At 36.6% G+C, this 144179-nt stretch overlaps 2 protein-coding genes and 1 non-coding gene across 3 annotated transcripts in view; all 3 read left to right on the top strand.

The window, feature by feature from the left end:
• Positions 1-22990: 22990 nt before the first annotated feature.
• LOC149841942 (callose synthase 5-like) lies at positions 22991-106525 on the top strand. The gene is made up of 42 exons (XM_090000554.1): positions 22991-23180; positions 23284-23384; positions 28119-28240; positions 28337-28433; positions 28612-28722; positions 29003-29128; positions 29244-29336; positions 31641-31732; positions 34508-34634; positions 34738-34875; positions 34952-35028; positions 35127-35214; positions 35299-35427; positions 35518-35632; positions 58554-58888; positions 60172-60224; positions 60382-60442; positions 60535-60616; positions 60701-60750; positions 60856-60942; positions 69262-69384; positions 69471-69561; positions 69677-69765; positions 69838-69998; positions 70188-70311; positions 70392-70486; positions 70568-70724; positions 70805-70956; positions 72433-72542; positions 72670-72795; positions 72873-72941; positions 73032-73221; positions 73614-73725; positions 73845-73964; positions 74054-74169; positions 74268-74351; positions 102889-103001; positions 103085-103314; positions 103425-104222; positions 104476-104526; positions 105558-105743; positions 106146-106525. The coding sequence occupies exons 1-42, from the start codon at positions 22991-22993 to the stop codon at positions 106374-106376; spliced, it is 5802 nt and encodes a 1933-aa protein (XP_089856680.1). The 3' UTR covers positions 106377-106525.
• Positions 72872-72950, top strand: LOC149841943 (small nucleolar RNA J33). Its single transcript, XR_016431224.1, has one exon. It is a non-coding gene; the product is annotated as a small nucleolar RNA J33 (small nucleolar RNA).
• A 28254-nt stretch (positions 106526-134779) lies between the features above and the next one.
• LOC149841941 (Golgi SNAP receptor complex member 1-1-like) overlaps positions 134780-144179 on the top strand; it is an 18873-nt gene continuing 9473 nt past the window's right edge. The window contains exon 1 of the mRNA XM_089998792.1: positions 134780-134968. Coding sequence (XP_089854918.1) covers positions 134930-134968 — 39 coding nt within the window. The 5' untranslated portion in view covers positions 134780-134929. The remainder of the gene's footprint in view (positions 134969-144179) is intronic.

Below are 144179 nucleotides of genomic sequence, written 5' to 3'. Positions count from 1 at the left end.
ATCCAGCACCCTGTCGATCGTGAACGACGGGATCCCCCGTCATCTTTCCGTGTCTGAGGTTCCAGAATGACATGTCATTCTATTGTCCCACCTCTATTTGGGGGTTCGGGACAACCTACCATCCCCCATGTTTAGGGGTTCGGGATGGCGGATCATCTCGTTGTCCCCCTCTATTTAGGGGTTCAGGATGGCGGGTCAACCCGCCGTCCCATCTGGTACGTGTATTGTTCGGCCTCCAATAGATCGTTTGATCCCTCTGCAAGTCTCGTCATCTAACCCTCTGTTGTCCCCTGCTCGATCCTCTGACTTGAGCTTCCCTAGGACCCATTGTCTGATCCTGTAGCTATTCGACCCTTTTCCATCTGATCTAGTGATCGTCTGGCCCTTTGTTTTATGGGCGTCTGCCTTTTAGACCCCCATCATCCATGTAAAACCCATGAATTTTTTATATTTTAAAAGACATAATGTCCAATCTAAAGATATTATTTAAACTTAAGATGAGATTTAAATTATAATTTGAGCTTTAAATTGGATTCAGGATGAATTTCAATTAGAAAATTATTCTGGATCGGGATCTAGGTTTCTAATTGAAAGTTATTCTGAATCATTGCTTTTGATCTCTAATCGAATTTTAATTTAATTTAGATTTAATAAATATGTCTCTAATATTATAATTATTTTTTAATTTGATTCGAATCTAAATCAAGACTTAATTGAATATCAATTCAAGTTTGAATTATACAATAATTTGTTTTTTTTTAATTGAATTTAGGTATAATGTCTATAATTCTTTAGGGTAATTTTAATGAATAAAATAATATTAATGATGAATTTTATAGAAAAGGAGTGCAAAAGTGCAATTTAGTTTAAGATAAATGAAAAAATATATCTTGTAAAAAATTAAAGTTGATTTAAGTTAATTTTAGAGAAATTCGCATTCAGAATCGAATTTATGAAAAGATAGAATTTAATAAAATAACTGATAAATTTTATTAAAATAAAGTCAAATATAATTTTAGACAAATTTAGAATAATTTAATATGAATGAAAGGTAATTTTAATAAATTTGAATTTAGTTTCATGAGTTTGAAATACAATTACAAAAAGGAAAAACTCAAAATGACTATAGGTCCTGTCGACCCTAGTGGAAATCGCTTTCAAAGTTCATTGTTGAAAAAATAACATTTTTAGAAAAGAATTTAGATAAATTGATATTTAAAATAATTTCATATACATTTGAAAATAATTTGGTTTATATGTAGAGTCATTTCATTTAAACTTGAAATGTAGTTTTGAAAATTTTGAAATCCAAAATATTAAATAAAACTAATTTATAAAATAAAGAAAATGTGGAATGAAAAATTGGATTTAACTACAATCCATAAAATGGTAGAGGTCCATAGGTGGGCTGTCCCATCTTGTGCGGCACCTCATAGTTTAGTTAAAAACTAAATTTAAAACTTTAAATTAAAGTCTTTTAAAAAGTTACCAAAAAAATCAAGTTTCAAGAGCAAGTCAAAACTTGCTAAATAATAAGACCAAAGGGGAGACCCTCCCAAGGTTTAGGGGGGGGGGGAGGGGACGTCCCATCCTAGAATCTTCTAGGATGGGTGGGATGTTAAAGAATAAAAAAAGAAATAAAATAAGGAAAGTTGAAATAAGGAAAGAAAGAAGAAAAAATAATAATATAAATAGACCTAGTACAAGATTTGGGAATAGGAAAGGGAAACCCCATAACGGGTGACGTCCAACCTATGGGGGGCTATGTTTCATATAATGTACATCTAGTGCATTATATGAATTAACAACCTAAGCTAAGAAGGTAGAAAAAAATACATAAAATGCAATAGGAAAGAAAAAAAAAACAAAATTTGATTAGGAAACTTAGAAAAAAAATTGAATTCAAAACTTACCAAATAGGTTAGTGTTAGTACGTAGAATGGGTGATTTTGAAAAAACTGACAAGCTTGAAAGTATAAAGGGGACATCCAATTGCTAGTGGACCCTATGTGCTACTTAGACTTTATGATATATATTACATAGCTACCCAAGGTGACTATGTAAAACTTAATGTATAAGGTTATGTAATATAGTAAGTAAATCTTAGAAAAAAAAGGAGAAGAAAACAAAAGAAAAGGAAATGATGGCACAAAGAAATTCATAAAATATTTAATAGGTGTAGGATTTTTTTTAGAAGGGGAAATCAATATAGGAGCCAATGAGGGGCTCACGCCCCCCCTATCGGCATTCTATTTTGGCTTTTTTTCCTCTTTTCTATCTCTCCCTCCAAAGTTCTCTCTTCTCTTAATCCTCTCTCTTATCTCTCTTTCCTCCACATGACTTTGGAGGTTTGGGATTTAATTGAAGAAGTGGCTGGATAAGGTGGTACAATCATAGTTTGGAGGTGGTATCCGGTTCAAACCAACAACTCTCTCTCCTTCAGTGTTTCGATCCAACGGTTTTAATGATTTGAAGTAGGGTTGTTTTTCTCTACACGTAGATTGAAACTCATATGCACGAGTTTATTGCGATTTCTAATTAAATGAATCCTATATCGAACCTCCCATGTGAGGATTTGACATCGAATTTGTCAAAATTAGAATAGAGATGGTTTTCTAAAGAACCCTCTAAAAAATTGATTTTGTCTAAATCAGGTTTCTTGAATCTTAATTAAAATTTGGTTATAACACTAATATGTGTGCATACACTCTAAGTCAGAGGTATACACATGTGAGGAAGGCTCTGGTTTAAGCCTTAACAATATATATATATATATATATATATATATATATATATATATATATATATATATATATATATATATATATATATATAATGTGCATTGGATTCAAATATGGGCAAATCTAGCCAAGTCGATTAGCTCTGATTTGAAGTATTAACGGTGTTCAAATGAAAACCCTTAGTAAACCTTGAAATGTATTAATGAAGAAAGGTTTGATCTGATTTTTTCAGAGAAAAATTGGTTCAATCCCTAGAAAAAATATTTTGTTTGAAATAAAAATGTAAAGATTTGATGCAAGTCATGTGTTATGGCTTTTTCAAAAATAAAAACCATTTTTGAAATGTAATAGGGTAACATATATTGATTCTTTGTAAAAAAAAACAGTTATATTGCTTGATTTAATATTTGTATTCATGTTATATGATGTTAATTGAGATTTTTTTATTTTTGTTGTGAAAAAAAATATAACTCTATGCATGAATCTGATAAAACACCAAAAACTTTTTTGAGGAAATAGTTTTCGAGAAGACAGATCAATTTTCATGTCTAATGGCTATAGAAATGAGATTTATCTGTAATGAAATATGTAATATTATGAATTTGGATTTTTAAAATAATATATGATGCATTGTTGTTGAAATTTTTTGAAAATATCAATTCGGGTGACCTATTTCTGCTCACCCAAATGCATGTTTCTCGCTATTTCGTATTTTTGGCCTAACACCCAATCAGTAAATTGTCCGTATCTCTCTCGTCTAGAGAGGTTTTTATGAACAGTTTGTTGCATTGAAAAGCTAACAAAATTTTACACATTCTGTAAAATTTTGATCTCTGTTATCAGATTGAGTGCTGAATTGTGATAGTAAAAAAAAAAGTATATGCATGCACTAAACCAATTATATTTCCATCATACGGAGGAATTTTTAGGGACGGTTTATTTTATAAATGTGTGTTGCATAAAATTAATGAAATTAAAAAGTTTAACCATGTGACACTAAAATACGATGCTTCAAAGGAGAGGGCAAGTGGTACTTTCAGCTTCATGGATATTGATTAGGGGTCTGGGCCAATAAAAGGGAGTGGAGAGGGGGCCCTCTTCACTCGGGTCTCTCTCTCGTCCCTCGTCTCTCTCTCTCAGTCGGTGCACGCGCCGGTGGATTTGGAAGTCGCCGGTGAACTGCGACAACCCACAGGCCACGACGAGCTCCCCTGTCACGGCAACAGCAAGAAACGACGTCGTCGGTCCTGTTTCGTGTTCCCAGCCTCCGATCACCGGAAGGATCACCAGAAAAGCTCCAAAAGGTATGGTTTTTCTTTGAAACTGGGTGAGGAATCGAACATGGGTTCAATTCCGTACTTTGATTTGAGATGGGTTCTTGAGAATCCCCTTCTTAGGGTTTCTTTTTCTCAAGAATCATGGGGGTGAACCGTGTATCACTCCCCTTAGATCGATTTCCCCTTTTTAAAGAGGGAAAAAATTTGTGGGTATGCCAACGAATCCCACTGATTTTCTTGATTTAAATCTTGGTTTCTATTTAAAAATTTAATCTGCTGTCTTAATTTGTGTTGGGAATCGTGTTCTTGGATTTGATCTACATTCATTTACTGAAAGGGGGATTCAGCTGCCATGATCAATATAAAATAAAAATTTGGGGGTTTTTTACCTTGGAATAAATCACTCGAATCTAGGTTGTTTTTGAATTTTGTTTAGGTATACAACTTAGGGCATGAGGTTTCTTTATCATGATTATGCATTGTTCGATTATGGCATGGGGTTTCTTTTTCAATTCGTATGAGGAGTATTATGGATAAACTAATTTAAGCATGAATATAGGTGGGAAGAAATAGAAATCTGAGTTCAAAAGCTATATATATATATACCTACACTTATTATTCATGAGTATTAATTTCCCTATCCTGGTAAATCTGAATAGATACTTAGATACATGCCAGGGTTGTCAGTTTACATAAAACCTGATTTTTTGCATGTTACATTTATGTGCATTGCACAATATAAATTGTTAGGAGGATTACAGATAGATTCTGATTTTGTGGGATTATAGATGGCATATGTTTTCCTTAGTGTAAAAGTTGGTTGTGTGATTATTGTTTGACAGTTATTTTGTGGATTATCATCCAATCCGATTACCCAATACTTTGTTCTTTGAACTGTAAACAAATTTGATTTCTACGAGATGTGTTATGTCATCAAACCAGGGCTTTTATTATTATAATGACTATATGTCTGTGTGCTGACTATATCAAATCTGTTCCTATGCTGGTTTATTAAATGACATCAAGTCTGATTTCGTGTGATCATGTATTGTCTTACACAGTTGTATATCATTAAAGCATGAATACTTTAAGAATAAATTCTTGGTAATCACATGAATGATCAAGGTCTAAAACTTTAGGGTGTTTAGTAGACTCTTGATTTGGGTATTTCCTGAATAGTTTGGTTTGGAGGAATCTGTATAGTGGTTAGTCTATTGTTGACTGAAAGAAAACAAATACTTGTTAGGTACCCACCTTCTGTGGGCTATTCCAGTGCTAACCAGAAAATAAAACTCCTGTGTATGTGGGCTATTTGGACGTGGAATATGTGAAGGTAAACAGCTTGAATGCGTGCTGCACATTAAGCTAAATATGGTGGTCATGACACTAAATCTATTCATGGGTAATAGCTGGAATTATTGCTTATGCTGGAGATTTCCTCTTTGTTCTGTTCTTGCAGCACATGAATATAGCTGGTTTGGTTAAATATATTTGAATCACGAAATTTGCTTTAAAGTATCTCATGATGGTTCGTGAGTGGGGCTTAAGCACCTATTTGTAAGATGCAGTGTGGAATCATTGAAACATAACATGAAATTTTTTTAGTTGTGTATAATAGTGCTCATGTTACACTGTTTAGGGAGGATGGATACATAAAACTGAAATTTTATATATAATGTATCTTGCTTGGATGTATCTAGCTGAACATTATATTTTTGTCTAGAATCCATATGTTATTTAAAAGCTTGTGTATTGGATTGTATGGAAACACTTGCCGTGGAGGTTTATGCTTTCACTTGACTATTATGATTATGGTACGCATGAGTGTGAGCATGATTCAATTATTAGTAATTCTTCTTGAACATGTACGCTTGATTTATATGTGAAATGGTACATGTACACTCACACACTTAAAGAAACCATGGATTTGGTTAATACCCATATGTGATGTAGGTAACACACACATATTGAAAATGCATATGAATATGGCATGCATATGTTTGGGTTTATGATTTCATAAGTGCACATGCTTTTGGCACTTTGGCCTAGTGTTATGAATGAAACACTAATTTGGTTTTATTATGTGGTGCACTGATGGCCTAATTGGACCATCACCGGCCTGGAGAGCCGTGGGTTTGGTTTTCTTTTACTTATGTTTTTAAATGCATCACTTGAACCACATAAGATGGTTTGGCACATTACTACACTGTTCTAGTGGTTTATACGGGCTGGAGTCCCGAATGGGTCCCCGCAAGGGAGGATGCGGGTTTTCACTTTACTTTTGCATATGGTGTTGCAAACTTAAAGAATGAACTTTAAATAAAAATATAATGAATAAGAACAGTGTAATATACATTCTGGGATATCTCATCTGGAGTATGAGAATCTTGGATATCCGGTCTGGGGGAGACTGTGAGGATACAAAAACTCCGTGTGCGTGAATTTGGTCCCCTGAACCCGATATTGAGGTTCTTCTCCTGACCACGGTTTTAGGGAGAGCCCGCCACTTTACCCGGGAGTGGTGTGTTAGTCACAGCTGTGAGTTTATGGTACCAAGGAAGTGACACTTGTGGGCGTGGGGTGTCTCTTGTGTCCCCGACATTAGATGTGGAGGTCTAATATTCCGATGGATGGTGTTGTTTCCTGATATCGGTCGAGGGCTAAGTTGGAACCCAGTAATAAAATACAAATTGTGTGTTAAGCTACCCTGGGAACCTACTTGACCTTGGGGTTTGTACCCGTTTGGTGTATCCGCGGGCCACGATAATTAAAAAGAGGAACTTAAAGATGTGTGCATTTAATAGGGCATGCATATGGAAAGATGAAACTTAAATGCAAGATAACAGAAGAAATCATGCATTGCACATAATCATGCATTTTTCTGTTATGCATTAGATCATGCATGTTTGAATCACTCTTGATATCATGACATGATTTGGTAGTAGCATATGATTTATTTCTTGAAATCATGCTGCAAGGTTTAATTATTTAGTTCCTGATATATGTATTGTTTTACTGTTCTTGACTGATGGGTATATGCAATTATTGGTAGTTATGGATAATTTGAATGTTGAAAATTGTATATCTGCACTCACTCAAATCACTGCATGAAATCTTATCCATGTTTTTCTCTCACCTGGTTTCTTTAGAAGTAGTTGTGCTCAGAATTTTGGTTCTGACACCCTACTTTGTTGGTTTTTCACAGGAAATGGTGAACAATGAAGTTGGACATGCATCTGGGGATGGATGAGTTATACTTGGGTTTGTCAGCTTCAGTAGAGGACATAGTGACTCTTTCTTTTGTCTTTTAGTTCTTTTAATTTCTGCAATTGTTACTTTACTTTCAGTTGAAGAAAACGTTATCTTTGAAATTTTCTTACTCATTAATAAAAGAGTTTTAGTTGGTTGATATGGATGATAATTGCAGCTTCGTTTGTGGTGGTTGAGCTATCCAATGGAAAGTGGAACTGTGAGGACCCCAGATCTCTGGGAAGGTTTCCGCAACTCTTAGAAAAAAAAAATATTCTGCATTTTTAAAGGGTATGGATTGGGGTCGTTACAGATTTGGTATCAAAGATAGGAGAACCCTCCACATTAGATTTCAACATGGATGATAGAAACTCATTAGTGAAAATTTGATACATCGGGATGATGGTATTAGAAGTGCTCTCTCATTATAATCGTTCCTCACTTGTTGGACTGGTGAAAGGTGCCTGGTCTGGCCAAAGCCACAATTATATGAAAACACTCCTACATCGCAGCCCTGGTCTAAGTTTAAGCCTATGTTAGTACCCACAAGGCTAAGAACTGAAACCTAAATTGATTGTACATTTAGTTAGGCATAGCATGCATTATTTAAAAAGAAAACCCAATTAAAGACAAAAAAGTCACTCATGCATACAGTTTGAATTCGGCAATGATAAGTGCATGCATTATTAACTGCTCATATGGATAAGTGATTGCTTTTAATTGAAAGAGTTATGCAAGTGTGAATGATTGAATGTTTTGTAAAGCATTGCATCATATGTATTCTTAACATGTTAATTGATATTTGTACATGTAAGTATTGAAACATGCTATTGCATGCTTATTTTAATTTATGTTTATTGAATAATGCTTTTCTATTGAGGACTTGTTAGTCTAATCCTATTATTAAAATATTTTTCAGGTAGTTAATAGAGGATTGTGCAATGGCGGGAGGTTGCGGCGAAAACCGAGCCAAATCTTTCTCCTTTTTGCTAGTGTTTTAAATTGTGAACATTCACAATTGTTCAAAGACTATGATATTATTTAATTAAAAGTTTTTAATGTATATTTATTAATGGTAGATGTTAGATTTTAAATTTTATGTGTGAATAATAGGATGGATCTATATTAAACCAAAACTTTTATCTCGTTTCAAATTTTTGTTGTGATCTATAAAACCCTTTGAAAAAAATTTACATGATTTTTGGGATAAAATTTTTGGGGTATTACGGTCTGGATCTTTGTGGTTCAGACTTCTACCATCGAGGCCCCCTATCATTCGAACCCCTGCCATCCAGAACCTTGCTATGAAATTCTGCAATCACTCCACTCTATCATTTTAGTGATTTTTTTAATAGTTTTATTTATTTATTTATTTTATTTTAGGACCATTTTTATTTATTTATTTCCTCATGTATAGGCTCTTTGCATTATTTACATTCATTCATAATAGGATTAGGTTTTATAATACTATTTAGAAACCCTTGCTGAATATTTTCATGTCACATAGAATTTAGAAAAATATCACCTCTAGCAAGTTAGGATTTTTATGTAAAACATTTTTTGACCTCTCTCTGTTCGCTTTGATTTTCATCTATTTTAGAATTAAAGCCTTTTTTTAGAATTTTTAAAAATCTTGTCCTATCGTTTAGATCTCTGGATCCCCCTCACTAGTCCTCTTAAGTGATGAGTTTGAGTATATCGATGGTGGTACCTTTTGAAGTCAGATAATTCATCTATCAATACTTTTAAGCAGTTAGTCTAGGTATATCGATAGTGGATCCGAAAGAAAGCTCATATTTGTAGAACTCGAAGAGACCTCGCAGATCTTGAGGAGAATTAGGGTACCCACTATTTTAAAAACTTGCATTACTTGTTTGGGCATATGTGAATTATTGTTTAGGGTTGAATACCCGATCAAAAACTCATAAGAATGAACCCCCATCCATTCTCGTGGAACCATCCTTGAAAAATCCTACCTACGGGATGTCATCTATGGGGAATCCTACATACGAGATGCCACCCCATATGATGGAAAACACTCTCTTCAATAAAGAATTTAAAGAGGAAACCCATATAGACATACCTCGTGAGCTTGAGCGAGATCCAAGGAAAGGAAAGGAACTTGAGATCCTGAAGTCTCACTCCATAAGGCATTCACGTTGTTCCCATAAGGATCCTCTCACAGATTAGAAGACAAACACTTTTAGTTCTGATGAGTTCACAAGGAGAGCTCTAAGGGTTTCTTTTGTTAGATCTCCACCCACAAGAAGAGACCTTTGGGAAGAGATGCGATAGTACATGGAGAAGATGAAAGCAAAAAATGACCGAGATTCAGAAAAGGGAAGAACATGAACATGCTCAAGCCATGAGAGAGATTCATAGAAGAGTAGAGTATGAACGGATCCGGACAACAGATACAGACAAAAAGGTCAAACAGGACCAAGGGCAAGAGTATAGCCAATGGGGTGAATCCCAAGTCTCAGATTGAGAAACAAGAGTTCATAGACCCCGAGTGACCCGTTCGATCCAAACAGTGTCATTCGAGTCAGACGAAAAGATATATATGAATATGGACCAAAGAAAATACTCCTTAGAAGATTTTCTACCCGAGGGGTATGGTGATGATGGCACTCCCCATAAATTTCTAAAGTTTAGTGAAAAAGGAGATCCAAGAACTCATATGACCGTATTTATTGGAAGTGTAGCCAAGTATCAAAACAACAATAAGAGGTTAATCAATTGGTTCCTAAGGAGCCTTGAAGGAGAAGCATTAAAATGGTTTGCCACCCTAAACCTCCAGGGTATCCGGGAGTTCAAACAAATTATCAACTTCTTCATAGATCGATTCAGATTTAATCTCGAGCCCCTTCCCACCATCAGTCAGTTGTACGACGTGAAGCAAAATAAATAGGAAGGGGCACATGAATTCATCAATAGATGGCAGTCCATGGCCAACAAGATGAAGGAACCAATATGAGTCTCTCATACCCTAATGATAGTCAAGGATAACCTCTTTCAACCTTTGAGGAGCCTCATATGTATGGCTCAAGTCAAAACCTATGTTGAGATCATCAAGAAGGCTATCGCCTTTGAGGTAGGCATTAGGAGAGCAATGTATGACGGGTTCCTGAAGAACAATAAGGACAACAATGTCTACAGAAAGTCGGATTCGTCCAAGGGTCAAATCAATGCTATCTAAGGCCACTAGAAACAGAGCAGTTAGGGTCAAAAGGTGAGAAACTAGAGAACTGCCCCAAAGAAAGTGAACTCAAATGAAAATGAGTAAAATAGAAACCCAAAATGGATAAGGGATAAAAAATTCACAAAATTGAAACAAGTTTGGTCACAGGTCCTAGATCTATTGTTGCAGGATGGTCTAGTAAAGTTACATAAAATATCAAACCCTCGACAAATGAAGGGTAAAGACCCATCCAAATACTACTGATATCATCATGCAGTGGGCCATCACAATGAACAATGCGTCATCTTTGGGAACATAATACAAGACCACATCAAGAGCGACGAGTTGTTGGTTGATGAGAAATCATAGAACCAGGACAACAATGACCTGGATATTTTTCAAGAACCCTTCCCTAATCATAATGCAGAATAAGGGTCCAAGCCTACAGAATAAAAAAATTGGTTCTCAGAAAAGGCCATAGAGCAGGAACCGCATGCCAACTCATGATCCGTGTAATCAAGAGGGTCAAATTCAATTCCTAGCGATAAAATTAGGACATATTCAAAAGCCCTTCAAAAAATAGAGTCAAGGATGTGAACAGGTATATGCATTACTGGGTTTGACTTAATCAGATCTAGCATAATTGGAACCAAATTCATATCAGAGTTGGATGAGGATCAACCAAAATTGAGTTCGAATCCAACTTGCATAAATTCCAATATGTACATGTATATGGATTCAGATGCCATACATGTATATGACTTGATTTGATCTTTGTAAACTAAATTCGACTTTGTTGAAGGATTTGTTTGGTCAACGAAGTTGAATTCAGTTTCCAAATATCAAATCAAGTCATATTCAGATTCTCATATAGATCTGATGGGATTCTTGTAAAATCTTTCAAAAAAGTAAATAGAATTAGGGATGTAAGTAAGTTGGATCTAAGCATTACTGAATCTGACTTAATTGGATCTGAATTCAAATAAGAGTATGGGGATCATCCAAGACTGAATTCAAATCCAACTTGCTTAAATTCCAACAATTACCTGCATTCTCATACAAATTTAGATGCAAAACACGATACTGAATTGCTTCCGGTCTAGATTAAAGTATTAATTGAAACCCATTTCACTATAACAAACCAGTGGATTAGCGACGACCTAAATCCGTCGCTAAACAGCTTAGCGTCAGATATCTTCCATCGTGAATTTTTCAACGCTAATAAGCGACAGAATATATTTGTCGCCCATTCCGTCGCTAAGTAGCGACATATTGTATTTGTCGCCAGTTCTGTCGCTAATTAGCGACCTCCTGCCGGAAAACCAGGGGGGCGACCCCCTGTCGGAAATGCAGGGGGGAGACCCCCTGTCCAAATCGCAGGGAGGCGACCCCCCCCCCCCTGTCGGAAAAACCAAAGAGGCAAGGGGCGCCCCCCATCCAGAAAAGCATTGGGGCGCCCCCATGCCGAAAAAGTAAGAGGGCGACCCCCTGCCGGAAAAGCAGGGGGCGACCCCCATGCCGAAAAAGCAGGGGGGCGACCCCCCCTGCCGGAAAAGCAAGGGGGCGACCCCCCTGCCGAAAAAACCAAAGAGGCAGTGAGCACCCCCCATCCGGAAAGACATTGGGGTGCCCCCCCTGCCGAAAAAGCAGGGGGGCGACCCCCTACCGAAAACGCAGGGGGGCGACCCCCCTGCCGGAAAAAACCAAAGAGGCCCCATCCAGAAAGGCATTGGGGTGCCCCCCCTACCGGAAAAGAAGGGAAGCGACCCCCTGCCGGAAGACCAGGGGAGCGACCCCCTGCCGGAAAAAATGAATTTAATATCGATTACCTGAGCGTCGCCCGACGGCGGGCGTCTGACAAGGAGCGACGGGAGACTAACGGGAAGCGTCGGCCGACGAGCGGCGGGCGGTGGGGGTCGGGGAGAAGTCGACGGGCGGGATAGGGCGGCGGGAGGGAGAGGGCGCCGGGCGGGAGCAGCGAAGCAGGAAAGAGAAAGAGGACTTTGATTAGAGATTTATGCGACATTTAGCGACGGACTAATTTCATCGCAAAGCCGTCGTAAATCTACATAACTAGTTAGCGACGGAAATATTTTGTCACTAACTGCGTCGCTAGATAGCGATGACAGAATGTCCCTCGCCAAATACGTCGCTAAATGTCACGGTTATTACGACAAAACCTTCTGTCACTAAGCCATCACTAATTTGCGATGGATTGTGCGACGAAAGCTATTCCATCGCTATTTTTGTAAATATTACATATTTTAGCGACATATTTATTTATCTCGTTAATCCGTCGCTAATTAGCGACCGAACAATTCCGTCGCAAACGTCCATCGCTAATTGCCTATTTTCTTGTAGTGTCTTGGCTACTAAATCCAACTAAATAGATTTGGATTTGGTAAGATATCCGACATGAATCCTAACCACTTTCCTAGTGACAGTTGAACATGGATAGGGATGTAAACGGGTCGGCCTTGGATTGGATGTAAGCATTACCAGGTCTGACTTAATTGGATTTGGCCTAATCAGGTTCAGATGGAAAAAGACAAAAGCAAACCTGGATCCAACTACCTTAAAACTCGTTATTTACACTTGATCATTTTGGGTTTTTAGTCAGACTCGGGTTTGAGTTTGAATCCAAAATTTAATACCAAACCCGGATTCGATTATTAATCAAATCCAGAATTGGCTACCACACCCGACTAATTGGATTCAAGTTACATCTGACCCGTTGACATCCCCAAACCTGGCTGCGCAATGACGTTTCTTCAACAATGTATATTAGCCACCCATGCAACTAGAGGCGGAGCCACGAATTTAAACTAGGGTGGGCACAAACATATAGTAAAAATAATAATAATTACTAACAAATTATAATAATATCTTTTCAAAAAAATCAAACAATTATTCTAAAATATACTTTTTATAATAGATATGTTGATTTTTTTATATTTGAAAAACAATTCATAATTAATTCATTGCTAATTGTAAAAAGATATCAATTGATAAAAATCATGGATCTCTCATCTATGCTAATTGATATAAAAACAAAATCCTTAATACTCTAACCAACATCAAACATTCATTATTTTTGGATTCATGCTTAATGCTAATTGAGAAAGAAAAAGACATAAAAACCCTAAAATCATAACTAAACATTCATAAAAAAAAATCAAAACCTTAATTCATACAAACATTATAAATTATGCATTTATGCTAATTGATAAAAAAACCTTAATATTCTACTAAAAGCAATAATTTATGTTTCACCGATTTATGGCTAATGACGGTTTTAAAAAATAGAAAAAACTCATAAATTATAATTAAACATTTATGTTATTATGGAAAAAAGCTAAATCAAAACCCTAAATCGTAACAAAAATCATTCATAGATATGTTAACTGAAAAAATAAATAAAACCCAAAAATTCTAACCAAAATCGAGCATGCATTCATGGAATCATGTTTAATGTTGGTTAAAAAAAAACACAAAAATACCTAATTAAATATCCATGTCATTTCAAAAACCAAAATAGAAGACTTAAATAATTACTAAATTAGCAAGACGACCAGAAATGATGATATAAATAAGCATTACGCATGACAAAAAATGTGTATGCATTATAAACATTCATCTAAAACGTGCATGATGCTCAAGTTTTATCTTGAACATGAGAGCTACACCTTTTCGCAACAATGATTCTCAGGGACGGTTTCTATCAGCCGGTTGGATGATCGTTAGATCAAGCCTTATTGAAAGAGGATTTCAAGGATGGGTTAAAAATTTAAATCTTATCCCGGTTTCTTCTTGTATTATTGTTGAAATTTCGAGCTTTCTATGTCGAAGAAAAAAAAATAGTCATAACCAGGACCAAATCAAATTGGGTTTCCGGGTCTAATTTTTATGTCTGACTCAAAGACGGGTCTTATAGAACCTGACCCATACACGAGCGATCACACCCCTGAGAATTTAATTACGCGTATTTGTAGGCTGAACTGAAACTATTGTTGAATATTTTAGTGTAATTTACAAAAAACAACCCTAATGTATCAGCTATTACAAAAAAACTGACCAATCTTTTGATAATTACATTCATCTGTCTGCGTTATCTTCATTATTTCAATCAGTGTTGTGAGAGGCGTACGCCTCAGTACCTGAAGCGTACGCCTCAGAGGCGAGGCGCACGCTCAAGGTACTGAGGCGTGCTGTGATGCGCAAACTGGCCCTCATCAACCTCCAGAACCCCCTCCTTCATCCCCAAGTCTTCCTCCTCCGCCCGATTAGTCGGTTGTGCTAACCCCAAGTGCCGGTGGATCCACCGCCACTTGCCGGCCAACTGCTCCTCGGCCGCTCCCTGCCTCCCCTCCCACCGCTTCACTTCCATACCAGTTGTGAGAGGCGAGGCGAAGCGCAGGCTCAACGCCTCGCTTCGCCTCATCGCATTTAACAACCTTGATTTCAACATCCGCTCGAAATGTAAATGACATTTTTGTCCCGTAAGTATTTAAGAGCAATTCATTACTCATGTCATTTTATGTTCTTTTGAGTTTTGACGAATAATGAGGGCATTGTAGTCACTTTGACTAAAACGAGGTCAACTGAATGATTTTAAGAACAGGCGCGTCATTGAAACATATAAAAAGTAAAAGGAGGTGGCTTAATGTGATAATCAAATTAATGTTGGGTACCTTCGTGCAAAAGTGGATGATTTTGTGTCTTCTGTCAAATTGCTTAGATTTTTATGAAAATGTAATATATATTTTTTAATTTATAACTTAAAGAAACCGCACCTAATTTATAACTTAAAGAAACCGCACCCGACATGAAATCCTATGCTGCTATACAGTCAGCGTAAAATTCAGATTTTATGAAGATGTAATTTGATTTTCTAATATGCAGTCTGTGTTTTTTCTTTTCTAGCTTAAGATAGAAGGAGGTGACTTTCATATCGAAATTCAAGTTGAATTTGGGAATTATATTTAAACGAGTCGGGTCTGCTTCACCTGATACTGGATTCCACTTTTCGATCAGTAGGCCAAGTTTGGAACCGGATCTGTCTGTCAATGAAATTCTTAAGTCGGGTCTTGATCATTAATCATGCCAAGATTAGCAATGTCTCTAGGGATATGACTATCAAGTCATGGATCACTCATCTATAAAATAAATAAGCTTGATGTGGGGCGTAGCTGAACTCGATTAGTCTCAACTATTAATTTAATTTTTTTGAAAAGGTGCTATTAAAGAAAATCCAATGTGGTCCACAATTCCTCAATGCTGGTTGGAATCCAAATCAGTTGCAATGTGACAGCATACTTTAAATGTGCTGTTGCACCCGATCTGGTACATCTTTGCGTTTCAACCTGTCAGCTGTGGCACCCAAGAGTAGATGGTGGGTGATCAGTGCAGCAGCACACTAAAAGTGTAAGAATTTATGCAGTGATAGCATAGCTTGAGTTTCTTAGTTTCCTTTAGATATTAATTTTTTTTGTTACTACTTCCTAATTAGGAAAATCCGGATTGCTTTGGTATCTAATTACTGTACTCACAACAAAACTTAGATCGGGTCTTGTTCAAAACATATCATACATCAGGCTTCTAATTGCCTGAGCAGAAAAAACATCTAGCCTTTCTTGTCCTCTTATAAACAATCATTTTTGCTTAGTTTTAGCCTTTAACTTCAACAATACTTTTTGTCCTGGTACTTTTCATTCAAAATATTTTTAGAATATGATCAAGATATTTTTTTTGATTTAGACATAGCAACCTCAATTTTCTATCTTTTTATATTTTAATTCTAAAGATATATGAGGCTTTACCCATATCCTTCATTTGAAATTGAGAAGCATAATCAAGACTTAGTCTCAATTATCATGTCTATATCATTCTCTGTAATTAATATGTCATCAATATAGAGAGACAAAATAGTAAACTTACTCACTTTTCTTGACATATACGCAGTTGTCCAAACTATTTGCCTCATAACCCAACTTGGTTATAACTTTATAAAATGTCAAATATCATTGCTTATATGACACCTTAAGCCTATATAAGGATTCATTCAACTTGTATACTTTATCTTCTTGCCCTTCAATTTCAAAGCCTTTTGATTGTTTTATAAATACGGTTTATTTTAATTCACCATTAAAGAATATTGTTTTCATATCCAGTTGATATAGGTCAAGATTAAAATAAGCCACAGTGTCAAAATAATGCGAATAAAAGCTAATTTTGCCACAGAAGAATAAGTTTTTTCATAATCAATCACTTATATTTAAGAATAGCCTTTTGCTACTAATATTGCCTTCAACTTATCAATAGTTTCATATACCTTGAGTTTTTTCTTAAGAACTCACTTACTACCAATTTTCCTATATCCTTTAGGCAAAGTAGTTAGTTCCCAAACTCCATTCTTTTTTATAAAGTCTGGCTCATCTTTCGTTGCTTCATTCTAATGTTTAGATTCATTAGAAGCAATTGTATCCTCAAAACTTAAGTTATAAAGAGTTTCATTAAAGTTCATAGAATACCATAATTCCTCACTCAATAACATGAAATAATTATTTCAATAAGAAAGAAGAGTTCTTGTTCTTTTCTGTCCAGTTAGTGATTGTGAAGTTTGCTCATCATTCATAACTAGATTATTATGCTCAAACTCTTGAGTAGGTACCTTAGAATCATTTATAATATCCAGAAGGACATCATCATCTTCAGGATCAACACCATCTTCTTTTGTTTTCAAAAATTCTACTTTCTTGCTTTCTATAAATCCTTTTTCGTGATTATATAGTTTATAACCCTTTGATCCTTTTTTGGTACCCCATAAAAATGCACCTGATAGTCCTGCTATCTAACTTGTCTCTCATCTTAATAGAAATTAACACATGTGCATATGACCCTCACTTTTGCAGATGACTTAAATATGACTTTCTGCTAGTCCACAACTCATGAGGTGGAAGCATTATAGCCTTAGAAGAAACTCTATTGAGAATGCACATGATAGTGCTTATGAATTCTCTTTAAAATTTCTTAGAAAAGTTTGCATTTGCCAACATTGATCTTATCATATCCATTAGACTTCTATTTATTGTCTTTCTTATACCATTTTATTGTGGTATATAAGGCATAGTTGTATGAGAAGTTATATTATTATCTTTGCAGTAGGATTTAAACACATTAGAGTTATATTCACCACCTTTATCAAATTTAATTATTTAGATTTTTTTTAATAACCTTTCAACTTCATGTTTATATGTCTTAAACCTTTCTAGAACACTAGATTTTTTATAAATTAGGTAGATATAATTATACCTAGAGTAGTCATCTATGAATGTGATAAAATAAGACTTTCTTTCATGTGTTTTAACTCTAATGGCCCACATATATCAATATGTACCATATCAAGCAGTTCAGATGCCCTGCTACCCTTAGGAAAAGGTTTTCGAGTTATTTTTTTAGATATGCATGGTTCAATTTTTTTTAAAATCTACATTTTTGAGTGAAGGTAGTAACCCCATGCTAATTATTCTTTTCATTTTATTTATGTTTACATGCCCTAACCTTAAATGTTATAAATATGCATTCACAACTATTACATAATTAGTATAACAAAAAATAGTTATTGCATTAATCTTTGAAGGAGTTACATCAAGGCAAAAGAGACAATGGTCCACACTATAGTGACCCAAGATCTTCACTTTTTGCACATTTTTCAATTGTGACCTCATTGCCACAAAAACAGACTTCACAACTTTTCTTAACAAAGTCTTCTAAAGATAAAAGATTTTTTCACATGAAAGTACATAAAGTATATTTGTCAATAATAAACTGATTTTTCATAATTAAAGTCTATAAGTTCCAATTCTGATCACATTACTATAGGTATTATTACTCATATATATTATGATCACCAGACTTCAGTTCCTTCAGTTTTATAGGTTCTTCTTTTGTCTTTGAGATATGTCGCATCACCCCTGAGTCTATCTACCATCCTATGAGGTTGCCATCTATGATTAAAGAATCAGGTATTGTGCATACAACTTTACATTTTTCTGCAATATGCTTTCCTGGATTTCCTTTCTTTGATTCTGTTGAGGTTAGGAGTGGGCAACCGACTAGGCAGCCTGATGGACCAAGCTGACCCAGCCCACCATGTGCTAGGTTTGGCCCATGATTTTAGGCTTGGGCCCGTTAAGTACCGGGCCGAAACTCAGCCCGTTATATACATGGTCTGGCTCGATGGGCCTTAATTATTATTATTTTTTAAAAAAATAACTATTACATAGTAACTTGGATAACTATTATTATTTACCTAATTAGTTACATGGGAATTTGCTATTTGTTAATTATTATTATTTACCTAATTAGTTGCACTAATTAGAAATTAGTTGCATGGAAACTTGTTACTCTCTCATTAAACCATAATTTCAGTCAAGCATTTACATATTTTAAGATTAGGCCAGGCCGGACTTGGCCCTCTTCACATTGGCCCATTGGGCCAATGGGCTGGGCCATGGGCTTCTCTTCAAACCTGAGTCCATTAAGAACTAGGCCAAAACCCGGCCTGTTAGTAAATGGGTCGGGTCATTGATCGGGCCGGGCCGGCCCGGCCGGATGCCCACCCCTAGCTGAGGTTGATCCTGTTTGATTCTTGCATCAACACTCACGTGCACAAACTGCCTCAAGCACCAACAAGGATTTATCGTACCTGACTCTTATGCCAATGTAAGAACTTATGCGCTTGGGGAAGAGCGAACCCGAGGTCAAAGCATGCACTGTTATGCAGTGAATCACCAAGTGCAGTCTTTTTTCACAACTTTTCTACTTTGAGGTATTTTCTGTAAACCCCCAAAATGAACTTTCTATATTCTCTATGAACAATCTCTATATATGTGTCTGACTCCATTTGAGTCTTTTTATAACCTGAAAGGGGTTGGATTAGACGTGCCTCTCGGTGAAATCACTTCAACCTCAAGAGTTACAACTCTTGATGTTAAAGACCTTGTAACTAATATTTTCTAGTTCATTAATTAGTCTTAATGTTTATTTATGTGCTTTTGATGTTTAAATAATTAGCTGTTACATGCCTTAACAGTTACAACCCTTACATATATATATATATATATATAGAGAGAGAGAGAGAGAGAGAGAGACGAGAAGTAACCGTTTTTTACATTGAAAACTTGAAAAAAGTCATTTTTTCATTGAAATAACACTATCCAAGTGTTGATTACTAGAAAATAGACCATGTCAAATACAACTGCAGGATCGGGTTTGCAAACAAAGAGCTAAAAATACCTAGATCTAATTCGCATATGAATATTTTCATGAAATATATTTACACACTATCAAGTAGGTGCAGATCATTTTGACCAAATCTGTCACCATAAATGTGTTCAACATGGTCAAAATGGTAGGAATCCACCCTTGGATGATATTTTTTCAATGTAAAATTACAAATCTTTTGAGGTTGAGAATTTGGTACATAGTAGACTGTTCATTTTTCAACACCCAGAAAATATGATATTTATGTTTGAAAAAATGATCCAAAGGTTGGTTTCTACTAAAGTAAACATATAGATCACAACCTAGAGGTTCAGGTCAAAAAATAAAAAATAGAGTTTTTTTAATAGGGTTTTGGAACCCATGATTGCAGCCAATATTTTCCCTATATATGTGGTACCAATGAAGGTATATAGAACAAATGAGTCAAAATTATAATTACTTTTTTTATATTTTTCAAATTTTAGATTGGACACTGCAGAAGTGATATACATGAGTTCTTTAGAATGGATTTTGAATCATATTATTCTATCATGCAAGGAAGTTTTTCAAGGACTTAAAAAATCAATGGCTCATAATATATACAACTAAAAAAGTCATGTTTTTATATATCATAAAAAATAGGATTCAATGTTTGATTCTTAGCCAACACACCGCGTAAAGCACATCTACATGGCCAGATTGAGATTGAGTTGATACAGCTTGCACCCATGATTTTCAGCTCAATGGTTTGTTTGCAAAATTATTGCAAAGAATTGCACGAATCTTGGGTTGTTAGGTGATAAAGGACTAACCCCACGTGACATGGAGTGATCCTTAATCTATAACAACTATTTCAAGGGGCAATGTTCCAAAAGGCTGTAAAGAGAAACTTCTTATAGGCATTTCCTTGAATACAATCTCAATAATTGTGGGCATGGGTAGGGTCCAAAACATGATCAAGGCTTGGCCAGTTTTAAAATTGGCAATGACCTTGTTTTATTGTTTCATTTATTACGATTATTTTTTTTATGATGAGGAACCTGGGGTGCGGACACCGACACCCAAACCCTTACGGAGCCTACCAGTTAAAGGCGCACGCACAGCTTAGTTGGCCTGACTTAGTTATATACCGGGTCGGGTATTATATTGTTTGCTAAATATTTGGTTCCTAATCTATGAAATGGATTTCAATCTCTCAGAACTTTTTAGTTCAAGAAAGATCCATACAAGATATGTGACCTGACCCAATCTCACTGCAACAAAAAACTATAACAATCAAACTGAGTATTGATCGACATCTCCCTTTTTTTTTTGGCTAGGACAAGGGAAAACCCTTTCATCACCAACCTTACCTTGGCAAGCCTTTAGTTGGTGAAACCCTTGAGGTCCCCTTTGCCCAGCAGGGAGTACACTCGTGTGGCAAGGGATACCTCCTATGGATTTTGAACTTGTGACGTCCCATCAACTTGGTGACATTCATAAATCGTCCCTACCAGGGCATTGACTGATATCTTCTAACATAAATCTGGATCGAAATGAAAAATACTCTTAACTGCGAATATATATAGGACCTGGACCTGACTCAGAAGGGGCTCATTTTCACTAGCCAATGGTTCAGAATTGAGCCATATATGCGACGGAATCTTAGTCCATTTGGTCAGGTAGGTTAATAACCTGACCTGCAATCCCATTTAAATTATATATCCAATTACTTAATTAAGCTAATCGGATCTGGGTTTTAGTATTAAAGCTTCCCATTTAAATTCAATTCTGATTATGATTCCAGTTTGGAAATATCCGATCAAACCGACACGATTAATAGCTTCTATTTTCTGCCCATAACGGGAAGAGAGAGAAGGTCGCAACGAGCGTACGGCTTCGCGTCCTTAACGGCCCAAACTACCAACAGGCCTTGCAATCTTACCACGTGGAAGGAAATGCCAGGCTGGATGGCGAGAGGGGCCAATCACCACCTGATGTGATTTTTGGCGCCCTCTTATTTTAGAGCCGAATATTTCTCCACCCTTCGCGCTTCTCCTCTCTTTCTATCTTTGCTGCAGACACTCTGAAGGTATACTTGTCTCTCTCATGTTTTGTTTCAAAATTTTGGAGAGAAGTATCGGATTCTTGAATCTATCGGATGAGTTTTTTTTTGTAGAGCAGGAGGATTTTGGAGGTTCTTGATTTCTCGATCAGATTTTCTGCAGCTTTGTAGGTGATTGATGCGTAGACTGCATGTAGAGGAAGGAAGACGCTAAATCTAGCTCTGGATGCTATTTTTCATTAAATAAAGAGAATAGGAACTGGCTCCGGAAGCAAGTTTATTGAACAAAGACTAGGAAAAACGAAGAAACTCAACCGCCTTCTTATTTCTGTGCGTTCTCGCGATACTCTTTTTTCTTTATTTTCCTTTGAATCTGAATGAGTTTGAGATATGGACGGTGAAATCCTGATATTTAGGCTATTTTCTAAATGATTCCTGAGGAATCTTGGTAGCATATCGGTTTTCTTTTTTCTTTTCCTCTAAATTCGAATGAGTTCAAAAGTGGATGATGAACTCTTGATATTTTATGTCAGTTTTATATTATTCCCGAGAAATTTTTGGAAAGTATTTGTCGGTTGATCATATTTATGCCTCCATTCGTTTCAAGAAAGTGGGAAATCTCTCTCTCTCTCTCTCTCTCTCGACGTTGAATCGTGAGAAGAAATTGCAGGCGAAGGCGCTCAACGACAAAAGGTAGAAGGAGAGCAAGAGCGAGAGCCATACACCGATAGATCTCGAATTTTGCGGCATTGATATATGATCAATTAGGTAAGGTATTACGTTTTTTTATGTTTCTTCCTCATTGGTGTGTCATCCGTGAATCGACGATGATCTCGTGGGTAAAGAAACAAGAAGGAAAAAAGATGACGTAAAAGCAACTCGAACTAGAGATTATGTTTTCACCTCATTCATTCTTTATTTCTAGATATCTCTGTTTCGTCGTGCTTAATTTGAAGCCAAGGAACTTCTTGCTCCTTTTCGATGCGAATGCGTTTTCAACGTTTTCTAAAATCGAAGCTCCTTTTCTGTTCCAAAATAAGAATCAGTTTTTCCTTTAAAAATAAACGTTCAAAGGGTTTTCAGTCTCAACGATTTCTCAAGATTCCGGCCTTCAATTTCCCGATCTGGTTTCCATATATGCTTCAGTTAATAGCCGGGTCTTCATCGTGCTTGTAAATCTCGTCGTTCTTGTCGCTGCAGATTTGCAAGGTTAGTGCAGGCTAGGGTTTAGAGGATGTCAAGCTACGAGGGAAGCGTGGGCCCGCAGACGCTGACGCGTCGGCCCTCGAGGAGCGCCGCGGGGACGACCTTCTCCATGGAGGTGTTCGACAACGAGGTGGTCCCGCACTCGCTCGGCAGCATCTCGCCCATCCTCAGGGTCGCCACCGAGATCGAGGCCGAGCGCCCCAGGGTCGCTTATCTCTGTAAGCCCTTCAAATCGTCACATCGATAGTACTGCACTTCCCTTCCTGTTTGTTCGGAATCAGGTTCTTGGTTACCATTCTAATCATTAGTGCCTCTCGTTAGGTCGATTCTATGCATTCGAGAAGGCGCACAGGTTGGACCCTAACTCGACAGGGCGAGGCGTTCGTCAGTTCAAGACCTCCCTGCTGCAGCGTTTGGAAAGGGTACGCACTTTCTCTTGAATGTGAGTTGTTCTGTTTTTCGTGTGGTTGTTTTTTTGATAGGCAAGCTTGGGGATAAAACCCGTTGCGTTGATTCTATCACGATCGTAGTTTTGTTTTGATTTGCTTTTTTTTGGCATTTATCTGCATTCAAGGTCGCGCGCGTTTTGGCTACGCCGTTTTGGTTAGTTCTTAGTTTCGGATCACTTTTTGAGCGCTAAAAACAGAGAGGGAAAGTTGCAACGGTTATCATTGGTGATGGTAAAGTTAACAAATCCTAGGGCCCACTCGTCACCTACGTACACGGAAAATGGAGTCTACGTAGGATGTCCATCATCTAGATGAACGTCACACAAAACTGAGGACGATCAGTCGATTAATAAAACACATTTTTCTTTTTTTAAATTACCACCGTCCATGCTGTCAATAACCACCGTTTATTGTGCAAGCCACAAAAAGTAGTGGTGATCAAGTGGATGGACGATGGTGATTTCAAAACACCAAAAAATTGTGTTTTGTCAAATCATCCCTCATGAAATTAACCAAGGCTTCATTTGTTTCATGCAACTTAGGTGGGAAAGTGCTAACCCTCGTGAAATCCTTTTCACCGTTAATGAAATAAACATCAAATCATTATTGTGGAAAAGTGGCATGCTGATGCTAACACAAGTGGACTTCATTTTTTCCTACTACCTATTATTTTTATATGTAAATTCATTCATACACAGGATTTTTAGACATTCATGCCCATTCTCATGTAAAGTTTTTCCTTTACATGAGAATGAAACAAAGAAGCTCAAGACTTTAATAATGCTTTGGATAAACCTTAGCTGTTCGTTATCCAAACTTCAATACACATCAAGTAAATGGTTACTTAGGGCCTACAAGAGCTTTACAAATATAGTAAAGGTCACTAGTGAATGTCACAAAGTTGACTGGACGTCACAAGTTCGAAACCTTATAGAAGCTTTTACATAAAAAACTTTGACATTAACTGAGTTGACAGGATTTTTTAGCATTCATGGCCATTATCATGTAAAGTCTTTCCTTTACATGAGAATGAATCAAAGAAGCTCAAGACTTTAATAATGCTTTGGATAAACCTTAGCTGTTCATTATCCAGACTTCAATACACATCAAGTAAATGGTTACTCAAGGCCTACAAGGCTTCTACAAATATAGTAAAGGCCACTTGTGAATGTCACAAGTTGATAGGACGTCACAATTTTGAAACCTACATATGACATTTTTCTGCAAGGTCAAAGCTGAGTGTACTCTCCTATGAGGCAAAAGAAACCTTGAGGGTACCAATTGCGAGAGGGTGTTGCGTGTGCACCTCCGGAACACGCACTATAGCTACAGTGCATGTTTCGGGGTCCCCACTGAGCGTCGTGTGGTGCTCAATGGGATGTACGGTGAAACATATAACCTGCCCGCACCAATTGGAGGTCAGCGGTGGGAAGCAGGTTATATGTCCCCCCTCCCCCCCCCCCCCCCTCGAAACATGCAGGTGTGTGTTCTCAGGTTTGAATGAGTGTCACGTATGTAAGCACGTGTGACTCATTTTCCCGTGTGTGTCAGCATCACTTAGCATCGGAGTTTAGTGCCTTTGCAAAGACTTAAGTACCCTTTCTCGCTATTAGCGCCATAAATTAATGTTTTGAGTAAAAGCCAAAAAATGTTCTCTCGCCAGAAAGGGTTAAAATCATCATCATTTTGCCCTAAAGAGTAAACTCCTTTGCTTTAACAGGAGCTCCTCGCAATATGTCGCCCTAAACGTTCTGGATCACCCTTTGGCGATGCACCATCTGTTGTAACAGGAGCTCCGATTAACGATGCACCCTTTGCTGTCGTCGGAGCACCCTTTGTTGTCGTCTATTGTCGTCGGAGCACCATTTGTCATTGTCTGCTGCCGCCAGAGCACCCTTTGTCGTCGTCGACGTCTATTATTGTCGGAGCACCCTTTGTCGTCGTCTATTCGTGAGAAATAGTTGAACTACCAGAAAAATCAGCATTTTGTCTATTGTTCATCATGATACGAGGGTGTAAACGTCGAACTGAGTAGACAGAGAATAACGATTTACAACAGAGATAATGATGACAACGTCAAACTGAGTAGAGTAGCGATTTATAATAGAAATAAGATAAGAGAGTAACGATTTACAGTAGAAATCAAATCAGAGAGTAACGATTTACAGTATAAATCATATAAGAGAGTAGCAATTTAAAGTAGAAATCAAATCAGAGATTTAAAATAGAAATTAGATAAGAGAGTAGCGATTTACAGTAGAAATCAGATAAGAGAATAACGATTTACAGTAGAGATAAGAGATTAGCAATTTACAGTAAAAATCAAATCAGAGAGTAGCGATTTACAGTAAAAATTAGATCAAATAGTAGCGATTTACAATAAAAATCAATTTAGAGAGTAGCGATTTACACTAAAAATCAGATAAGACAGTAACGATTTACAATAGAAATCAAATCAGAGAGTAGCGATTTACAGTAAAAATCAAATCAAAGAGTAGCGATTTACAGTAGAAATTAAATCAGAGAGTAGTGATATACAATAAAAATCAGATAAGAGAGTAGCGATTTACAGTAGAAATCAAATCAAAGAGTAATGATTTACAGTAAAAATCAAATCAAAGAGTAGCGATTTACAGTAAAATCAAATAAGAGAATAACGATTTACAGTAGAAATCAAATCAGAGAATAACAAATTACAGTACAAATCAGTTTTTTACTGTAAATCGCTATTCTCTGATTTGATTTCTACTGTAAATCACTACTCTTTGATCTGATTTCTACTGTAAATTGCTACTCTCTAATTTGATTTCTATTGTAAATCACTACTCTTTAATCTGATTTCTACTATAAATCACTACTCTTTTATCTGATTTTTATTGTAAATCGTTACTCTTATATCTGATTTTTATTGTAAATCGTTACTCTCTGATTTGATTTATACTGTAAATCATTTTTTTTAACAGAAAGAGAATAAAAAAAAACATGACCATTTAGAGAGAAATCTTATTGCTCTTTTTAACAGTTACAAGAGAGAAAAAAAAATTTATACAAGGCAAGAGCGACAACCCTAAACCTAAATAAGTTGGGTCTGATCTATAAGAAACTGAGTCTAAAACACAACCCTAAACCCCTGCCGGGTTCAGCGGGACCCGTGCCTGGAGAGCCCTCAGACCCCATTCCTGCAAGGGCAAAAACTTTGAATCAAGCTCCACAACTCATCAGGCAGGAACGAGAAGACAACCATGTGTTGTAACACAAGCTAAAAACAAAGGCGAAACATGCAAATCTATTTACGGGGAGCGGGAAGACATTTTCATCCAATGCATACCTATCTTATCGAAAGACATTTCCGTCAAAAGCATATCTACCTTTTTTATATGTTATTTTATTATAAAGTCATCGTGGGCAACATTGACATATGAATTATCACGGGTCCCAAGATATTCCGCTGTACACACAAGAACATGCGAATTTGTGTTTTGGGGAGAACACACCACCCTCCCCCAGCGGTGTGGTGAATTTTTTTCATTGAATTATCCAAATAATAATAATAATAATGAATTATCACTGAGGTTGGATACGGTTCTATCATAGTTACGACTCACGAGGTACGAGTTTCGTATCCGGGCCCAATAAGCTTCGGTTTGGTTACATCGTCTTGGAGCATGTCAACGCGCGCTAACAGATGAACGGCACCTATAACTGAGAAGACGTCAATGCGCGCTAACAGCGTCCTGGAGCATGTCTGGACCTCCCCATAAAGTTTTAAGGTCTGTCAGGCTCTCAGCGAGGTTCCCGTCTGTCTACCATTCTCAAGCGAAGCAAGCAGGGTTACCCCGGACCACAAACAGTTGGAGAATTGCAGATTGGTCGTTGTCTTTGCTGCCCCTGTGCATAAGATGGGCATGGGACGAAGATAGCAACAATAAGGTTTCTTGCTACGTGTGATTTTGAGGACATTAGCTTTGCATTGTGATTTTGGTTAGATATTGCTGGCTTATCTCTGCAATTTTGATTCGTTTGAAAGATGTGGAGATTGAAGCGGACGGTGTTCGTATATGCATGCAACAAAAAAAAAGAAAACGATAAAAAAAAAACAGGGGAACGAAACCGAACTTTTTAACGGGTAAGATATGTGGTTGAAACTGTGTCATTAAAGTTTCCATTTCCTCACCATACACACAATTTGGACGTTGTAAGATATGTGGTTGAAACTGGATCTTTTATGTTGGAGCAAACGGATTTTACTAGCGAATTATTATAATTTGCTCGCATCCATAAGAGAAAGCCGGTAACGACTGCCACAGAGTTATGTCACACATCCATTCTTGAGGAGTTTTCCACTAGAAGTAGAACGTTGCATCACGTGTGTAATGAACATGAAGTATCCTGTTGCACATGATTGTTTGCCTCAATTAGACAGATTTTTAGTGTATAGATAGTGACCTGTTCTGCACATCTACAGATATGTATTTCTATATGCGTCTAATGTATCTTACACAGTTCTTTTGTTCTTTACATATCATGTAAAGTGCTATTATCAGATTGTCTTCTCCAATTTCAGGTAGCAAGTTTTCATTTGGATGGATTAACAAAGTCTTGTATTGTTAACAATTCTCATGTTCTTTATTCCTAAACAATTCATGTTCATGCTCCTACATTGTGTCTCTGCAAGTTCAAAATTGTAACTAACTTACCGTTACGTAGGATAATGCACCAAGTCTTGCAGCAAGGTTGAAAAAGAGTGATGCACGAGAAATCGAGAGCTTTTATCAGCAGTACTATGAACACTATGTTAGAGCTTTGGACAAAGGAGAGAAGGCAGACAGGTAAGGACATTTTTCTTGTTGTATTTATCTGGATAATGTTTTTCCTGAGTTAGCTGCCGAATGATTACGTTTTTCTGATATCATTCCTCATGATAGAGCGCAACTTGGTAAAGCTTATCAAACAGCTGGCGTTCTTTTTGAGGTTCTCTGTGCTGTCAATAAAACTGAAAAAGTTGAAGAAGTTGCTCCAGAGGTAAGATCCTTTGTTTCTATGCTGGTGTAAGTAGAGTAACTGATTTGCAATATTAATTTTTATATCACTAAATTTTGGTCCGTTCAGATTCTTACTGTAGCTGCTTGTGGCATCATCCTGTTTGTGCAGTGAGATTTTTCTGTTCTCTGAAAAAAGTGTGTTGGGTTGCCTTGTCCAGATTATTGCAGCTGCTAAAGATGTTCAAGAGAAAAAGGAAATATATACACCATACAACATTCTTCCACTTGATGCTGCTGGTGCTTCACAGTCTATTATGCAACTTGAAGAGGTGTGCCTATATTTTGTCTTAGCAATTTAATGTTAGGTCCCCCCAAAGAAAAATTTTCCAACAATTTTCTACAGTAAAATTTCAGAATTTGAGCAACCAATTTCCTTTCTAAAATTCAATATTTTCATTTTATTGATCAAACAGCAGGTTCATTTAATTCAATAACCCCTTGTATATTTGTGTATGTTGAAATGTTTGTATGGATGTTTGCATAATTATGTTTAAGCATCTGGTTTCACATTTGATTGGGATGGTGATCAGCATGCATTTTTTGCCACAGATAAAAGCAGCAGTTGCTGCTTTGTGGAACACTCGTGGATTGACCTGGCCCTCTTCATTTGAGCAACACAAGCAAAGATCTGACCTCGACATTCTTGACTGGCTTAGGGCCATGTTTGGATTTCAGGTTAATTAAACCTACTCCAGAAAATAATAACTTATTCATATATGTTAATATATATGTCTTTTTGTTGGACATACTTGTTATCTGTTGATTAGAATATGCTGATATATTTATGCAGAAAGACAATGTCAGAAACCAGAGGGAACATCTAATATTGTTGCTAGCTAATGTTCATATTAGATTGGTACCTAAACCTGAGCCTCTTAACAAGGTACGTGATGGTTCTCTTTTACTATTCTTGACTTTTACTGGTCAAGGACTTGTACAGCTAGCGTCTACCTTTTCCCTCATTGAATTCCATAAAGAAATTTTCACAATGTTAGAAGCATAACTGTAATTTGGGCCTGGCTTATGGCAGTCATGGTTGCCAATTTTTGGGGGTTTGTCATCTAAGAAGTTTTATCTGAGAAATTATGGTTTTTCAATTTTCTTGGTAAAGTTTATGCCATTAACAAATATAAAGAATTGAGAGATGTAGAACAAAGAACAGGGAAAAGCTTATCATTTTCTAATTGTGGAAAGTGGAATAACTAACACAATTTATGATTATAAATCATCATGTATTTGATGTTTCTAGGTTTCCATATATCAAGCATCAGGAAAAATATTTTCAGTCTGACTGAAATTTTCTGTGCATTAAGAACAAAATGCGTCAAAAATTTTCCACACAGAGAGGGGGTACTGTATTTGTAACATGTTATCCTCAGTTATATTGATTCACAATTTAGGTCACACCTTATGCTCTTTTTGTGTGGTGCACTATTGAGCAACACCCGCAACCTCTGTCACAGGGACACGCCATTTTGGTGCTGCGTGCCTGATGACATGATCAGACACGTGGACATGACACGTACATACAATATTTTAATATTATTTTAATGTTTTAATTAAATTAAAATGTATTTTTTAATATTAAATTATCAAAAAAGAGTTTTATTGATTAAAAAATTAAAAAAGATCGCGTTCTCATGTCGTATTTAAAAAAAAATGAACTTTTGAGTTTGATTTTGCCTTTTGAAAGAAGAGGTAATTTCTTCTCTTAGATTTCTTTCGAGCAATAAATTATATGTCCAACAATAACTTCTTTTTTTCTTTAAGGTATTACTACTATTTCTTTGTTGACATTTTTTATGAATCCAATCTTCTTCTATAAAACTTATTCCATATATTGGTGGAGCTGACTCATATGTGCTAGATCGAAGTCTTGCATATTGGCAATATTTTGGTGCCTCTTTTTAATCTGCAAGACCTCATAAATCCTGTAGATAAGGTCTTATATGTAGGTCATAAATACTAAAGAGGATAATTTGAAGGAATTTCATGGATGCACCACTTATGGGAGATCCATTATGTGCCTCCAAAATCTTTTGAGGCCCCTTGACTATCATCATTTCTGCAATCAATTTACTGCTTTCTGGTTTCTTCAGTAACTTTTTCAGTGCCAACTCATCTGTTTGCTCATCAATTTATGCTATTATTAGCAATCAATTATCACCTGCCTTTTTTTCTCTTTTATGGTCTCATATAAGTGTTCCTTTGTAGATGCGTACAGGTCTCATTTAAAAAAGTCACTTAATAATTAATGGAATTTCCTCACCATTGTGTTTCTACATTATTCCTGAAAACAATAAACATAATATTTGCATGTTTCGTGAGGTATGTGACTAGGATAATATGCTCTTTATATCCAAACAAGGGGAAAAGAAAAATGGATGACTAGACTCCCTCACTGTACATCTTACTATATCCAAGCACATTAATATCTGTGTCCAATTAATACTAAGCCCCAAAAGGTTTCCTATTTTTTTCACATGTACACTACATTTCCCTTTATTGCTTGTTGATTTGCTTTCAGTGATTTTTATTCTACTTCTGTGTGGTCCTTTATTTGGCATATTTGACTTTTCTGGATTCCACAGGCACCATTAGTGGTTACCAAAATAGAAAATCTTTCATAATTCTTTTAGTTCTAATAACAACACAACAAGCTAGAAACATGGTTAGCTCATGGTTAACCATTCTTATGATTGGTTGTGCCAAGGTTTTCCCTCATTATAATTGGTTGCACAACATGTTTACTCTTTTCATGCCTTCGCTAGATTGGTTTTATGCTTCATTTACTAAAACCAGCAGAATGATTGTTTTGATTATGTTCACTAATATTTCTCTTGTTCAAGTGTTGTCAGACAATTTAGTAACACAGGATAAATGTATAAGTTGATTGTGTTTCTCAGAACTAAAGTGTTGAAAAAACTTATCACTATTTCAACATTCTTGTTCAGCTCTGTTATTTTCTGCATTTCATGTTTCACATGTATATGGGGTCTCACTCCATTTGTGCTGGTACAGCATGTGTCTCAGAAATTGGACTTGTGCTGATTCCTATTGTCCAAATCGGTTTTGGTTTTGTAGTGGTTCGCTATAAATCATATGTATCATAGTTCATATCTGTCATAGTTTTCTTTATTAATTGATTTGTGTTCAGTTTTCTAATTTCTTTGCTTATTGTTCACAGCTGGATGAACGGGCTGTAGATGCAGTTATGAACAAACTGTTTAAGAATTACAAAATGTGGTGCAAGTTTTTGGGTCGCAAGCATAGTTTACGGTGAGATGATACCACTGGAAGTTTTGCGCATGAATCTTTTCAATTTTAGGGTTTCTGCATAACCCACATCCTCAAATCCTTAGTCATATTTATTCTGTTCTAGTATACAAGGGTATTTTGGTCATTTTATTAAAATGTGGAAGTTTTGGTCATTTTACTGTTCATAGATGTTTGTCATTCTTTGAGGTATTTTGATCATTTAGGTATAAACCCCTGAACATAATATATGTAATGTAGTTTTAAATGCATAGGGAGTGTAAGATTATGCTCTAAGCCCCCCTCTTCTTCTTCTTCCTCGGACCTGACCTCTTCTGCTCATATTTTCTCCTATCCTTTCTGTATTTTCTCTTCATTTCCATAGAGACTCATTTAATTATTTAAAATTAAAATTCTCTTTCCAAGATAGAATTGCGGGTAGTGCTCAATAATACCTATCTCTAGATGACATTATCTTAGCATGGAGTGCTTGCATCATAGAGGTCTGCTTTTAGCATTGGTCCCTACATCTATTAATAGATGAATTTTAATTCCTTTATCATTTCATTTGGTAGAAGATCAGCGAGAGTACAGATTCTTCTTCATATTCTCTTCTGCCAAAGCTGTTTATTGTATTTTTTATAGAGGGTAATGTGGCCCGATTTAAGTAGTGCAAAATGTTTGGATTGTGGCCTAAGACGTGGTACTCTTGTTCTCAGCTGGTTAAAAGAATGTGATGATACTGGTGTTAAGAATTTCCTAGTGACGATTTGTTCAACAAGATGTACTAGTGAGAAGGGAATATGGTGTCAATAGTAGAATATGGTGGTTTGGGTTAAATGAAGGTGAGTAGTGAAGAAGAGGTGCTACTGGCAAAGTCATCGATAGGATTAAAGGAAAAGAGGGCTGGCCTATCAATTGCACTTCAAGAGAAGCTCTAGGTTAGTTTTAAGTCGTGGAACTGCGTGGTGAATGGAAAAATGGCAGGGTTCAGATTATTTGGGAAACTGCAGAAATTGAGAAAAGGATATCCTTGTATGGAAGAAAGGAGAAGGCAGGATCCAATTCTATTAAAGTGTAGGAGGATGAGATGCTGAAGCTGGAATTCTCACTGCATTCAAGTATTGTGCAGGATATTGTTGAAGTTTTTAGTGAATGAAGGTTTTGTGGACAATATTCAGGAAAGGAAAATCAGAGATGCAATTAGATGGCTGCAGAGAGTGCTGGTAGATTGGTTAAGCTGGTCACCTCAATACAGAATTTTTTCATCTGTCACCATCGAATAGAAGTAGATCCTGTAAAATTCCTTAACTTCTATATAGCTAGGCGAATAGAGGAAAACTTGATGTAAAGTCCTTGCATACTTATAGAGAGAAATTTGGCGGTGGTGTGCTTGCTCAGTCGCGCCTGATGGACCATCCACTAGTGAGTATTATTGCTGATGACCTCAGGTTAGTTTGGCTCATTCTGCTCTCTTAGCTTAGAATAGAAGTTAAGATTCCTATAGTTTTATACTATGATTATGAGACAAAAAGTCAAATTGCAATAGATCCACTATAACAAGAAACAATGAAGATTATTGCTACACATTGCCATTTTATCAAAGAGAAAACAGAGGAGGGATTATTTCAACCTATTCAATTGTAATCCCAATTCTAGCCAACGTTCTAACAAAATCCATGGGAAGATCTCGACTTAGAAAGACCATAGACAAGTTGAGGATGATTGACAGATTTTCACCAACTTGAGTGGGAGTGTTATAGTGTATGACAGTATGAGGTATTGTGGTCATTTTATTGTAAGAGAAGTATTTTGGCCATTTACTGTTGTAGATGTTTATATCATTCTTTAAGTCGGTTTTCGTCCTTTCCTTATAAACCCTAAACACATTACATGTAATGGTTTTGAATGAATGAGTAAACACAGGATCATGTCACAGTTCCATATCTTCTTTCTCATAAGGATTTCTTTTCTTCATTTTGTTCTCATATCCCTTCTGTGTTCTCTCTTTATTTTCCTTACAAAATCATTTAAATTGCAGGATACTTGTTTCCAAGATCTCTTGCATACTAGGTCTCCGATATTTTGAGAATCCCATATCTGGAGAACATATGCACAAGCATGCATATTTATGTTCATGCATGTTTTGAATGTACACACACACACACACACACACACACACACACACATATATATATATATATATATATATATATTCACTCACTGTACGGATGTGATTTACATGCTCAGTTTCATGGGGGCCGACTCTTGGATTGGCCGATTACAACACATAAGCAGGATCTTTTAAGGCTTGAAAATCGATGGATCAGAATTTTCGTAAATATTTGAGCATCAAAAAATCATAGTTTTTTTCATCAAAAAGACATGATCTGACAGTTGATTCCAAACAAATGGGCTGTGCCAAACACATATGCAAGGTTGAATTCATGAAAAAAGCATCAGAAATACCTAGTTCACACTATGCTAAGCATATTTTTGTGACTATATATATATATATGCACATGTTTGTATTCATACCTCATATGCTTCATGAATTCATGATATCTCATTAAAAGTGGTATCTTTTAGATAGACGCACACTCATGTGCACATGAATATGTGTACACATTCACATACGCCTGCTGGAAAAGTCCAGCCCGTGTAAATCTCTTGGCACTTTGGATTCAACAACAATCTGGTTCCCATTCTTTCAGGAGCCTTCATTAATAATTTGAATGAAAAATCTTGGTGGATATTTAGCAATATCATTTTGTACTAAATTATGTAGCAAATACCTAGGCTTCCTCAAGGTCAGCAAGAAGTACAACAAAGAAAGATATTATATATAGGTCTGTATCTTCTGATATGGGGAGAGGCATCAAATGTTCGTTTTATACCAGAATGCCTGTGCTACATTTTTCACAATGTAAGTATTAATCATCTCTTTCTATGGTTTGGCTGCATTTCTCCTCTCAATGCTATTGTGATTTCGAATAATTATCTCATAGCAGCACTCCACATGTGTATAGATGGCATATGAACTCCATGGTTTGTTGGCCGGAAATGTTAGCGTTGTGACTGGGGAAAACATCAAACCTTCTTATGGTGGAGATGATGAATCTTTTCTAAGAAAGGTCATAACACCATTATACCGTGTGATTGAAAAGGTATGTTTATATATAACTATTCCTTCATCATTTTTCAATATACTAAGCTAATTGAGTGGTATTCATGGTTTTCCAGGAAGCCAGTAAAAGCCGGAATGGAAAAGCACCTCATTCAGCTTGGTGTAACTATGATGACTTGAATGAATATTTTTGGTTTGTCATGATTCGTGAACCTGATGTTTCTGAAGTTACTGATTGCTCTTCTTCATGGTATAATTCATCTTGTAATTAACACTCCACTTTCCTTTCAGGTCTGCTGATTGTTTCTCTTTGGGCTGGCCCATGCGTGATGATGGTGATTTTTTTAAGTCAACACGTGAAACAAGGCCTGCCTCACAGGTAACTTACTAAGAATACCAAATGATAAATACACAAATCAACCTGTCTACGACTAGCTCATGGCTCTTCAAAATTGATCTTCAGGTGGGACAACATTCTCGTAAAATTTCTGAGAAAAGCACAGGCAAAACAAATTTTGTAGAAACGAGGACATTTTGGCATATTTTTAGAAGTTTTGACCGTATGTGGACTTTCTATATACTAGCATTGCAGGTATAGTCTGCAGATGTGAGATGTGATTAATTTATCAACTGTTTCTTTAAAATTGAATATCTTCATTCAGTTGATAAATGTTCTTTGCAGGCAATGATTATTATTGCATGGAGTGGCTATTCACCATTGGACATTTTCCGAAGAGACCTCTTGTACTCTCTGTCTAGTATTTTGATCACGGCTGCGATCCTCCGCCTCCTTCAGGGTACGAATAATATGGTCAAGCTACTGTTTTTTGGCTAAGGTTACAATAAGCTGTGTAGAGCAACCATTGCCCATGCAAGAGACCGTCTTCCACCACTAGCTAGAAATAATATCATTCTCATGATGATTCAAATCCCCAAATTTGACAGGTCAGCCTGAATAATTCCTGAAAGTATGAACATGACGAGACCAGATGTAGGGCCTTGTTCATCATAGGAAGTACATCATAGGAAAGGCCTTGTTCATTACCTCCAATCTTCTGATGCCCAGCCTGCTTAACTGTAATGGAAGGGTAACCTAATTCCACAGGACCAGTTGCTTAACTCTCAAATCATTGTTCCCATTCCAAAAATACGATTGAAACATCCTTGTTATCACTCTTTTCTGTTTCTATTGGCATACAAATTATTGATATCAAGTAGGCAGGTATTGTGGGCAAAGCGTGTTTAATTAGTGCGACCCTTCCAGAAAATCAGTACAGTAAGTATTTTTCAGACCAGACTTGAACCCTTCTGCGTATGAACCTGTACTGCCTCTCAACAGAAGGGCCTGAAGCAGACTGGCAAGTAGTAAACCTAGGTATCACATGAGAACTTCCAATGCCTGAGCTGCAGAATGGTTATATTTGTTAATATATATATATAATTATATATTCATATATATATATATATATATAATTATAAGCAATTTTGTAATAGGTAATGCCTTCCAGGAGCATTTTTGTCTTTTGTTTTTGTTGTAATAGGTACTGTCCACTAGGGGCAGATTTGTATTTTTAATTTCCTTTTATTTTTTATCTTTTTTATCATTGTAAAGGGACTCTATGGTCCTTTGGACCATAGAGCTGTTGCGAGCCCCAACGGTCATAAATATGACTGTTGGGAGCTCCTAACGACTCTATTGGGAGCTCCCTTCTCTCTTGTAGCCTATTTGAAGGAGATTTCTTGTCCCTATTGTTTAGTGTTTTTCTTAAGCATTTTATTCTCAATAAGATTAATATTTTTTATGTTTTTTGTGTTCCCCTTTTTTACTCTTTGAAGTCTTTTGTATGCACTTTGTGTTTGTGTAGTGCCTTTGTATTGTCCCTTGTTGAACTTGTAATAGTGCTTATGCACTTTGTATTTGTATTTTCGCATACTTCATTGCATGGTATCAGAGTCAAAGTGCTTTTGGACTTGTGGAGAGTGGTCATCAAGTGTTCCTGTGTTCGTGGTGCTTGCAGTGACTAGTGAATGTTTTCTTTCATATCTATTTTTTCTCTCTCTCTTTCTTCTCACAGTCAACATAGAGCATGATTACAAGATAAACCTCTCCTTTAAACTTAATGGTACAAACTACATGATGTGGGCCTCCGCGGTGGAGAACAATCTTAAAGGAAAGAAGCTTTGGGAATACGTGATGGGCACTATTCCCTAGCCTCAACTAGTGCTCACCAAGAATGAAGGAAATCATGTTAAAGCTCTTGAAGAAGATGATGGTGTCAAAGCCATTTGTGACTATCAATCCAAAGTAGAAGATTGAAAGAATAATCATGCAAAAATTCTTGCATGGTTTATAAATAATGTTGACATCAAAATATGTGTCAACATTGCTTAGTGTCCGAGACAATATTTCTAAGGCCAATGAAGCTTGATCATTTATGAAAGATATGTATACTCAAAAGGATCTTTCAAGACAATATTTCTTGCAAGAGAAAATTTAAACTACCAAGCAAGGAAACATGAGTGTCCGTGACTACTTTAGTGCTTTATTCCCTCTATGTGATGAGTTGGCACTTCTTGATCCCAAATGAGTTGCTATCAAAGATGTTAAACTAAGACGAGAGCAAATGGTGAAAGAACATTTTTTTCAATTTTTACATGGTTTACGCCCCGAATATGAACAAATGCGGTCTTCACTTATTCATAGATCTTCTCCCTTACCTCTTGAAGATGCCATTGCCGAGATTTTCTAAGAGGAGACTTGACTTGGTACGATAAAGGTGGATGAGGTAAAAGTGTTGGTGGTGTCTAAGTTCGCAATAATGTAAAGACTTACAAGCCTTCACACTTTTGGAGGCAAAATAACTATATTGGTCATAATAACTATAATGGAGGTAATAATTATGGTGGTGGTAGAAAAATTGTTTGTCACTATTGTAATGAGCCAGGTCACATCAAACACGCTTGTCCAAAGCTACAAAAAGGTGGCTTCCGTTGAAGAATTCACACTCAAGAGGGAAGAGTCAAGTAAAATAGGCGAAGACTCTAAAGACACTTTCTCTCTTTCTTAACTATCTGAGGCACTTCAACAAATACTCAAATCCTCATCTACATCTGGTGCTGCTATTGCTTATTCTTCTCCTTCAGGTATGTATTCTTGGATTCTTGATTTGGGAGCCTTTTTTCATATGATCCCTCATGAGAACTCTATTTCCGACATATGCACCAACTCAAATTTATTCTACGTTTCAACTATCGATGGGACTTCCTTAAAAATTAAAAACATTGGGACTTTAAATTCAAAACCTCTAAAAAATTCTTTGTTACAAAAATTAGAGTTGTTCATAAACTTTAATCTTTTTTTCAGTTTCTCAAATTTTTGATCATGGATGTGAAATCTTTTTCTCATCAAAAGGTTGCACCATGCAGGATCTTCGATCCAGGAAACGGATTGTGCAAGTCTATAGAAGAGGAGATCTTTACTACATAGATTTTTTGTTTATTCCTTCAAAGTCATTTTGTAATTATGTCCAAGAAAAGGATATTAAAATATGACATAAGAGACTTGAACATCCAAGTTTTTTCAAGATGTATCTTTTCACATTTGTGGAGACCTGTTGGAATGAAAAAGATATTATTTGTAAGGATTATATTTTTGAGAAAATAAAATTTATACCTTTTCTTTTTTAAAACTTTTATTTTAAAAAGACCTTTTGAGTTGGTGCATTAGGATGATGGGGACCCTCTCCGGTCATATCAAAGAGTGGTTACTCTTATTATGTTGTTTTCATTGATGACTACATAAGATATGCATGGGTCTACTTTCTTAATTTAAAATTGGATGTTTTTTCTTTCTTTGAAGAATTCCACATGATGGTCAAAAAACAATTTCAAAGTGATATTTCTATTCTTAGATCTAACTCGGGTGAAAAATATATGTCAAATGAGTTTCAAAATTATTTTAAAAAATGATGTTTATCATAAAAAATCTTGCCCTAGAATTTCTCAATAAAATGGGTTGACAAAAGGAAAACATAGACATATCATGGAAACCGATAGAACCTTATTTGTAAAAATGTTCCTGAGAAGTTTTGGGCTGAAACCGTTATGAGTCTTTTGATTTCAACATATTTAACAAATAGAATGTCTTCTTCTTTGCAAAATATTTCTCCATTTGAAAAATTGTTCAAAATATCACCCGATTTCAAAAGATTACATATCTTTTGTTGTAAATGTTTTGTTCTTTCTCAAAAAATGATAAATTGTTTCCAAAGGCAATTGAGAGTGTCTTTATGGGTTATGGTGAAAAACAAAAAAGTTATCGATGTTTTGATTCTAAGAACAACAAAATTTGTGTCCAAGGATGCGGCTTTCTTAGAAAAAGAAAATGGTTTTGATAACAAAAATAACAAAGAAGAAGTAGTATATGCTTTCTTGTTTGATCTCTTGACAAGGCAAGAAGTTGATTTCCATAAATCAAATGATTGTGAATAAAATCATGATAATGATATTTCTTTGAAAAATGATATTCCTGATAAAAATCATGATAGTGATATCTTGGAATTGTTCCACAATAATGACAATTTAGTTGAAAATTCCTCTCAAAATGTTGAAGTTTATACCCGACATAGTCAAGGAAACCAAACAAGTGCTTATGAAAAATATTCTCAAGATCTTCCAATAGATGAAACACCTAGTCAAGATTTGTCTCTAAAAAACACCACTTAGGAAATCAAATAGAGCCTCCGTTCCACCAAATAGATTTGTGTCCTATGAATCTTTCTCACCAAACTATAGGACATGTCTACCAACTGTCTACTCCTATTATGAATCCTCATTATAATAAAGCCAAAGATTGTCCCCATTGGGTTGAAGCTATGAACATAGAGCTAGAAGGCCTTTGTAAGGCCCACACTTGAGAGATAGTGAATTTACCTTTAGAAAATAATTCTATAGGATGTAGATGGGTATTTAAGGTTAAAACTAAAAGTGATGGGACCCTAGAGAGATACAAAAATAGGCTAGTTATCAAAGGTTACTTACAAGAATATGAAATCGATTATGAAGAGACCTTTGCACTTGTAGCTAGGATGACTAATGTTAGAACCCTAATAATCATTGCATCAACTTAAAACTGGCCTATTTATCAACTAGATGTAAAAATTTATTTTCTTAATGGTGATCTTAGTGAAGAAGCATACATGGATCCTTCGTCGGGATTTAATATTGAAAAAGGAAAAACTTTAAAATTAAGAAAGGCTTCATATGGTCTTTAACAAGCCCACCTAAGGCTTGGTATGACAGATTTAGTGTTGTTATGATAAGTTTGGGCTTTTGATCTTGTTATACTGACACTACTCTCTTTGTTAAGAATACAAGTATAAATATTGTGATATTATTATTGTATGTAGATAATATGATAATTACAAGGAGTGATAAAAAGGGAGTTAGTGAATTTAAATTTGTTTTAAAAAAAAATTATCTCTGATTTGGGTTTCTTAAGATATTTTTTAGGTATTGCAGTAGCCTATGCTCCCGGAGGATATATTCTATCATAGATGAAGCTGGCAACTGACATTTGTGCTAAGTCAGGTATTTCTGATGACAAGAAGGTGGGGACTCCTATGGTTGTCAATGCAAAATTAAGTCTTGAAGATGAGACACTTCTGAAAAAGGTATTTTAGGTGTTTGGGTCCAAACCCGACCCACAACTATCTCTTGTATGTACGTTTTGTTACTTTTGTTTCGGGTCTGGATATTATAATAGATCCAAACCCATGCTGTACATCCAAATATAAATATAAAGTTAGGTCACGATTTCTTTAACACAGAAATCGTGACAGCCGCAGACCCCTCTTGCATTCTCTTTTTTATTTCTCTCTCTCTCCTTTCTCAATACAAGTACATGTGGAAATTCTAACATGGTATCAGAGCGGAGATCCATCTAAAGGCCGAAGAGGATTTCGACAGGTGTGATGATCAGAAATTTAAGGTTTTTCGTTCCTTCCCTTTCTACTCTTCTATTCTTCTTCATTTCCTTTCTTCCTCTCTCATTCTTCCCCTCTTTCTGAAATTTCCTGTGTACCCACATCTCGCGTGGGTTTTATATTCTAGTGGATCTGAGATTCACGTGAACCCAGACCGTGAAAAAGGGGTGACAGTATTTCACGTGAATCGCTGAAATTGATTCACGTGAAACACCAAACCAATCACGATTGCTAATTCAAATATGTTTTCGTTTAATATTATCTGCTTGATCTCCTTTGTTGGTACTACTTGTTTGATCTTCCTTTTGCTCAATCTCCTCCACGAATCTACCTTTACATATTCGAATATTACAGCTTTTCTCGTGATTCTTTATTGTTTTGTTATGCAATTTACTTCTTGATTATCCATTTCTATACTTGTCTGAAAATACATCTAACGTGTGAAAGTATTTTTCATCACATCAATCTCAGCTTTTAGAGTGTATAGAAAAAGATTTAGTCTCTCTATTCTCTGAATCTGACAGCCTGCGATCTTCTGTTCATAAAAAAAAAAAGGGGGCTGAGCATTTCGTGAACACTCTTGTTGATTTTCATTCTCAATGGATCCTTATTCCTCTCAATCAAATCTTTCTTCAAGTTTTCTCAACCAACTTGTTTCTGAAAAGTTGAATACCTCAAACTTCTTGATTTGGAAGAGACAAATTATTTCTTTTATAAGGAGCCAAGGTCTCTTAGGTCACCTGGATGAAACCACTCCAGTCCCACCAGAATTTGTCCCGAGAGAAGAGAAAGATGATAAAGGGGCGAGTTCGATCGTGTATGTCAAAAATGTAGAATTTCTCAACTGGGAAAGGAAAGATCAATCAGTTGTTGTATACATCACTTCAACCCTGTCTCAAGAGGTCCTTGTTGCCATCCCTGACAATTGTACAACATTACAACTCTAGGAGCGACTGGTTCAGACGTATTCGCAAGTTTCACAAGCGAGGATGGTTTTTCTCAAAAGAGAATTTCAGTTGCTAAGAAAAGATTCCATGCCCATCACGGAATATTTGAACAAGATAAAGATTATCACAGATCAGCTTGAAGTTATAGGATGTGCGGTAAGTGACAGTGACATGGTGCAACAAACTTTGAGTGGATTGGGATCTGACTACAATATGATAGTCACTTCACTATTGTGCCTCCCTGTCCTTCCTACCTTTGATGAGCTACGAGCTAAATTGATTCAATATGAAATGACTCTGAAGGGTTTCTCTGAAGAAACTCACATTCACACAAATTTCCAAGAAGTTTTTGCCACATGAGTGACTTATGGTAGAGGACGAGGACGAGGAGGACAAGGGCGAAGTGGACACAGAGGATGTGGTCTGCTTCCCACTCCCAATATGTTAGCTCATGCGCAGGGACAAAGATCCATCCGCATTTGCTTCCTTTGTAACAAAAGGGGGCATATCAAGGCGAATTGTTGGCATAATCCAGAGAATAAAGGAAAGGGTCCACAGACAGAAACCAAAAGAAAGTTCACAAATATCAGAGACAGTGGAGAGATTAAAGATTTATTGATATCCGCCTTGTCAGAGTTGAAATTGAAGCAGAGTGATGAAGGCACTTGGTTTGTCGACTCAGGGGCAGCGACTCATGTAACAGGCGATGCAGGTAAATTTTCTAACCCTATTCCTTATTTTGAAAAAAGTAAGATTGTCACTGGAGATGGATCCCACCATCTTGTTTCCCATGTTGGAAAAACTGTCATTCCCATGTCATATTCCACTCTTACACTTTCTGATGTTCTTTATGCTCCCGACATCAAGAAAAATATTGTCTCTGTTTCCAAACTTATTGATGATAATAATGTTTCAGTTGAATTCACTCCCTTCTCTGTGCAGGTCAAGGACCTACGCACGAGGAAAACATTCATTGAAGGAAAGAGACGAGGCAATATGTATTTCTTTGAAGAAGCTCCATGTCATTCCATCCGCCCTGTTCATCTGGATTCGAAGTCTTCATTAGAGTCGTGTTCATCCTCTTCTGCTAATGTTTTTAGTATTTCTGAATGTAATAAGTCATTCTTATGGCATAGTCGATTAGGACATTGTGAGAGCCATTTTATTGAGAAACTTGTCTCTAGTAATCTCATTCCAAAAGAAAGTTCCAATGGGGATGAGAGAAGTCAGAAGTGTCCCAGTTGTCTTTCATGCAAAAGTCATGTATTGCCTTTTCATTCCATTATTAAGTAAACTTCAAAACCTTTTGAGATAATTTGTTCCGATGTATGGGGACCTGCCCCAATTGTTTATGGATCCGGGAGCAGATACTACCTGATCTTTGTTGATAACTATTCTCGATACACTTAGATATATTTCATAAAAAATAAGTCAGAAGTCTTCCCTTTGTTTCAAAATTTTCTTTCCTTAGTTAAAAATAAGTTTTTTTAGCCCATTCAATTTTTCCAATGTGATGGAGGTGGGGAGTTCTCATCTCGTGATTTTATTTCTTTTCTTCAAAATAACGGAATAGGAAGAAGGGTGTTCTGTCCACACACCCCACAACAAAATGGGATTGCTAAGCGAAAACATAGGCATATCGTTGAAAGTGCCATGAGTATGCTTCAAGACAGTAATCTTCCCATCAACCTACGGACAAAAGCTTTTCATTTTGTCGTTTATGTGATAAATAGACTGCCTATGGTTGTTCTGGAAAATAAGTCTCCTTATTATTGTCTTTTGGAGCTCACCCTAGTTATCATGATCTGCCTGTCTTTGGATGTGTTTGTTATGTGCATATTAATCAGTCCCTAAGAAACAAGTTTCAGGACAAGGCTCAGAAGTGTAGGTTTGTGGGATACGCAGATGACTACAAAGGATATAGGTGTTATGATCCAACCAACAGGCGCATCAGAATCTCAAGAAATGTTGTCTTTGATGAGAAAATTTTTGATCATGGTACCGACATAATATATATGTCCCCTAACACAACTGAAGTTTACTATCCTTGGCTGAGTTCAGAACTTTTTGCTAGTTCCAATGAAGCTTGTTCTTCAGATTGTGTATAGCGAGAAGAAGAGATGTTTGAGAACACTGGGACATCGGGATCACAGAATGAGGAGGAAGCACCATCATTCGTATCAGGCAGATACAAAGGCATTTCCTATTCTAGACAGAGACCGAAAGCATTAAATCATCCAGATCATGTCTCAGTCACCGATCCTACTCCCTCTCATACTCTTGAGGTCAGAAAATCAAATCACATACTACATCCTATTGACAGGTGGGTCAACTATAACAACTTCTCCTTGGATTTTCAGCTTTTTTTTAACTGCACTCAATAAGGAAGATGAACCCACTATGTACTATCAGGCAGTCACTTCTACCAAATGGGTAGAAGCCATGAATGATGAAATGCAGGCATTGCATGAATGTGGAACCTGGGAAGTTTTTCCCAGACCACCTGACAAAAATGTTGTCGGATGCAAATGGGTCTACAAAATAAAGTATAAGCCAGATGAAACCATTGAACGATACAAGGCAAGACTTGTGGCAAAAGGGTTCACTCAAGAAGCTGGGCAAGACTATGATGAGACCTTCAGTCCGGTGGTGAGAATGGAAACAATTCGAATTATTCTTTCCCTAGCTGTTGAACATGGATGGAAGTTGAGTCAGCTTGATGTGAAAATTGCATTCTTGCATGGAGATTTGAAGGAGGAAGTCTATATGGAACAACCCCCTAGATATCAAGAACACAATTGCAAAACACATGTATGCATGCTAAAGAGAGCTATTTATGGGCTAAAACAAGCATCTCGCTCTTGGTTTGATAGCTTCTTGCTTGAGATTCAAAAACATGGATTTGCTCGTTCCGTGTTGGACCACTCACTATTTATTTTTAGAAGTCAGAATGTGACTACTCTACTATTAATTTATGTTGATGATATCATCATCACAGGGAACTCTGAAGCTCACATCCAAGAAGTAAAAAACTTACTAGGTCAGAGGTTCAAGATGAAAGACCTTGGTGTCCTGCGCTATTTTCTTGGTGTAGAAGTTGATAACCAGGCTCATGGCTTGACACTCACTCAACACAAGTATACCTTGGATGTTCTCAGCAAGGCAGGCATGAAAGACTGCAAACCTCTAGGAACTCCAAGTGTACTTCACCAAAAACTCAGTACTCATGATGGAGATCTGTGTGACGATCCCACCAGGTATCGCAGTCTAATAGGAATGTTGCAGTATCTCACATTCACTCGACCTGATATTGTTTATTCAGTCAATCAAGTGTCTCAGTTTATGCATGCACCATGTACTGGACATATGGAAGTGGTTAAGAGGATACTTAGATATCTGAAAGGGACCGTTGGGGACAAATTGATATATTCACCGCAGTCGTTGGGCAAGAATGAGCGCGAACTTATTGTATACTGTGATGCAGACCGGGCAGGGGATCCCGATGAACGAAGATCTACATCGGGATATTGTGTCTTTATTGGAAGAAATTTAGTCTTTTGGAGTAGCAGAAAACAAAAGGATGTTGCTAGATCAAGCACTGAGGCAGAGTATAGATCTATGACTGCAGCTACTGCCGAAGCCACGTGGGTCAGACATCTCCTAACTGAAGTAGGAGAAATGATTGCTCGTTCTATCTTGTTGTGTGATAATCAAAGTGCTCTCAACATGTCATTCAGTCTAGTTCACCACAGTCGTGCTAAGCATATTGAGATTGACCAACATTTTGTAAGACAAAAAGTTGAAGAAAAAGAGATTGAGCCTAAGTTTGTCAATACTGAAAGACAAGTTGCAGACATATTTACAAAGGGCTTGACAAAAGATCGTTTTTGGATGCTTAAAGACAAGTTGTTCATGATTCAAAACCATGATCAACTTGAGGGGGGGGGGGGTGAAAAAGGTGTTTTAGGTGTTCGGATCCAAACCCGACCCATAACTATCTCTTGTATGTACATTTTGTTACTTTTGTTTCGGGTCTGTATATTATAATAGATCCAAACCCTTGTTGTACATCCAAATATAAATATAAAGTTAGGTCACGATTTCTTTAACACAAAAATCGTGACAGCTGCAGACCCCTCTTGCATTCTCTTCTTTGTTTCTCTCTCTCTCTCTCTCCTTTCTCAATATAGGTACATGTGGAAATTCTAACAACTTTTTGAAGATCCTACACCATATAGACAACTGCTCGGATCCCTCACCTACATGTCCATTACCAGACCCGACATAGTCCATGTGGTTCATGCAGTCAGCCAATTTCAACATGCCCCAATGACTGTGCACATGAGTGCAACGTTAGGGATTATTAGATACATTAAGAACTCAATAAGCAAAGGGATTTTCTTATCTTTATCATCCTCTTTAGATTTTCTTGCTTATACTAATGCTGACTAAGGGAAAAAAGTCCTAATGATAGAATCTCATCTACGGGTTTTTGTGTTTTCTTAAGAGATTCTCTAATTTCGTGAAGATGCAAGAAGCGGTAAAATGTATCTTTGTCCTCAGCTAAAGTTGAATATCATGTGATGGTTGTGACAACAATAGAGCTTGTGTGGCTAATAAGTCTTCTCGAAGACATAGGAGTAATCATCTCAAAACCTTCTAAGATGTGTTACGATAATAAGAGTCTTATCTACATTGTGAGCAACCACACCTTGCATGAGTGAACCAAACACATTGAGATGGATTGTCATTATGTACGCGATAAATATCTGAGAGGAACTATTAAGTTGTCGTATGTTACATCAAAGTACCAACTTACATATTTCTTTACTAAAGCTCTTCCTGCAACTCAGTTTATTTTTTTTCTAACAAACATTCAGTAATTTCACTGTAAGTTTGAGTGGGTGTGTTAATATATGTATGTATATATATATATATATATAATGTTATAAACAATTTTGTAGTAGGTAATGCCTTGCAGGGGCATTTTCATCTTTTCCTTTTATTGTAATAGGTACTGTCCACTAGGGTCATATTTGTATTTTTTATTTCCTTTTATTTTTTCCTTTTTTATCATTGTAAAGGGGCTCTATGGTCGTCTGGACCATAGAGTCATTGGGAGCTCCCTTCTCTCTTGTATCCTATTTAAAGGGGACTTCTTGCCTCTATTGTTTAGTGCTTTTCTTAAGCATTTGCTCTCAATACGATTAATAGTTTTTTATGTTGTGTTTCTCTTTTTGACTTTGAAGTCTTTTGTATGCACTTTGTGCTTGTGTAGTGCCTTAGTGTGTTTGTATTGTCCCTTGTTGGACTTGTAATAGTGCTTGTGCACTTTGTATTTGTATTTCCGCATACTTCATTACAATATTTGCAACTGATAAGGCTGGAATCAGGTAGAGGATGTCTTTACCCACTCACCCATGGAGATTGACCTCAAAACCAAACCAACCAACTTGAGCAATTAATTGAATGTGGTACTTTGTGTACTTTGCAATAGGAAAGCCTGGCTGGTTTATTATTTCATTGTTGGATGATGATAGTGTTAAAGTATATATATATATATATATACTTATTGTTTTTGTATATGTACATATGTATATACATTAATATGTATATATATATCTCTTGGTGTAATATGTAAAACCATTAGGGGTATTTTGGTTATTTCAACATATGTAATTAGGTGTGTCCATTAGGGGCACTTTAGGTATTTCTAGTTTTTTGGTATATAATGTTGTTTAGCTAAAAGCTAAAGGACATTATAGTACTTATCCCATAGAGTAGTTGGGACCTCCCCAATGGCTCTATTTCTAGCCGTTGAGGATTGTCCCAAGGCCCTATGAGGTGGTTATTGTGTATATATAGGGGTTGAACCCCTTTATGAACTCAATGCTTGTTCTCAAGCACTCTCTCAATACATTTTTTATATTTTTTATGATTGTCTCTCTTGCCCATAAGTGGCATTGCATTGTGATTGTATCTTGACCCATAAATGGTCTTCGCTTGTGTATATTGTATTTGCCTATAAGTGGTACTTGTTTGTATTTGCCATATTTCACTACATGGTATCAGAGCTATCAAGCTCTTAGGTTGTAACTTATATGTGAAGATCAAGAGGGTCGTGAGATTGGTGGAGCATTGGTTCGTTGATTTGTTGTCTCAAAAAACCTGCCATCAAACTTCTTCAACACCTCTTGTCTTGTAATCTTCTCATTTTATTTTCTCTCCTTGTCTCTCTATTTCTTTTTCTTCTCTGCTATGGCTGATAGAGAAATTATAACGGTTGTTCCATCAAATTTGATGAAAAAAACTACATGTGGGCTGTAGTGGTAAAAGGAATCCCTGTGGAAAAATGTGGCAGTATGTTGATGGTTCCGCATTGGAACCACAACCATTTCTCACAAGAATGGTTGTTGGATTCGATGGTGAATTTAAGAAAGAGAGCCTTAAGGGAATTGAAAGGAAAAAATCTATGCTTGAATATCAAAAAGCCTATAAAGAGTAAGAAGTGTCATGCCAAGGTTCTTTCCCTCTTTATGGGTAGTATGCATGAAGCTCCGATATTCTTTAATTCGAAGGAGCTAGTGAAACTTGGGAATATGTTAGACAAACATATACTAAAAAAGATGTTGCTCACAAGTGGGATCTTAAAGACAATATATATAGTTGTAAACAAGGTGAGAAAATAGTGAGGAAGTGCTATAGTACCCTCAAAAGATTTGGGATCAATTATATATGGGAGACACCTAATGATGTTGAGGAATGGAAGAAATACAAGCATGAGGAACAATTGTTCCAATTTTTTAGGTCTTAGACCTAAATTTGAACAAGTTTGGGTCAATATCATTCATATGGAAAAACCTCTTCCCTTGCATGAAGTATTGGCTCAAGTATATATGGAGGAGACAATGTTGAAATCCATGTTTGATTCTAAGGAGATCAAGGATAATGTTTTGGCCATGTAAAGACCAGTGCCAATACAATTGTTTATCAACCACCACATTTTTCAAAACCTTATTATGGGAAGCCTAGATATGATAACAACAAAAGAAGAAATATCATAACATGTCATAATTGTGGAGAACCAGGGCACATCAAACCTTATTGTCCCAATTTTAAAGGAAGAGAAGACAAAATGGTGGCATCTGTGGGAACGTCTCATGGAAAAAGAAGTGGAATCAATGAAGATTCAAAATCCATTGGAATCATATTCTCTCAAATCATGGAGGCCCTTCATCCACTAATCAAGAACTCCTCTTCCTCTCTTTTGGGAGTCGCAGTCTCTACATCTTCACCTTTTGTTAAGGTTTCTTGCCTTTTAGATTTTGGAATCTCATTTTATATGACTCCACAAATCTCTTTGCTTTCTGAATGTTAAACTAATTCAACACAAAATAATGTTTTTACCGTTGATGGGTCTTCTCTTAATATAAAAGGCATTGGAAATTTCAAAAGTATTTCAAAATTCTTTGTTCAAAAAATTAGATTTGTCCCAAAATTAAATTTAAACCTTCTCTCTGTTTCTCAAATTACCAACCATGTGTGTAGTGTCTTCTTCCCATCTAAGCAATGTTTGGTACAGGATCTCTGGTCTGAGAAGCTGATTGGGGAAGGACATAGAGGAGACCTCTACTACATGGATTGTATTTTGCTTCCAAAAGATAATTTTTGTTATAATGTTAAAAATATAGACATGGTTTTGTGGCATCAAGGATTAGGACACCCTAGTTTACAAGTTATCTCATGTTTGTAATAAAAAATCTCATTATGAGGATTTCGTTTTTGGCAAAATGAAAACTCTTTCTTTTCCTAAAAGGACCTTCTTCTCTTCTAAATCGTTTAAATTAGTGCACTCGAATGTATGGGGACCTTTCCCTATTTTATCTAAAGGTGGTTACTCATATTATGCGATTTTCGTTGATGATTATACTAGATTTTCTTGGATATACTTTTTTAGGCATAAGTATAAAGTTTTTGAAAATTTTAAAAATAATCTTGTTAAAAAACAATTTAAAACTGAAATTTTTATCTTCTACTCTGACTTTAGGGGAGAGTTTATGTTAAGTGATTTCAAAAATTATTTTGAAAACAATGGGATTTTACACCAAAGATCATGCGCTTATACACCTCAACAAAATGGATTGGCCGAAAGAAAACATGAGACCACTAGAACCCTTTTAATTTCAGAAAATGTTTTAAAACATTTTTGGGTTGAGGCTTGTTTGACTGTTGTGTATCTTATTAATAGACTTCCATCATCTAAGCTTCAAAATATTTTTCCTTATAGAAAACTTTTAAGTCTCTCTTAATTATCTTAGATTAAGTCCTTTTGGGTGCAAGTGTTGTGTTCTTACTGTTAAAACTGCTTTGGGTTGGTTGTTTTATCGTGAATACCGAGAAGGAGGAGGGGAGAAGAGAGGAGAGAGGAGGAGGGATTTTCCTTGGAATCGACAGCCACTTGTTTTCTGTGTTACTGCACTAAACATTATTAGAATAAAATAGGTTTACAATCACTTTTTACAATGGCAAGATTGCCCCTGGTTAGTAATGTATAATACATTATAATGGTAGCATACACGTGCACATGTTCTATATGGATATGGATCCAGTACTGGATCCATATCCGATCTATATTCTAATACCCTATCTCAAGTTGTGCATGGGATTGAACCACTTGCAACTTGTTCTTCAGATACCAAAAGTGGTTACTTGTGAGATCTTTTGTGAACATATCAGCAACTTGGTCTTCTGAAGGCACATAGACCGATTCAATCTCTTTGTCTGCTATCTTTTGTCTGATGAAATGTTGGTCAATCTCAATATGTTTGGTCCGACCGTGATGAACATGATTGAACGCAATTTGTACAACACTTCTATTATCACACATGAGGATTGAACTTGAGATACTCTCTCCCATTTCTGTAAGGAGATGCCTAACCCAGGTTACTTCTGCTGTGGTAGCTGCCATAGATCTATATTCTGCCTCCGTGCTAGACCTTGCCACAACTTTCTGGTTTCTGCTACTCCATGAGATAAGATTGCTTCCAATGAAAACACAGTATCCTGAAACCGACCTCCTTTCATCTGGGTCTCCTGCCCAGTCTGCATCTGTATAGGCCAATATGTCATGTTTCGGTGTTGCCCATGAAGATTGAGCATATTTGAGTCCATCACCCACCGTGCCTTTTAGATATCGGAGAATACGTTTGACGGCATCCATATGACCAGTCTTTGGTTCATGCATAAACTGAGATACTTGATTTACAGAATATACAATATCTGGTCTAGTAAAAGTAAGATACTGTAACATGCCCACTAAACTGCGATACTTGCTTGCATCAGGATACAACTCGCCATCACAAATGCTGAGTTTTTGATTGACAACACTGGGTGTAGGCACAAGTTTGCAATCTGTCATTCCTGCTTTGGCCAAAAGATCAAGAGTGTATTTGTGTTGAGTTAATGACATTTCTCCATCCTGTCTGTCCACCTCTACACCAAGAAAATATCTTAGCTTTCCAAGATCTTTCATCTTGAATCGCATACTCAGCAAAACTTTAATTTGTTGAATATGCTCTGGAGCATTACCAGTGACACTATATCATCAACATATATAAGCAAGAAAACAACAGTGGTTCCATCCCTGTATATGAATAAAGAATGGTCTAGTTGGGAACGAATAAAATCGTGGTTTTGAATCTCTGAGGAGAAGCTTTCAAACCATGACCTGGAGGCTTGCTTTAAACGATACAATGCTCTGGTTAATTTACATACATATGCTTTTGGGTCTCCCTCTGCATAACCTTGAGGTTGCTCCATATAGACCTCTTACTTTTAAGTCCCCATGAAGAAATGCATTTTTGACATCAAGCTGACTAAGGCTCCACCCATGTTCAATAGCCAGGCCGAGGATAATACGAATGATTCCTATTTTCACTACTGGGCTGAAGGTCTCATCATAATCTTCACCATATTCTTGGGTGAAACCTTTGGCAACAAGGCGTGCCTTGTATCGTTCAATGCTCCCATCCGGTTTATATTTAATCTTATACACCCATTTTGAGCCAACAACATTTTTATATGGGGGACGACCAACTGTCTCCCATGTTCGACACTCATGAAGTGCCTCTATTTCCTCATTCATCGCCTCAATCCATTTGTTAGATTGAACAACTTGACAAAACCCAAGTGGTTTTTCATGTATTTCAACCTTGGATAGGAAAATCTGAAAATCCATAGAGAAGTTATCGTAACTTACCCATTTTTCAATTGGATGCCTTATCCTGCTTGATCTTTTTACTTGGTGCCTCTACGTTATTGGGGAATGTCATGTGTTCTCCAACAGGTGCATCTGTTTGCGCTTTGGGTCTTCTGGTGTAGACATTCCCTTTGTATCTCTGAGATTCTGTTTCCGACACCTTATCTGAAACCGTCTCATCATGTATGTTTTCAGGAGCCAAAGTGGTACATTCAGCAGCATGTGAAATAAGTTCAGCACTGAGCCATGGATTATACCAATTATAAGCCATATCACCATGTTCACGATCATAGTTGGCTTTATTTTCTGGAAAGTTATTTCCATCAAAGACAACATTTCTGGAAATTCTGATCTTCTTATTGATGTGGTCATAACACCTGTACCCCTTGTGTTCATCTGCATAACCTACAAACTGGCATATAGAGGCTTTGTCTTGAAATTTGTTTCTCATGGATTTGTCAACATGTACATAACATGTGCATCCAAAAACTCGTAACTCATCATAATTGGGCTGTATACCAAAGAGAACATAATAGGGAGACTGATTTTCAATGATAGGCATAGGAAGACGATTTATCACATGAGTGGTCATGTGAAAAGCTTCTGTCCAAAGGTTGATGGGCAAATTACAACCATGCATCATAATCATTGCACTTTCCACAATATGTCTGTGTTTACGTTCAGCAATTCCATTTTGTTGTAGAGTATACGGGCAAGAAACTCTACGATGTATCCCATTATCTTGGAGGAAATCTAAAAATTCTTTGGAGGAATACTCACCACCTCCATCACATTGGAGAATTTGAATATTTTGGGAGAATCGATTTTTAACATAGGCATGAAAGTGACGAAAAATAAGAAAAACCTTTGATTTGTGTTTCATGAAGAATATCCAGGTAAAACGAGAGAAACTGTCAATAAAAGATACATAATATTTACTTCCAGAAGAAGAAGGATTGGGAGATGGACCCCAAACATCAGAACATATTATCTCAAAAGGAATAGAAGATCTTTTATTTATTTGATAAAAGAGAAGTACATGACTCTTGCAAACTTGACAACTGGAACACATTTTATTCTTTAATGAAAGTGAAACAGACTCTGAAAGAAAACCATTGGACACTAACTTTTCAATAAAAACTTAACTATAATGACCAAGACGAGAATGCCAGATATCTGGCTTATTACATTTGGATAAACTTAGGACGTTTTCAGAGACGTGATCAGACTTGGGCTTCAAGACACTGGAGGCTGGATCTTCATTGAAGACATACATGTTTCCACGTCGCTCTCCTTTAGCGAACATCTCCTTCGTTTGAAGATCCTTGACAAAGACAGAAGTAGGAGTAAATTCCACAAATGAATTGGTAGAGTCAACAAGTTTAGATACAGAGATAATGTTTTTCTTTATATTTGGTGCATGAATAACATCAGATAAAGAAATAGATGACTCAGACAAAGGAATAAGGACATTGCCTATGTTTGAAATAGGGTGGTGAGTCCCATCTCCAGTTACAATATTAGATTTTCCAGAATAGGGAACCAAAGTAGAGAATTTACCTGCATTGCCAGTGACATGAGTCGCTGCCCCAGAGTCAACATACCATATTCCATCATCATTCTGTTTCAAGTTCAAGTTGGCCATCACAGATAAGAGAAGATCCTTAGCATCATCACTGACCCGAAAAGTACATGCAGTTCCTGGTGTAGCAATATTTCTATTATTTTGCGCTCTGTTTCGATTCTGCGGGTTGAACCAACAGTTGGCTTTGATGTGGCCCCGTTTATTACACTGATAGCATGTGGGAACATTCCTTGAAAAACTGGCTGTGGAATTTGGTGTAGGTAGTAGTCCACGTCCACCCTGGATGGCAGTTCCCCTGCCTCTGCCACGTCCTCCTCATGCTCGATCAACTATCATTCCTGTGGCAAGAACCTCATGTGTAGATGATTGTCCAGCTGAAGCATCAGACATGCTCTTCAGAGTCATTTCGTATTGAAGAAGTTTGGCACATAATTCCTCAAAACTGAGTTATGTAGGCAAGCATAATAAGGAGGTCACAAGGACATGATATTATGATCCCAAGGCATTCAATGTTTGTTGCACCTTTTCTTTATTTGATACTGGATATCCAACCATGGCTAATTGGTTCGTAATGCTTTTAACTTGATTTAAGAATTCAATAATGCTCATTGCCCCCTTTCTTAACATCTGAAATTCGCGTTTCAGAAACAACACTTTAGCCTCTGATATCTGAGAATATGTCTGAGCTAAAACCTCCCACAAAACTTTGGATGTGCAATCATCAGGAATGGAAATCAATATCTCTTTAGATAATGTGGAAGTGATGTATGCAACAAGAGCCTGATCGCGCTTCATCCAAGAAACGAATGTAGGATTGCGGATAGTACTCGACAATCCTCCATCTTCTTTGGTTTCAGTTATGATAAATTCTGGAGGTATTGGAGTAGATCCATCCAAGTGGCCTGAAAGGTCTTGACTACGAATAAAAGGTGCAATTTGCCTTTTCCAAGTCAGGTAGTTGTTGGTAGTTAATTTCTACGAAACTAGTTGTCCAAGGAAATTAGAAGAAAGACCCGAATTGCCTGAAGTATCCATTGGTAGTTGGTTGACAACGGGAAGACACGGCTTGCCTGAAGTATTAGTGACTGAAACTGAAATGAAAACACTTGTGGCTGAAGCAACAAGAAGAAAAGAAAAAAAATGACAGTAATGCAAGGTTGAGTAGAAGAGAATAAAGCAGTCTGACAAAACAGTTTTCAGACCAATAGTAACGTGATGTTCAGAACTGTCAGAGAAGGAAAACATAAAATAACGACAGCGTGGGAAAGAAATAGTTGGCGTGATATGGGAATGAAACTGAAAAGAAATCTCAGCGAAAGAAAATAGAAGAAACAGAAGATGACGTTGACAAAAATGAAGTATTTCAGCAATAGAAAGAACAAAAGGACTCGGCTGCTGTTGGAGAACAAAGGGATCAGCTGAAGGGGAGAAAGAGATAAAACAGACGTGACCTGTTTGTAAACTCGACTGAAGGTCGGCTCTTCTGTGAACTCGGCTGTCTGAAGAGGAGAAAATGCAGGTACGGTAGGTCGTGGAGCAGGCCCTTTCACGATCCCTGATGAAGAAACAGGCTCGACTGAAATAGGCCCTTTTCACGTTCCCAATGAGGAGAAAGACTCGGCAGAAGGCTTGGCAGATCGTCACCAATGGGGCAGACTCTTTCACGTTCCGTGACGAAGGTACTTTTACGCCCAGATCAATCGCTGCTTTGATACCATGTTAAAACTGCTTTGAGTTGGCTGTTTTATCGTGAATACCGAGAAGGAGGAGGGGAGAAGAGAGGAGAGAGGAGGAGGGATTTTCCTTGGAATCGGCAACCACTTGTTTTCTGTGTTGATGCACTAAACATCATTAGAATAAAATAGGTTTACAATCACTTTTACAATGGCAAGATTGCCCCTGCTTAGTAATGTATAATACATTATACTGGTAGCATACACGTGCACATGTTCTATATGGATATGGATATGGATCCAGTATTGGATCCATATCCGATCTATATTCTAATACTTACTAACAAAAATGATAAACTCTCCTAAAGCTATACTGTGTCTTTTCTTTGGATATGGGAAAACCTAAATAGAATTTAGATGTTTTTATTTATAAAATGACAAACTCTATATTTCAAGGAATGTTTATTTTTTGGAGAATGAAAGTTTCTTTTAAAATGTGACTAAGAAGAACTCTAAGTATTCTTTTTTATTCGAGATATTACCTCAAAATAGTAATGAGATTTTATTTGAGAATGTTAATGAAGAGCCTCACATAATCTCCAAGATGGTGAGAATATTGAATCTGAAGAACCTAATGTAATTCAATATAGAAGACATGCAAATGATAAACAAGCAAGTGCTCTAGAAAATTATTCCACCTTAGAAACCCAACAACTAGAAGGAGTTAGAAGATCAAATCAAACTTCTAGACCCCCTGATACATTTGTTTCATATGAATCTTTTTCTCCATAATATAGAGCTTGTCTAGCTAATATTTTATCCTACTTTGATCTTCTCATATATAATCAAGCAAAGGAATATCCCGAATGGATATGAATGGAGATTTAGCACTTGAGAAATCTAAGACCTGAGAAATATCTGATTTGCCTAAAGGTAAGAAAACCATAGGTTGCAGATGAGTTTATAAAGTTAAAACTAAGAGTGATGAGACCTTAAAAAGGAACAAGGCCAGGTTAGTTACCAAGGGTTACAAACAAGAATACGTGATAGACTATGATGAAACTTTTGCACCTGTAGCTAGGATGACTTCAATTAGGACCCTTGTAGTTGTTGCCGTTGTTAAAGGTTGGGCTATCTACTAAATGGATGCAAAAAATACTTTTTTAAATGAGGATTTAAAAGAAGAAGTTTATATGAATACACCTCCTAGATATAAAGTTCTTCCTGGTAAGGTGCTTCAATTAAAAACTGCTCTCTATGGTTTAAAATGAACACCCAAAGCCTGGTATGATCGTTTTAGCTCTATTATGTTCAAACTTGGTTTTAACTCTTGCTATACTGATACTGCCATGTTTACTAAGAAATTTGATGCAGAGATTGTTATCCTCCTTTATGTTGATGACATGATCATCACAGGTGAAGACAAACGGGGAGTAAAGTATATTAAATGTATTCTTAAAAACTATTTTGAAATGATTGATCTTGGATTTCTTAGATTTTTTCTAGGAATTGAGGTTATTTATTCTCTTAGGAGATATTTACTTTCTCAAACCAAGTCTGCTAATGATATTATTGACAAGTCAAAATTTACTAATGAAAAAAGGTGGATACCCTTTAAGTTATTATGCCAAAATGAAGATTGATGATGTGATACCTCTCGATGATCCTACTCCATATCATCAAATGATTGACGCCTTAACTTATTTAATTATTACTAGGCCTGATATTGCATATGTGGTTCATACTGCTATCCAGTTCCAACATTCTCTTACCATAGTTCACATGAGTGTTGTGATAAAGATTATTAGATATTTACAAACCTCTACCTCTAGAGGTCTTTTGTTATCCTCCTCTTCTCTTGAGTTGATTGCTTATTCTGACTCAGATTGAGGAAGAGATCCAAATGATCACTGCTCAACTACTGTGTTTTTTGTGTTTTTAGGTGATTCTCTGGTATCGTGGAAATGCAAAAAATAATAGAAAGTATCTTTATCATCTACTGAAGTTGAGTACCGTGCAATGGCTTCTATAACATCGTAGATTAGTTACAAAGATTACTTGAAGATATGAGCGTGCATATGCAATCACCCAGAAGGTTATGCTGTGATAATAAAAGTACCATCTACATAGCCGGCAATCACACGTTTCATGAGCGTACCAAACATATTGAAATGGATTGCTACTATATTCGTGAAGAGTACCTGAAGAAGACCATAATCCTACCTTATGTAGCATTGGAATTTTAGTTGGACGACTTCTTTACAAAAGCTCTTTCTTCTTCTTGCTTAACAAACTTTCGATGATTACACCGTAAGTTTGAGGGGAGTGTTAAAGTATGTATATATATATATATGCATGCTAACATATATATACTTATTGTTTTGTATATGTATATATTTCTTGATATAATATATAAAACCCATTAGGGGTATTTTGGTCATTTCAGCATATATAATTAGGTGTATCCATTAGGGGCACTTTAGGTATTTCTATTTGTTGGTATATAATGTCCTTTAACTAAAAGTTGTTCGGGATGGTCCCAAGGACTCTATTTGTAGCTGTTGTGGATGGTCCCAAGGCCCTATGAGATGGTTGTTGTGTATAATATATATATATATATATGTGTGTGTGTGTGTGTGTGTGTGTCACATGGGTGCGGTGGTGTGACACTTTCAAAAAACTTGGGTGCGGGGGTATGGAGGTGCGGCAAAAATATATATATATATATATAGTCCAAAAGTTGGACATAAATGACCCTAGGTGCGGTCGATGCACCCAGGGTCATAGGTTGACAGCACCCGCGTGGCATCGACGCGGGTGCGGCACCCAGTTGGTCGAGTCCCTGTGACATATATATATATATATATATATATATATATATATATATATAGGGGTTGAACCCCTTTGTAAACTCAATGCTTGTTCTCAAGTACTCTCTCAATACATTCTTTATATTTTTTATGATTGTCTCTCTTGCCCAATAGTGGCATTGCATTGTGATTGTATCTTGACCCATAAGTGGTCTTCTCTTGTGTATGTTGTACTTGCCCATAAGTGACACTTGTTTTTATTTGCCATATTTCATTACAGATAGCTTTGATGCAAGCTTTCAACTTTTATATGTGCACATGCAATAGATGAGTGTGTAATTTGTTTGTTATTTTGATACTTTTTTGTTATGACATGAATTCAATATTTATTTGTCAGGTGTCACATGTTACTCTGGTCACATGCTTATTCATAGTTTTTTTTTTCTTAAATTTTGCTGTAGGTGTTTTGGACTTTATCCTCAACTTCCCTGGCTACCACCGTTGGAAATTTACTGATGTTCTTAGAAACATGCTGAAGGTTCTCGTTAGTCTGGCATGGGTTATCATCCTACCTCTTTGCTATATAAGTTCACTGAGAAATTCTCCACCTTTTATAAAAGAACTGCCGGCATGGCTTCGTGAAACAAAGGATGTACCACCATTATATATCTTGGCCGTGATAATATACTTGCTTCCAAATCTACTGGCAGGAATCTTTTTCATATTCCCTATGCTCCGACGATGGATAGAGAACTCGGATTGGCACATCATAAGATTTCTTTTGTGGTGGTCACAGGTATAAATCTTTGCGCTTTATGAATGTGCGTGCATGGTGGTGAACATGCACACACATGCAAAATAGAAGCCTTTCTCTTTATTTTTTCATTTCATTCATTTTGTGATGGATTAACTGGCATGAGGCAGTGCCTATGATATCATGACTCAAAATAATTGCTGATTGGTGTGTAATCTAATTATTAACATCCATTGAGAAAGAAAAGGAGAAAAGAAAAGAACAATCTATAACTTGTCTGATGTAGGCCAATTTTGGTAATGGGTAGCTGGGGAATAAGTAAAAGAAATCATCATATTTTTGCAAAACTAAATCGTGAATCTTGTTGTTATAGAAGTTGTTTGAGAAATCTGCATCTTTTTGTTCTAATCTCAAGCCCTCAATTTGAGTGTCACCGCAGGGTCATCCAAGCAAGAACTAATATTTAAAAGATCACCAACTCAGATGGTGATGTAGTGGACTCAAATCAGCAGTGATGTCCACAAATGTGTTGGAAAACCTATTTTAACCTAGCGAGGAGGATTTATGAGATGATTGCAAATTTTCCTGATTATTGCGAGCCTTTGTTGAGTCTTCATTTTCTTACATCCTAGTTGGTTTTTTAAACAATCAGGACTTGACTGAAAATAGGCCCAAATCACACAAGTATTTCAAGTTCACATTAACTGGAGGTATTGTATATGAAGTGACAGGCAATTAGGGTTCTTACTAAGAAATGTTAGTCCAATTAGAAAGGGTGTTAATATTTATTGGAAGTTAAAATCTACTGAAAAGTCTCATTTTTCTAATATTTCTCTCCTATCTGTTGAGTTTGTTTGATGTTTTATTCTCTTGGCAATGAGAAGTTAAACTAAAACTTGGTTATATTCTATGGTCATGCATGCATGCATATGAAAGTAGATGTGTTTGATATTGCCAAAGGGTGACTCCATATATTAGTCTGATGCATACATCTGTATGTCCACTATGCTTGCATGGTTCAAGGAATTTAACTTCCTTTTCCTGCATGTCCACATTTTTCTAGTGTAGTAATTTGGCTTTTAACTAATTTGTTTTATAACATTAATGATCATGATTATTTCTAATTGATGAGAATTATGAAGTCGGTCACAGTAATATGTCCACTTAACAAGTCATGACACAAAAATCTGCAAAATGATTTTTAACATAATGGTCTTCGTTTAGTAAAAATTAAGATGGAATGCAATTGTCCTTACACCTCCTTGTCTGGCAACTTTTAGTTGGCTTTTCAGCTACTAAATTTGATTTCTTTTGTATTTTTCCAGCCTAGGATTTATGTTGGAAGGGGAATGCATGAAAGTCAGTTTTCACTTTTCAAGTAAGTTCTTGAATTTTCAAATTCTGAGTTAGATTTTTTTCTTTGCTCACCCTGCTGTTTTTCATATTTGTTATATTACGAAGATAATGTTATTTTCCTTGTACTTCACCCTGGTACTTCTGTTGGATTCACTTTATTACTTTGTTGTCAATGAAAGGTACACTCTATTCTGGGTGCTGCTCTTAATCTGCAAACTGTCCTTCAGCTACTTCGTCCAAGTACTTTTATATTGTTACCAGTCTAAAGATTGGAGAATAGAAATTTATGCAACATTTTTAACCATGTTTTCTGCTGATTGTACTTTGTTCAGATAAAACCTCTTGTAAGACCGACAAAAGACATTATGAGTGTTCGTCATGTCCACTACTCATGGCATGAATTCTTCCCAAATTGTATGAACCTGGGATTATTATTTTTGTTTATTTATTTTATGGTGCATCACTTGTTTTCTGCACTAACTATTGTAATCCATGCAGCCCAAAATAATTTTGGTGCTATTTTGTCGCTATGGGCACCTGTAATATTGGTGCGTAGGCCTCATTCTGTTGATTGGTTTAAAGCATGAAAGGGGAAGAATTTCATGATTTGTCCTTTTATATTACATCTCATACTAGACCATTTGCTTTCTCAGGTTTATTTTATGGATACACAAATATGGTATTCTATATTCTCAACTATATATGGTGGTGTTTCTGGAGCTTTTGATCATCTTGGAGAGGTATGAACTTTTATGAGTTATTTGATTCTGTGGCTTCTTAATAATGATCCACTGTGAAGGAATTTGCAGAAATGAAATAATGATGGGTTTATCTTTTGTGGGGATTTCCTACAGTGGTTACTGGATGCACACAAAAAGTGGATATTTGTTATACAGGGAATACACATATTGTGGTTAATAGTTATGGTACAATGTCATTGTATTGTAGGAATATGGCTATTGTAGAGGCCAGCAATGTTTGCAATGCCATTTTATTTTCCAAGCGTTATGAACTAAAGTGGCTTAACAGAGAGATTATCATATAGATGGAAAGAGATTAGATTACACATGGGAACCATGATTCCAATAACATAAGAGAGAGGAAGCTATTACAGCCATATTTCTAAGTGTATATTTGAAGCAGAGGCAATAATGAGGGGATGTAAATATTTTGGGCATTGCTGAAAAATAATAACCAAAATAGAGGATCCACAATTATCTCCTTGTAGAAGCAAAATCTAAAATGGAGATTTGTTGGTTCTCTTTTTCATAACTTCATCTATGATGGCTTATTTAGACAGTTCTGAGGTCTCTCTACCTAATTCTTTCCCAAATGATAGCATAAGGGTTTTGACCAAGCCCTTCAGAATTCCAAACTTTCCTGTACCTAACTATGTGGACACATGCCATTCTAGATGAGAAAAAAAAGAGAGAATCACAAAATATGTCTTGGCATGAAAAGGAAAAACTAAAGAAAGAACCAATGGGGCTCCGCTTGTTTAGTTGGAGCTGTGAGTGCACATCACCTTGTGTTGGGACATAGCGAGTTCAAAATCCAATGGTACATTGTATAACTGGTGGGGGTCTGCCTAACTCCAGCTTGCCTATCTAAAAAAAAACCTAATGAATTGTGATTCCTATAATAATAGAACCATAGTTGACCTATTTTAACTATATTAAATAACAAATTTCAAATGGAAGTACATATGACTATAATTTCTTAAGACTTAAAATGTTTTACATATTCAAAAAGAACTTTTCAATTCACCTATTCCAACTACCAATTTACTTATAAATTTTTTGTTGTTTGCTTACTTTCTCCTAGAACATTCACTTGCGCTTGGTTCTAACAAGGAGAATAGGGGGAAAAGAGAGAACATCTTCCCATATCACTTCTCAAATCTACTACTTTCTTTGTTAACCTTCCAAAATAGCAAATCACCCATGCTGAACATATAGCATACTTGAATCTTGTTTTTATGGTTATTATAGTAATTGGTACAAGGCTTGAAAATTTAAGGAGACTTTTAAAAAAGTTAAGCAATACTTAGATCAGAATAAAACAAGTCCAATAATACAATATGCTCACAAGAGCAATATTCACTAAATGAGAAATACTCACAAAGCCAATAAGGGCACAAGAGCACACACTCACAATTGAAAAACAATAGTTTTTATTAATCTTTCAAATGCATAAAATATGCATTACATACAAGATGGGGTTAAAGCCTATTTATAAGGAGAATGAAGACTTGGCGTTAGAGAGAACCTAACGGCTAGTTCATCTAGCTGTTAGGTCCTCCTAACAACTAGCTCATTCTACCCTAAAGTAAAAACAATAATAAAGAAAGGATACAACAAGAACAGGCCAAGAAAACATGTGAAGTAAAAAAAAAAATACAAAGTCAAAAGTCTACAAAATGGCATGTGTATTGTAATCTAATACAAGGAAAATGTGCACAGTACAAATGCCACTAAGCGCTACACAATTACAAGAGTGTGCATAAATACATGTCCACTAAGGAAATACAAAAGGCCACTTATGGGCAAATACAAGAATACAATGAGCAGCACAAACACAACCCACTAAAGGGCTAAAGAGCACAAATAAAATAAATAAATTTATTATTAAGAATGCTTAAGAAAAGCATAAACTACAAGGGATATAAGTCCCCTATTTATATACAACAAAGGGAACCAAACTAGCCATTGGGAGCTCCCAACGGCTAGAAATCCAAAAGACTAGAATTCCCTTAAGGGCGTTAAAAGAAATAATAAAAAAAGTAAAATAATATACCCTAAATACATTCTAGACAAAAGAAAACATATATATATATATATAATATGTATAACATATACATACATACATGTGTAAATATATATATATATATATATATATATATATATATATATATATATATATATACAAACACATGTATATTAACATTCCCCCTCAAACTTATGGTGATATACCAAAAATTTGTCAAGGAGAAAATGAAACTTTGGAGAAGAGAGAGCCTTCATGAAGAAGTTGGCTAGTTGATATTTCGATAGAACATAAGCTAAGGTAATGGTCTTCTTCAAATATTCTTCACGAACATAGTGGCAATCCATTTCAATATGTTTGTTTCTTTTATGAAAGATATGGTTGCCAACTATATAAATAGTGCTTTTATTATCACAACACAATTTTGAGGGTGTTTGTAAGTGAACCCTCATATCTTCAAGCAATTTTTTCAACCATATAATTTTCATTGTTATAGTGGCTATAACACCATACTGTGCTTTTGGCGATAATAAAATTATTGTTTATTGCTTCTTGCACTTACACGACACCAGTGAGTCACCTAAAAAGATACAATAGCTAGTAGTGAAATGTCTATCATTAGGGTCTCCCCCCCAATCTAAATCAAAATAAACTATTAAGTCAAGAGAGGAGGAGGAAGACAACAAAAGTCCCTTAGAAATAGACTTTTATAAATATATAATAATTCTCATCACAATGCTCATATGCACTATGATAGGAGAATGTTGAAACTGGCTCGTAGTTTGAATTGTGTGGGATATGTTAGGTCGAGTAATTGATAAATATGTAAGTGCTCCAATCATTTGGCATTAAGGAGTGGGATCCTCTAGAGGTGTTCCATTATCTATCTTGATCTTTGCATTGATAACTTTTGGCAGTAGTATCTGACCTATCAATCATCTCAGAAGCAAACTTGGTTTGGGTTAGTAAATATCCACGAGGAGAATAAGCAGCTTCAATTCCTAGAAATTTTTTAAGAAACCCAAGGTCAAACACTTCAAAGTTTTTTTTAAGAACACTTTTGATATAATTAACTTATTGATTGTCTCTTGTGATAATCATGTCGTCAACATAGAGAAGCAACACAACAATACCTCCATCAAATGTCTTAACAAACATAGTTGTGTCAGTGTAGCAAGATTTAGATCCAAGTTTAATTATTATAACACTAAGCTTGTCATACCAGGCTTTAGGGGCCTATTTCATACCATATAAGCCTTTTCTAAGGTGAAAAACCTTTCCAAATGGAACCTTGAATCTAGGAGATGGATCCATATAAACTTCATCTTTCAATTCCCAATTTAAGAAGGCATTATTGACATCCATTTGATATATAGGTCATCCTTTTGCAGCAACAACAACTATGAGGGTTCTAACTAAAGTCATCCTAACTACAAGGGCAAAAGTCTCATCATAGTCTATGTCATATTCCTAAGAGTAATATTTCACTACCAATCTAGCTTTATACCTTTCTAATAATCCATCACTTTTAGTTTTGACTTTGTATACCCACCTGCATTCTATTGTCTTTTCCCCTTAGATAGGTCCTTTATTTCCTAATTTTTAGATTTATCAAGGGCTTCTAGTTCTAAATTCATTGCTTTTATCCACTCCGAGCAATCCTTGGCATGGTTGTATGTAGATGGTTCAAAATAGAAATGAATTCTAGTTAGGCATGCTCATAGGACATAATCAAGGGGAGAATGACTCGTAGGGCACAAACCTATTGAGGGGTCTAGAGATTCTATTAGATCGCCTAAGGTTTTATTGTTCTTGTTCTCCTAACTCAGAGTATTCTTCTATGGCACTTGGTTGTCTATCACTACCTCTTGTACCCTATTAAATTAGGGTATGTTCGGTTCTTACACTACCATTATTTTCACCATCTTGGATGTTGATTTGAGGTTTTCATTAACAATATCATCCACAAGAATATCATTGAATTTACATTCATCATTGCAATTTTTAGGTAATAATTCAAACAAATAAGAGTATTCATCAGCCTTTTAGGCATATTGTGATAAAAAACTCTCTTTTAATAAATAAAACATTTCTTAAAACATAGAGTTTGTCATACTTGAAATCATAACATCTAAATCCCTTTTGATTTTCATTATATCCAAGAAAAACACAAGGTATATAACTCTAGGTGATAATTTATCATTTTTTTTTGTTAATACAAAACATTGACATCCAAAATCCCTTAGTCTTAAATAATCAAGGGAAATTTTATAAATTTTTTCAAAAGGAGATATATTTTGCAATTTAGAAGAGGGATTTTTATTTATAAGACACACAATGGTAAGGGCGACTTTAACCAAAACTCTTTTGGCATATTGTTTGATATGAGAAGAGTCCTTGTTTCAATTATATGTCTATATTTTCTTTCTGCTCAACCATTTTGTTGGGGTGCATTTGCATATGATCTTTGGTGTAAAATTCCATATGTTTTCAAATAAATTTTATATTCATTTGACATGAATTCTTCCCTTGAATCTGGATGGAAAATAGAAATGTTTGAGTTAAATTGATTTTTAATCTTACTGTGAAAGATCTTAAAAATTTCAAAAACCTCTTATTTGTGCCTAAGAATAAATCCAGGTATATCTAGAACATCCACAAAAATAACATAATATACATATCTAACTTTAGAAGCAGTGGGAGTCGGGCCCACACATCCGAGTGCACTAATTCAAGGGGTTTAGAGGCAAAAAATTTCTTTTTCCAAATGGTAGCACTTTCATTTTCCATGGATACAATCCATAATGAGAAATTATCATGCAAAACCTAATGAGGTACAAAAGATAGTTTGGATATGCTAGGATGTCCTAACCTTTTGTGCCACAAAACAATATCTATATTTTGTACACTAAAATAAAATTTGTCTTTGAAAATAGTCAACCGATCATTATAGTAAAGGCCTCTTTCCAGATGACCTTCCCCAATCAACTTCTCTGACTGATGATTCTGCACCCAACAACAGGTCTATGAGAAAGAGACATTAAACCATGGTCAGTGATTTGGGAAACAAAAAGCAAATTCAAATTTAGTTTGAAAATAAATCTAATTTTGGGAATAAAAAAGTTTGAAATGTTTTTAAGATTTTCAATTCCTTTAATATCAAGGGTTGTTTATGGGTTGTACTTAAATTAGTGCAATAATCAGATAGCAAGGAATCATTTGGGGTCATGTGAAACGATGCTCCAGAATCTAAGAGACAAAAAATCTTATCAGGTGGTGAGGATGTAGAGACCACGACACCTATGATGGAAAATGAGTTCTTTAGAAGCAATTATACGGCCTCCACTAATTGAGACAAAGTCATGGTTCTAATGGATTTGGAGTCTCTGTTGGTTCCACTTTTGTCATCTTGGGAAGGACCCACAGATGCTACATTTTTCTTATCCTTTCCTTTTAGCTTAGGGAAATAGTGTTTGATGTGCCTTGGCTCTCCACAACTATGACAAATGATCTTCTTCCTCCAATCTTCAACACGTGGCTTTCCAAAGTGAGGCTTCCCAAAGTATGGAGGTTTCTATCTATTGATGTTGGCACCAAACCTAGAAAATGCAAACACATTATCTTTGGATTCTTTGGACTCGAACATAGTTTTGAGTATAGCCTCCTCCATGCATACTTTGGTCAAGGCCTCATGTAAAGGTGGAATTTTCTCACGATGGACAAGCCACCCTTACATGCTCAAATTCGGTCTTGAGACCCTTCAAGAAAATTTTGTTTCAAGAATTTGATTTTTTCTTTGAAGCGCATTGTTAGGAGTCTCCCATATTGGTTCCAACTTGGACATTTCATCCCATAGTCTTTTAAGAGTGTCATAGTACTCTCTCTAACAGACTTGTCACCTTGCTTGAAATTGTGGATGCGGTATTGTAATTCTCATTTGTGTGCGGCATTATGTATTGATTCATATCCTGTAATTTTCTGTTTCAATGCTAAAATGAGTTGCATGTTATGTTAATATGCTTGAATGATGATATGACATGAAGTATGATGTTGTGGCATGCATCATGATGATATATGTTGCGGTCATATGTTGTGAGACATGAAAATGCATGCATGCACATGTTAGTAAATGGACTTGTGGTTCGAGTAATCGATGTGGTGCCATGAGTGCACAAATGTGTGTCATGTGTTGGTGTGCTGTAAGGCATGAAAATCATGCATGCACACAAGGTGTCAATGCCCGGCACTTATAGACATGGGACTTCTAGACATGGTGTGGGCAGCTTATTTTTCAATATAGAAGTGTTTAAGAAAAATGGATACCTTGTCACTTGTCTAACATTTTTTAATGTTTAGACACAAAGTGTCCAATGTTGGACAATTCGTGTCTATCTTATCTAACCCCTCCTTTCTCTCACTTCATACTGAAAGTATGAAAGAGTCAAACCTAGTCAAGGAACATAACCCCTCCCTCCCTCTCTCTTTATTTATTGGTTCTCAACCCTACGAAAAGGGATTGAGAGCCTCCCTTACAAAGTAGAAGTGAGTCTCTCTCTCTCTCTCTCTTGCTATTCAAGGAGAAAGGGTTGAGCCAATTGGTGCATGGATTCTCTCCCTTGTGCTATTAACACAGCTGACCTGTGCTTAGCCTCATTTAAGAGCCAACTCTCTCCCCTTTTCATAGTTTTAATGCATATTAAATTGCATGGTGCCACATATGGGAGAGCAGAAATTAAGGTTGTTTCCTTTTTTTAAATAGTTATTTCATTCTTCATTTAATCAGTTATCTTTTTCTCTGTCTTTCTAATATATATATATATGAGTAATGAAATGCACCTAAACTGTCCTAAATGGCTTCAAAGGGACAATTTTTCAGGTGTTTACTCTCTTTATATAGCTTACTTTGTAGATAACATGCATTGGGTTAGGCATCTTTTTGTGTTTAGATGTGTATTTAGAGCAAGCAAAAATTGACAGCTTATATTGCACCAGAACTTAGGATAAGTTTGGCTTGCTGGGCCATGTGTGATTTTAAATCAAATTTGATTTGGAATCATATGAATCAAAATCTTGAGGCTCCTTATGATTTTGATTCTCATTTAAATTAGAAAACAACTCTAATTTGTAAAGGAAAATGGGAGTCCATTTCTCACCACTCATTTTCTAATGCTTGTTTGGCCATTCACTCATTTGTATGGGAGTCCAAATCTCATGGGACTTAACCAAACATGCCCTTAGTGAAAAAATAAATCAAGTTTCCCATCGAATCAATTCAATCCAAATCATGATTTTTAGTGATTATTCAATGATGAACTCATCTACAGGTTAGGATTAAGAGAAAAACACATGTAACTATGTTTTATAAGCATTTAGGACAGTTTAGGACATAAACTATTAGGAGCTACTCATCACTTTACCTATATGCATGCATGCATATACATAATTAATGCTAGGGTGCTTTGGAAGCATCTACACCCAACTATTTGATGCTATCAATTCTCATAATTCATGAGTTTTGTTGATCAGACCTTATAGATATGATCTACATGCATTTTTAGCAGAAAACAAGTTTTGGATCATGTGATTGTGGTGTACATGCATGTTCCTTAAGATCTTTAAAAATCGAGGGCTCACAATGTACCAAAATTTCATGACTTGAAAAATCATATTTTTATGTTGAGAAAACAAGATCCAAAGCATAGTTTGTATCAAACAAACTATGTTGAGTGCAGCTGTAAGGTCTGATTGAGAAGGTGCAGCCAACACCTATGGTTTCTAGGAGGTGGGTGTAGCTGCTCTAGGAGCATCATAACATTACTTTATATTTATATATATATATATGTGTGTGTGTGTGTGTGTGTGTCCACATATCTAGGTTTTCAAGGCTTGTTGTATTCCATAATTCATACTCATGTCCGATGCCAAAACTCGTGTCAATTTCCAAGTGTTATCTAGGTATTGTTAAGGAGGCTAAAAGTTACCAGGTTTATGGAAGTTAATAAAAAAATAATGAGCTTTAGCTTCTCTCTCCATATGTGTGTGTAAGAGTGTCAGAAATACAACAATGGCTACAAGCATTCCATTAGTGTTGTATCCATGTGTTGCAAAGATAACATTGGTCCCAAGCATGCCATTAATATATTTGAAGCATATGAAGATGAATCTATTTATCTTCACAACAATGGCATTATTTTGAGTACAGTAATTCAGCTTGACATGTGTTTCTACCAAGAGTTACGACTCTATGAGCATAATCTTTTTATTATACACACCTTCTTGTCCCATTTTTTCAGATACGTACCTTAGGCATGTTAAGGTCAAGATTTCATTCACTACCTGGAGCTTTCAATGCATGCTTAGTGCCTTCTGAAAAGAACCGGCGTAGCGGGTTTTCATTGTCCAAGCGTTTTGCTGAGGTTGTATACCATACCTGTCAAGAATTTTTTGGTTATAAATACTTGAAATTGTTGCTTATGTAAATCGTACTCTACTGTTTTTCCAGGTTTCACCCAGTAGGAGAACAGAGGCTGCAAGATTTGCACAGTTATGGAATGAAGTTATTACTAGTTTCCGTGATGAAGACCTAATAAATGACAGGAAAGGCACCCTTTGCCATGTTTGATAATGTCATATGTGAATATCTCATAGATCTACAACTTACTTGACTTATTCTGAATTATCTGCCTTATAGTAAATGTTTTGCTTATTACAGGGAAATGGACCTGATGCTGGTTCCTTATTCATCAGATCCTAGCTTGAAAGTCATCCAATGGCCACCATTTTTGCTAGCTGGCAAGGTCTGATACTTATGAATGTCATTTGCTATTTTCTTATGAATGATTTTTTTGGCTTTTGACTGGTTCATGCAGATCCCAATAGCATTGGACATGGCAGTGCACTTTCGGTCCAGGGATGCTGATCTTTGGAAGCGTATATGTGCTGATGAGTACATGAAATGTGCTATTATTGAATGTTATGAATCTTTCAAGCATGTATTGAACATATTGGTTGTTGGTGAGAATGAGAAAAGGTTTGTTCTCTTTTCCATGTGGCATATCCCTGCTCCATAGACCTTGTTGTTGTAAGTTCTAACTTGTTTTTTACTATCTTAAGAAACTTAAGCAAATAAAAACTGCTTCCTTTTGGAACATAATGAACTACTGGAACTTAGTAGTGAATTTTTTTGTTTCTCTTGAGTAATAGTGATTGGTTTTAACAGGATAATAGGCATTATCATCAAGGAAGTTGAGGTCAACATTTCAAAGAGTACATTTCTTTCAAATTTCAGAATGAGTGCATTGCCAAAACTTTGTAAGAAGTTTGTAGAGCTTGTTGAGATATTGGTAAGTTGCATATTCTTGTTTTCTTTGAGACACAATTTCTCTTATTAATGTACTTATATGTTCAATTTTTCATTTTCCAGAAAGACAGTGATCCAACTAAGCGTGATACTGTTATTTTACTGCTGCAAGATATGTTAGAAGTAGTTACCCGTGACATGATGGTTAATGAGATTCGGTTAGCAAATCCTGCATTTGATACTCAGTTTCCAATTGAATTCTAAGTTAACATAGACTAAAGGTTAAGTTCTGCTTGTAGTGAACTGGTTGATCTTGGTCATGGAAATAAAGAGGTAATCCCTGGTAGGTATGATCTTGCAAGTGCATCACAAACCGGGCGACAGCTTTTTGCAGGTACTGATCCAAAACCTGCAGTAGTCTTTCCACCTGCAATGAATGCACAATGGGAAGAACAGGTAAATAAGTTTCTTTGTGTATCTTCCAAATTTCTGATATTCAAAACACTATTCAGACTATTTCATATTTTGCATTTCAGATCAAACGCCTTTACCTGCTTTTGACTGTTAAGGAGTCTGCCATTGATGTGCCTACCAATCTGGAAGCACGTAGAAGGATAACATTCTTTTCCAATTCTTTATTTATGGACATGCCACGTGCTCCATCTGTCCGTAAAATGCTCTCTTTCAGGTTGGAATATTATTGAATCTTAGGAAATGGTTCTCAAATATGTACATCTCTATGATGTGTATTTTTAAAACTTTCTCATAAGTAAATCGAATATTTTCTGCAATAAGATGCCTTTTCTCTTGTAGGATATTTTATTTTCTTAATTAACTTGTCAAATTTGATAAAAACAAAAGGAAAAGATAAAGCTGGCCTTGGAGTTTGGTGACCCAAGATTGTCACAACCTGGCATCTCTTGGGCTTGATTCTCTTAGACTTATCGAAAAAAAGAAAAGTTAAATGTAATACCTTATACATGCAAATCTAATGCAAAATTTCAAAAGCTAAGATTTCTTTTCTCTAACCATGGATAAAAAACAACAAAATAATCTATTGGTGATGATAACATCCTTATTTGCTCAGTATTGCTAGTCACTGCCTTCCTTTATGAAAGTCGTTTCTTTTCTGTTGGAAAATAATATCTTTCATCTTAGGTTTGAAATTTTTCATGTGAAATCTTAGACATGAAGCCTCATTTAGTTGCATTTGTTGTGTGTTGCACTAATTTTCCTCCAAGAGTATCACTCTTGACTTGAGTTTCTTATTTCTTAGTCTTTGGGTGCCTTTCTCCTCAAGATCTATTTTGAAAGTATTTTAGTCCTTTAGTTTTTCTTTCCATTGGCTGTAATTTCCGACTTACGGCTAATTGAGCTCAACATCTTTCTCTGACTTAAACAGTGAATAAATGGAATCAGGCTGAAGCCCTTTTCATAAAATGTCCTTATCATATTCGTTTCATTTGTCTCATCTGTGAATTCTTATTATCTTTTCTATTATTAATATAGTTGTCATGCATTGAGAAAACTCTTGAATTGCATATGGCTTATGTAATCTTCTGATTGCCTTATCTTGAATTTGGATCACATGATGCTTTGATAGTGCTTGTCAGAAATAGAAACAGACATTCAATTAATAAATTTTTGTTTCACATCTTATTTTCTATTATGCCTGTATTCTAGGGGAATGTTGGTTGTTTCAGCCGAATAGTTCTTGAATCTTATAAAAAAAAAGGAGGAGGGAGGGAGAGGGGAAGTGTTTGGGAGGTAGGAAATGTTTTGTACCGAGAAAGGTTAGTTAGATTCCTACGGGGTATTAAATTTGAAGGTAGTGTCGACATAGGAGTGCCGAAAAATCCCTAAGATGGATGAGATGCTACTATCCGTCACCCTTCAGTACCACTGTTTAGTGTGAATCTCTGATGAAAGCACTCTATGCCTCTGTTTAACCCTGCCAGACTGTCCACACCAACCTGCTCCATCTGATAGCTTATGGCTATCGAAACATCATAAAACAAATATATAGTTAGAGAAACTACTATACTAGGTCCATGTTCTTATCCATGAAAGGCCGCTAGTTGCTTTTCTATTTTCAAAGATACAAATGTAACTATGTGTGCATGATATTTAGGTTAACTTTTCTAATTACTTTGGTGACTTGCAGTGTTATGACCCCATACTATAGTGAAGAAACTGTATACTCAAAGAGTGATCTTGAGCTTGAGAATGAGGACGGTGTCTCAATAATATACTACCTGCAAAAAATTTTCCCTGGTATATATTTTTGTTTAGAGATTCCTTTAGTGTTTGCCATATAACTGCTGTATTCTCCATCCATGGTTTAAGAATGTGAGTGGTGAAACTGAAACCTTTTTCCAACTCATGTTACAAATTTTGTCAGATGAATGGAACAATTTCATGGAGCGACTCAATTGCAAAAGGGAGAGCGAGGTTTGGAGTAATGAAGAGAATGTATTGCATCTTCGTCACTGGGTATCCCTAAGAGGGCAAACCCTTTTCAGAACAGGTAAATGATGTTATTCCCCATGCATGATTTTAAGGTGGAGTTTGTTTGCATCCTTATGAACATATCACTTACTGCAGTTCGAGGGATGATGTACTACAGAAGGGCTTTGAAGCTTCAGGCTTTTCTTGACATGGCTTCTGAAACAGGCATGGAACACATAACTTCTTGCTGTGTTTTGATGCCAAGACTTGATGTATGGATGCTTAGTTTATTTTTTGCTTTATATTGGATTTCAGAAATATTGGAAGGCTACAAGGCAGTTACTGATCCAACTGACGAAGAGAAGAAGAGCCAGAGGTCACTGTCTGCTCAGCTTGAGGCTGTGGCTGACATGAAATTCACATATATTGCAACCTGTCAAATCTATGGCAACCAAAAGCAAAGTGGAGATCGCCGTGCTACAGACATTCTGAACTTAATGGTTAAGTATGTTTCTCTCTCCCGACATTCACTGATGACCAGAGCCATATTTATGCACATGAAAGGAATTTTCCAGTCCTCTTGCCACCCATGGACCCCCATCAACTATTCACGTTCATTTTCTTATCATTCAATCTCTTAGACTAATGTTTTGATTATCACTAGCCTTTTATTTGGATAAATATCTTAATATATAATTCACTGTACAGATTAACTTAGCTCACTTTCTAAATTGTTGAAAAGGTCTTTCATGCATGTGAAACATAACTTTGGACCAAGTTGTAATGTTCACATGACCATTCAAATTTAATTTCTGCAGCTTGAACATAGCAGGTTGCATGCCACTATGGTGCAGCTTGTTCTTGATCACAAATCTAATCAGTGTCCTTCCTGTGTAGCTATCCATCTCTACGTGTAGCCTATATTGATGAAGTTGAAGAAAGAGAAAATGGCAGAGTACAGAAGGTCTATTATTCTGTTTTAGTCAAAGCTGTAGATAATCGTGACCAGGTAGTAATGTTTCCATTTGGGCCAGTTGCAAGTATAATGCTGGACTGTCATTTTTTCACACTTTTAATTTAGTTTCAAAGTAGAGGCATGATACATTTCTGTCCTTTTACTTTTAATAGGAAATTTATCGTATAAAATTACCTGGTAGTGCAAAGATAGGAGAAGGTAAGCCAGAAAATCAGAACCATGCAATAGTATTCAGTAGGGGGGAAGCTCTTCAAACAATTGATATGAATCAGGTAAACATTTGGAAATATCTCCTTTCTTTATATTGGTTGTTCTGCAACAATCTTTTTTATTCTATGTATGTTTTCGACCATGAGTTCAGGACAATTACTTGGAAGAAGCTTTTAAAATGCGGAATCTTTTGGAAGAGTTCAATGAGGATCATGGGGTGCGTCCACCTACCATCTTAGGTGTCCGTGAGCATATTTTCACTGGAAGGTTTGTTTTCCTTTTCCAGCATGCAAGTTTTTGCATAGTTTTAAGTGCCTTTTGTTTTAGGAATCAAGCCTAATTATCTTGAATAAATGCAAATGCAGTGTCTCTTCCTTAGCATGGTTCATGTCACTCCAAGAAACAAGTTTTGTGACAATTGGTCAAAGAGTTCTGGCAAACCCACTGAAGTAAGTCTTCTCCTCTTTAGATGTAAAAAACCAGATTTCCTTCATGTGATTTTTCCTATGCTTGTGCTTTCCAAAAAGATTAATAAGGAAAATTCAAGATCTGTTGAAGATGAAACTAAAGCAACTCTGCCCCTATTAATCAAGAACGTGGACAACTGGAATGAGAATGGAGAGGGTTATTATGTTTAGAAAAGCATTTTTATACTTTATTTTAAATTCTTTCACGTTAACCTTCAATAAAAAATGATGCATTAGAACATTAAGCAACAGTGAACAAAAATGTGCCCTCACCAACATGCTACTTTCCTTCATTCAAGAAAAGCTCCATACTACTTTTAAGATGTGGTCAACAATATGTTTGGGTTCTGTGTATTAAATTTCCACAAGTAAATTGATTGTTATGATTTTACTTTTAGTTTGTTATTTATGGATACTGGTCTCCCAGAAAAAGTGTATTATGCATTGTTATTGGTTTTTGGCTCCGTCCAGATAGCAAAAAACCTGAAGCTTGCTTGGATACTGGCTAGTGGTATCACGCCTAGACATAGGGATGTCAATGTATCGAATTTTATCTGATGTTCGAATGAATCCGACTCCTGTTCCGTCGGATTTGGTAAAGCCAAAACCATATCCGATTTTAATCAGATATGGATATGTTTTGACTTTTTTGCTACCAAATCCGAAAGATATCCAGATTTTGACAGATATCCAAATCTGATTGCATGTAAAAAATTGGATTTTGTATGAGCTTCTGGACATCCAAATCCATACCTGAACTGAATCCATTTAGCTAACATCCGATTAATTGGATCTCCTACTGGCCACATCCTACCCGAATCTGAACTATTTAATTCCTACCTAGACTGCACCAACTGTGCCAGCTGCAAGACTTGCAATCACTGGTATAATTCTGAAAATGGGATGTGTCAAAAGATTGACAAGATGCTGGAAATTGTAATAGGACCTTATCTTTGTGCACTCAACCATGATGTGAACTTGCAGGAAGCTGCCATCCTGGCAAGGTAATTTGGACCAGTATCCCGTATCTAAATGTCAGAAACCAGTAGAATTTAGATGTGCCAGAATATTGGTTGATCACAACTCTTTATTTATTTATTATTTCATTCATCAAGAGTTGTTCCAGATTCATATTTATGCCTTTGAAGTTTGGGTATGACTATAGATTGTAAACTCAATATAGGATTGCCAACTACTTGGTTAAGGTCTAGTTCTGACTTATGTAATGGCTATGTAGGCAATGACCTTTTGGAACTTGAAATTTATCAACATCTCTAATATTAACAGTATGTCGTAGTAGATGTTATCTTTCTGATACAGTATTGTCTTGCTTTGGTTTGCTCTTGTAGGCAAAGTCTACACTTGTAGCTTGCAATCTGCTAGTGCACATTCATACATGCATAAACCCATAAGTTTTTATTTATGTTAATGCTTATATTCATGTGGGGGGAGCGTGTGGAGGTGGAGGGTTGGGGTCAACATGATTTCCTACTCAATGTTCCTAATTAATTAATTAATTAATATAGATGTGTGTATATATATGTATATATGCATGTATGCTTGCATATATATGTGTCAGAGAGAAGGGAGAGGGGGAGGATCAACCTTGGTAGTGAAAAGTGCTAGGATCCACCTAGGCATTGCCTAGAGGCCCACAAAAGAATATAATTATTTAAAATAAAAATATCAAAATATAAAAAAAAAATTAAAATTTCAAATTTCAAAATACACAACAAGAACATGATTAAAATATTCTAAACAACATAAATACACAAATATAAAATACCGACCTTGGTGTTCTCCCACCCAAGCACTCGCTAGCACTAGGTGCTCCTAGGTGATAGGTATAATGAAATACCCAATGCACAAGTACAAGCCTATTATGGGCAAGAAAATACACATGAACAAGAACCACTTTTAGGTATAAATACAAAACTCAATCACAAATGCCTCTTATGGGCAAGGACAACACATAAAAAATATAAGAATTTATCGGATAATTGCTTGAGAACAAGCATACAACAAGAAGGGGATTACTCCCCCTTTATATAGAGAAGAGAGGTCATATAGAGCTCTTGGGAACCACCCCAACAATTATAAATATAGCTGTTGGGACCTTGGGAACCACCCCAACAACTATATTTATAGTTATGGTGGAAGTCCCAACAACTTCTAATGGCTAAGGACCATTATGTCCTTAGCTAGAAATAAAAAGACAAAAACAGAAAATAAAAAGTAAAAAAAGAAAAATACTAAAGTACCCCTAATGGGCACAACCTATTACACAAATTGAAGTGACAACAATAACCCTAATGGGTATTACCTATTAAAAGCACAAGAAAAATATATATACATATTTATATGTATAATATGCATATACAACCGTATTATATACCTATATACATACAATTTAACACTCCCCCTCAAACTTATGGTATAATCACCAAAAGTTTGTCAGGTAAGAAATGAAACAAGGGAGAAGGAAGCGCCTTTGTGAAGAAGTCGGCTAACTGAAATTTTGATGCTACATTTGATAGGATGATAGTCTTCTTAAGGTATTCTTCATGAATATAGTGGCAGTCCATCTCGATATGGTCCTTTCATGAAATGTGTGGTTTTTAGCTATATAAATGACACTCTTGTTATCATAGCATAACCGCGATGGTGACTTCATTAGCACTTCCATGTCTTCTAATAATCGTCTCAACCATACAATCTCAGATGTCATGGTAGCCATGAAATGATATTCAGCTTTAGTTGATGACAAAGAAACTTTTTGTTGATTTTTACACTTTCAAGACACCAGCAAGTCACCTATAAAGACACAAAACCAGTGGTTGAGCATCTATCATTGGGATATCCTCCCCAATCAGTATATGTAATTAATTCAAGGGAGGAGGAAGATGACACAATAATTCCTTTAGAAACAGATTTTTGTAAATATTTTACAATACACATAACAACACTCATGTGAACAGTAGTAAGAGAGTGCTGAAATTAACTTGTTGTATGAACAACATGAGAGATGCCAGGTCGGGTATTGGTCAAGTAGGTAAGAGCCCCAATCATTTGACAGTACGGAGTGAGATCATCCAGGGGTGTCCCATCATCGATTTTCATATTCGCATTAATAACTTCAGGAGTATCCACCCTCTTCTCATATGAAATGTCTGACATGTCAATAATCTCAATAGTAAACTTGGATTGAGTTAAAAAATATCCCCTAGTTGAGTATATTACTTCAATTCCTAAAAAATATCTAAGAAAGCTTAGGTCAATCATTTCAAAATTTTGTTTCAAAACATTTTTAATATGAATAACTCCCTGTTTGTCTCCTCCAGTAATGATTGTGTCATCAATGTAGAGAAGAAGAATGACAACACCTGCATCAGAATGCTTAACAAACATAGCAGTATCAATATAACATGATTTAAAACCAATATTAAGTATAACAATACTGAAACAAACATACCAAGCCTTTGTAGGCTTGTTTCAAACCATACAGGATGAAGATGAAGAACCTTTCCTGTAGGAATCTCATATCCTGGCGGAGGATCAATATAAACTTCTTCCTTTAACTTACCATTCAGGAAGACATTTTTAACATCCAATTTTTAATTGTAGCTACAACTATAAATGATCTAACTGTGGTCATCCTAGTTATTGGTACAAACGTTTCATCATAATCAATGTTGTATTCTTGTGAATATCCTTTGGCAACAAGTCTAGCCTTATATCTTTTTAAGAAACCATCACTCTTAGTTTTTACTTTATAAACCCACCTAACCTATGAATTTTTTCCTTATGGTAAATCTTCTATTTTTCATGTGAGATTTTTTTAAGGCTTCAAGTTCATGATTTATAGCATCTATCCATTCGGGATGATCTTTGGCCTTTTTCTAGGAAACATGTTCATAATAAGAAAAGATTGTGGCTAGACAAGCTCTATATTGGGAAGAAAAAGAATCATATAAAAAAATCTATCTGGAGGTTTGGATTCCCAAATGGTTCTCCTAAGGTTACTAGAATCTTGTGTCTTGATGTTAGAATATTTGTCTAAAGCAGTAGGCTGAGTCTCAACACCTGTTCTTCTATAATGAAGGAGATTAGGTTCATTACTATCTAAATTATGTAATAAAGCACAAAAAAGTATATAAGAGGTGCCTCTTATGGGCAAGAACAATATATAAGAACAATGACCTCTTATGTGTCAATCACTAAGAACATCACAAGCGGCCACTCAAGGGCCAAGAAGATAAACAATAATAATCTTTATTATGCAAAATGCTTAGTGAAAGCATTAACTTTACAAAGGGAAAAGGTGTCTTTAAATAGACACAATACAATGCACATGGGCTGGTCCAACTAGCTGTTGGACCAGTTATGACAGCTATAAATATAGCTATCATAAATATAGCTCTTGGGACTAGCCCAAGAGCCTTTTAGCTATGGCTAAAGGACATGTATTAAATAAATAAATAACAGAAAAATAAAAAGAAATCTGTTGTACCCCTAATGGACACAACCTATTATATTGAGGTAATTTACATAAATACCCCTAATGGACACAACCTATTATACTGAGGTAATTTACATAAATACCCCTAATGGGTAATCCCTATTACAATAATAGAAATATACATGTATATGTATAGATATAACATATATATGTTAAATTGTAATTTATAAGACAATGTATTTTTTATATATATTTTATATATATAAAAGAAGATACATATACATATATATATATTTCATATATGTATATGTATTCATCTACTTGTATATATAAAATATATATTTCTTTATTGTATTGGCTGTAGGGGTATTTTAGTCATTTCTACATTTTACGCATATTCATGTTTTTGAATATGATTGTAATTCCTCCTTTTTATTTTTTTATTTTTGTAATTTTTTTCATTTCTTATTTTTGCTTTTTTTATATAATGTTTTTGTACACAGTCAGTGGCTGACTGTGTACAACAGTCAGCCATTCACTGTGTACACAGTTTTAAAAATATAGACGTTGGGCTGATTGCTGTTGGGAATAGCCCAACGTCTCTTAAGTTTGCTTATAAATAAGGGCTATGTGAGCCCATTGTATGTATGTATTAGAGTAAGGAGTTGTCTTCTTAAGCTTATAAACACTGTGCATTTATTTTGTGTATTGAGTATTTGAAGTATCAAGTTATTTGAAAACTTGATTGTTTGCAAGGATTCTTCACATGGTATCAGAGCAAGTTTGGAGAAAAAAAAAGATCGTGTGGATTCTCACTTTTTCGGGTGCCTCGAAAAGTGTGCCCTCAATTTTTTTGGTGATTGAAGTGGATTCACTTGTTCATCCAATATTTTAGAAGACTCTTCTATTAAGAAAGGTCTAAAAATCCTTTGTGGTACGTATTCTTTTTCATCATCTCTCCTCTCTAATGGGTGAAAAAGACTCTCATTTTTCTCTCGGTTTCAAACTCAATGAGTCCAACTATCACGTCTGGGCCGGAAACATGGAGGCTCATATTAAAGGAAAAGGGATTTGGGGTTATGTTCAAGGCTCGATTCCCAAACCGGAGCCAAAGATAACCTTGATGGAGAAAGGAGAAATAAAAATCCTTGAAGACGAAGAAAGAGCCAAGGCTCTTGAAGACTACACCAAAAAGCATGAAGAATGGGAGATGAGGAATTTCAAAATCCTCTCATGGATTTTCTCATCCGTAGAAACAAGAATTAACGTCAATATTATCAAGTTTAAGAATATTATCAAAATCCTCTCATGTCCGCACTTGTGGAGGGGTGACAACCAATTTTCCGATAACGGTTGGGTTACATCAAGGATCTGCTTTAAGCCATTTCCTTTTTGCGATAGTGATGGATGAGCTTACGAGATCAATTCAAGAAAATGTACCGTGGTGTATGTTGTTTGCTGATGATATTGTTTTGATTGATGAGTCTAGAGCTGGGGTTAATGCTAAGTTAGAATTATGGAGACAGACATTGGAAGCTAGAGGTTTTAAGTTGAGTAAGACTGAATATATGGAATGTCGGTTTAGTAAGCAACGAAGTAGTGATGGGAGTGTAGTGAAGCTTGGTGAGCAAGAAATATTGGTGAATGATTATTTCAAATATTTGGGATCCATCATTCAAAAGTATGGAGAAATTGATGGAGATGTAAATCATAGGATAAATGTTGGGTGGATGAAATGGAAAAGTGCAATTGGAGTGTTGTGCGATCGTAGAATGCCATTGCGGTTGAAGGGAAAGTTTTATAGGACGACTATTAGACCCGCTTTACTATATGGTACGGAATGTTGGGCTGCCAAGAGACATCATATTCAAAAAATGAGTGTAGCTGAGATGCGGATGCTTAGATGGATGTGTGGAAATACAATAAAAGATAAGATTCGGAACGAGGAGATACGTAAGAAGGTAGGTGTTGCACCCATTGAAAATAAGATGCGAGAGAATCGTTTACGGTGGTTTGGACATATTCGGCGAAGGCCTAATGATGCTCCAGTTAGAAGGTTGGAGAAATGGGAAAATATATTAGTTAAAAGAGGTCGGGGTAGGCCTAGGAAGACTTGGATGGAGATGATAGGAAAGGATATGAATGCTTTGAACCTCACCGAGGACATGGCATTGGATAAAAATGATTGGAGGAAAAGGATTCATGTGGAAGACCCAAAATGAATTTCTTTTTTGGTTCATATCGCTGACCCTAATTGTTTTGGGACTATGTCACAGGGATTCGGCTAGCAGGGTGCCGCACCCGCATCGACGCGACTCGACGCGGGTGCGGGTTCGGGTGCGGCACCGGGTGCGGTCAACCCGATCCTGGGTGCGTTGACCGCACCCAGGATCATTTAGGTCCATTTGTTTTTTGGATTTTTAAAAAAAAAAAAAATTTGCCCTGTGAAATGGGCTGCGAATTTGAATTTTTTTTACAAAAAAATCTGTTGTCAGGGCCCTGACAGACAGCTGCTGTCTGTCAGGGCTGACAGGCAGCTGCTGTCTGTCTTTAAAAAAAATCTGCATGTCAGGGCTGACAGACAGCTGCTGTCTGTCAGCAGCTGACAGCAGAAAAACCCCGATCCCCTTATATATATATATATATATATATATATATATATATATATTTTTTTTTTTCATTTTTGCCCCTGCCGCACCCCCGCACCCGGGTTTTTTGGAAGTGCCGAATCCCCGCACCCGCACCCGCACCCGCACCCGCACCCGCACCCGCACCCGCACCCATGTGACATAGTTTTGGGATGAAGGCGTAGTTGTTGTTGTTGTTGTTGTATTATCAAGTTTAAGAAGGCTTCTCAAGCGTGGGAGTACCTTGAGAAGATGTACACCTCTAGGGACCTGTCTCATAAATATTACCTCCAAAACAGAGCTCTAACTCTTCGTCAAGGAGATATGACTAGAAGGGAGTATTTTGCCGAACTCTCTTCTATTTGGGATGAGCTTGCTATGCTCGAACCCAAGTGGAGTGGAGAAACCATAGAGCTTCGTTATAAACAATTGGAAGAAGATAGATTTTTTAATTTTTTGAATGGGCTTAGGCCTGAATTCGAAAAAATCCGATCTTCTCTTTTATCTACCTTCACTTCCCCCTCTCTTGAAGATGTAATTACTAAACTAAGTGGGGAAGAGACTCGTATGGGTATAAACAAGAACAACCCAAGTGTTCTAGCTACACCTTCCTATAATGAAGAAAATGAAGGAGTTAATGTCGTCTCAAGACCGGGGAGCAACTTAAGGACCTACAAGCTTCCTCACTTCAAGAATCAAAACTCCAGTGGTCAAGGAGGGAAGAAGGATTATAGAAAGCTTTTATGTCATTTTTGTAAGGAACCGGGGCATATCAAGCCTATTTGCCCAAAGTGGAAAAAATTGCTTGCCATGGCTACTACATCCCAACCTCAAAAGGAAGAGTGCTCGTCATCTTCAAATGGAGCTCTTTCATTGCAAAAAATCGTGGATGCACTTCAACCTCTTTTAAAAGAGGCTATTTTCGGAGCCGCCGTGTCAACCTCTCTTCCTCCTAAGACCTTTTGGCTTTAGATTCGGGTGCTTCTTTTCACATGACCCCAAGTTTTAGTTCTTTTTCCGAATACTCAAAAAATCCCTCTCCATCTTTTGTTTCAACTGCGGATGGAACATCTCTTGAAGTAAAAGGAATAGGAAATTTTGAAAAACAAGGGTTCTTTATTTCAAAAATTAGATTTATACCCAAATTAAACTTAAATTTGCTTTCTGTTTCTCAACTCTCGGATCATGGGTGTGATATAAAGTTCTCATCTAATAAATGTTGGATACAGGATCGCCGGTTCGGGAGATTGATTGGGGAAGGCTCTAGGAAGGGCGATCTATACTATGTCGATTCCCTTCAAATTCCAAAGAACCCGTTTTGTAATGTTGTCCAACAAAAGGATATTAATGTGTGGCACAAGAGACTTGGACATCCAAATATTGCAAAAATTTCTCATTTACCTTTTGTTAAAAGTCTATGTAAAAGTGATTTAACTTGTAATGACTGTATTTTTGGGAAAATGAAAAAATTGCCTTTTTGTGAAAGATCTATGTGTACAACAAGACCTTTTGAAATTATCAATTCGGATGTATGGGGACCGGCACCCGTCCTATCAAAAGGAGGCTTTGCATATTATGTCATTTTTGTTGACCACTACACGAGATATTGTTGGATTTATTTTCTTAAATACAAATATGAAGTTTTCTCAATTTTTAAAACCTATCATATGATGATTAAAAATCAATTTAATGAGAATCTAAAAATTGTTAGAACTGACTCTGGTGGAGAATACCTTTCAAGTGAATTCAAAAATTATCTTGAAAGTCATGGTATTCTTCACCAAAGATCTTGTCCCAAAACCCCTCAACAAAATGGATTAGCCGAAAGGAAGTATAGACATATAATAGAGACAACTCGAACATTACTTGTTTCTCAAAACATCCCAAAAGGTTTTTGGGCTGAAGCGGCTTTAGCATCTGTCTATCTGATAAATCGGCTACCTTCTAAAAACTTGAACAATATCTCGCCTTTTGAAAAATTGTATACCAAAGAACCCGACTATAGTCGGTTGAGAATTTTTTGTTGCAAATGTTTCGTTCTTACTGACAAGAATGACAAGCTTTCGCCAAAAGCCATTGCTTGTGCTTTTCTTGGATATTCTGAAACCCAAAAAGGGTTTCATTGTTATGATATTGAGAATGACAAACTATATGTTTCCAGAAATGCGAGTTTTCTGGAAAATGTTAATGGTTTTGAAAGGAGTGAACCCTTTGAAGAAAACATGGATTACTCCTTTTTATTTGAAATGTTAGCACATGATGATGATAGTGATGATATTGATGACGATTTCATTCATAATGATGTCAGTGATAAAGAAGATGGCTCTTCCCATCCACCTATCTCCCAACATAGAAGTGAAGGAGCATTGAGAGATCCTATAACATATACCCATAGAGATAAAAACATTTTTAGGAGTGCAATTGAAAAATTCAGTGAACCTAGTGGGTCCAATTCAACAAATGATGAAAACCTACGAAGAACTGAGAGAAGTAAAAAGATGCCTTCTAGGTGTATTTCATATGATTCATTTACTCCTAAACATAGAGCCTGCCTTAGCGCCATTCATTCCTATTTAGAACCCAAAAACTTCGAAGAAGCCACAAATAATGATGAATGGTTGAAAGCAATGGAATGTAAGCTTTCAGCTCTCAACAGGGCAAAGACTTGGGAGTTCCAAGATCTTCCTAAGGGTAAGAAAGCAATAGGGTGTAGATGGGTATTTAAGGTAAAAACTAAGAGCGATGGATCTCTTGAGAGATATAAGGCTCGATTAGTTGCAAAGGGATATAGTCAAGAATACGGGATTGACTGTGAAGAAACTTTTGCCCCTGTGACCCGAATGGTCACTGTCCGATGTCTCATTACCGTTGCCTCAATCAACAAATGAAACATGATGCAGTGAAGGGCACGATGAAGACTTCACGGTATTTGAATCTGATGTGGTTGCGCTTTGCTGTCACATGAAAATCCCCACACAACCACGTTAAGGGACTGTCACTGGTATGATGCGCTTTGCTGAGATGGTTGGTACGCTGCTCATGAACGTACGATGTGCAGTGATAAGAGAATAGCCACCCCAAAAAGGATGGTGTTGTATTGTTTCTTTTTTATTTCAATGGAATCCAAATGAACAATGAGATGAATAATAAACTGGATACCATAAAGAAAGGGAAATGAGAAACATTCAAAAAGGAGAAAACTTAATACTGACAGAAGAAGACAAAGAGGGGAATAAAAGATATGCTGAAAAGGAAAAACTGTCAGAAGGAAAAAACTGCAAACAAAATAAAGAATCAAAGAACTGCAAGAAGGGAAAAGCTGTTGGAAGTTTCAACGTTCTCTGCCTTCCTCACGAAACCCTAGGCAACTTATTTAAAGGGCTTCAGTTTGGATCTGGGTCTCGGGTCCGAACCCGGACCCGAAACAATGCCTGGGTGTTGTTGGGTCAGTGATGCCTGGGCCTGCTCTGCATCATTCTCCCCGGGTTTGGAAGAAGTCGGCTCTGACGACTTGTTGTCACCACACTGTTTACAATTCCATCTAAAAGTTTGGCCAAGTTTTGGGCATGAACATTTAAAAAAGTACATTCCGCCTAAGATAATGTAGCGCTCAACAATATTCTTTGCAACTTGTAAGTGATCAAAACTCCTTCCCATAATTGCCACAAGGTATGTAAAGAGATCTAGTAGCTGCAGTGCCATTGAAGTCGCTTGAATCACTGTGGCTCCCCATAGTTGCATACTGTCCTCTAGAAAAAAAAATTCATCAGCTGATTCACCCCATAACTTATGAAAAAACTTAGCCAGCTCATTTGCAAATGGATTGATTCTATCACCAAGATGTTCAACGATCAAAGATACCAAGTTTGAAACTACCACCTTCAATTCAAACATTTGCACCTCTCCAAACAACTTGAAACACGGACTCCAACACATTTGGAAACAACCAGAAGGACCTAGTTCGTAATAATTATCATCATCAATAAGAGAATACAACGACCAAATTGTTGCAAGTTCAACTGCTAGATCGTTATCCTGGAGCAAGATAATCAAAGCATACCACACTGGTTTCCTTAAGCCGCCTTTGATCTCTGAAACCCATTTTCCAAAAATCCATGCAACTTTTCGATGTATAATTCATTGATTAGGATGGTTATTTGAGAGTTCAAGAGACAAATCCCCTTCATACCAAGTCTTGAAGCTGTGATATTTTGACAGTTCGTGATATGTATGTCCAGCAGAACCATAGGCAGCTTCCTTGAGAAACAAGGCAGTCGGTATTTCAGGTTCTATTGCTGAGAATCCAATCATTGCTGCGTGGATCCTTTGATTCGTCTGGAGCGGAGGAGGCAAATCGGAGTGGGGAGGGAGAGCCGAATTCGGACCTTTATCTTGTACAGGTTGAACGTGCATCGGCTGATCTGGGTCGACTGTCGCACCTTCAATGAGGACGACAACATCGTCGACCACTCCCGAATCCCTTTGACGTGTAGTCACCGTGTACGGCTCCATCCGCGACTCGATGACCGCGATCCGAGTTTCGACCCCATCGAGTCGTTTCGACATGCTGGCCACGTCCCGGCTGACACGCAGCAGATCTTCGTTCATTTGGGTCATCATCTCCATCATACATGACATTTGATCTTTCCTACCGGCGTCCTCCTGCTCTTTTCCGGTTACCCGATCGTTCCTCACATTTGGCAGCATGCTGCCAGCGATGGAGGATACCCGGTGCTCTGATACCATTTTGATGCAGTGAAGGGCACGATGAAGACTTCACGGTATTTGAATTTGATGTGGTTGCGCTTTGCTGTCATGTGAAAATCCCCACACAACCACGTTAAGGGACTGTCACTGGTACGATGCGCTTTGCTGAGATGGTTGGTACGCTGCTCACGAACGTACGATGTGCAGTGATAAGAGAACAACCACCCCAAAAAGGATGGTGCTGTATTGTTTCTTTTTTATTTCAATGGAATCCAAATGAGCAATGAGATGAATAATAAACTGGATACCATAAAGAAAGGGAAATGAGAAACATTCAAAAAGGAGAAAACTTAATACTGACAGAAGAAGACAAAGAGGGGAATAAAAGATATGCTGAAAAGGAAAAACTGTCAGAAGGAAAAAACTGCAAACAAAATAAAGAATCAAAGAACTTCAAGAAGGGAAAAGCTGTTGGAAGTTTCAACGTTCTCTACCTTCCTCACGAAACCCTAGGCAACTTATTTAAAGGGCTTCAGTTTGGATCTGGGTCTCGGGTCCGGACCCAGACCCGAAACAATGCCTGGGTGTTGTTGGGTCAGTGATGCCTGGGCCTGCTCTGCATCAAAACATCTATCAAATGGATGTTAAAAACGCCTTCTTAAATGGTGATCTGAATGAAGAGGTATATATGGATGCTCCACCAGGAATAGAGACTCCCAAAGGGAAAATGCTTCGTCTTCGAAAAACACTTTATGGTTTAAAACAAGCCCCTAAGGCTTGGTATGATAGATTTAACTCCGTAATGTTAGAAAATGGTTTTTCTTCCTGTTTCACTGACACTGCCTTATTTGTTAGAAAAACCAATGCAGAGATTGTCATTCTGCTCTTATATGTGGATGATATGCTTATAATTGGAAGTGATTCTAAAGGGGTTAAAAGCATAAAATCAATTTTGAAGGATAGGTTTGAAATGTCTGATTTGGGATTTCTAACTTATTTTTTGGGTATTGAAGTAGCTTACTCTCATAGAGGGTATTTTTTATCTCAAACTAAGCTTGCCTCTGAGATTATTGACCAGTCAGGTATTACAGATGATAAGGTTTGTGAAACTTGTGCTATAGTAGGAGCCAAAATGAAGATTGATGATGGTATTTCTCTCTCCGATCCCACCCCCTACAGACAACTTGTGGGATCTTTGATGTATCTGAGTATTACTAGACCAGATATCTCTCATACAATTCATACTGCAAGTCAGTTCCAACATGCACCAACATCAGTTCACATGAGTGCCATCTTGCGGATTGTGAGATACATAAAAGGCATACTAAACAAGAGAGTATTCTTATCCTCTTCTTCTGAATTAAAATTAATTGCTTATACTGACTCTGACTGGGGAGGTGACCCAAATAACCGTCACTCCACCACTGGTTTTTGTGTGTTTTTAGGAGACTCGCTGATTTCATGGAGATGTAAGAAGCAGCAAAAAGTGTCTCTATCCTCAACAGAAGCTGAATATCGTGCCATGACGACTACTATCATGGAAATTGTATGGATTCATCAACTATTAGAAGACATGGGAATCTCAATAGAAGGGCCCACCAAGCTATGCTGTGATAACAAGAGTGTAATATACATTGCCAAAAATCATACTTTTCGTGAGCGGACTAAACACATTGAGATGGACTGTCACTATGTTCGGGAAGCGTATCTGAAAGGAGTTATAGATCTTCCATATGTAACTTCAGAATATCAGTTGACAGATTTCTTCACCAAAGCTTTGTGTGCTCCGCGGTTCAATTTCCTCCTTGACAAACTTTCGGTCATCTTGCCCTAAGTTTGAGGGGGGGGGGGTGTTAAATTGTAATTTATAAGACAATGTATTTTCTATATATATTTTATATATATAAAAGAAGATACATATATATATATATATATATATCATATATGCATATGTATTCATCTACTTGTATATATAAAATATATATTTCTTTATTGTATTGGCTGTAGGGATATTTTAGTCATTTTCACATTTTACGCATATTCATGTTTTTGAATATGATTGTAATTCCTCTTTTTTATTTTTTTATTTTTTTTTCATTTCTTATTTTTGCTTTTTTTATATAATGTTTTTGTACACAGTCAGTGGCTGACTGTGTACAGTGTACAACAGTCAGCCATTGACTGTGTACACAATTTTAAAAATATAGATGTTGGGCTGATTCCCAACGTCTCTAATAAGAGCTGTTGGGAATAGCCCAACGTCTCTTAAGTTTGCTTATAAATAAGGGCTATGTGAGCCCATTGTATGTATGTATTAGAATAAGGAGTTGTCTCCTTAAGCTTATAAATACTCTGCATTTATTGCACTTTCTTTGGTGTAAAGCTTATAAACATTGTGCATTTATTTTGTGTATTGAGTATTTGAAGTATCAAGTTATTTGAAAACTTGATTGTTTGTAATGATTCTTCACAATATATACATATCTTAACACCCCCCCTCAAACCAGTGTTATAAAAAACGCGCCTTGAGGCGCAAAATGCGCACCTCGCCTTGAGGCGCGGCCCTCTGTGCCAAGGCACAAAATTTTTTTTACAACAAGACTTATGAGACATAATCAATAAGAGTTTTGTAGGTTAATCTCATATATTTTCCAGTACTTCAGTTATGTAATCAGTTTCTTAGTATATTTTTACTTTTGTTGGTTAATCTCATATATTTTTCAGTATGTAATTAGTTTCTTAATATATTTTAACTTTTGTTGGTTAATATCATATATTTTCCAGTTATGTAATCAGTTTTTTAGTTACTTTTATATGTTAATCTCATATTTTTTAGAATAATCTCATATATTTTAACTTTTGTAGGTTAATCTCATATATTTTCCAGTTATTTCAATTATGTAATCAGTTTCTTAGTATATTTTAACTTTTTTTGGTCAATCTCATATATTTTGCAGTTATGTAATCAGTTTTTAGTTACTTTTATATGTTAATCTCGTATTTTTGAGAATAATCTCATATATTTTAACTTTTGTTGGTTAATCTCATATATTTTCCAGTTATTTCAGTTGTGTAATCAGTTTCTTAGTATATTTTATCTTTTGTTGGTTAATCTCATGTGTTTTCCAGTTATGTAATCATTTTTTTAGTCACTTTTATATGTTAATCTCATATTTTTTAGAATAATCTCATATATTTTTACTTTTGTAGGTTAATCTCATATATTTTCTAGTTATTTCAGTTATGTAATCAGTTTATTAATATATTTTAACTTTTTTTGGTTAATCTCATATATTTTCCAATTATGTAATCAGTTTTTAGTTACTTTTATATGTTAATCTCATATTTTTTAGTACTTATTTGAGATTTTATATTTTTTATTGATTGTTATTTAATCAATAAAGCATTTCTTTATTTATTTGTATTTTTGGATACTTTTTTATAATTTTTTTTAAGTTTTCAATTTTTTTTTTAGGCTTATGCTTTACGCCTCGAGGCTTATGCCTCGCTTCAGTTTTTGGTGGAGCGCCTCACTACGCCTCAACGCCTTTCACAACACTGCCTCAAACTCACGGAGTGACAACCAAGATTTTGCCAAGAAGGAAGTGAAATCTAGGAGATGGAAGTGCCTTAGTGAAGAAGTCCGCCAGTTGGTACTCAAAAGGCACATATGGTAAAGTGATGGTCTTCTTCGAGAACTCTTCTCGAACATAGTAGCAATCCATTTCAATGCGCTTTGTATGCTCGTAAAATGTATAATTGCTTGTAATATAGACAACACTCTTGTTGTCACAACACAATCTTGAAGGTTCAGAGATATGAACTCCAAAGTCTTCAAGTAACTATCTCAACTAGACTAACTCAGAAGTTGTTGCGGCCATGACATGATACTCGGTTTCTGTGGAAAATAATGACACCTTTTGTTGCTTCTTGCATTTCCAGGATATCAAGGAGTCACCTACAAAAACACAAAAACCAATGGTTGAGTGACGATCGTTTACATCTCCTCCCCAATCAGAGTCAGAATATGCAATATCTAATGAAGAAGAAGATGAAAAAAATAGACCATGATTAATTATATTTTTAATATATCTAACTATCCTCATTACAATACTTATATGTACTATAGTGGGAGAATGTTGAAATTCACTAACAGTATGAATAACATGAGGAATATCAGGATGGGTAATTAAAAGATAAGTCAAAGTGCCAATCATTTGGCAGTATGGAGTTGGATCTTCTAGGGGTTCTCCATCATTTTTCTTCATCTTAGCATTGATGACCTCTTGTGTATCAACTCACTTTTCATCAGTGAGGCTCGATCTTTCTATTATCACAGTTGTTTTCATTCTTTGAAAGAATAACTTTGGTTCTTTCTCGGATCCATCCACCAAGCCCCATAAACCTTTTCTCCAAATTTTGCGCTTAACTATGGATGCCCACATCACATAGTTGGTGTCGTTTAGTCTCACGGGCATGGTAACAATCACTTGTTTATCCTCCATTAATACACAACGAGAGAAGGAGAGAAGAATAGAAAGATAGAAAGAAGAAACTTGATGTGGCATGCTTTTCAAGGCAATGAACCAATGCTCCTTTGATCCTCACTATCCACCAAGAAGCCTTCCAATGTAGCTTATAATGATATCGCACCAAAGCTTTGATATCATGTAATGAAACACAAAAAAGTATACAAGACAATATATAAGAACAATGACCTCTTACGGGTCAATCACTAAGAACACTTACAAGTGGCCACTCAAGGGCCAAGAACATAAAAAATAATAATGTTTATTATGTGAAATGTTTCGTGAAGGCATCAACTTTACAAGGGGGGAAGGTGCCTTTAAATAGAGGCACAATACAATGCACATGGGACCAACAACCATAAATATAGTTGTTATAAATATAGCTCTTGGGACTAGCCCAATCGCTATATTACCCAACTATATTTATAGTTGTTGGGACTAGCCCAACAGCCTTTTAGCTATGGCTAAAGGATATGTATTAAATAAATAAAAATCAGAAAAATAAAAAAGACTGTTGTGCCCCTAGTGGACACAACCTATTACATTGAGGTAATTTACATAAATACCCCTAATGGGTAATCCCTATTACAATAATAGAAATATACATGTACATGTATATATGTATATATACATGTATATGTATACATATAACATATATATATATATATATGTTGTTAAAATATATGTATATCATATATAATTTCCTTTTGTCCTTTATACTACCCACTAGGTGCAATTTAGTCTTTTACTTTCCATGTAAAATACACGTCCATTAGGGTTATTTTTTAGTTTCTTTTTATTTTTCTTATTTTAACATATGTATGTATATATATTGTTAAAATATATGTATATCATATACATGGTTACCATATATATATATATATAATTTTCTTTTATCCTTTGTAATGCCCACTAGGGGTAATTTAGTCTTTTCCTTCCCATGTAACATACACATGTCCATTAGGGTTATTTTTAGTTTCTTTTCATTTTTCTTATTTTTATTTTTCTTATTTCATTAGGGGCTCTCATTAGAGCCGTTGGGGGGCTCCCAACGACTCTATAGCAGCCCCCTTGGGTCCCATTTTGTGTATAAATATGGGTGCTTTGCCCCATCTCAAAACAATGTTTTTTCAAGAATTTTATCAATAAACACATTATTATTTTTAAGTTCTCTTCTCCTTTGTGAGTGTGTATGGTGTTTGCTTTTTGTGGCATATTGTATCTTGTCCAATAGAGACAACTTGCTTATGTGTTTTGTGCCTTGTAGTGAGTTTGTGACATTGTTCTTGACACTTGTACTTCATTGTATGGTATCATAGCCCCTATGTATTTGATCACTCTTGGGACTCCTTTCTTTTGTTTTTGAAGTGTGTACTTAGATTCACACTCTTGTGCTTCTTCAAACTCTTTTGCAATGGCTGACAAAGTTACAAAGATTGACCTCTCATTTAAATTGAATGAGATCTACTATAGAATGTGGGTGGCCACTATAAAAAACAATTTCAAGGGCAAGAAACTTTGAGGGCATGTATGTGGTACCATTCTGGAACCACGACTAAAGCTCACCAAGAAGGAAATGAAAAATAAACCTTTAATGAGGAAGAAAAAGCCAAGGCCATTAAAAAATACCAATCCAAAGTTGAAGATTAGTGAAATGAGCATGCCAAAATATTGGCATGGTTCATGAACAATGTTGATTTAAAAATTTATGCTAATCTAGCCAAGTTTAAGAAGGCAAATAAAACACGATTCTTAATTAAATACTCAAAGGGACCTTGCTAGGCATTTCTTTTTACAAGAAAAAGTAAGAAGAACCAAGCAAGGGGATATGAGTATTAGAGACTATTATAGTACTTTATCTCCTCTATGGGATGAGCTTGTTCTTCTTAAACCACAATGGGAAGGAAGTTCTATTGCCATGAGACAAGAGCAAATAGAGAGAATTTTTTTTTTTAATTTATTCATGGGCTTCGACTTGAACTTGAACAACTAAGAGGATCCCTTGTTCATAGGTCTTCTACTCCTCTTAGTGAAGTTCTTGCCGATCTATGCCAAGAAGAAACTTGTTTGGCTCTTAGAAAAAATATTGATGAGGTCCATGTAGTATCGAAACCGGGAAATAACACGACATATAAACCCCCTCACTTTTAAAAAAATAACAATGGTGGAGGAAGAAAAATTGTTTGTCACCATTGTAAAGAACTGGGACATCTTAGACTTGATTGTCCTAAGCTTAAAAATATGGTGGCTTCTGTTGGAGATAGTGCGAACAATTCAAGTGAAGAATCAAGAAGAGATGGAGACATAAAGGACACCATTGATCAACTTACGGAAACTCTCCAAAAATTTATGAGAAACAATTCCTTCACACCTTCCACCTCCAGTGCCGCGGTCTCATCAACTCTCGGTATGTCCTCTTGAATCCTTAATTTTGGATGCCTCTTTTCATATGACCCTAAATGCATCTCTTTTATCCAAACAAAGTCTTAATTCTTTTAAATCATTTGTTTCCACGACCGATAGAACATCCTTAGATGTTAAGGGAATGAAAAACCTTGAAAAGTTTTTAAGCAAAGACAAAGAATTTTATGTTCCAAAAATTATAATTATTTCAAAACTTATTTCAAATCTTCTTCATTTAAAAAATAAACGATTTTGGATATAGTGTCTATTTTCACCTACCAATTGCTATGTGTAGGATCTTCGGTCCAAGAAGCGGATTGGGAAGGGCCATAGAAGAGGAGGCCTATATTATATGGATTTTTTGTCATTGTCATCCAAATCATTTTGTAATCATGTTCAATCTAAAGATGTTGTCACTTAGCACAAAATGCTTGGTCATCCTAGTGTCTCTAAATTGCATCTTTTTTCTTTCTTAGAAATTTTTTTAATGAAAAACATTTTGCGTGTAATGATTGTATTTTTGGAAAAATGCATTCTCTTCTTTATCAACATAACAATTTTATTTTAATAGACTATTTAAATTAGTACATTCGGATGTATGGGACCAACACTCATTATGTCTAAAGAAGATATTCATATTATGTTGTTTTTATTGATGATTTCACTAGATACACTTAGGTTTAATTTATTAAAAACAAATCCGATGTTTTTTTTATTTTTAAAGAATTTCATATCCTTATTCAAAATCGATTTTAAAATAATATAGCAATTTTTAGATCTGATTCCAGATGAGAATACATGTCAAATGAATTTCAAAACTACCTTAAACAAAATGACATTATTCATTAAAGATCTTGTCCAAGGATTTTTTAACAAAATAACCTTACCGAAAGAAAACATAGGCATCTTATCGAAACAGCAAGAACTCTTCTTATTTCTAAAAATATTCTAAAGAAATTTTGGGCTGAAGCTGCTCTTTCTGAAATTTATCTTATAAATAGGATGTCATTCTCATCTTTAAAAAATGTTTCTCCTTTGAAAAATTGTTCAAAATATCTCCGGATATCAAAAGATTAAGAATTTTTGTTGTAAATGCTTTGTCCTTTTTCAAGGACTAGATAATCTTTCACCAAAAGCTCTTGAATATGTTTTTATTGGCTATGATGAAAATAAAAAAGGTTATAGGTGTTATGATGTTAAAAATAACAAACTTTATATTTTAAGAAATATGACTTTTCTTGAAGAACGAAATAAGATTTAAACATAAAAAACCCAAGATGTTGATTATTCTTTTCTCTTTTACTTATTACCTAGAAATAAGTCTAAAGATTCTAATGATAGTATTTGTGATAATGTTTGTGGTGACAATTCTCATCAAAATAATGATTTGCCTCATCAAAATGATGATTCTCCCAATGATATCCATGTGTATACTCGGCTAGAAGGAAATACACATAAAAATGCTTTTGACATGTATTCACAAAACATTTCCTTAGAAGATCACTAGAAGAATCCCTACCTAGTCTATCTTCTAGGAGTAGTAGACCTCCTCAAAATTTTGTGTCATGATTCTTTTTTTCAAAATTATAGAACTTGTCTAATGATGATCTATTCCTATCATGAACCTACCAACTTTAAAGAAGCCAAGCAACATCCACATTGGATAGATGCTATGAAACTTGATTTAGAAGCACTCAACGAAGCTAACATTTGGATAATTGTAAGTCTCTCTTTGGGAAAAAGGCTATTGGGTGTAGATGGGTTTATAAAGTCAAAACTTAGAGTGATGGGTCATTAGAAAGATACAAAGCTAGGTTAGTTGTTAAAGGGTATACAAAAGAATATAGAATTGATTATGATTTATGAGGAAACCTTTGCTTTGTTGCTAGGATGACTAGTGTAAGAACTTTAATAGCCTTAACATCTATTAAATAATGACCTATCTACCAATTAGATGTCAAAAATGTTTTTTTAGATGGGGGACCTTTATAAATAAGTCTACATGGATCCTTCGCCGAGTCTTGAGATTGAGGAAGAAAAATTTCTTAAACTTAGTAAAGCTCTTTATGGTCTTAAACAAGCTCCCAAAGCTTGATATAATAGCTTTAGTAAAGTTGTTCTTGATAGTAGATTTACTTCTTATTACACTGATATTGTTTTTTTGTTAATAATGCATGTGATCACACAACTATTTTATTATTATTACATTGAGTTTATTAAAAATGTTCTCAAAAACAATTTTAATATGTCTAACCTTGGATTTTTAAGGTATTTTTTAGGGATTGAACTTGCGTACTCTCCTCGGGGATATATTCTATCTCAAATGAAGCTTGCATCATATATTATTGCTAAGTCTGTCTTGATTGACAAAAAGAAAGTGGAGACTCTAGAAGTAATCAATGCTAAGATGAGTCAATGATGGACCTCCTTTAGAAGATCCCACTCTTCATCATCAATTAATCAGATCTCTAACATATTTGTCTATTATCAGGCCAGACATTGCTTATGTTGTACACAATGCAAATCAGTTCCAGAATGATCCTACTATTCATATGGCAATTGACATCCGAATTATCAGATATATGAAGGAAACAATAACAAAAGGGCTATTCTTATCTTCTTCTTCATCATCAAATTGAATTGCTTATACCGGCTCTGATTGGGGTGAAAACCCCAATGATTATATTTCTACCACAAGTTATTGTATTTTTTTTGGATAATCATTGATTTCTTGAAGATGTAAGAAACAACAAAAGGTTTCTTTATCTTCCACAAAAGCCAAGTATAGGGCAATGGCCACCACTACAACTAAACTTGTTTGGTTAAGAAGTCTGTTAAAAGATATGAGAGTTATCTCTATTCCTTCGAAGCTATGCTGCAATAACAAAAGTGTCATCTACATTGGTAGCAATCATACATTTCATGAATGGACAAAGTACATTGAGATGGACTGTCATTATGTTCACTATCGAACTTTCATACGTCACTTCAGAGTACCAATTTGCAGATTTTTTTACCGAAGCTTTACCATCCCCTAGGTTCTCCTTTCTTCTAAGCAAACTTTCGGTGATCTCACCATCAGTTTGAGGGAGAAGGGGTGTTAAAATATATGCATATCATTATATATATATATATTATTTCCTTTTGTCCTTTATAATGCCCACTAGGGGCAATTTAGTCTTTTTCTTTTCATGTAAATTACACATGTCCATTAAGGTTATTTTTTAGTTTCTTTTTATTTTTCTTATTTTTATTATTTCATTAAATAATGTAAAGGGGCCCTCATTAGATCCATTAGGAGCTCCCAACGACTCTATGGGTGCTTTGCCCCATCTCAAAACAATGTTTTTTCAAGCATTTTATCAACAAACACATTATTATTTTTAAGCTCTCTCTTCTCCTTTGTGAGTGTGTATGGTGTTTGCCCTTTGTGGCATAATGTATCTTGTCCGTTAGAGATAACTTGCTTATGTGTTTTGTGACATTGTTCTTGGCACTTGTACTTCATTACATATATATCTTAACAATTTATGGTCCTCATTAGTAGGAATATTAATCATATGTTCTTCATCTTAATGACCAAAACTAATAGAATCTTCATTAGGAAGTAACTCAAATAAGAAAAAATAGTCTCTCATTTTCTTAGGCACATTTTGATCAAAGGGGCATTCTTTTTCCAAAATGGTAACATTTCGGGAAACATACATTCTATCATATTTGATGTCATAACATCTAAATACTTTCTTGGTCTCACCATACCCAAGAAAAACCCAAGGAATGGTACTAGGGGATAACTTAGCATTTTTGTTTATAAGAACAAAGCATGAACAACCAAAAGTTCTTAATCTAGCATAATTAGGAGGAAGTTTGTAAAGTGTTTTGGAAGGAGCGATATTTTGAAGTTTTATCGAAGGAATTCGATTTATGAGGTAAACAACGGTAAGTGCGGCTTCGGCCCAAAATATTTTTGGAACATTTTTTAAAATAAGGTCCTGGTGGTATCTATGATTTGTCAATGCTTCCTTTCTGCTAAACCATTTTGTTGAGGGATATAAGGGCAAGATCTTTGGTGAACAATGCCATTAGTTTCTAAATATTTTCTAAAATCATTTGACATAAACTCTCCCCCTGAATCAAAGCGAAAAATAATAATATTGGTTTGAAATAATTTTTTAATGAAGTTATGCAAGGATTTGAAGGTCTCAAAAACTTCATTTTTGTGCCTAAGAAAATAGATCCATGTAAATCACGAATAATCATAATATCCCATAATAAGCAAGGCCACCTTTAGATGTAATAGGAGTCAGATCCCATACATCCAAATGAATTAATTCAAGTGGTTTAGAAGAAAAAAAGATCTTTCTTGGAAAGGAATGACTTTGATTTTGCCAAGAATGCAATGAGTACAATCAATTTTTTCATTACAAAATTTTCTCAATTGAGGTATATTGGATAATTTGGAAATGCTAAGATGTCCTAGTCTTTGATGCCACAAAATAATATTCAAATTTTGTACATTCAGACAAAAAGGAATTTTTGGTAGAATCAACCAGTCCATGTGATGCAGTGAGGGGAACAATGAAGCCTTCATGGTATTGAATCTGATGTGGCTGCTCTTTGCTGTCACGTGAAAATCCCCACACAGCCACGTTAAGTGACTGTCACTGGGCAGACCTACCAACTGATGCCGGGTGGAGGGTCGGCTGCAATGCTCCTGTTTGCTGAGATGGTTGGTACGCTGCTCACAAACGTACGATGTGCAGTGATAAGAGGAGAACAGCCACCCAAAATGATGGTGCTGTATTGTTTCTTTTTTTATTTCAATGGAATCCAAATGAACAATGAGATTAATAATAAACTGGATACCGTGAAGAAAGGGAAATGAGAAACATTCAAAAAGGAGAAAACTTAATACTGACAGAAGAAGACAAAGAGGGGAATAAAAGATATGTTGAAAAGGAAAAACTGTCAGAAGAAAAAAAAGCTGCAAACAAAATAAAGAATCAAAGAACTGCAGGAAGGGAAAAGCTGCTGAAAGAAAAGACAATTGTTTCAATTCTCAAACTTCTATGCCCCGCACGCAACCCTAAGAGGGTTTATTTAAAAAAGGTTTGGCTGGATCCGGGTCTCGGGTCCGGACCCGGACCCGAGACGAACTTCTGAGTGTTGCAGAATCTGGGCCTGCTCTGCATCATTCTCCCCGGGTTGGGAAGAAGTTGGCTCTGACGACTTGTTGTCACCATGGTACGCATATAAATCAGACACATTGACGATAGGCAACATGTATCGATATTCTTGGACGGTTCCAAATTAAAGCATGTAGATTGGTTTTGAAATTGACCGTCTATACAATCTGCTATGGCACCCCATGGAAGCACAAGCTGAATTTTTGTCCCTCCAGCACGCGGTCTTAAGGGTTTGGCTAGAATCCCAACAATACAAGCATGCTTACCAAAAACTGGACCACCTGCTGAAAACTTCACTATATCTGCCCCGAATGCATAGTGGCTCTGCTCATCGTCCATAGAGAAATCCCCGTTCAGGATCTTGTTCCCAAAAGCAAACCCAAACAACTTCAAAAGATCCATTATTGCTGGAATGTTCAATGTTCCGTAAAGAGGCCCGTCATTCCCCATTGCTGAAACCATAATAATATTATTTGCAGTCAATTTCCAAACCGTTTCGACCAATGTAAGGTCTAAGTAATCAGGTCCCTTTGACTCAGTATCTTCAAGAAGACGCATTAGAGATTGTGTCACACCCCCAAACTTGATATTATTTTCAGGATAGGCATTCACACCCTTATTATCCATTTTTGGCAACTCCAGATGGTCTATTGTTTGAGTACCATTGTCCTTTCCTTCATTTACCTTTGAACTGTGGAGCAAGGCATGGTTATCTATTGTTAGATGGGATTCACGCTGAGGGTGCATCGGCTGGCCTGTTTTCGCGAAGATGGGATTCATGCGAGCCGCTGCGCTGTCAACTGGATCTGCTACCGGCGTTGGTGTTGAAAATGCGCGTTGTTCCATCGTTGATTCAAGAACGACCAACCGATCTTCGATTCCATCCATTCGTTTTGACAAACCGGCTACCTCCTTCTCTAGGAGTAGCATATCTTCTTGCATCTTCGTCACCATGTCGAGCATCCGCTTCATGATCTTTTCTCGTGCCTTTCCGTTCGTAGGACCGTTCCTCGCCCCTTGCGTCATGCCGTTGACGAAGGATGAGGGGCTGGGCTCTGATACCATTTGATGCAGTGAGGGGAACGATGAAGCCTTCATGGTATTGAATCTAATGTGGCTGCTCTTTGCTGTCACGTGAAAATCCCCACACAGCCACGTTAAGGGACTGTCACTGGGCAGACCTACCAACTGATGCCGGGTGGAGGGTCGGCTGCAATGCTCCTGTTTGCTGAGATGGTTGGTACGCTGCTCACAAACGTACGATGTGCAGTGATAAGAGGAGAACAGCCACCCAAAATGATGGTGCTATATTGTTTCTTTTTTTATTTCAATGGAATCCAAATGAACAATGAGATTAATAATAAACTGGATACCGTGAAGAAAGGGAAATGAGAAACATTCAAAAAAGGAGAAAACTTAATACTGACAGAAGAAGACAAAGAGGGGAATAAAAGATATGCTGAAAAGGAAAAACTGTCAGAAGAAAAAAAAGCTGCAAACAAAATAAAGAATCAAAGAACTGCAGGAAGGGAAAAGTTGCTGAAAGAAAAGACGACTGTTTCAATTCTCAAACTTCTATGCCCCGCACGCAACCCTAAGAGGGTTTATTTAAAAAAGGTTTGGCTGGATCCGGGTCTCGGGTCCGGACCCGGATTCGAGACGAACTTCTGAATGCTGCAGAATCTGGGCCTGCTCTGCATCACCATGTAGTAGAGATCTCCTTCCCTATGACCTTCCCCAATCTACATTCCCAACTGGAGATCCTAGATTACACATTGATTGGATGAGAAATAGATCTTACAGTTATTGTCAGCAATTTGAGAAACAAAGAGCAGATTCAAATTAAGTTTTGGGATAAATCTAATTTTTGGAATAGAAAAATTTGATTTTTTTTCAATGCTTTTTATTTCAAGAGAAGAGTCATCCATAATAAAAACATTAGATCCACTTGAATTATTTTTTAATTTGGAGAGTAAAGAAATATTATGGGTCATATGGAAAGAAGCACCAAAATCTAAGAGCCAAAGTATTTTACCTAGGAGAGAAGATGAGGAAACAACGACACCCATAGTAGAAGATGATGAACCTTTGAGAAGTGGTTATAGAGCCTCCACTAGTTGAGACACAATCATGGTTCCAACGGATTTGAGGTCTCCATTGGTTTTATTCCGGTCTTCTTGTGATGAATCTACACTCGCCGCTCTTCATTCATCTCTTCCTTTGAATTCAGGACAATAAGGCTTGATGTGCCTCAGTTTGCCATAATTGTCACAAATAATCTTTTTTCTTCCTTCATCATTAAGTGGCTTCCCGTAGTTGGATTTGTTGAAATGAGGAGTCCTAGAAGAGTAAGTATTAGCTCCGGGTCTTGAAACCGCCAACACATTTTCCTTGGCTTCTTTTGGATCAGACATATTTTTCATGATGAACCTTGTTTCTTTCATACATACTTTGGCCAAAACCTCATCTAGAGGTTGAAAATCTCCCTTGTTGCAGTGAGTGATGTTGACCTGTACTTGCTCGAATTCGGGTCTAAGGCCTTGCATAAATTGGAAAAATTGTTCTTCCAAAATTTGCTCCTTTCTACGATGAGCATCATTGGAAGTATCCCAAATGGGTTCAAACATGGAAATAACCTTCAAAAGTTTGGAAGGCTAGCGGTAGGCCAGAAAAGTGGTACGTAACTACCATCTACTTTGTCTGTGTGTGTGTGTGTATATATATATGGGGTAATGTTTGCTGCCATAGTGGGTACGTGGATCCTTCACTCGTCATAATGAAAAGTGGAATCGTCAGGTTGTCTGTAGCCCTTGAAAACAAGCATTGAATTTCTCTTCCTTCCTTCCTATAGAAGTCTTGAGAATCAAATGATCTGGATTGAAAACAAAAATGGAGCCTGATAATCACACATAACAACCCACTATCAAAAGTTGAGACTCAGACAAGCGTGTGTGAAAGAGAGGGCGGGGATTATATCTAGCCGCAGGTGTCCCTACCCCATAGGCTGGCTACCTTATAACGGACAAAAAAAAGCATTTACTCTGTGCAAACAGAGGCCACTCATTTAGGAGTAGAAAGGAGTATATGCAATATTAAATTTGAAATGAGGAAAGCAGGCCTTGTGCTTTCTTTTAGTTGAGTAAGAGGAATGAAGTTTTCTTTGATTGTTGATAAGGCGCTTGCTTGAACTGGAACGCGTACCTTGCAATCGGAGAGAAACTATCTATATACCGTCACATTGGATAGAAGTTTGACATAACAAAAAATCGATGTTTCGTGTTAAGTGAAGTCAACCCTTTCTTATGAAAATGACTTGAGCCAAGGAGGAAGGGTTTAGGGATACTTGATTCCCCACAAGAGGAGGGTTGGCTCTCTACCAACTCCATCAGAGGGGGATGGCAATGAGAAGGGTAAACTGAAGTGGAAGCTAAAAGTGGCGTGTGGCCGAAAATCTTTCATCGATCTAAAAGGCCGGGAGGGAATGGGACTAATATATTTGATATCAGCTATTAGGTCTAACTCAACAGAGGAAATGCCCTTCTCATTCTGACCTTTCTTTAAGGGGTACTTTTCCATTGGTTGTGAACATATTTCCATTTTAATCTCGACTTACTGGATTTAACAGCCAAAGTGTCATGGGATTTGATCAAACCATAAGATGAAGCCTAAGGTCGATTCTGTGATTGCCTATTTTGCATGTTCCTGAAATTTCACTTGTGGCTCGTCCCTATGAGACAAAATCACGCATGCCCAGCTGCATTTGAACTAAGACTGCTGAATTTGTAGTTACCCAGAACACTCATGACATTATCTGGAAGATCTAATTATGAGCTGATTTAACTGCCTTTATAGCTTAGTAAAAAATATCACTGTTATATTGAATTTATCATGATTTTTATTTCAATGAGTTCACAAAAGAATTTATCATAACTAGTGGTTCATTGCCTTTTTTCAATATATCATGATTTTATTGTGATTTTGCTATTTTGTTTGCATTTTCAATATTTCTTCTGAATTTGATGTTTTAATTTCTTTTCATTTTTATGGAGACTTTTCTGAAATTTGTGAAATTATAAAAGGAAAAGCCATAGTTTATCCTTGCTAGGAACATTCCAAGAACAAATTCGTGGCACAGCTTTGTAGATGTTGTGCACGTTTTGGGGCGGACAATGGTTCACATCAAAAGTTTATATGTTGACGACAGAAAACGTACAGCATGTAACAACAGTATTTGTGCATCAACTCATGGGCATAAAAAAAGCAAGAAAAAAATAACTCCATTACATCAATGGTAAGAACATGTGGAAGCGTAATGTAAACTTGAACCATTCATTGAATGTGATAGGCATCTCCTTTTATTATTATTTGGTTTCTCGTTAATATCTGGTTAGATTTATCTGTACTATATGCATTTATTATACTTAAAAATTCTTATGAAGGAAATGCCATTTCCACTATTTTTTGTTCATGAACACCACCATTAATATGGTAAATGCATACTTTAGCTCTTGTGTGAACTATCCTGCCATGACTATTTTCAAAAGTTAGTTCAAAACCTGTAGTTGGATTATAAACTGATGCACAGATGAATATGTTTGATGTGTTCAGGGTTCGTTTCCACTATGGCCATCCAGATGTTTTTGACAGGATCTTCCACATCACAAGAGGTGGTATCAGCAAGGCTTCTCGAGGGATCAACTTAAGTGAAGATATTTTTGCCGGTAATCATCTTATTTTTATTAGGGCACAACAATACTTCCATTTGTGTATAATTCGAATTGGTGCTGTATAAATTTATTATCAGGTTTCAACTCAACACTGAGGCGTGGAAATGTCACCCACCACGAATATATCCAAGTTGGAAAGGGTCGTGATGTTGGGCTTAACCAAATATCACTTTTTGAAGCAAAAGTAGCATGTGGTAATGGGGAGCAGATACTGAGTCGAGATATCTACCGTCTGGGACACCGTTTTGACATGTTCCGCATGCTTTCATGTTATTTTACAACTGTTGGTTTTTATATCAGCTCCATGGTAATTGACATCACATTTGATCACTTTAGCATGATTCTTGAGTGTCTCAATTGGTTCACAACTCCTTTGACTAATTCTGCTACATCTTAATCGTTATTTATGGCTTGCAGATGGTTGTCATTATTGTTTACATATTTTTGTATGGGAAGCTTTATTTATCACTAAGTGGGTTGGAGGATTCACTGATACGACATGCACGTGCTAAGGGTGATGATCCACTTAAGGCAGCACTGGCATCTCAGTCCCTTGTTCAGATAGGCTTATTGATGGCATTGCCTATGTTAATGGAGATTGGACTAGAGAGAGGCTTCAGAACAGCACTGAGTGATATTATTATCATGCAACTTCAGCTTTCTGCTGTTTTCTTCACCTTCTCTCTTGGTACAAAGACTCATTATTTTGGCCGCACTGTATTGCATGGAGGGGCTAAATACAGGGCCACTGGTCGTGGTTTTGTGGTGCGACATGAAAAGTTTGCAGAAAATTACAGGCTTTATTCACGGAGCCACTTTGTGAAAGGGATGGAATTGATGGTACTCCTGTTGGTATATGGGGTTTATGGTTCTGCAACATCTGGTACGACTGCATACATGTTGCTCACACTCTCAATGTGGTTCCTCGTTGTGTCTTGGCTATTTGCTCCCTTCCTCTTCAACCCATCTGGATTTGAATGGCAAAAGATTGTAGAGGACTGGGATGATTGGACCAAATGGATAAGCAGTAGGGGAGGAATTGGGGTACCAGGGAACAAGAGCTGGGAGTCATGGTGGGAAGAAGAGCAGGAACACTTGCAATACACTGGGCTATCTGGACGCTTCTGGGAGATTGTTCTTTCCCTTCGCTTCTTCCTCTACCAATACGGAATTGTTTACCATTTGCAGATAGCCAATAGGAATACAGGCCTTGTTGTAAGTTTCTTATCCCTCTTTGGAAAACCTTAAGAAATGTAGAATCTTGTGAGAAATTGAATTGGCATGTTTTTCTTGATATTAGCATTGTGATGATTCGTGAAACAAATTTGATTCTTAAGTTTCTTTTTTTCTTCACTTTTCAATGGGTAGTACTAATAGATGTTTAGGCTGTTCAAACATTGTCAATTGAGAAGCATGTTTGATGCTATTCTTTTTCAGTTATGATAAACTAATGATCTCCCATGCTCAGGTTTATGGACTGTCCTGGCTTGTTATTGCTGCAGTTGTGCTTATCTTAAAGGTTAGTTTTGAATTCTTCTGGTATGCCTGTTCAAGTTTGATTAAAATCCAATTCGCTTATAAGATATTAACAACCAGCGATTTTTGGATTTTCTGTCGGAAAAACTTTGAAAGATTGTACCATCCTACGTGTGAAATGACACGTGTTCTGTTCCGAGCCTGAATGTTCTGGCCTATTAAACCATGACTATGTTTTAGAGGCATGGGTTTTCAAAACTTTTCACACAATCTGGTGCATCCATGATCAGGAATTAAATAGCGTGTCATTCTATTTCACGTGTGTGTGCCTGTGTCATTCTATTTCACATGGATATGGATGCAGGAATGAGACATGATGGCAGCTTTAACATTAGGTCATGGGGGCATGCGCACACACACATATATATACAGAGCGAGAGGGGTGTAGGTGCCTACTGTGAGCAAACAGGGGTTTTTGGGGTGTTTTTCGCAAATCTGACCCTGCAGATATGTTTGTCATAGTCAATTTGCTAAAAAACAACACTTGGATCATGTTTTTTCGATGAAAAAAGTGAATTTTACAGCTTCAATATTTATGAAATCAAAACTTATAAAAGCTTATTCATGTGTCAAAATCGGATGATCCAAGGGTTCATTCCTATAAATTAAGTATGCAGAACACATCTGTATGGTCAGATTTGAGAAAAACATGAAAAAAACTCTTCAGAAGCCCGTTAGGCATAGATCCACATAAGTGCCTGACCGAATGGACGCGTAGGTCTAATTTCTGCCCAGACCTTTAGTGGTGCTTCAAAAGTGCCGCTAAAGGTCATTTTTTATCAGGCACGTATGTGATCAGGCACCTACCACTCACTATATATATATATATATATATATATATATATATATATATATATATATATATATATATATATGAAAACCTACAAAATGGGTACGGTGCTAAATGGAAACCTACAAAATGTGGTGTGTGTGTGTGTGTGTGTGTGTGTGTGTGTGTGAAACCAGCTTCAATACATCAGTTGCCATGTATTAAAAGAGAACATTATACTGCAGCTGGTGTCCATGGGAAGAAAGAAGTTCAGTGCAGATTTCCAATTGATGTTTAGACTGCTCAAACTCTTGTTATTTTTCGGATCTATCGGTGCATTAGCTGTCCTCTTCACACTACTCAACCTTACAATTGGTGACATCTTTGCCAGTCTCTTGGCTTTCATGCCAACAGGTTGGGCGCTATTACAGGTATCTCTTTTCTTATATCTATAGAAAAAGATTAGTGTTTGTGTGATAGACATGATATTCTGTGATTTGTTTCAATCTTGTGAACTTGTCAATGATATAAAAAACTAGTGATTAAGTTGATGTACAGGTGACAACCCTTTTTCTCACTCTAACTCAACCAAGTCAATGGTTTATGTGTGCTAGCTAGCCAGTGGTCAAGTTCATTTTTGACGTCATCTCATCTGTAATTCTTCTGTCTGGAGCTTGGCAGTTTTCAGTTTCAAAGTCGTGCTTTTATTGGATTTGTGGATGTCATCAGGACATGATTGATGAATTGTGCCAAATCTTGACATTTTAACTATACAAGTGTCATGCATTGCAACCCTTGTTGATCTGTCACTTTTTTGTAAAATATTGCTCCAGATTGCACAAGCATGCCGGCCCCTGATGAAAATACTGGGCCTTTGGGGCTCGGTAAAAGCTCTTGCAAAGGGATATGAGTATATTATGGGACTTATAATTTTCACCCCTGTTGCTGTTCTTGCCTGGTTCCCTTTTGTATCGGAGTTCCAAACACGGCTCCTCTTCAACCAAGCATTCAGCCGGGGCTTGCAAATTTCACGAATTTTGGCAGGAGGAAAGAAGCAGAACTGAGGATACCATTGCCAGAAACAAGAAGATGCTCGTAAGAATGTGCATCTCTGTATGTTTTCGTCTCTTGTAACATAGCATTCTTTTTGGGAATTTTGAACCACCATTTACAATAAACATTAACATCAGATGTGATATATCATGTTGTTAGTTTCTGTTTACTTTTCTCTGTGTCTGTTTGATTATTCCTGAACAAGATGACTCAAATCAAGCTAGGGCTCAGACAAAATGTTGTTTTTTTTCAAGATGGGGGGGATAACCACATGGGTTTCAAACTCGAGATCCCTCGGTTATGATAGTGTGACCTAACCATCTAGCTGTTTCAGTGAACTACACTCAGATGAAACTGTTCTTGATCAACATGCACAGTTGCAGGCTTGCAACACCTTCACACATTGTTTGAAGACTGTATTGTTGATATTTCTTCACAAGTTCACATATTGGAAAGTTTCTCCAAGCTGTTCTCTCTGTTTTCTTTTTTATCCAGTGACTTCCTCTAAGGGGTGTTTGTGTCCTGCAGAAACAGCCCGTTTTCTGCGGAAGCTACACAAGTTTTTAAAACATGGGGTGTCATTTTCTACATTGAATGCGTCTGGAAGATCCCTAAGAAAACATGCCTTAAGAAAAACCAAACAAGAGAATGTTAGCGTCTCTTTATCTCAAGTGAAAATGCGTACCTTATATAAGGAATTCTATGCAAGTGCAATTTCAGAGATGTCGGGGGCTATAACTGTCGACTCCGTATCCTGGTCGATTCTTGGCCTTTTGAGAGTTGCTTGTTTCATATCCAAACTGATCTTACGTGGGAATACCTTAATCTAGGCTGGATCTGAAACCAGACAAGAGGTAACAGGCAAATCCTTGTTCTTCAAAACAAAAACACCCTCAAATGGCTGAAGACACTGGAAATTTCATGACTAGAGATCCATGGTTTGGGGGTTTCCGACTCTTATATGACGGCCTGACCTGTCCCCCAAAGATTGCAGGAAAACCTAAGGGGAATCCCCTTTCCCTTGAGAAAGGGCATACTGTTGGCCTATTTGCATAAACAGAATGGAATTGTAAATGTGTACCTATAGATGCCATTAAAATTATGTGCGGGTGCTTGGTGTTCTCCTCAGCCTATCTACGCCCACGATGAGTCCAGACCTTAGGTCGATGGTGAGCAGGATCCTGAACCCAAAGGAATACAAGAATGTGGGCAATAGGGGTGTTGGTGGCTGATGGCTCTCATCATATGTACAACCCCACCCCTCTTATTTTATAATGGGAGATATGGGTGGTTACGTGAGAGACCACATTCATGTAACCTCCACCCACTAACTCCTCACTAACCAGCCCACTAATAGTGTCAAACCGGGTCACCTGATGGGTTGGACGCAGTCCCAAAATTTCTAATATTCTCCCACTTGACTCATTGACACTAAAAGTGCATTAAATCGAAGTTTATATCGTTATCTCAATTTAATGGGTTCAAATGCTATCCTGTATCATAAGAATGAATCATATGAGTCATGAAGATGAACACATCTTCATAAAATATCATATTTTTATGTACTACAATACAATTCATTATCAGTGCCTTAGCATGTTAAGATTACATTTATGAATAGGTTGGTCTCTAACCCATTCTATTGATCCTTTAATATTGTTATTCTACCATTCTCTTTAACCAAATGAGAGATACTTTATGCAAAATCAACAATACACAATCTCATTAATATTGTTATTTTGCTATTTTCTTTAACTATATGAGAGATCCTTTATGCAAAATCAATAATACACAAAGTCATAGAGAATCAATTCATTTTTACAAATGTGATCACATATAATGTATTGTCATATACCAGAATGAATAAAAAAGATCAATCCCTTTTACATGGCGAGAATACAATCCCGGTGCTAGCTCTTTAATAAGGGGATCCACAGTCATTTTCTTCGTCTCAATTATATCAATACATATCAGATGATTCTCAGTTCTTTCTTTAACAACAAAATATTTTAACTCCATGTGTCGACACAAGGTTGAACTCTTGTTATTTAAAAAGGATACGACTACTTCATTATCATAAAAGATCTTTAGTGGTCTCTTAATAGATTTCACAATACCAAGACCCATAACGAAGTTTCTTATCCAAATGGCCTGAGACGAAGTCTTGTATAGAGCAATAAATTTTGCCTCCATGGTATGAGCAGCAGTAGTAGACTGCTTTCTACTTCTCTATGAGACAACTCCACCTGCTAATAGAAAGATGTATCCAGTAGTGAATTTTCTACTATCAAGACATCCTCCTAAATTTGCATCAGAGTATCCAATGACCTTTAGGTGAACAACTTTTATGTAGGTCAACACGTAGTCCTTCGTTTCTTGTAAATAGTGCATGATCTTCTTCGCTGCCTTTCAGTGCACAATGCCTGGATTTGACTGATATCTACCAAGCATTCCTACAACAAATGCTATATCAGGTCGTGTGCAGGTTTGCACGTACTGCAAACTCTCAACCGCTGAAGCATATGAGACAGTTGTCATCTGAGCATTTTCATTATCATCCTTAGGACATTCCTTTAAGCTCAATTTATCTCCTTTCACTATGGGTGCCGAACAAAGAGAACAATTCTCTATCTCATATCTTTTAAGAACTTTAAGGATATAGGATTTCTGAGAGAGGGTAAAGACACCCTTAGTTTTGTCACAACGGATCTCGATTTCAAGGACATATGTGGTCTCACCCATGTCCTTCATATCAAAATAAAAGAAAAAAAAATCTTTTGTCTCATATAATAGACTCAAATCATTAGTTGCAAGAAGAATATCGCCAACATATAAAACCAAAATTCTGAACTTACTCCCACTAGTCTTTATATAAATGCACTGATTAACAATATTTTTAGTGAATCCAAAGTTCATAATTACTTGATTGAACTTTTTATACCACTAGTGGGAGACCTAGTTAAGTCCATAAATTGACTTCTTCAATTTACAAACTAAATGATTCGAGTCATCTACACTGAAACTAGTAGGTTGTTGCATGTATACCTCCTATTTCAGATCTCCATTCAAGAAGGCAGTTTTCACATCCATTTGATGCAATTTTAAATCAAAATAAGCTACGAGGGCAATCATTATTCTCAAGGATTCCTTAGTTGAGACAGGAAAAAAAATCTCATTATAATCAATGCCCTTTATCTGTGTGAAACCTTTTACAACAAGCCTAGCCTTGTACTTCTCCACTTAACCTTTAGAGTCTGTTTTGGTCTTATAAACCCACTTAAAATCAATAGGTTTAACTTCATCAGGTCGAGGTACAAGATCCCACACTTAGTTCTTTGCCATAGAGTCAAGTTATTCCTTCATGGCATTGATCTAATGTGTTGATCTTTCACTTTCAATGACTTCTACAAAAGTGAAGGGATCATCATCAATATCTATAAAATTATTAGACTCTTGTAAATACACCATATAGTCCGGATGTATAGCAGATTTTCTGGTCCACGTAGACCTCCATACAGGTGCTACAGGTAGTTCAAAATAAACTTTTGTATCCTGTTGTTGTATATCCTCATCAACAACTGACTCTATTTGGGATTGATGTTCATTGGTCATACTTTTTCTGACATTATCCAAAGGGACAATTACAGAGAAAACTAGGTCTTTATCTTTAGCAGATATGAAACCTGAATCCTATATTTTCTCAAAATCAATATTTTGAGATGTATATATCTCATTCTCAAGAAATATCACTTTATCTATTTTCACTATCTATGGTATATGAGATTGACAACAAAACCTAAAGCCCTTTGATCTTTCTGGATAACCGATGAAATATCTACTAGTAGTCCTAGGATCAAAAGCTTTTATATGTGGGTTATATAATTTAGCTTCAGCTGGACATCCCCATATGCACATATATGATAGAGAAGGTTTCTTACCTGTCCATAACTCGTAAGGAGTCTTCTGAACAACCTTAGTAGGAACCTTATTCAAAATATGCACTGTTTTTCTAAGCGCTTCACCCCACAAGGTCAAGAGAAGGTATGAGTGATTCAACATTGCTCAAACCATTTCTTTAAGCATATAATTTTTTTTTTCAACTACACCATTCTGGTAAGCACTACCAGTTATGGTATACTGAGGTAAAATGTAAAACCCCTCAAAAAAAAGAACTTGGATTCGGGTCGGATCCGAACCCGGACCCAACCTGAGGCACCGCCTCTCCCGTGCCTTTTAAAGACAGCGAGGCAGGGGAGGGGTTTCAAATAGAAACCCCCCTCTTCCCCTCTTCCTCTTTCCTCTCTCTCTGCTCTCTCCCCTCGACTCGCTCATCGGCTCGCCAGAGACCCCCCTCCTCCGCCGTCGCCTGCCTTTATTCCCTCCGACGTCGCCGTCGACTTCCAGGTACGCTCCTTCTCTCCTTCTTCTGTTTTCTCTCCTCTCCCCCTTTTTCTTCTCCTTCTTTTCAATCGTCAGGCCGACAACGGCGACACCCCCTGCCGCCTGTGTCTGACTGGTTGGCAGGGGCTCGCCTTTCAGAGAGCCGGCAAGGGTCGATGCCCCCCTGTCACCTGTTTTTACTCGGTCAGCAGGGGTTTCTAGCCCCTGCCTCTCTTTCCCTCTTTCTGTAATAACCGTGAATTTTATCAGATAAATAAACTTGAATTTCATATTCAGAAGCTGCTACACGGATACTTTCATTGTTTTATTTTTATATCTAATTGGATCTTGGATGCCCTGCTCGGATCTTCGATGTCGGATCCTTAAAATATTATTTGGATCTTCGATCATTGGATCCAGACAAATACCTAATGGTAGATTTTTATTTTTTGGTTCAGATCCTTGATATTGGAATCTTGATATCATGGTTAGATTTAATAATGGATCCAAAACTTATTATGTGGATCTGCGAATTTATAATCAGATCTTAAAGGAGAAAACTTTATATAAGATCCATAATAGTTTATTTTGGAGCAATATTCCTCTACTGAAGGTTTGGATCCAAATTATATCATTTGGATCCATAGTTTCAATCGTGTAATAAAGAGAAAAGTTTCAGATTCAGGATCCATAAAGGGTCCATATTTATGTATAATATCATAAAAATAAAACAAAATAATAATAAACATAACTTATATATATACCCAAGTTAATAAATGGATCCACAGTTGGATCCATCTTGATCCAACATGCGGATCCATATTTCGGGCAAGCTGTGGATCCGCACCATAGGTGAGTCGCATATCCAACTCTTGGTTGGATCTCGGGTCTTGGACCCGGACCCAAGCCCCGCCCCGCATACGTAAAAAAAAAAGAAAAAGAAAAGAAAAAAAGAAGAGGGCCCTACCCGATAAATCAAGTGTTAGGGTTCATTTTTGAACCCTAACTCGTCATGAGGGGTGGCTGGGGAACGTAGATGCGCAGCCGAGAGGAGTGAAGGAGGTAACCACCTCCTTCTGTTTCGGGGGCCACCATCCTACAAAATCCCCCCCCCCTCGAGTCTCTTCCTCCCACGCTCTCTCTTGTTCCCTATTTTTCTTGTTCCCTCTCTCTCCCTATTGATTCCTTGGCACGACTGAGGAATGGACGTGGCCGGTAGACCTTCCCATTTTTCTCACAGAGCCTCCATGTTGGTTCTCTCTCTGGTACACTCTTCGACCTTTACTCCTTGGCGTGCGGTGGTGCCGACAACGCCGGATGCCCATCGACATCGGCTCCCTAGCAGTGGAGCAATCGACGCCGACGACCATCCCCATCGGCGACCCGCGGCCAAGCACCACTGTCGGTCGACGTTCCTTTCTCCGGTAGCCTTGCCAGTGACCCCCCAACTGCGTTAGCCTCCTCCTTTCGCCGGACAAGGTAGGATTCTGATAGCTCTTCTTGTTGAGTATCGCATGAATCCGAGTGGGATGTAGGGGTTTTGCATGAAAAGAATGTAGGTTTTACTGTGATTTTGCATATTTGCTAAGTTTTCAAACAGGCTTTGGATTAGCCGTAATTCCCAACTTGGAAAAAAATTGGGGGTTTGGGGTCTTGCCGTGAATTCCCACATAAAAAGTTTTGGGGATTTAGGGTATAGATCCGTGTTGTTGGGTATAAGTCAATCTTTATCCTCCTTGCCATTTCTTTTCTTTCTAATTATGTTGTTTACCTATGGTTGTGTTGTCCTCTATCGTGTTTTGCACCTTTGTCTTGGCCACATTATGATTAATCCCTTTCTGATATCAGGAGCTGCAATATAGGTAGGTCACAACAACCGAATCGAGTTTTCAGAAAAAAATGGGGATGCCAAATGTATCTACGTATAGAGAAAGACCCAAATTTGTTGGATCATTAGTACACTCAATCTTGGATTTTCGTCACCTTCCAAATTGCCCTGTCCAAGTTGGTGTTTAGAATGAATACATTAGGATGGGCAAAATCAATATCTGTTAATTCAATAGGAAGCCTGGCACCCACCCTGATCTATAATTGTTTTGCCGTAGACGTATACTATACTGCTTCCTAGACTTATCTTTGTTATTTTCTTTATCAGTAGAGTTAACACAATAGTGAAAATTCGTGAAATATGAATTCTGTAGTGAAAATTCGTGAAATATTAATTCTGTAGTGAAAATTCCGTAGTGAATCCTGTAGTGAAATATAACTGTAGTGAAAATTCGTGAAATATGAATTCTGCAATCAGAATTCGTGAAATATGAATTCTGTAGTGAAAAATCTGTAGTGAAATATAACTGTAGTGAAAATTTGTGAAATATGAATTCTGCAATCAGACTTTGTAATGTGTGCTACTTTATTTCACATTCTCTTCTTACTACTATTTTGATCAGTTATTCAATTTAGTCGTGAAAATCTAGTAGCAAGTGTGTGACAGTGGCTGGAACTCCAATGAGCGTTTGAATCCCCTGTAGCAGACTTTATTTTATTTTTGTTCGTAACCACTCAACTGGTGACATATTTTACTGAATATGCCACTGCACTGAAGTCTACATGTTCGGGTGTTTTGTGTGTCCTGATTTTTCTCAGGTACAGATAACTGTATATTCTAAAATTGTTATGCCCAGACTACTGCATTGTTTAAAATAGAAGCATGCACATACTGATTGATTGATAGATTAATTTTTTTTAGCTTTGGTAGAACAATAACCTGTACACACCTGTCAACCTGTTAGGTTGTACAAGTATATGCCTATCCATATGCAGGACAATATCTACATGTATATCTGGGTAGTTATAATAGAGATTGCCCTATGTATTTCCTTGCTAATTGTTGTATAACCTGAACGGTATATGTGTTATAAGTTGTGAGTACATTGAGCCTTGGCTATAACTTTATGTACACAAACAAATGGACATGCACTTTGTGTTTAAATCTTATGCGCATTTTCACAGTACTCACACACTCATTACGCGACATTACTCTTACTGCACATATTGGGGCGCATACACAGAAGTATATTGGTGTTATACATGAAAGAACCCACATATTTTCTGAAATATTTTCATATAGGTTCATTAATAAATCTCTAAAACTGCACGTCTGATTTATGCAATGCATATTCTCTAAGTAAATCAACTACTATTATGTGCTAGTTACTTTGAAAAAAAAAAAGAGAACAAAGTGTGTTTTAATCTTTATTGCCATTATGAACATGTATATGCCATCCTGATTGTAGTGGGAAATATGTGATGCTATATATTTGTGAAACATTATGTTTTATGCTTTAGTGATAGAAGGAATTGTAACTTGATATAGAAATGGGCGTATGTGCAATTTGTTTATATATGAAATTATGTCATGTAAGCTGCTAACATTCAAATCCGGAAATGTCTGAGTTTGACTGCTTTTTGTAGGAGAGCGGTGAGACATATTAAATAAATGTCATTTATTGAAAATGTTTGTTGCATGCAGTCAAGTTATGTGAATTGCTTTTCTTTGTCCACTGTGAAGTCAAAATGAATGATAGGGAGTTTGAGAATCTTGCCTAATTGGGCAATATGGATTGGGTACCTGATGCAGGTACTTTGGTTAATGAGCTTGCACTCAATGTCAATAACATTGGCGAGAAAATTCAAGGTTAATTTCTGTGAGCCTGACTGGTTTAAAGATACCGGGGCATTTGTGTCTGATTGGTTTAAAGGTACCGAAGCACTTTGGGTAATAACCATAACATTGATGAGAAACTTAAATTTAATTTCTATGGCCTGACTGGTTTAAAGGTACCGAGGCTTGTGTGCTTGACTGGTTTAAAGGCACCGGAGCACTTTGAGTGGGTTTAAGCAATCAATATGGAGAAAGTATTTGAATGGTTTATACACGTTGGTAAAATGACTAAGGTTGGGAATTCTACTGCTATGATAGTAGAAGGAAGTTGGGGAAATGCCCCATACTCCGGCCACCATATGGTCGGGTTCCACTGTAGCAATGTACAGTGGAACCCGACTTGCGTTTAGGTAATATTTTTTTTAATAAATTGAACGCCTTCCAGTTACAAAGGGCAGCTTCGGTAATGGCCGGTTTCTTCCGGTATCTCTTCCTTCCCGACGAAAGTCATTTCTGCGAAGAGAACCATATATCAGACCAACCCCTGCTGTCGCTGACGATCAGTAGCAAGCGGGCATTCTGTATGTCAACCTCGATTCTGCTACCCGCCGACGATGAAAAAAAAGCGACAACAGGTGAGTCTACGTCAGTAGCAATTTTTTTTTTTGATTACGCCGACATCGTTGAGCGAAAACCAAATGCTTGCGACACACCCACACGCGCAACAGAATGTGCGAATCGTGGACCCATAACCCATTGTTGGCGTATTCGCATAAACAGAACCAAATTGTAAATGCGTACCTATAGACGCCATTAAAATGATATGCGTGTGCTCATCGTTCTCCTCAACCTATCTACACCCACGATGAGCCCAGTTCTTATGTTGATGGTGAGCAGGACCCTAAACCCAAAGAAATACTAGTATGTGGGCAATAGGGGTGTTGGTGGCTGAAGGCTCTCATCATACGTATAACCCCACCCCTCTTCTCTTATAATGAGAGATATGGGTGATTACATGGTCTCTCCACATTCACGTAACCTCCACCCACTAACTCCTCTTAACTCCCCACTAACCAGCCCACTAATAGTGTCAAACCGGATCACCTGATGAGTTGGACCCAGACCCAAAATGTCCAACACATACAAGACAAATGGGTAGGCCCATAGGGGAGACGGGGCCCATCCTTGGGTCTTCCGTGGGGTCGTTTGTTTCACGTCCCATGGGAGAAAATGGTTTTCCCGTGGAACAAACAAGGATCTGTAATATCTCATAAAATTGTGCCTAATTTTAAATTTAGTAAATATGATTTTTTATTAAAATAAATATATTTTCACTATTTGGATTAATATAGTATATATATATATATATATATATATATATATATATATATATATATATATATTAGAAGCTGGTGTTAACTTGGATCGTAATATGGATCTTGGACACTTTGAGCTGAGATCCACGATCCATTTGTAATAGGATGAATAAGCTTTTAAAAATAAATAATATATATATATATATATATATATATATATATATATATATATATATATATATATATATATATATATATATATATATATATATATATATATATATATATATATATATATTTAAGAGTTTTGTTTTGGAGAGACTTTTATTTTCTTATGAAAATAGAAGACTTTTTTTTCTGATATGGACGTCCCTTTTTTCAGAGTTCTATATGGGTTATAAAGATAGGTGTGAGCCCTCTCTCTCTCAATATCGATTTTGAGAGAGAGTGAGTGAGTTGAACCGAGATAGATAAAGAGAGAGAAAGAGCATCGGTTACAGGGAAGAGGAGGTACCCATCGGTTCTCCTTCTTCTCCAATGTCTCCTTCATCTTCCTTTTCTTTCTTCGTGAATCAACATCAAGATATAAGTCTTTCATCTTGAGGTCTGATAGGCAGGGTTTAGCCTAAATCGTTTAAGCATAGATTTAAGAAAATAATTAAATCTGTGTATTTATGCACAATTTTTTATTTTTTTTGTAAACCTTGGTTGTCTTTTCTGATTTGAATATTAGTTTTTTTATTTGGGTTTTGATGGGCCTAAAGATCTAAAGGAAATTGCTGTGATTATTTCTGTTTAGAATAGATTTATTGGGTTTACATATTCTGATTTGTGTGTTTGTTGGAGTTGGATCCACATTAGGCTATGATCAAGAGTTATTTCTGGTTAGATCAGATTCATTAGGCTTATATATATATATATATAAAATTATGTTATCTTTTCTCGAAATGAGTTCACGATGATTGTAGTTCGACCTGTCGATCGCTGCTCATGTTCATAAAACTGATCTTTATTACACAATTAAAAAATCAATGCCGATGTGATGAATGAATCTGTGTAACTATTTTCAAAATTGTTTTTCCAGTCTAAGAAAAGGAAACTTGAATGGGTTCATAGTTCTGAAATAAATACTATGACTGGGAAAAATTGCGATATACTTATTTTTTCTTGGCTATTTTCAGTGTTGAGCATGGATAAATTTCTTTTATTAGAACTTGTGTGTGGTTGTGTTGACTCTAAATTATTCTTGACAACTGATCGATGTGTGTTCTCGCATAAAAAAATTATGAAATTTGCATAAAATAAGTGCAAGAGAACTTTCTTTTAAACTTGAACCTCTAAACATCGTAAATACCTAAATTACTTTGCGCAAAAAATATAATAATGTTGCATAAAAAATTTATGATTTTTTTTCAACTCGAACCTCCAAACCTCACAAATACTTGAGTTACCGTGCATTAAAAATGCAATAATATTACATAAAAAATTATATATATTTTTTAAACTCAAACCTTCAAGCTATAAACAATGACCATTATTTACAAGGATGAGCAAGTATGCAAAAAACATTTGCAAACAATGAGGAAGTTAGCAAAAAAATTGTGATCAATGACCAATATTTTGCGATTTTCCTCCTTAACATGCTAATTTCTTAAATTTTGTGTATGTTCTCATTACAGAACATTAAACCTGAAATGAAGTTAAATATACAAACTTGAGAACATCTAGAATTTAAAAAATATCATAAAATCTGTCAAATTTACATTTAAAACATTATCGTGAATTTAAATAACATCCATACATTTAATGTTTACTCCATCTCAATATCTCCATCTCAAAATATTATCAATTTCTCCCCACAGTTTGTCATTATCCTTCTCCTCAGTCGTTAGCTTTTTTATTTTTCGTTTCGAGGATGCGACATTCTTTTCATCAACTTCTCTTGTTAGATCGAAATGTAAGTTCTTTGTGGTCCCCAACCTTTGGACCCTAAAATCCCCTTTGCACATAGTTTAGGGCTTTTTTTTTTGAAAGAATATAATATGTTTGTTTTGAAGATCTATGTTTGCTTTGAAGACATTTTATCACATAAAAAATTGTTTTTTTCGCTTCTTTGAAGATACTTATCCATTATTATATGATTTTTTATTTTTCTATGTATGTGTAATGGGGTTTGGGTTGACCATGCACAAGGTGTTAACGTGGGTAGTTGGTTTTGCAGAGTGGTTGTTGTATATATTCTATTCTCAATAGATGTTGTATATTTTATGTAGTTTGTGTAGGTAGTTAAGATGACTTCAGTATATGCTAAAGTGAAGTATCGTGTCACTGATGATCGTAGTTGAAGATTTTTAGTGGTTCTCAAAAACATTTGTTTTAATAAATTAGTGGCTAAGTTGTCTCAAAAAATAGGACAAATTGAAGAGTTAATGAGCCTCTAGTATACATACGAATTTCATAGTTTTTTTATGCGAAGTAACTCAGGTATTTATGCAGTTTGGTGGTTCAAGTTTGAAAGAAATTTCATAGATTTTTTATGTGATGTTATTATATTTTTTATATGAAGTAACTCAGGTATTTGCGTAATTTATCAATTCGAGTTTAAAAAAAATTCATAATTTTTTGTGCCAATTTAAGAATTTTTTATGTGAACTAACTCGAGTATTTATGATATTTGAAGGTTTGAGAGTGTAAAATAAAGTTCCCTCGCACTTATTTTATGCAAATTTTGTAAATTATTTATGCGAGGTAACTCAAGCATTTGCGAGGTTTGTCTGTTCGAGTTAAAAAAAACTGCAATTTTTTTATGCGACGTTATTACATTTTTTATGCGCAATAACTCAAGTATTTGCGAGGTTTGTCAATTCAAGTTAAAAAAAATTTGTAGATTTTTTATGCGATGTTATTATATTTTTTATACAAGGTAACTCAAGTATTTGCAATATTTGTCAGTTTGAGTTCAAAAGAAAGTTTGCTCACAGTTATTTTATGCGAATTTGATAAAATTTTAATGCACGGTAACTTAGGTATTTGCAAGGTTTTGAGGTTCGAGTTTTCATCAGAAAACCCAGGCCATTCTTCACCGTCAAGTGGTGGCTCCTTCAGTTGTGGCGAAATTCATCACCACACCACCAGGGGATCCACCATTGACTGGTTTTTTATAGGGTGATAGAGATTAAGCGCAAGCTACCTGCGATGGCGGCAGCTAAGGCGTTTTCGGTATAAACTAAGGAAATTCATATATGGAGGAAATTCACACCGAAAGTGATATGTGCGAAGACTAAAAAGGTCATATAAATAACAATATTTGCGATTTTGGACAGTAGATGAATTTCTGAAATTTTGAGGTCTTTCAAGAAACATGTCATTTTTGTCGTACAATACGATTATTTTTTGAAAGATTAATATCAAATGCCTAATGAACTAATTAGATATATTTTACTTTGATTTGAAAAAATGAAAGACCACTGGAAACTTGGAATGAGGCCGTTAGAAGTGACATGAAAGTTGTTAAAGTGAGCAAAGTTTTAGCTCTAGATAGACAAGAATGGATAAATAGGAATAGTAAACCAACCCCATGTAGTTAGGATATGTCTTGATGATGATATTATCTGTCTAATTTGGACAAATCTCAATAGCTTCATGTTTTGGACAAATCTCAACCTTTCATTTTTCAACCACTGGTGCAGTTCATATAAAAAGCGAATGGCATCCAAAATTTTTGTAGAACCCATTTAAGTGGGGGTTATCCTTTTTGACAACTTTTGGGTGTTGTACATCTTGACGATGAAGAAAAGCTAAGGTACCTTGGATAGTTTTCTGTCCAAGATCCTTGAACCTGATACGCTCTCACTCTCTAAGACTACCACTACATGCTTGGTTTAGTATTTGGTGGAGGCGCTGTCCACCAAAATGTGCTAACCTTGTTCTTTGAAATTTTGCTTGTAAAGTTCTCACCATGGCATTGTCTAAATATGGTTATTTCAAGGCATGTTTGATTGTGCATATGGTGTTTCACTGTTCCATTCCCATTACACTGAGAATGAGTATGGGGTAACACATAAAAAATAGTCGGGGGGGGGGGGGGGGTCTCTCTCTATTTTCCTGTGCAGTGGTTAGGCGACAAGAGGCCGGTGACAGCACCTTGGTCACTCTCTCCCCCTTTTCTTCTCTCTCTCATTAGGACTCGAATTAGGGCTTTGAATCAAATTTTTTAATTAGAGTTTTTTATAATTAGTTTGATTAGGATTTTTCTTTGGTTTTCTTTTATTAAGGTTTTGAAACAAATGTCTTTAATTAGGCTTTTGATATTTAATTTGATTATGTTTTTTTTCTTTGATTAGGGTTTGAATCAATTTTTAAAGTAAGGTTTTTATTGTTAATTTGATTAGGGCTTTTATTGTATTTAATTAGGGCTATTTTCTTTGATTTTCTTTGATTATGGTTTCAATTAGGCCTTTTTATATTTAATTTTATGATTTTTTTTGTTATTTGATTTTATGGATTTTTTTTCTTGTAGTTTAGTTTTTTGGTTTATTTATGATTTATTTTCTTGCATTTTAAGGTTTTATATTTTATTTATAGATTTTGCATTTGTATAAAAAAATGAATTCTTGTTTGTTCTCAAATTATCCAAATTCTAAACATTTTTTTGTACTTGGATCCAGTTTGACATCCAGGGCTAAAATCCATAATTTTGTGATAAAATTATATAATTAGGTCCAATATAATACTGATTAAAGCATTTATATATAAAAAATTATTAATTATTTTTATTTTAAAATTATCTAAATTTTAAACATTTATTGGTATATGAATCCAATTTGAGATCCATATTCGGGGCTAAAATCCATAATAAACATGTCAAAACACTTATATGGTGAGGTGAAACAAGTCATATGATCCAAAACAAAGTTATTTGTCCCATTATTCATGTGTTTAAACTGTCCCTACAATGTAAATCAAATGTTGAACACAAAAAACACCATTTCTTGTCTAGTTGAAACAAACGTTGGACAAATTATAGTTGTTATAGAACATACAAAACATGTTCCAAATGCACCCTCATTGACCTTGGCCCAAACATGAGACCCAACTAAACTCAACACTTACCCAAGTCAAAGATGACATGCATGGGCCCCTGATTGTTGGGACTTGGGAGTCCTAATAACATGATAAGCTAAGGGTGTGTTTGATTGCTTGTTCACGTTTGTTCAAAACAGACAAAATGTGTTATGTTTGTTCTTTAACAACTGTACTCTATCCAACATTTGTTTCAATTAGACAAGTTGTGCTTCTTGTGTTCGGCATTTGATTTATGTTGTGTGAATAGTTTGGACAAACATGAATAATGGGTTGAATCATGGTCTTAAAAGTCGTTGACTCATCACTCGACTGGTCCTCGAGTGACCCGTGACTCGGCCGGGTCATGTTAACTTTATATTTTAGATAATATATATATATTATATATTATATAGTATTAGACTAATATATTATATATAATATGCATTATATGATATTTTTATAATATATTTAATGTATACTTTTATTAATATATGTATAACCATATTTTTATATATAATATGCATAATATTTATATTATATTTTATATAATATATGCAATTATATATAAAATATATTATACATGTATATATATGCATGACTCGCCCACGACTCGATTGACTCATCTATAACTCGGTCGAGTTTTGTACAAAATGAGTTTGTACTCTTTTTGACCCAATAACTAGGCAATCCGAGTCGAGTCAATTGAGTCACTGGGTTGACCCAACGAGTTTTTAAACTATGGGTCGAATGAGTTTGTTTTGCATCGTACGACTCAATCTGCCCCACGATATGAGTGTTGTGACATGTTTATTATGGATTTTAGCCCCAAATATGGATCTGAACACCATCTTTAGAAACGATCTCTTCGTAATATTGGCAGCGAGAGAGAGAGCATTTTCTTTTGCATTTGAAGTAGGGAGGTAAACAAGCCGGGCTCGGTCCGTATCTTGTTATTACCAAATCTGACCCAATTAGATCTTTCCTAACCAGATTCTTTTATTCAAATTCCAAATGTGAATCTGATTAGTTAATTGGATGTGTTTCAGATGGTAAAAAAAAACACAATTCTTCATAATTCATGAATATAACGATACTCTGAAAAAGAGTTCGAAACATCATGTAAAAGTCAATTCTAAGAGATGAAAATAGTAAACAAAACATGTTGAAGATGATCCAGTGGTTAGTCTTGGCTTTGGGAAGATTCACGCACAAAGTGTACCAACAAGTTATGGTGGTTCAATATATATGCACCCTCAATGTTAAATCTTGCCATGCGGATATGTTAACATGATTTATTTATCATGTTAGTAGATTTAACAAAAAATGACCATATTACCCTTGTAAAAATGGTACATTTTTTGAAATACCTTACAATTTGCCGAAATCTCCTCTTATATCTAAAATGTTTGATTCTTGACTTTTTTAGAACATTTTTATCCTGCAAATATTGTATGACCTTTCCAAATCATTTTTGTAAATGTCACAAAAATTGTGCAAACCTCTTTTAACTAAATACTCTCGATGTATGTTTGCAAATATGGTACAAACCTTGGCAAGTTGGTTTTGTGAAGGTTATACCATATTTGTGGGCGTACATGTGAGTATTTAGTTAAAAAAAGGTTTGCATATTTTGGGAACATTCACAAACTTGATTTGCGAAGGTTATACTATATTTATGGATGTGCGTCAGAAAATATAGTTAAAGCATGTTTGCACATTTTTGGAACATTCACAAAAATAATTTGTGAAAGGTCGTATCATATTGAGGGACGTATGTCAAGAATATTTAGTTAAAAAAGGTTCACATATTTTGGATGACATTCCCAAAACTGACTTGTGAAGGTTGTACCATATTTACAATGTACGTCAAGAATATTTTGTTAAAAGAGGTTCACACATTTTGGGTGACATTCACAAAATTGACATGTGGAGATCGTACCATATTTGCGAAAAGGTAAAAATGTCTTAAAAAAGTTGAGAATCAAACATTTTGGATACAAGGGAGAGACCACCAAATTGGCAGGCATCTCTAGCAACATGTCATTTTTTACAAAGGCAGTACAGTCATTTTCATAGATTCAATACATTAAAAAATTTAATTTTCAAAATATTGAACAATCAACCGGTCATGATTCATGAAGGTGATATAAAAATGACCTAAAAGATTATGTTGGAGTCAATTTTAATGTATGAAAATAATAAATTAATCATGCTAAACATGATCCAAAGGTAGTGTTTACTTTTCGATGTCAAGAGGGAACCAACGTAAGCTGTAGGGGTAGTGTTTACATTTGGAAACCAGATCTATGTAAATCAAGAGGGTACCAACATAGGTTATGCCGGTTCAGCACCACAATGACGTGTGTGTGCATGTGTGTAGGGATGTCAACAGGTAGGATGTAAGCCGACACTGAACCTGATTAGTCGGGTAGCTAGATTAGGATCCCATTAATAATTGCATTTGGGTTTCGTATTGAGTTTTGCATTCAAACACGAACCTGAATCCGACTGAAGCCCGACCTATTAAGTGTAAGTATCGTGTTTTAAGCTAGTTGGGTCCGGATTCAGTTATATCTAATTCCATCCAAACCCGATTAAGTCGGACTAAGTAATGCCTAGGTCCTACCAGAGTCCATCCCACACACATCCCCATGTGTGTGTTCGCCACAAGCATGCGTAGCACATATCGATCATTCATTGCTCTGTCTGTTTACAGAGGAAAATGTACAGTAACGGCAGAAGGTTTAATTTAGCTATTTAGGACTGTTATCTATTTCATTTACTTTATAGTTAGGGTAGTAAATAATTTTGAAGATCGAGGCATGTGTTGCTCAAGCTGTTTCTTGTTCACAGTCAGGCTTGAACAAATCCTCTCTTTGGACCGTCTGGCTGTCCAGATGAGCTGGGACCTGGGCCTGCTCAATCAAGTCCACGAGGGCTGGTTCACTTAATTTAGAGGGCTGCTGGTTCACTTAATTCAGAGCGAGTACAATTAATTGACAGAGAAGTGGGACTGAATAGGATGGTTGAATGGTAAAGATCTTGGATGTGAAACTAACAAAGTGGTTGATGGGGGAAAAATTAATGAGTGTAAATTAGATATTTAGCTGGATGGACTGGGGTGGGGGACAAGGTCTCCACCCCTGCCCCGTTTCAAAATTCCGCCCTCCATCCCTGCCTCCATCCCCGGGTTTTGATTTTAACTTCCATCCCTGCCTCCATTCTCGGTTCAACGGGGCGAGGCGGGACCCGTTTCACTCCACTGCCATCCCTAAAAGCATTTTAGTTATTTTACTAACGGGGATGGGGGTGGGGGGAGAAAGTGTAAGTCCATCCCTGCTTTCATCCCTGCGTGGGTTTTAATTTAACCTTCATCCCCGCTTCAATCTCGGTTTCATGTAGGGATGGCAGTGGGGCGGGGCGGGGGACAAGGTCTCCATCCCCGCCCCGCCTCAAGATTTTATCCTCCACCCCCGGCTCCATCCCCGGCGGGGAATGGATTTTATCCTCCATCCCCGTTTCATGTCCTCCATCCCCGGTTCAAACGGGGATGAGGCGGGGATATTGCGGGGAAAAGTGGTCGGGGCGGGGATGAGGCGGGGATCGTGGCGGTGACGGGGCGGGGCGGGGAAAAGTGCACGTCCATCCCCGCCTCCACCCCCGGACGGGGATGGATTTTAACCTTCGTCCCCGCCTCCATCCCCGTTTCATACCCTTCATCCCCGGTCCAAACGGGGCGAGGCGGGGCGGGGCTCCACTTTCCCCCGGTCCACTGCCATCCCTAGTTTCATGTCCTCCATCCCCTGTCCAAATGGGGCGATGTGGGGCGGGGGCCGTTTTCCCCGGTCCACTGCCATCCCTAATGGACAGAGCTTATTCTGAATTGTCAACCAGGCTATTCAAGCAAAACGTAGCTCGCCAGATGTTATTAAGAAGCAATATAGACTTATTGTCTTCTTTTCTGATGGTTTAAAGTATTAGCTATGCTACTAAAAATGATCCATGAAGCCCGCAAGGGCTCTGGTCATACAGTAGTGACTTTCGAATGTCACTAAGTCTACCGGATGTCGCAAGTTCGAAACTTGTAGCGAGTATCCTTGCTGCAAGGACCAAGCTGAGTGTACTCTCAGGTAGGCAGAGGGAACCTCAAGAGTTTTACCCCAAGGCTTGCCGATGTGCAGTTGGGGATGGGTTCTCTTGGACTAAGCCAAAAAGGAAAACAAAAAAAAAGATCCATGTATTGTCATTCTTGCTCGACTCTGCAAACCTCTCACTGTTCATATGTTATGTGACTACAGGCTGTGGGCATGAGTTATGCACACAACATGCTCCGTATCTTTGTTGCACCAACAGCACAATCCAAACTGATGCATTGATTTTAAGCATGGTCACTTGTATCGTTCAAGGTATTAGCTCGGTGAGGGTATTTTTTGGAGAGATTTTCAAAAGTTGTAAAATCTCAAAAACAAAAAAATTTTAAGGAGTTTTATTTTTTTTTAAATAAATATTGATAAAAAAAGGAAATAATAAGTTTTGCATTATTTTTCTTTTAAAATACAAAGAAACAAGTTTTAAAGGTTTTAAAAATATAAAAAAATGCAAAAATATTGTGATATTATCACGATATTTTGCCTTTTGGTGATATTTTGAAAATATCATGAGATATTTCTTTTAATATTAATTACCTTAAAATATCGGTATTTATCATGATATTTTCAAAATATCACCGATATTGGTGCAGTGGTTTAAACGAAACCATGAAAGATAATGCACATGAAAAGCTTAAAAAGGCTCTGGGCGCTGGGTTCATGACTAGAATACTTCAATCATCAATTTTTTGGTTCTGGTTATCAGCATAAATACTTGGTAGGATGCACATGACAGTCTAGAAGCTATTGTGACAGAAACTGTATCTCAGTTGGCAAAATGAGAGAAACGATCAACACATATTAAGAGAATAACTAAAAATGCAAACGGGTCGGATATGGGTCAGGTCATGCTTGGCTAAACGTTACATCAAACTTTTGAAGAAGGTTTCCTATTTATAATCTGGATCCAACTCCGATATAACTGTAACTTCAGATCTAAGTTATGATTTGAATCTTTGTGATATAGAATTTACACTACAAGAAAAACGCTAATTAGCGACGAAAATTTGCGATGAAAAATATCCTTCGCGAATTTGAGACGGATTAGTGAGAAAAAGATATTCGTCGCTAAAATTTTGCTTATTTGCGAAATTCGTGATGAAAAATATTCTGTCAGTAATCCGTTGCTAATTAGCGATGGATTAGCGATGAAATTTATTCTGTCTCAATATTTGTCACAACTTAGTGATGGATCAGCGACATAACTTTTTTGTCGCTACACCATCGCCAAATAGTGATGACCTAGCGACGAAAATTGTCTGTCGCGAATCCGTAGCTAATTTTCTCATAAATCCCTAATTTGAACCTCTTTCTTTCTCTTTTCTGTTTCGTCTCCACCGCTCATTGCCCCTCGGTCGTCACTCGACGCCCTTCGCCTGACACCCGCCAACCTCCCCCTTCGGCTCAGGTAACCCCCCGACTCCCCTATCTCTTTCCTTTTTTCGTCGGCCATTTTCTTTTTTGCCAGGGAGGGGCTGAGTCTCCCTGTATTACGGTATGCGAGGGAGGGGCTCAACCTCCTCCCTATGTTTTTTTTGTCAAGGAGGGGCCGAGCCCCCTTCTTATTTTTTTTTTGTCAGGGAGGGGCCGAGCCCCCTCCCTGTCTTACGAGATGCCCGGGAGGGGCTCGGCCCCCTCCCTTTTTTTTTGCCAGGGCGAGGCTGAGCCCTCTCCCTATTTTTTTTTGCCAGAAAGGGGTTGAGCCCCCTCCCTGTCTTACGGGATGCCCGTGAGGGCTCAACCTCCTCCCCTTTTTTTTTCTGCGAGAGAGGAGCTGAGCCCTCTCCCTGTTTTTTTTTTCGTCAGGGAGGGGTTGAGCCTCCTCCCTGTCTTACGGGATGCGAGGGAGGGGCTCCTCCCCTCCCCTATTTTTTTTTCTCCAGGGAGGGGCCAAGCCCCCTCCTTGTCTCCCTGACTTACGGGATGAGAGGGAGGGGTCGAGCTCCCTCCCTTTGTTTTCGCTATGGAGGCCCTTCCATTCTCCTTGTCTTACGGAATGAGAGGGAGGGGCCGATCCCCCTCCTTTTTTTTCGCTAGAGAGGGGTCGAGCCCCCTCTCTATCATACGAGATGCGAGAGAGGGACTCTGACCCCTCCCTGTTTTATTTTTCGCCAGGTAGGGGTCGAGCCTCCTCTCTATATTATTTTGTATATTTGTGCTTTGCAGGTACGTTTCTTAACTAATTGCGCGATGCTTAGTGCTAAGCATCGCATGCGGCTAAAAATGCAATGCAAAAAGAAATAAGAAAAAAATGTAAAGGCAAAAGTAGTTCAAATTGGGTAAATACTCATGGTGAGTAAGTGATGCAAGCGCATCACATGTTATTTAATTTATTGGATGCAACACTTTTTTATTCACACACTCACTTAGTTGTAGATATCTAGGACTGCTTTGATTGAGTTTGGAGATCATGCTGAACATGATTTTAACGTATGAGAATAGAAATATTCTTATTTTTGGAGTACGGATTCTATGCTAGGCATGATAGTAGTTAGCGAGATATTGGAGTGTGTTTGCTGCTGGTACATATTTGACATTGTTTTGATATGAATGATTTGAATGCATTGCAATGTTTGATGTGTCTGTATTCATGCTTGCATGAAGTTATTTTCCATTTGATTATGCCCTTCATGTGAAATTGTATAATGAAAACATGCTTCAAATGAATGTATCATTTTATGAAATGTGATTTCATATTTCTAAATATTCTTGTTATGTCTATAAATATGATGTGATAGTGTTACACACGAAAATTTATGCATTAATAGAAATAAAAAAATGCAAACAAACAATCACCAAACAAGAATTAATAGACAAATTAGATATTATTTTCATCATAGCATTATTAAGATTCTCTTTTAACTGATGATGATAATATCTGTAACATTATAGTACAAAATGGCTGCAAACCATGAATGGATGTACCGTAGGATAATTGATAATGAGGTGTCGCATGAATATATGGATGGTGTTGACAATTTTATTGAATTCGCAATGACAAGTGTCAGTATAGTGAATCCCACTGGTCGGATCAGATGCCTCTGCACGATATGTAAGAATAATTGATTTGTAGAACCTCATGACGTTAGACATCACCTATATAGGAAGGGTTTTGTTAGTGGTTATCAGAATTGGACGCTTCGTGGTGAAGAATTTTAGAATAATTTTCATGCACTGGTGGATGTGTTACACAATAATCCATATGTGGATTTGATATTTGATACCACAGGACCAGAAATGAGTTCTGTTATGGGACATAGTGATGCACCAACTGAGGTAGAGGAAGAAGCAACAAACGATGCAGCTAGTAGATTTTATGACTTACTTAAAGATACTGATGAGCCACTGTGGAATGGTTGCGAGAGTTACACTATCTTGTTTGTAGTTCTTCAACTACTAAATTTGAAGTAAGAGTATACTTTGAGTCACTCATGTTTTGACCATCTGTGCTCTATTATGAAAAGTATGTTGCCCAAAGATGAGAAATTGTCACAAAATCTCTACCATGCGAAAGTTATGGTTAATGCTCTAGGTATGCGATATCAAAAGATAGATGCTTGTCCAAATCACTGCATGTTGTATTTCAAAGATCAAGTAAATAGCATATCATGTCCATCATGTGGACATCCTTGGTTCAAGCTAAAGATAAGAGAAAATGGTAACACAAGGTCAAAAGAAGTGTCATATAAGTCACTCTGCTACTTCCCTCTCACCCCTGGATTGCAATGACTGTATATGTCTTTGAGAACAACTAAACAAATGATACAACATGCAAATAAAGTTTGACATGATGAAGACAAGATCACACATCCTGTTGATATGGAAGCTTGGAGGCACTTTGATCGTACTCATCAGAACTTCGCAATAGAAGTGAGAAATGTTAGGCTAGGTTTATGTACAGATGGATTTAATCTATTTGGGGGTAAATCAACCTCATACTCATGTTGGCCGGTATTTGTCACCCTATACAACCTTATTCCAAGTTTGTGTATGAAGCATCAAAATCTGTTCTTGTCTCTATTGATCCCTGGTCCGACTTCTTCGAGCCAAAATCTTGATGTATATTTAAGGCCATTGATTGATGAATTGAAAATATTATGGGATGACGGTGCTTTCACGTATGATGCCCACAAAAAACAAAACTTCAATATGAAGGCTGTTGTTCTATGGACAATCAGTGACTTTCCTGCATATGGTATATTATCTGGTTAGAGCACACATAAGAGGTTGGCATGTCTGTTCTGCATGAAGGATACAAACACTTTTAGATTGACGTCTGGAAGAAAGCCGTGCTGGTTTGATTGTCATCGTCGATTTCTACCCAGCGACCATCCGTTCTGACGATAAATGAATGTGTTTCGAGCATGCACAACTGAAATGGAAGGTCCACCCACAAGGTTGTCTGACATAGAGATTTTAAGAAGATTGTGATACTTTTTATGTGGATTGACATATGCCTGTAGGCCGACGCCTTTCATTGGATTTGGGAAGGATCACAATTGGACAAAAAAATCTATATTTTAGGAACTACAATATTGACCGACCTTATTGATATGACATAATTTGGATGTGATGCATGTGAAGAAAAATGTGTTTAATAATGTGTTCAATAGAGTAATAAATGTGAAAAGAAAAATGAAGGATAATCCGAAGACCCGTATGGATTTAAAAGTAATATGTAAAAGACAAAAATTAGAACTCAAATAGTACAATGGCAAAGTACTGAAACCAAAAGCAAGGTACGTGCTTGGACTAGATCAAGTAAAGTAGGTATGTCAATGGTTGAGACAATTGAGATTTCCAAATGGATACGCCTCTAACATTGTTCAGGCTGTGAAGATAGACGATGGACAATTATATAGGTTGAAGAGCCATGATTGTCATATCATTATGCAACGGTTGATACCCTTAGCATTCCATGATATGTTAGACAAACCTATATAGGCGGTAGTGTCTCAGTTGAGTATATTTTATAGAATATTGTGCACATCAGAAGTCGTAGTATCTGAGGTAAAAAATCTCGAGGATTCTGTCGTCACTACTATTTGTCAGCTAGAGAAGCTTTTTTTCACCAACATTTTTCGATGTTATGGAACATGTGATCATACATTTGCCATATGAACTAAGAGTTGGTGGTCCTGTGCAATATCCTGCAGCATGGGTGACTGCAACTGGTGAACCCAAAAAGGGTCGTGTGTTCGGGTTTGGGAGTAACATGAACACCACACCAATTGTTGCCTCCTGCAGCCACGACTCTCAGAGTTCTCCCGCCAGCATCAACTCCCAATGTCCGATTGACCCTGCTATGTCTTGGGATGATGTCTGTCAGTGTCTTGAGGATAAAATGTAGTACTTTTTAAATGAAGTCATTTTCAACATTGTTCGTAATGAGTTGTGCAACTTTTTTCAGGACAGGGGAAGTTCGTCTGCATTCAACATGAGCTGCGGTGCCCGTCAGGTATAAAGATTCATGTTATTTGTTTCATGTCGTTAGATTTCAAACTAGTATATGCATGATTGAATACATATATGCATGATTGCCTTACTATGAATTATTTTGACACCTTATAACACATATATGCATGATTGATTCACTATACAATTTTTATGACACCCTTATAACACATATACACATGATTAAATCAATATGAAAGTTTTTTTACAACCTTACAACACATATATGCATGATTTCATCACTATAAAATTTTCTTAGTGCCTTATAACACATATATAAATGATTTAATCACTATAAAAGTTTTTTGACAACCTTAGAACACATACAAGCATGCTTTCATCACTATGACAACCTTAGAACACATATGAGCCTGATATTAGCATATATGAAAGTTTTTTAATGCCTTATAACACATATATGCATGATTGAATCACTATAAATTTTTTTGACTGCCTTTGAACATGATATGCATGATTGAATCACATATAAAGTTTTTTGACTGCTTTAGAACACATATGAGCATAATTGAATCACTATAAATTTTTTTGACTGCCTTAGAACATGATACGCATGATTGAATCATATATAAAGTTTTTTGACTGCCTTAGAACACATATGAGCATGATTGAATCACTATGAAAGTTTTTTGACTGCCTTATAACACATATGAGCATGATATTAGCATATATAAAAGTTTTTTGACTGCCTTATAACACATATATGCATGATTGAATCAATATAAAAGTTGTTTGATAACCTTAGAACACATATGCATGATTGAATCAATATGCAAGTTTTTTGACAACCTTAGAACACATATATGCAAGATTGAATAACTATGAAAGTTTTTTGACAACCTTAGAATACATACAAATATGCTTTCATCACTATGAAATTATTTTACTGCCTTAGAACACATATATGCATGATTGAATTACTATAAAAATTTTCTTAGAACACATTTATCCATTATTGAATCAATATGCAAGTTTTTTGACTGCTTTAGAACACATATGAGCATGATTGAATCACTATAAAAGTTTTTTGACAATATTAAAACACATATAAGCATGATTTCATCACTATGGAAGTTTTTTGACTGTCTTGTAACACATATATGCATGATTGTGGTACATAACACATTTATTTGACAGCTTTATAAACCATATATACATGCGTGAATCACTGTGACATTCTTTGACAACCTTAGAACACATATCTGCATGATTGAATCACTATAAATTTTTTTTCCAGTCTTAGAACACATATTTGAATTCTGTTAATGTCCTTCATATTATTGCTAGTCTATGTGTCATTCGGCCATTTACTTTGTTGCATTAGATTAGGTGCATTGCATATAATTTATTTCATTATATTTTGTTTATAAATACTAACATTTTGGTTCTCTTGTAGGATGCTGGAGATGATCAACGTAGAGGATCTGATGGAGGCATGAAGGGAGGGGCAGATCGAGAAAATGAAGAGGATGATGCCCAAAATCTTGGCGAGGATTAGATTCATTTGTTTAATTTGTTTGACGTACTTGTAACTAATTATAACTTGGCAATGACTGTGTTTGGTTGTTAAAGTTTGCCTAACTTAGAATTTGTGTTAAATTTGTTTGACCTGTATATGTATTTTTTATGTGTACTTTTTTTTATAAGCAGGTTATATAAATTGTATAATGAGAAATTTTCTCGAGTTTCAAAATATTTCAATAATTTTTTTTTTAAATTTTTTTATTAAAAATTAGCGACAAATAATATCCGTCCCTAATCCGTCGCCAATTTGAAGCAATCGTTGGTTTATGACGAAATTTAAGCTATCGCTAATGGTCGTCGCCAAATTGGCGACGAAAATTAGCGACGAATATGTATCCCTCATTAAATAATAGCAACAGATTAAATTTCGTCGCATAACCAAATTAGTCTTTAATTAGCGATGTACATGATCCATCGCTGATCCGTTGTTACTTAGCGACAGATAAATTTTGTCGTAGTTACTAAGGTTATGTGATGGACGCTATCCATTGCTAATTCATCACAAAATCTATCGCTAACGTATTTAGCGATGGCTTAACGACGGATAGCATCGCTAATACACATTTTTCTTGTAGTCTTAATGAAAAGGGATCAAGTCTATTATGTCATAGGGAAAGTCCAACTAGCTTCTGTCATGTTCCCTTGACACCATTATTGATGAATGGCGTGTATTCTTTTAAGTGCCCTTGTCACATAGGTCTATTCATTTTCATGTGGAGATGTAAAAAGGATTGGGTAGGATGCAAATTGGTTGGATCCGAAATAGCTAAACACATGGGGAGTCGGACCCAATCGAATTCAGAATAGCCAAAAGTTGCAAAACCTCCATCCTGGATCTGAGTTGTATATCCAGGTTTGGGGTAAACATGATTGTTTTTTGTATTTCACCAGAATCCGACTATACTTAAGCATATTTGTTTCAACAAATATTGGCTATATATTCAAAATATAATGACATTTTCAGAAGCAGATACGTTCTAGAGAAGTGAGATGTTTTCATGATATCACCTGTTTAGAAAATATTGTATTTTTTTCGTGAGAGAATCAGGTCAGAGGCAGCTCTATCGTTAATATGTCAGAATTGTTTTTGATACCGTTCATCTACAAGATGAATGGCCTCTCAAACTCTATCAAAGGTTTTTTTTTTTTAAATCTTGGATGATCCCACCATTAATAAAAATTAACAGAGGTACCTCTAACTAAGGGTGGGCAACAGTCCGGGCGGCCCGATGGGCCAAGCCGACCCAGCCCGCCATGGGCTGGGTTTAGGCCATGATTTTAGGCTAGGGCCCGTTGGGTACCGGGCCAAAATCCAACCTCTTATATACGTGGGCCGGGTTCGAGCTGGCCCGATGGGTTTGAGTTATTTATTAATTTTTTAATAATATAACTTTTTTTTAAAAAAATTAACTATTACATAGTAACTTTGATAACTATTATTATTTATCTAATTAGTTGCATGAGAACTTGCTATTTGTTAATTATTACTGTTTACTGAATCAGTTACATGAGAATTTGTTATTTGTTAATTATTACTATTTACCATTCTTCCATGGTGTAGCATCATATCATAATACATATGATAAAATGTCCCGCTGTTTGGAGGAATTTCCCAGCATCATAGATGTGGATTTTGCATCCATAGCATAAAATCCATTTAAAGTTGGATAGCTCTTATTTTGGAAATATCATAGCTTGATACAAAAAGGCTTTTAAATGTTTTGTGTTAATTTAAATTTTATGTTTTTTTATTTAATTCAGTTTTTATATTTTAAGAATTAATGCATTAATTTTATTAAAAAATAACATCTAAATGAGTTTGAACCCGACCCAGCCCGCTTCACGTCTCTTTAAACCCGAGCCCATTAAGAACCGGGCCAAAACCCAGCCCGTTAGAAAATGGGCTGGCCCGGCCCGCATGACCACCCCTAGCTCTAAGTGACCTGATATTTTCTCAGTTTTTGTTGTGATATTAAAGAGATGAAAGCATTTTTTTTCAATAATTTATATTTTTACAGTTAAACATGATTTAATCTTATTTTTATTTTCCATAATACCATTATTTTTTCTTGATGTTTTTTTTCGAAAACATAAATTTTAATTTATAGCGATATCTTTATTGACAAGATTTTCTAAATAACAACGTTTGGGACAATCGGACCATATGGTTCGGATTTGGTTAGGACGTGGTTCGCAACGACCTGCACACGTACTATTTACACCTCACAGCTTTAGCTCTTCCTTATTACATCTAGCTATTTGAAGTTTTCGATTTTACATTTTGCTACAACGTCACGATGAATCCTATGGATGTGTAATTTCACCTTTTTTTATCAAATAAAATTAAATTGCTAAAACGCTCTGAACATAATAATTCAACTTTCGATTTTACTTGAAGAGGGTGACCCTATTAAGTGACCTGGTTCTTCGTCAAAAAAAAAATCGTATACCTAGGAATGTGAACGGTTCGGATTTGGATTGGATGTGGTCAATATCATATTCGACTAAACTTATTCAGATTCGAATTCGGCCACAAAAAAGCTCATACCAAATCTGCCTTTTTACATGTAATCGGATTCGGATATCCATCAAATCTGCATATCCATTGGATTCTGTTGCAGAAAACCAAAACCATATCAGCATCCGATTATAATCGGATATGGTTTTGGTCTGGCTAAACGAAGTCGGATATCGAATAGAATCCGATCCATTGACGTACCTACTACGCTGGTTAATTAAGAAAAGTCAGACTGTTTAATGTAATAACAAAAAAGTATATGTTGTACGGACAATTAGGTGTTTAGTTTAGCCAGTTTTCGTGATCGATCAGAACACTCGTTCTTACGCGAACGCCTGGGAAGAGAGGTCGAGGGAGGAAGCGTGCGTACGAACGAGACAACGTCAATATCTGTGTGTGTGTGTGTCTGTGGACAATCTGCAGATCTGAAGGAGTCAGAGTTGAAATTTGTAGGGCAAAGAAGAAGGGGCCGGAGTTGATGGATTTGCCGAGCACGTGGGACGGCCTACGGAAACAGGTTTCTCCTTCCCCTCTTTCCTGTGTGTCTCCTATTTTCCTTTTTGCTGGATTTTGATGTTTTTTTGGAGAATTAGTTGTTTCGTTTCATGAGAATTGCCGATCCGGCTTTCATTATAGCGATTCTGGACGAGAATGTTGAAGATCGGGGTTGATTATTAGGATTTTCCCTGTATTTCGTGGAATTAGGTTTATAATCCGGCAATTTTGGTCATGTTTTTCTTTAAGGTTTAGAAAAGGGAAATTTTAGTCCGGTTTCGTGGAATTAGGTTTAGAAACAAGCAATTTCGTGGAATCAGGATTTTCCCTATATTGCGTGGAGTTTTTTAGAGTTTGTACTAATTTTGTATGATCGCGGCGCTCGGTTACCGAGATGTCTGATTGTATGATTTTATTGATTTAGAAACGAGAAGGCGTGATGCAGAACTGGTTCTTTTCTTGTTGCAGCTTTTTGAACTATGCGAAGGAAGTTGCATCCTGAATTCCTGAATCGTGCGAACGGATTGATTGAATTGGAAAAGCAAATCTGACCCTAGGTTGGGGCGAGAACCGTTTTGATTCAGGAAGCGATTGTGGATGAAAATTTTCGTGTGTAGCGGTTGAATGCGAGTCCAGAATTCGGAGTACTAAGACAGACATTGTGGGAAAATATAGTGGTTCGAAAATTCCCTTTCGGTTTCTGTTGAGAAATGTTTTGATTCAAGCAGCATTTGTAAGCGGGAAACAAGTGCACGCTGCTAAGAGATTAAGGACGACAAACATGAGCTTACAATAAAAAAATAGCTGAAGGCTCCAATTGTGACTATGTAATGATGGGGATTCGATTAAGAATCTAGTCTTCCCAAACTAAGGTGAGACCGTAATTGGGCGTTTTAAGATATCAGTACTGTTCACTGATAGTGGTATTGACTTTTACTGAAGAAATAGGGCAAGCGGATGAGGTTAATGTTAGAGAACCAGATCCATCTCCAGATCCGTCCATCTCCAGTTGTGGTACCCAGTCCAAAGTAGGGCTAATAATGCAAGCACCTAAAGAAGTTGGTATCATTAAGGAAGCTGCTATTTCAAGTAGTCTTGGTGATAAAATTACCTACCTACTGAAAAGATAGACAATGAATGTAATATCACACGAACTCACTAACTCTTACGTGAGTTGTGAGATAATATGTTTATATTTAACACAGTTACAACGTTGAAGTAATACGCTCAGAGATTATCGTGAGATTTACAAACGATAATGCACACCACGAAGGCAGTTACAAACTTCAATGCAGATCAGGATCCTTTGCTTTTCCTGATTATCCGCTCCGGCGGTTGAAGTCCACGAGTGGAGTCTTTTACGTTATCTTCATTTGCCTTATCTCCACTTGCTTTGATGTGTGCATTTTTCGTATTTGCAGCTGTTTTACCATGGGTAGATAACATGCTTGCTTTGACGTGTGCATTTGCCTTATCTGCAACTGTTTTACCGTGGATAGATAACACGGTTTCTTTAACATGCCTCATCAAGCTCATCGTGGGGGCCTGCACGTTGCGCTTGTATCGAATATCAACAAACTGAGCCAGCGGTAGCGGTTTGGTCAAGCCATCCGCTAATTGGTCTTTAGAAGAGATAAAGCGAATTTGAATGTCCTTTATGAACATGATCACGAACAAAATGAAAATCAATTTCGACATGTTTAGTCCGGGCATGGAAAACCGGATTAGTTGCGAGATAGAGAGCACCAATATTATCACACTAGAGAATGGGCGGTTCGCAAGGCAAGAAGTCGAGTTCCCCAAGTAACGACTTTAGCCATATGAGATCCGACGCAACACACGCTAAAGATTTGTATTCAGCCTCGGTATTAGACTGAGTGACTGTTTTCTGCTTGCGGGAAGACCATAAAATGACATTAGGGATCACTTGGGCAACCAACCCAGTCAACATCAGAGTAGACACAAGTTGCATCGAGACAGACTGCTTAAGTAGGAGACTATGCTGTAACGAATCCTTGAGGTAACGCAGGATACATTTGACTGCGGACCAGTGAGCAACAATGGGCTGGTGCATGTATTTGGTAGACCTTGTTGACAACAAATGCAACATCAAGACGAGTGAGAGCGAGATACTGTAGACCACCAACAATGCTGCAATAGAGGGTAGCATCAGAAAAGGGAGGAGAGCCATCCTTAGTAAGTTTGGAACTAAAACTCATTGGAGTGGGGACAATCTTGGCATTAGCCATGGATGCTTTCTGAAGAAGGTTGAGAATGTATAGCTGTTGAAAAAGATAAATCCCCTAAGTGGAGTAGAGAACCTCGATGCCAAGAAAGTAGTTGAGACGGCCAAGATCTTTGATAGAGAAGGCCGATTCAAGATGAGTGACAAGCTGCTTAATTGCCAACACAAAATTACTGGTAATGATGATATCATTCACATAAACCAATAAATAAACAATCATCCCACGACATTGAAAAATGAACAACGAAGCATCAGATTGAGAGATGATAAAGCCGGTGGAGACCAAGTAGGTGCTGAAACACTCATACCAAGCACGAGGTGCTTGCTTGAGGCCATAAAGAGCTAGATCGAGCTTACACATGAGTAGGAAAGTTGACATCCTCAAAACCTTATGGTTGACGCATATATACATCCTCTTCAAGAAACCCATTCAAAAAAGCATTGTTAAAATCAAGTTGGTGAATGGGCCATTGAAACGAGATAGCAAGAGAGAGAACCACCCGAATGAACGTAGGTTTAATAACTGGGGTGAATGTCTCAAAGAAATCAACACCTTCCTCCTGGTGGAAGCCTTTGGCTACAAGTCGGGCTTTGTAGCAGGCAACGGAGTCGTCGGCATGACGTTTGATCCGATAAATCCACTTGGATCCAACAACATTGAAATAAGATTGAGGTGGAACAATGTGCCACATTTGATTATGCATGAGAGCCTTGTACTCATCCTCCATGGCTAATCTCTATTTAGGACTTTGGGACACTTGTTTAAATGAGGTGGGTTCAGATTCAAGTAGGGTGGTATTAAAATAGGATAGCAGGATGGGATAGAGTGAGGTGGTGTAAGCTTTAGGCTTAAGAGAACCTATCATGGGCCTGGTGACCATAGGATGAACATGATCTGCAGGATGAGAAGGAGGGCAAACAGGGGCAGGGAAGCTCAGCTTTGCAGGGGAGAGAGAGCCACTAGGAAGGATCGACTCAACAAGGAAAGATGGTTCACTAGCAGACGAGGCAGACACTGGTTCTAGATGGGAAGGAGAATCGGCACCAAGGTTGTTTAGGGTAGTCGGTGGACTAGGTAGCAAGGTAGATGCAAGGGAATGAGAAGGTAATGATATCGAGGATGAACCAGGTCCATCACCATCAGGAGGAGACGATGGTGGAACCAACACAACAGGCATCAAGAGCCCCCACTGTGGGATCTCAGGCTGGGAGGGAGGCATTGGAGAACTTGGTTTGGAGGAGAAGGTTTCATCAAAATAAATATGATAGGATAGGTAGGTTCGTTTGGCACGAGGGTCGAAACACACATAATCCTTGTGTCGGGATGCATAACCAAGAAAAATACAAGCTTTAGTTTTTTGTTAAAATTTGGAAGAGTTGTACGGTGTGACCAACGGGTAGCATAGGGCACCAAATACATGCAGATGTTGATAGTTAGGTAGGTGTTTGAAGATTTGCTCATTAGGAGATTTGCGACTAAGCACCAAGGTAGGCAGGTGATTAATCATATAAATGGTCGTGCGAAACGCATCAACCCAAAAATCATAGGGTAAGGCAGCACCACTCAACATGCTTAAGCCTGTCTCCACGATATGCCTATGTTTGCGCTCAACAAGCCTGTTCTGCTCAGGCGTGTGAGGACAGGATAGACGATAAAAAATTCCATGGTGTCAAAGAAAGTCCTCGAACTCAAAACTTGTGAATTTGCCACCATTATTCGATTGAAATTTTTGTGCTGAATTCAAGCACACAAAAACTTATTTAAAATTTACTATGTGTGTGTTGAATTCAAGCGCACATAAACTTGTTTAGAATTTACTGGGTTGTGTGTTGAATTCAAGCACACATAAACTTGTTTAGAATTTACTGTGTGTCTATGTGTGTGCTGAATTCAAGCACACAAAAACTTTCATAGGAAATAGCCTAGAAAATAGAGAAAAATCATCCACTATTAATAGATAAAAACGAAAACCTTCTCGAGAAATCATAGGGGCTGGACCCCATACATCAGCATGAAGTATCTCTAGAGCGTGAGAACTGCATGTTAAAGAGCGCCCAAAAGGCAGCTTATGGGCCTTTCCAACCAAGCAGTTTTCACAAATTTTTATTTGCTTGTCTCTATTGAAGGAAATAGCATTACTAGAATTAAGAAAAGAAACAATTTTCCTATTGGCGTGACCGAGTCACTGATGCCACAAATCAAAAGTCTCTCTACGTCCCGCATAGGTTGCCTTCATCTGGGAATCACTTCCTTTAATTGGGTAGAGACCCACGTTGGTTTTCTGACCCTTGAGATGAATCCTGCATGTCTGACGATCCTTGACAAGTAATTCAGAGGGAGTGAATTCGAAAACACTATCATTGTCTTCAGTAAATTGATCCATAGACAATAGATTTTTAGCAATGGCAGGAACATGAAGAACATTCTTTAGAGCAAAATTTGTACCATTAGATGATAGAACCAAGTCACCTGTGTGAGAAATAGGTAAAAAGTCTTACCATTGCCTATCATGATAGACTCGTTGCCCTGATATGTTGCTTTATTTGCAAACTGCTAATTATTCATAGTTAAATGATTGGTTGCACTAGTGTCAGGGTACCAATAATCATCATTGCTTTGTTGCATAGACATGTCAGAGAATGCCTTGGGAATATCCCAACAACTTTTGGCTATTTGCCCACGTTTGCCACAATATTAACAATAGACTGGACTTTGTTGATTTTGATGATCTTAAGATCCCTGATTTTGACTGGATGATTTTTTATTTTGGCATCTTGGAGAATTTCTACCTTGGCCTCTGCCTTGATTCCATCTACCCTTATAGGATTCACGACCTCTGCCTCTTGAGGCAGTGAATGCAGTTTGCATGGATTCTAGAGTTTTAGATTGCTTGGGATGCAGCATGATCCCTCGCTTCTCCTGATTTATGAGAAGATCGTAAAGATCTGCAAAGGAGTGACACGAGGCTCCCGTTGTTATGGATGTGACAAAACTCTCATACTCAATACGGAAGCCGTTGCGAGCTATTTGAACAAGATTATTGGAAGAGATTTACAAACAATAATGCACACCACGATAATTAGAGATTATTGTAAGGCAATTACAAACTTCAATGCAGATCAAGATTATTTGCAGATGTTTTACTGTGGGTAGATAACACGCTTGCTTTGACGTATGGATTTGCCTTATCTGCAACTGTTTTACCGTGGGTGCCACGGTTTCTTTAACACCTACCAGAGCCTAATATCAAGGAGGAAAGAATGAAAACTTATCATGTCCCAAGTTAAGAAAGGAGTCTAATCCCTTGATATGTGATAGCAAGTTGTTTAATGTTGAAAGGCTTGTTAACTATGGTAGAGTTGTTTATGACAACTCAAAAACATGTTCAGGAGTTAATAATAAATATCTTATCTCCACTCCTCTCTTATTCATGCTGAGAGAGTTTGAGAGTAGAGGTAGGTTCTTCAAGGAACCGAACCACTTATATTGGCTCTTGTTTCTTGCTGTATGTTTGTTTTGCTGCATCATTATCTGACTGCATAGTCCTCATAGGCTCTTTTAGTTAAGTGATATTTGATGGCGATGTTCTAGTTTAGAAACATGTTCTGTGGTTTGGATTGCCTCCTAAATTCAACATTTTGCTTGCTGAGGTGGGACGAAGCTAGGCTATTGTGAGCAGAAATGTTGAAGAACACGATGCAAGAAATTTTAAGCGCATAATTTGATAATGTATGAAATGTTGGACTTCTGATGAAAAGGAAAGAACTTATGAAATAAACTCTTGCAAGGTTGGTAGAGGGGCGCCAGAATGTAGCTTGTGGATCAAACGTATTGATGTTTGTGCAGGGTGTCACTTCTTGCTCTGGAATTGAAGCCAATATAATGAAATTAAGTGATCTTGAAGATCCGACATGGTGCTGAGTTTTGAACTTTTGCATTGTTTTGGGGATTTTAGTTGCGGTTCACAAGGCTGGTAAAGATCATGTTTAATGAAACTTCCACTTTGGAGTCATCTGTATATGTTTATCGGTGCTATGTGATTCCTTACACTTTTTATGTCTTCGTGCCTTAGATGCCAGACCAAATAGGTTGGTTCAAAATCTTGGCTTCAAAGAATTAACATGTGCCTGATTGTTAAATTATACCATCTTTCCTATATATATCTACATATATATAGATTGTGACACATATATATATTCAATATATATGTCTATGTGTCCTTCTAAATATATATAGCTATATATACTATTTTTGTAATACCCACTAGGGGTAAAATAGTCTTTTTCCTGTAAACTCGCATATTCTTTTTTTGGAATATGCTTTTCTTTTTCTTCCTTTTCTTTTGCATTTTCTTTTTATTCTTTTCTTTTTTTTATTCAAATGAGAGGGGTCCACATAGAGTCGTTGGACCCCTCCAACGGTCATATTTATGACTGTTAGAGGGGCTCCAACGACTCTATGGGAGCCCCTCCAAGGGTCCCATTATGTGTATAAATAAGGGGCAAAGCTCCATGTACTTGTTAAGCTTCTTTGAAGCTCTTCTTAAGTGAATGCTATATTTTTTAGCTCTTCTCTCTCTCTTTGCTCATTTACCACTTTGTGGTTGTAATATTGCCCATTAGTGGCTATTTGTTTGTGTGTGCATTTGTTTGTCTCTTTGAGACATTATTTCTCTTCATTAGCATTTCGTGACACTGATATCCAGAGTTCAGGGGCTGAATTCCTAGGATTTGTCAGTTTCAATAAAATCCATAGTCTAAGTTTCTAAAAACATGTGTGGGGGTCCATGGCAGCTGCATAATTGTCCATGGAGTTTGCCAAGTATGATGGATGTTAACATAGCATATATATATAAGATTGTAATCTGTTTTGGAGGTCAGGGGTATTTTGGCCTTTTTTCCTTGTAATAAGTATTGTTCATTAGGAACGGTTTTTTCATTTCTTATTTTTATTTTCGTATTTTTTGTCTTTCTTTTGGTAGAGCATGAGCTGTATGGTCATTTGACAATAGAGTTGTTGGGGCATCCCAACGGTCATAAAGATGACCATTGGAAGCTCCCTACAACTCTTCGTGGGAGCTCCCCAATGGCCCCTCCTGTGTATTATATATTAGGGGTGTTTGTCCCCTTTATTTGTTAATGCTTTTGCTTAAGCATATATCAATAAAAAGATATTTTATATATTTTTGTTGCCATTGTTGGCTTTTGTATTGTCCCATAGTGGACTTGTGCATGTGCACTTTGTGTTTGTGATCCTCTAAGCTCTTAGAGGCTCTTGTTTTATATTTGCGCATACTTCATTACAATAAAGTCATTATTTGAAATTTTAATTACTTTATCTGATTCTAAGCAACATACAATTCGTTCATAACTCATGCAGTAGTTATAATTTCATTATCTATACAACAACAACAACAACAACAACTACGCCTTCATCCCAAAACAATTGGGGTCAGCGATATGAACCAAAAAAGAAATTCATTTTGGGTCTTCCACATGAATCCTTTTCCTCCAATCACTTCTATCCAATGCCATGTCCTCGGTGAGGTTCAAAGCATTCATATCCTTTCCTATCATCTCCATCCAAGTCTTCCTAGGCCTACCCCGACCTCTTTTAACTAATATATTTTCCCATTTCTCCAACCTTCTAACTGGAGCATCATTAGGCCTTCGCCGAATATGTCCAAACCACCGTAAACGATTCTCTCGCATCTTATTTTCAATGGGTGCAACACCTACCTTCTTACGTATCTCCTCGTTCCGAATCTTATCTTTTATTGTATTTCCACACATCCATCTAAGCATCCGCATCTCAGCTACACTCATTTTTTGAATATGATGTCTCTTGGCAGCCCAACATACCGTACCATATAGTAAAGCGGGTCTAATAGTCATCCTATAAAACTTTTCCTTCAACCGCAATGGCATTCTACGGTCGCACAACACTCCAGTTGCACTTTTCCATTTCATCCACCCAACCTTTATCCTATGATTTACATCTCCATCAATTTCTCCATACTTTTGAATGATGGATCCCAAATATTTGAAATAATCATTCACCGGTATTTCTTGCTCACCAAGCTTCACTACACTTCCATCACTAGTTCGTTGCTTACTAAACCGACATTCCATATATTCAGTCTTACTCTTACTCAACTTAAAACCTCTAGCTTCCAATGTCTGTCTCCATAATTCTAACTTAGCATTAACCCCAGCTCTAGACTCATCAATCAAAACAATATCATCAGCAAACAACATACACCACGGTACATTTTCTTGAATTGATCTCGTAAGCTCATCCATCACTATCGCAAATAGGAAAGGGCTTAAAGCAGATCCTTGATGTAACCCAACCGTTATCGAAAAATTGGTTGGCACCCCTCCACAAGTGTGGACATTGGTTTGATTATGATTTCATTATCTATAAGAGGCAAATTCTATTTTTTAAATAATCATGGCTGGTTTGATTATGAATGGCATGTCCCTCTTCAAGTATATGTTCTACTAATTAGAGTTAAGTGACCCTACATAGTACTTGCGCATGTGCACTTTGTGTTTGTGATCCTGTAAGCTCTTAGAGGCTCTTGTTTTGTATTTGCGCATACTTCATTGCAATAAAGTCATTATATGAAATTTTAATTACTTTATCTGATTCTAAGCAACATACAATTCGTTCATAACTCATGCAGTAGTTATAACTTCATTATCTATAAGAGGCAAGTACTATTTTTTAAATAATCATGGCTGGTTTGATTATGAATGGCATGTCCCTCTTCAGGTATATGTTCTACTAATTAGAGTTCAGTGACCCTGCATAGTAAACAGGTAGGGTAGCACATAGGTGTAAAGGAAAAAGCCCTGATTTTGAAAAGGTTGCAGTTACGTGCTAGAGAGGAAGGTAATTGATCAACACTAGAAATATGCGCTAAATATGACATCCAATATCCTCTTTGGTCTTTGTACGAGCTCTCTAGGGGAAATCGTGAAA

Source organism: Nuphar pumila, chromosome 3, assembly GCF_984573655.1.
Source record: "Nuphar pumila chromosome 3, dmNupPumi1.hap1.1, whole genome shotgun sequence".
NCBI lineage: Eukaryota > Viridiplantae > Streptophyta > Magnoliopsida > Nymphaeales > Nymphaeaceae > Nuphar > Nuphar pumila.
Note: the sequence above shows the minus strand (reverse complement) of the source record. Positions and strands in the feature narration are given on the sequence as shown.

What these genes read in the sequence shown, in the direction of transcription:
- LOC149841942 (XM_090000554.1), top strand. Translation starts at nt 22,991, where the DNA reads ATGTCAAGCTACGAGGGAAGCGTGGGCCCGCAGACGCTGACGCGTCGG. An exon ending in GTTGGTGAGAATGAGAAAAG is followed by an intron (nt 69,999 to 70,187) that starts GTTTGTTCTCTT and finishes TGGTTTTAACAG; the next exon opens with GATAATAGGCATTATCATCA. An exon ending in CCTGCAAAAAATTTTCCCTG is followed by an intron (nt 72,543 to 72,669) that starts GTATATATTTTT and finishes AAATTTTGTCAG; the next exon opens with ATGAATGGAACAATTTCATG.